The sequence below is a fragment of the Chionomys nivalis genome, chromosome 13, assembly GCF_950005125.1.
Source record: "Chionomys nivalis chromosome 13, mChiNiv1.1, whole genome shotgun sequence".
In the NCBI taxonomy this organism is placed as follows: Eukaryota; Metazoa; Chordata; class Mammalia; order Rodentia; family Cricetidae; genus Chionomys; species Chionomys nivalis.
The window spans coordinates 8,711,309-8,855,487 of NC_080098.1; the positions used below are offsets into that span (position 1 = coordinate 8,711,309).

At 41.0% G+C, this 144,179-nt stretch overlaps 1 protein-coding gene across 14 annotated transcripts; it reads left to right on the top strand.

Annotated features, from left to right (window-relative positions):
* Positions 1 to 9,641: 9,641 nt before the first annotated feature.
* Positions 9,642 to 90,217, top strand: Crem (cAMP responsive element modulator). 14 transcript variants are annotated; one of them, XM_057787322.1, is made up of 10 exons: positions 9,642 to 9,791; positions 22,603 to 22,699; positions 30,503 to 30,620; positions 57,555 to 57,701; positions 61,054 to 61,148; positions 61,292 to 61,434; positions 69,946 to 70,134; positions 80,819 to 80,854; positions 83,699 to 83,855; positions 89,486 to 90,217. In XM_057787322.1, the coding sequence occupies exons 2-10, from the start codon at positions 22,656 to 22,658 to the stop codon at positions 89,628 to 89,630; spliced, it is 1,074 nt and encodes a 357-aa protein (XP_057643305.1). In that variant the 5' UTR covers positions 9,642 to 9,791; positions 22,603 to 22,655; the 3' UTR covers positions 89,631 to 90,217. The 14 variants fall into 14 exon arrangements, with proteins under 14 accessions (XP_057643305.1, XP_057643310.1, XP_057643308.1 ...); XM_057787327.1 differs by lacking the exons at positions 57,555 to 57,701; positions 69,946 to 70,134; XM_057787325.1 differs by lacking the exons at positions 57,555 to 57,701; positions 69,946 to 70,134 and having other exon boundaries at positions 89,089 to 89,627.
* The last annotated feature ends 53,962 nt before the right edge of the window (positions 90,218 to 144,179 follow it).

Sequence of the window (144,179 nt, forward strand, 5' to 3'; positions counted from 1 at the left end):
TTTGTTCTTTCAGTACTTGGTGTTGAACTCAGTGCTTTGAGTGTGCTAGGCAGATGCTAATGTGCCCAGGTAGGCCTTGAACTTTTGATATTCTTGTTTTAGTCTCTCCAGAAGCTGGAATTACAGGTGTGGGCATCTATCTTTTATTCATTAACTTATTACACCATTACTTTACATCAAACATATGTTATAGTATTACCACCCCATGCAATGTTCTAGCTCTTACATGCCATATGCTATGTGGATGCTAGGCACAGCAGGGTTCTGTGTTCAATGAATTTATATTCCAATAAAAGGAGACAGATGACGGTGGTGGCGCACGCCTTTAATCCCAGCACTTGGGAGGCAGAGGTAGGCGGATCTCTGTGAGTTCGAGACCAGCCTGGTCTACAAGAGCTAGTTCCAGGACAGGCTCCAAAACCACAGAGAAACCCTGTCTCGAAAAACCAAAAAAAAAAAAAAAAAAAAAAAGGAGACAGATGAAAATCAGGTAACTGGAAAATACCATCTAATCTACTGATGAGTATTGTAATGAAAAGAGTTGGGGAGTGTTGCCGGGCGATGGTAGGCGCACGCCTTTAATCCCAGCACGCGGGAGGCAGAGGCAGGCGGATCTCTGTGAGTTCGAGACCAGCTTGGTCTACAGAGCTAGTTCCAGGACAGGCTCCAAAGCCACAGAGAAACCCTGACTCGAAAAAAAAAAAAAAAAAAAAAAAGAGTTGGGGAGTGTGGACCCCCACCCCTGCCTGCTGGAGTAAACAACTTGTTTTGTAGCTCCTCTGAGCATGAGACCCTCAGGAGTTCCTGATGGCAGGGGAGTGGTTTCTGGTGGGCTTGCAGCTCAGAGTTAAGGCATGGCCATTAGTCAAGAAGACTCTATATAAGCTGCCCTGGAACACAGTAAAGGGGGCATTCTTGTTTCCAGGATGACCTCTGTGTGTGTGTGTGTGTATGTGTGTGTGTATGTGTGTGTGTGTGTGTGTATTTCAGTCTCCAGCTCCTTGCCCGACTCGCAAACCATCCCGTAGTGCAGGCAGTACACTACAGGTGTATACACGTAGCACAGGCGCTACCGGATCGTAGTGCACATACTAGTACAGACGGTACAGAAAGTAACCATAGTAGCAGATGAAAGTGACTCTGCTGCAGCAGAGAGGTCATTGGTAGTGCTTCTCTGGGGACATTATGTGGAGATCATGTGGCAAGAAAGCAGGCATGGCAGGATCTTCAGAACAGTATATTCATGCGTGGGCAGAGCAGGTGACAAACACCTGGAAAAGAGATGCGTCGTGAGGCCTGTGGAGTGGGACGAAATTGAGTGTGGCTACAGCATGCTGGGCGAAAGCAAAGGGGCATTGCAGAACAGAACTGGAAAGGAAGACACAGGCCTTTAGCTTGTCTGTTTTTCAAAGACTAACCTTGCTATGCTCTCCAGGCAATTTTTAAATTCCAGAGAACATGCGTGATTGTTAATTTTTATTGCCAATGCCACAATCACGGATCACTAGAATGAAGGTTTTTGGAGCACAATGGAAGGCAGCAGTGATGATCATCCTGTAGGAGGAGAGGTGACTGACCCCATCACAGAGGGCTCAGTACTGAAAGCAGAGGACAAGGTAAGAGCTGCCTTCTGTGATCCCAGAGTCCCCAGGGAAACACTGCCAGTGACTGCCAGTCCTTGCCAGAGTGTGAGTATAATAGGCAAGATCTGACAAGAAGATAGGAGGAACCCAAGTGTCCCTGGTCACCAAGTGCCAGCAGAACACTGGCGAGTCAAGATGTTGGATGTATTGGTGTCTGGGAAGACTTGATCAGAGTCAAGGTTTCTAAGAACCGGATCATACTGTTTCACAGGTGCTACACAGCAGCATCAGCGGACTCAGTCCCAGAATCCCTCAGATCCCTTCTGGGTTGAGTGGACCTTAGGGGAGGGTTGAACAGGGGAGGGGAGAGGCAGGGAGGGGAGCAGAGAAAAATGTAGAGCTCAATAAAAATCAATTTTAGGGGGCTGGAGAGATGGCTCAGAGGTAAAGAGCACTGGCTGCTCTTCCAGAGGTCCTGAGTTCAATTCCCAGCAACCACATGGTGGCTCACAACCATCTGTACTGAGATCTGGCGCCCTGCTCTGGCGTGCGGGCATACATTGAGGCAGAATGTTGTATACATAATAAATAAATAAACATTTTTAAAAAAATCAACTTTAAAGAGCCCTTAAAAAACAAAACAAACGCCGGGCGGTGGTGGCGCACGCCTTTAATCCCAGCACTTGGGAGGCAGAGGCAGGTGAATCTCTGAGTTCGAGGCCAGCCTGGTCTACAAGAGCTAGTTCCAGGACAGGCTCCAAAGCCACAGAGAAACCCTGTCTCGAAAAACCAAAAAAAAAAAACAAACAAAAAACAAAACAAAACAAACAAACAAACAAACAAAAAAGAGATGCTTCCTGAAAAGCACCCTGGAATCCACAGCTCAGTGGCAGAGTGACCTAATTATCGGTTTCCTAATCTACACGCGGTGTTGAAGGTCTGACTTGAGGAGACACTTTTATCTCACTTTATTCTTCCTCATGATCCAGTTTTCTCCAGAGGTTTCCAGTTTTTGGACCTCGGGAAGGGCTCACAGATCAAATTTATACTCTTTTTTTCTTGTATCCTCCCAGCTGTAAAAACCAGCATGCCAACACCCCTATCTCATTCTGTTTTAAAATGTCTTTCCTGACAAATCTGAAGTCAGTGCGGAGGAAAGCATCTGTGTGTTTTATTCTTCATTGTGATTTTTTTTCCCTTTCAGGGCCAAGTTGTCTCTGGGAGGACAGCTGAACCCAGCTGCATGTCTTCCTACCCTCAGCAAAGGCAGCATGACTCACACCAGTCTCCCACAGCCGTGTCCCATACGTGCGATCTCTCTTAGATGACTTGGGCTCACACCTGCTCTTCGAGGAGGCATGCCACTCCATTGCATTTGGAGACAGGCAGCTACATTGGGATTCTCCCAAAGGAGGCTCTATACTCGGACAGGTTGGCCTAGGGTCCATGCTTTACCAACCATCTAGGAAAGGGACAAACCCTCCCTGTGATCGCCTCCTGACTGTTCTACAATCAAACAGATCAGCTTCCGTTGCATATCTTATCATCCACTGTATGGGCCATGCAAATGCATCTCTCTAGCTTATCTTTGCTTCTGTCAGTCTTGGTTTGGGTACCAATTATGTTGCATGAGTTTTCTTGGGGAGATGAGCAAACATTTCTTCACTCCAGATAGGGCACTGATGGCAGAAAAAAGAAATCATTTCACCCAGTGCTAGCTTGGTGAACCAATGAGTTTATTTGAGCTATTTATAAGACTACATGTGAGGGGTTACTTACAGGAGAATGGGCGAGTCAAAGGCAGCTGCATTATTGAAAAGCCCACCCCAGCATCTGTGATTCTCTGAAAGCTGTATCCTTGGAGCTCCCTGCACAATCTACAAGTAAATCCACTGAATTCTCCTCCAGGCCCATCCTGAAATTGCTTACCATTTATATAACCTTGAGGAGGGATTCCATGAGTCTTATAATTTGGTGAGCTTCCTGAATCTTGTAAGATTTATGTGTGTCAATCTCAAGAGCCTCCATCCTCTCTCTTCCCTCAGGAGGACATGTTTCAACCATGAGAAGATAGCCAGCCATACAACACTTTCACATGAAACAATTAGGAAAAAATATATAGGACAGTGTATTAGTTAGGGTTCTCTAGAGTAACAAAACTCAGAATAACCCCCTACACCACACACACACACACACACACACACACATGGGATTTATCATAATGGCTTATAGGTTATAGTCCAGCTAATGCAACAATGGCTGCCTATGAATGTAACATCCGAGGATCCAGTAGTTGTTCGAGGCTGGATGTTTTTTAGTTTACTCCGGTTTTTAGTATACTCTGCAATCCAGTAGGGTCTAATGCTAGGGAAGGAATGAATGTGGTCGCAAGGGCGAGAGCAAGCAGGCAAAGAGAGAGACCTTCCTTCTTCCATGTACATTATATAGGCTGCTAACAGGTGTGGTCCAGATTAGAGGTGGATCTTCCCACACAAACTATCTAGATTAAAGGTGTATCTTCCCACATCGAAGATCTGGATTAGAGGTGAGTCTTCCCACTTCAAATGATTTAATGAAGAAAAAAAATACCTCAGGGTTGTGCTCAGTCATTTGGTTTTTAGTAAGTTCCAGATGTAGTCAAGTTGACAACCAAGATGAACATCAAAGACAGAAAAGTCAAAGCTGGACTTTGTGGGGGTGGTAGAAAATTTAATGCAAAAAAGAGAGGGAACAAGAGGAAGGGATGGAGGGGAAGAAAGAGACACTTCCATGTTTTCTCTCATATGTGCAATGTGTGTGTGTGTGTGTGTGTGTGTGTGTGAAAGAGAGAAAGACACATGTGTAAGATAGGAAGAAGAATGAAAGGACGGAGACCAGTAAGATGGGCAAGGACGGATGAAGGAGGTCGTGGGAATGGTAAGTGTGAATAAATCATAAGATATGTGAGTGTAAAATGTCATATGAAGAATATTTCATATGCCAATTACAAATTAAACATGTTTACATTTATTTACTGTGTATGTATGTGTATACATATGGGTGCTCATAAGTCAAGATGCATGTGTCAGAGGACAACTGGTGGGAGTTGGCTCTCTCCTTCTACCATATGGATCACAGAGATCAAACCCAGGTCACCAGGTTTGGAGCAAGTGCCTTCACTGTGTGTGTGTGTGTGTGTGTGTGTGTGTGTGTGTGCACGCGCACGGGTGGGGTGGGGGGACAGCCTCGACAAAATTACCTTTCTTCCAGAGTGGAGGCATAGGAATTTAGAAATATAGTAAAGAATACAAAGATGCAAACAGAAATAATAAAATGCAGCCGGGTGATGGTGGCGCATGCCTTTAATCCCAGCACTCGGGAGGCAGAGGCAGGTGGATCTCTGTGAGTTCGAGACCAGCCTGGTCTACAGAGCTAGTTCCAGGACAAAGCCACAGAGAAACCCTGTCTCGAAAAAACTAACTAAATAAATAAATAAATAAAATGCAGAAACACATAGGATAGTATCGGAAGGAAATTTCCCTGAGGAGGGTCAAGACAGCCAACCAAAATGTTGACCACTCCCCCCAGTCTATTTAAACTGCTTCCCAGGAAAGTTCCCTGGTGGTCTCCCACCCCCTCCCCCTGAGAGCGCACCGAGAGCACAGGAATTCCATTAAACCTGGATATATTTTAATTTGGCTTGTTGTGATTTGACTTGATTGGGATTTTTGCGTTGGCAGAGAGCTCGCATTAGGAAAATTCCTAACAGGTTCCTTTGCCATCTTGCTGGCCCCAGCTTCTTCTCTAACAATGGTGGAGGTTTTCTGGCTCCCACTTTCACTGTCAATACACAGGGTTTGTTCAAAGTAACATTTCATGTTCATCACATGGTGTTCTTTGTTGTTGTGACAGGGTCTCTCTATGTCCTGTCACACTCTACTGTCCTGGAACTCACTATGTGATCAGGCTCCTGCCTCTGACTCCCAAATTCTAGGATTAAAGGTGTGCACACTACACCTAGCTATATGATCTTTTAATAGGGATACCTATGTTCTCCTTCTTGGAGGAAGTAGGGCTCAGTTTCATCTTCAGTGGGCCTCTTTTTTATCAGTTTAGTTATTGTGTCTTAAAATAGGTTTAGCCGCGAAGTAACAAGGAGGGCTCAAGGGGTAACATAGGGATCTGCCTGGGAAGGAGAAACACAACAGATTTTCCCAGTGGACTGGGAGTAGAGGGGGATAGGAATGGGATTGTTTCAAAAAAAAACAACAACAAAAAAACAACAAACAAAACAACAACAACAACAAAACAAAACAAAAAACCTTGGACCAACCAAATAAACAAATTAAAAAGAAATACTGATTTAACTGACATCATTCCACCATTTTTTTTTCATAGAACAAAATCAAATTTCTATTCTAATCCTACCTAGGGCTGCACCTCCCAGCAGAAGCCAGTCTGAGTTCACTGTTGTAGAATGTTACTTTTTTTTTTTAGATTTATTTATTATGTATACAACATTCTGCCTCCATGTATACCTGCACGTCAGAAGACAGCGCCAGATCTCATTACAGATGGCTGTGAGCCACCATGTGGTTGCTGGCAACTGAACTACAGGACCTCTGGAAGGGCAGCCAGTGCTCTTAACCACCAAGCCATCTCTCCAGCCCCTAGAATGTTACTTTGATTACATAAAGGTGTGTTACTTTGTTTATGCCATATTTGTTTATGTTATATTTGTTTAATTATGTAAAGATGTTTTGCATTTGTTTTACTTTTCCTGCCTAAGGCAACTAATGGTCTAATAAAAACCGGAATGACCAATAGCCAGGCAGTAGAAGGATAGGTGGGGCTGGTGGGAAGAGAGAATGAGCTGGAGGAGGAAGCTAGGTTTGAGAAAATGAGAGAGAAGCAGATACCTCAGGTCAGCAGGAGCCGCCAGCCAAGAGAAGCAGGAAAGCAGGACGTACAGAATCAAAGGTAAAAAGCCCCGAGGCAAAACATCTGTGAAGAGAAACAGGTTAATTTAAGTTATAAGAGCTTGTGGGACAAGCACAAGATAAGGCCAAGCATTCCTAACAATTAGTCCCATGTCATGATTTGGGGGCTGGTTGATGTCCCAAAAGAAAGCCTGTCAGTTAATCTTCTTTGTGTGGGAAACTCAAAATCATCAAGCAGTTGAATTTGTTGTCAAGTAAAAATACACAGAAAGAGATCTCAATGTCAACCTTCATTCTATCCTTACGATTTTAAATGAAGGCTTAGGGGTTGAGTAAACAGCTAGCTAGTGTAAGATCCAAGCTTTTATCTCCAACCATGGAATTGCTTAAAAAAATAGCTTAATGACTGCAAGCAACTTTAGTGTTTGGTTTTGGTTTTGGCTGCAGGCAGTCTCCTAAGTGTTTTTCAGGCAGTCTGTGAGTTATGACTCCCTGCCTCAGTTCCTCCTGGCTGGGGTTGTAGAAGAGAGACACCACATCTACCTTGACATAACAGAATTTCTCAAGAGCAGCCATTAGAGAAGTGCTATTTAGCTGCCTTAAAGGTAATACAATTCTAACAAGGAGACACACCTAAGTAGTGTAAAAATAAAGACTGTAAGGGTTGGAAAATGTAAAGCGAATGAGTGGACAAGTGGTTAAGGGCTATAGTGCTACAGAGAAATTATCTTACAGCTTTTTAAACTGATCTGCACTTATTTTTTGTTTTTGTTTTGATTTTTGTTCTTTGTTTTTTTTTTTTTTTTTCAAGAGAGGGTTTCTCTGTAGCTTTGGAGCCTGTCCTGGAACTAGCTCTTGTAGACCAGGCTGGGCTCGAACTCACAGAGATCTGCCTGCCTTTGCCTCCTGAGTGCTGGGATTAAAGGCGTGCGCCACCACCTGGCATAATTAGCTTTGTAACCTACAAAATTCTAATGTCTCTACAGTACCAAAATCCTAGTCAGTCCACCAGTCTCTTCAGATAAAGACTCCTTCCACGATTTTTTTCTTCACAGCCAAACACAACTTCTCTATAGAAATTTTTGTTCAATATATATAGATACAATAAATAATATGTATAAATAAAAATATAATATATTCATAAGTCACCACCTTTGGCTGGTGAGATGGTTCAGTAGGTAAAGGCACCTGCCTCCAAGCCTGATTATCCAAATTTGATTCCTGGGCCCACATGGTGGAAGGAAGAGAGCTGACTCCACATACATAAATACATGTGTCACAAGATAAATAAATGAAATATTTTTATATTTACTTATTTTTTTTTGAGCCAGAGTTTCTTTGTGAAGCCCCAGATTTCAATTGGAACTAGCCAGTTTGTAGCCTAGACTGGCCTTGAACTCATAGGAATCTTCCTGCCTCTGCGTGCTGGGTTTAACAGCACGAACCGTCGTACCCTGCAACTGATCAGGTTTTATTTTGACTTTTTTGTATGCATTACAACTAGAATAATTCGGGGTGCCCACAATTTGGTAAATAGCAGTCTTTTATTACTGTGTCTCCTCTAACGCAAGCCTTAGATATCAAACAACGATTTGGTTTTTGTTGTGGTTTTTTTTTGTTTTTTTGTTTTTTTTTGGTTTTTCGAGACAGGGTTTCTCAGTGCAGTCCTGGTTGTTCTGGAACTTGCTCTGTAGACCCAGGTTGTCCTCAGAGAGCCGCTAGCCCCTGCCTCAAGTGCTGATTCTTGAGCTTGGCAACCTAGAGAAGTGCTGTGATTCCCAGCTACATCCCTGCTCTACAGTACTTTTTCTCACACAAAATATCCCTTTTGCACTTGCACTATCTTCTAGGCATTTCCTTCACTGCGGTTGCACCACGCCAGTCTGCGCTCCTTGCGCCACCATACCGGTAGTTCGTGAACCAGGCAAGGGGCTGGAAGTTGAAACACACAGAGACTCCTAGAGAGACGGGTCATCGCTGAAACAAGTTGAAACACAGCTCCCAACCAACACTTCACAGCAACTTTTCTTTTCTTTCTTTCTTTTTTTTTAAAGATTTATTTATTATGTATTCAGTGTTCTGTCTGCATGTATCCCTGCAGGCCAGAAGAGGGCACTAAATCTCATTACAGATGGTTGTGAACACATGTGGTTGCTGGGAATTGAACTCAGGACCTTTGGAAGAGCAGGCAAAGCTCTTAACCACTGAGCCATCTCTCCAGCCCCACAGCAACTTTTCTAGAGATTTTTCTTAAAAGAGTGTTGGTTCAGTTTGTTTAGGATCTTATAGTGATTTAGTTTTAAGAAAGGCCCTGTTATCAGAGAAGCAGACCCTCCAGGAGGGCGTAGTGTAAGACGAGGGTTTAGAAAGGTACTAATAATACTTTACAGGCATTATGCAAAATCTCACGGTTCCCATCTGAATGAAACCGAAACGACATTATAACAGGCATTATTTAAAAAAATCCTGACTTTTACAAGACGTCTTTCTTCTGCCACACGTCTGCCTAAGATCTGTAGCTTTTTATTTGAGACACTGACGGGAACAAGTTCTCTCGGGAGACAGCAGGGTTAGAAATAAGGACCCCGTCCGAGTACGTCCCAGGCCTAGCGGCGTGCCCCAGAACCACGGACACCGCCAAGGGGGGCGCTCTTGAGGCCGGGGTGTCCGGGAGGACATAGTTACCAGCACGCACCTCCGGCAGGGACGGAGCCCCCCACACTTGGGAGCTGAGGCTGGGGAATAGTCATCCTAGATGGCATTGACGCCGTCGCGGAAGGAGTTGGAACGTAAAGCACTTTAAGGCGCACGCGCAGAGGAGGTTGCTTCCGGTTTCCTACCCCATCCCTTAGCCCCCTCTTAGTATTCGGCTCCACCAGACTAACGCTTCAGTAGCCCCGCCCCCAAGTGCTAACCCCGCCCACCAAGGCCCCGCCCTCCCCCCGTTCTATTTAATTGTTGGGTTGTCAGCTCTGCAATCCCGCTGACGGCCAGCAGGGGGCAGAGTTCGAGCCTGCGACTTTTTTCCTCCTCCGCCCGCTTCGGAGGCGGTGGGCGTGGGGGAGGGGAGGGCGGGGCCGGAGGCCCCGAGGCCCCAGTTAGGTCGGCTGCTCGCGCTACTTTCTGTTCGCGTCGGCGGAGAGGCCGCGACGACCGCATCAGAGCTGACGTGGGTGCGACGTGGGGCCGCCGTCGCCGGGTTGCCTGGGCGGCGGCCGTCGGGCTCTGCGTCCCCACCTCCTCCCGTCGTAATCAGTGACGAGCCCGCTACGTAAACCCTTCGCGGCGGGTAAGTGGCGCGCCAGCCTCGCATCACAGCCCGCGGCGGGCGGCGGCTGCTCGGGACCGGGCCTTCCGCCCGGCCCGGCCCGGCCCGGCCCGCACTGCCCGGCCCTGCCCTGCCCGCACCGCCGCCCGCCCGCTCGCGGCTCGCCACGGAGAGCTCAGAAAGTCCCGAGCGGGCAGCCGGCCGTCCGCGCTTCACCTTGGTGCCGGCGGGAAAGCCGGGCGGCAGCTCGGGCTCCTCAGCGGCCCCGGGGCCGCCGTCACGCCTTCGCCCCAGCGCTGCGTACGCGGTGTAGATAGAGAAATAACGAACCCCACGTCTTCAAAAAGCGAGACGCGGAGCCGCCACGATCGAGCCATCTGGTCCCCACACGCCACAGAGCCGGTGTGTCGGGGGAGGGGGAGCGGCACAGCGAGGCGCAGTTGGGGTCCCGTGGGTCTCTGCTGACTTGAATCCCCAGAGCCGCGTAGTAGGGGAGTTCTCCCCTCTGTCATCAACTGCCAGCTTTCCGCGGCAGACGCTTACGCTGCCAACCCCCCACCTGGGAAAGCTGGTGTCTGCTCGCCGTCGCCCCAAAGTCGACCTAGAGCCCCTTGATCCGCGTGGTTTAGGTGACCGCCTGCTTTTCTGCACGGTGTGAGGCGGGGCCGACCGGACTGCCTTCATCCAGCATCACATTAATTGCAATAATAGTTTATGATCGTATTTTCACCCCGGCCGCCACGTCTTTCTTTCAGTTTTTGGTAACAAGCTTGTTTCCCTTCGTAACATACCTGTTCTTTGAATCTCTGAACTTCAGACTCCTTCTCAGATTGTTTTGTCCAATAAATGTGATTATTTATCCGAAGCTTTTTTTTTTTTTGGTAGCTTTGGTGCCTGTCCTGGAACTAGCTCTTGTAGACCAGGCTGGCCTCGAACTCACAGAGATCCGCCTGCCTCTGCCTCCCGAGTGCTGGGATTAAAGGCGTGCGCCACCACCGCCCGGCTTGCTTTTTTTTTTTTTTTTTTTTTTTTTTTTTTTTTGAGAGTCTCAAGTAACCCAGATTCTTGAACTGGTGAACTGGTTATGTGATGGATGACCTTGAACCTCTGATTCCCCGCCCCCCCACGTCACCTCCTGAGTGCTGGGATTTACCATAGTGACATATTATGTATGTTTAACCAAACAAAACTTTGGAAAGAGGTTTTAATCCTTCACATGTGAACTGTAGTTGTCATTCTAAACACTGAAATGATCCGAGCTATTTTGGTGAAACTGTAAATAGATCAGTGTAACTAGTTTTCCCAAGTGACAGTGCTTCATGTGTAATTTTGGAAGTGTGAAATTGTAGTTACAGTGTATCTGTTTGTAAGATATGAATAAATTTTTAAATGTATAAACACAGAGGAACTTTTAGTCTTTTTACTTTTACATTGTGCCCAAAAGTTAATGAAATTTCCCTATACTGAAAATTTAACATGCTCCAACACCAAAGAGGATAGACTATATTCTGGTCTTTACAGAGGTAAATGACTGCATGCTCACCCAGTCTTGCTTAGAATATAGCATATTATCAAAAAATATTAAGATACATGGGAATCCTGACCAAATCTTTTCTAATATAAGCATTTCTCATTTTCTTTCTCTTAATATCATCTGAATAAATATTGGGCCATAAAATTGAGTCAGGTGCCGGGCGGTGGTGGCATATGCCTTTAATCCCAGCACTTGGGAGGCAGAGGCAGGCGGATCTCTGTGAGTTCGAGACCAGCCTGATCTACAAGAGCTAGTTCCAGGACAGGCTCCAAAGCCACAGAGAAACCCTGTCTCGAAAAACCAAAAAAAAAAAAAAAAAAAAAAAAAAAAAATTGAGTCAGGCTATTGCTGAAGGTAGGCAGTCTGCTGGGATGCTTACAATTACCCTGTCCCATTTAGATAGACTTTAAATAATTTTAAAAAATTAATTTTTTTAAGGTATGTGTGTGTGTGTGTGTGAGAGAGAGAGAGAGAGAGAGCGGACACATATGCTGCTATGTATATTTGGATGCTCTCTGAGGTCAGAAAAGTGTGTGTGTGATCCCTTGGAGCTGCCTGGTTTGGGAGTTGGGATCTGAACTCAGGTCCTCTGGAGGAACAGGAAGGGTTGTTAATAGCCAAGACAGCTCTCCAGTCTGTTTAGGTAGACTCTGTAGAAATGAAACTGAACAGTGTGAACTCTTGCCGTTGAGAGGCTGTAACTTTTACAACAGTGTTAGAACTATTGGTTGAGAGGAAGTAAACCTGAAATATCTGAAATTTCAAAGTGTATTTTTACTTTATTGAACTGATGAGTTTCATATATGAAAACAATTTTTGTTGTTTGTTTTGAGACAGGATCTCACTGTGTGTCCCAAGATGTCCTTGAACTTGTCGTTCTGCCTCAGCCTTCCCAAGTGCTGGAATTAATACGTGTGTGCCACCAGACTTGACCAAAAACAGCTTTGAGAAGACATAAGAACATTGGATGTCGTTTCAAAATTATCAATTCAGGAACTTAAACACAGAGATGTTAGGAAAAATGTCTCACCTGTAACACAATGGGCATCAATAATTCCTTCACTTTAGTGCTGTAACACTGTCTAGTGTTGGAGAGCCCCTGGGTAGCTTCAATCACCATACCACCCCACAGAGGAAATACATGAAGGTTTTTGTTTTGTTTTTTGAGACAGGGTTTCTCTGTATAGCCCTGGCTGTTCTGGAACTCACTGTAGGCCAGGCTGGCCTTGAACTCAGAAGTCTGCTTGCTTCTGCCTCATGAGTGCTGGGATTAAAGATATGCGCCATCATCACCCGGCTACATGAAGTTTTTTCCACCATGATAACTGTATAGTAATGAGTGTGATGTGTCAGACTGGAAGCTTTGTTTACTAATGCTGTAATAAGAGTAGAAAGAAAATCACTGGTCAGTCAGACTGTGTCTTTAGATGGGGGAAGCCAAATAAAAAACTAAAAGGAAAAAAAGAAAAAAAAAAAGAAAATCACTGGTAATTTTAGAGGAAGTTGTCTTTGTTTTGTGGAGACCTTCTTCTCACGTAAAACCAAGTTGCTCTTCACCTTGGGATCCCCTTGCAGCTCAGAATAGAATAGTGTCTCAATTTATTTCTCTTTGATGGTGCAGTTTTATTTTGCTTGAAAATGTTGTCTTGGTTATTTTTTTATTGTCATGACAAAATACCATGACCAAGACATGCTTAAAAAAGAAAGCATTTAATTGGGCTTAGAGCCCATGACCATCATGATGGGGAGCATGGCAGCAGGCAGATAGACATGGTGCTGCAGTGGTAGCTGAGTACCTGGATCTGCTCCATAAGCATTAGGCAGAGAGAACTAACTGGGGATGATGTGGGCTTTTGAAACCTCAAAGCTCACACCAATGATACACCTGGTCCAACAAAGCCACACCTCCTAATCCAGTGGTTTCAACCTGTGGGTCGTGACCCTTTCACAGGTATCTTGATATCAGATATTTATGATTCAGAACAGTAGCAAACTTGATTATGAGTAGTAGTGAAAATAATTTTATGGTTCACTACAACATGAGGAACTGTATTAAAGAAGGGTCACAACGTTAGGAAGGTTGAGAGCCACTGTCCTAATCCTTCCCAAATAGTTCTACCAATCACAGACCAAGCATTCAAATATTAGAGCCTTTGGAGGCCTTTCTCATCAGACCATCATGAATGTTTTCAGAGAATCCTTTTTCTTCAATGATGAGTAACAAATATCAAACCCGGGCTTTGCATTTGCTAGGCAAATACTCTACCACTAAGCTACAGGCTCATCTTAATTTGGTAGGATGAAAGCCTCCAGGTTTGGAATTAGGACAACTTTATCATGTATAAAGAAAGACACATCCAGATGCTCTGGATGCTTTTATTTTTTATGATTGTGTGTGTGTGTGTTCACATGAGTGTGCAGTATATTCTGTGTGTGCGTTGCAGAGGCCAGAGCAAGACACAGAGTGTTGTCTATTGCTTTTTGCTGTATTTCCTTGAGACTCTTGCTGACCTGTAAGCTTTCCATTTGAGCCAGGCTGGGTGGCCAGAGAGCTCTTGGGATAACTATCTCTGGGGTTAATGGCATGCACAGTCATGCCTAACTCTTTAGGTGAGTGCTGGAAATTTGAACTCAGGTCCCCAGGTCTTCATTCTTACAGAGCAAGCATTCTTGCTCTCTGAGCTATCTTTATAGCCTAGAATGCTTTATTTTTATTTGTTTATTTTGAGGCAAAAGTCTCATGTTACCCAGGCTAGACTCAAACTTCCTGTGTAGCTGAGGGTGGCCTTGAACTAATAGTCCTCTTGCTTCTACATCTCAGGTGCTGGGCAGATGTTGTATTTGTAAAATACATTTGGTTAGTCATGTTACTTAAAGACGTTTTAAAACAGATTTTTATTTTACACATGTGTTTTGCATGCATGTATGTCTGTGTAGCACATGCGTGCCTATTACTCACGAGGCCAGAAGAAGTTGTCTGATCCCCTGAAACTGAGTTACAGATGCTTGTGAGCCACTGTATGAGTGCTGGGAATAGAACCCAAGTTTTTTTTTTTAATATTTATTTATTATGTATACACTATTCTGTCTGTGTGTATGCCAGAAGAGGGCATTACAGATGGTTGTGAGCCACCATGTGGTTGCTGGGAATTGAACTCAGGACCTTTGGAAGAGCAGGCAATGCTCTTAACCTCTGAGCCATCTCTCCAGCCCTAGAACCCAAGTTTTGCAAGAGCAACGAGTGCTTTTAATCACTGAGTCATCTCTCCAGCCCCTTAGGTATTCTGTTCAGATACTCAAGCCAGAATCAAATTAGGTAAGTATAATAACTGTTTAAATTCTTCTCTCTGAATAATGGCTAATTCAAGTATCAATTTTCTCATATTCATGTCTTTATTTTTATAAATTTTAATATTTTTATTTTTATAAATTTTATGTGTATGGGTGTTTTGTTTGCACATGCCTCCCCGCCCCCCGGTGTTTGTGGTAATGTGGTATAGAGCAATGGAAAATGCCAGGTGTTCTCACCACTCTGCACAGTCTCATAGACATAGTTTTTTGGTTATGCTAATTATAGTTTTAGTTTTGAATTCTTTTTCTTTTTTTCTTTCAACAATTTCTTGCAAAAACTTAGCAGTGAAAGATTTAAAGATTTTACTGTTGGTATTTAAAAAGGAATAAAACCCTAAAACTTTGATTGTTATATACATGTCTCATGAAGTACTTTTATTTTTAAAATAATACCTCCACAGTGTGTTGTATTTATCTCTAACTATAGTATACAGCCCAAAGCAAAAAATTAAAAGTCATTATTAATTATGTGTTTGTATCTTCGTGTTGGTATATGAATGTAAATGCAGGTGCCAAAAGCGGCCAGAGCTGTCAGAGTCAGACCTCCCATAGCTGGAGGAATTACTCATGGTTGTGAGCCACTTCTTCATTTTGAACTTGTGCCCTCTGGAAGAACAGCAAGTGCTCAGAACGGTTGAGCTATCTCTGTAGCCCCCCAATAAACACACACACACTAGGTAAAAGTCACTTTCAAAACATGTAGCTTAGTTTTCAGAGGTGTAGCTTTCTTTTTAAATGATTTTATCATCTAAAATACTGTTTAACACAGTTCTAAAACTTCAGCACATGTGTCTAGCATAATGAGGTCTGATAATAATCACATTTACTAATTAAACAGATACTGCTGCCAAGCCTTTGGTGGCTAGGGAACTGCAGTCGTAGGTTTCATAGGAGTGGAGGTCATCGGCCAGTTGGCATTTGGCCTCCGCCTTCTGAGTGCTGGGTTATGTGCTTTGTTAGAAAATTCTTTATATTGGGAGGCAAGGCAGGCGGATCTCTGTGAGTTCGAGACCAGCCTGGTCTACAAGAGCTAGTTCCAGGACAGGCTCCAAAACCACAGAGAAACCCTGTCTCGAAAAAAAAAAACCAAAAAAAAAAAAAAAAGAAAGAAAGAAAATTCTTTATATATATTCATTTTTCTCTAGAACGTTACATTGTAATATTTGTTCAGTTAACCAAAGCATAGTTCATGTCTATAATGCTCCAAATCTAATACAGTTTTTTCTATGTTCTTCGTGGATGTTGATGGGTGTAGAGAGCCGTGTGGAGTCACACCTGATGGCAATGTGTAGAGAGCTGCATGGAGCCGCACCTGATAGTGCTGGCTCCCGCCCTCCGCGATCCGGAAAGCGAGTGCTCTCTGTGATAATCAACTCCTAATATCAATTAGGCCTGACTTATGCTATTATCACTCAATGATTGTCAGCTGCTTGCATATGCGTGGACCTATGGGCAGTGCCCACCTGGCAATCTGGGGTTGGCGGCCCAGGCCTACTTAAGGGCTGGGAGAGGTTTGCCCAGAGAGAGAGGGCGGGGGGGGGGGGGGGGAGGTAGAGGTAGATAGAGAAAAGGAAAGAGAACGCATTGTCTAAAAGTCCTGAATAAACTGCGGCAGGAAGAGCTCCCGTGTTGCGTCCTTCTTGCTGGCCGAGGGGGACCGCGACAGATGGGTGCTGACAGAGCATTGTAATTAATTGAAGCTTTTATGCCAGGGAGCGAAAACAAAGCAACATATTAGTGCCAGGCGCTGTTTCTGTAATCAAGTTTTCATGGGTACACAAGTTCCCACCAAATGTCTTCAGAAATCTAGATCTAGGAAAAGGAATTTTTGAACTAAGGTTTTGTACTTAATAGAAACTGTTATTTGCCCAATGCTTATGACCAGCATTCAGGATACTCAGGCAGGAGGATTACTGCCAGTTTGTGGGTATTCTGAACTACAGAGAATCTGCTTGAAATACCAAAAAACAAAACTCACACACAACTCCCCAACTAGGAGTGTACTTTAGTGGTAGAGTGCTTGCCTAACCTGCATTAGGCCCTAGGTTTAATCTCTAATACTACATATACAATCACACATAAAAACAATTAAAAATTTCAAATCATGCATGGTTCATACTGAAATAAACTGGGAACTCTGCTTCAACAAATCCTCACAAAGTCCTTCTGAACCTGGGGGCTGGAAATGATGGAACTGCATTCTTTAACCCCTCAGTGCCCTTAAAATGAGCTTTAAATGTCCCACAAATCGCTAAAGTCAGTATGCTTAGAACTTTGCATATTTGTCCTTAAGATGAAGGGAACTATGGGTAATTTCAGGCGAGGAAATAGCATTTCAAACAGTGCTGTGACCAAATGAAGCGGATTGCAAGAAGTTGAGAGGTTTGAGTGAGGTGTAGGAGGTAAGGATTTCCTCTTGCCAGAATATGACTAGGGTGGTAGCTAGAAGCACGGCAGAGTGAATAAGTTGAAGGGACGATGACATTAGGAGATAGAATTATCGGGACTGAATAGTGATTCTAATCCCACATTCCAAGAACAGCTGGATGTAGTGATATTTCATTTGTATTTTAATAAGTAAAGCTGGCCTGAGGATCAGAGAGTAAAACAGCTGCACTGATGAGCCATGCAGACCAGACAGTGATGGCGCATACCTTTAATCCCAGTAGCCATGCAGACCAGGCAGTGATGGCACATACCTTTAATCCCAGTAGCCATGCAGACCAGGCAGTGGTGGCACACAGCTTTAATCCCAGTAGCCATGCAGACCAGGCAGTGGTGGTGCATACCTTTAATCCCAGTAGCCATACAGACCAGGCAGTGGTGGCACGCACCTTTAATCCCAGTAGCCATGCAGACCAGGCAGTGGTGGCACACACCTTTAATTCCAGTAGCCATGCTAGTTTACTGTAGAAATTGAGCTGTAGTGGTGCATGCCTTTAATCCAAGAACTAGAGAGGATTATAAAATGGGAGGAGACAGCTCTCAGTCTCGTTCTGAGATTCCTGGAGGCAGGATCGCCATTTTCAGACTGAGGTAGATGTAAGAGTCAGTGGCTGGCTGCTTTGTTTTTCTGGTTTTCAGGTTGAGCCCCAATCTCTGTTTCTGGGTTTTAATTAATCGTGGTACATTCAATGATGTGGCTGCAGAGAATGGATATTTGGTAAGTGTTGAGCTCACAGAGCTCATAAGGGGTAGAACTCCAGTTCATACTCCATCAACTCACAATGCTCTTTACCCAACTCCATCAGTGTCTGAACTGGTCAGCCACATTTCCACCTCAGGAACTGGGGACAAAGGTATGGTGTGAAGGGAGAGAACTGCTAGGGTTCTGAGTCGGTAGTTCTGCCAGTCAGCGAAATCAGTACAGCAGGAGACACCTGCTGGATGGGGAGGGCGCTTTGGGTTAACTTTGAACATGTGTTTGAGACCTGTGAGCCCATCAGAGACACCTGGCAGAATCTTGGGAGCCTGATGTTCGGAAGAAGTGTAGTTTGAAGTGAAATTTGAGAATCATGAAACGAAGATGAAATGGCCTAGGAAGTGTGTGGAGCATTGTTGTTCCTGGAGGCCTGTGGAAAACTAACCTTGTTTGTTTGTTTTGTTTGTTTGCTTTTTTGAGACAGTCTCACTGTATAGCACAGGCTTGCCTGGAACGTTCTACTTAGACCAGGCTAGCATTGAGCTCACTGCCTTCCCAGTGTTAGAATTAAAGACGTGCACCACCACACCGAGCTGTAATGCCAATTTTTAAAATTTATTTATTATGTATACAATATTCTGTCTGTGTGTATGTCTGCAGGCTAGAAGAGGGCACCAGACCTCATTACAGATGGTTGTGAGCCATCATGTGGTTGCTGGGAATTGAACTCAGGACCTTTGGAAGAGCTTAACTACTGAGCCATCTCTCCAGCCCCCTAATGCCAATTTTTTTTTTTTTTTTTGGTTTTTCGAGACAGAGTTTCTCTGTGGTTTTTGGAGCCTGTCCTGGAACTAGCTCTGTAGATCAGGCTGGTCTCGAACTCATAGAGATCCACCTGCCTCTGCCTCCCGAGTGCTGGGATTAAAGGCATGCGCCACCACCGCCCGGCTCTAATGCCGATTTTTAAAGAGTGGATCAACAGATGTGGTTTATACAGGCTCATGCCTGTGAGTGACCTCAGCGGCACTTGGAAGGCTGAGGTCGGAGGATCATCATGAGTTTGAAACCAGGTTGAGCTAGAGTGAAATCCTGTTTCAAGTGTTTATTTTATTTTATTTTGTGTGTGTTTTATTTGTGTCTATGCCTCTGTATTATGTTCATGCTTAGTACCTTCGGAGTCTTCAGAGGCTTTCAGTTCCTCTGGGACTGGAATTATGGATGGTTGTGACCACCATGTGGGTTTTGGGAAGAGAATCCTGGCTTTCCGGAAGAGCAGCCAGTGCTCTTAGCCATCAGGCCATCAGTCAAGCCTCAAGATCTTGTTTCAGAACCAAAAATCAAGACAGAACAAAGGGCTAAATGATGTGGAAGAAAAAGCAGAAGGTAGTGTTACACAGAGTTCAAGAGGGTTAGAATTTAAGCAAAGTGGGGAATGCTGAAGAGGCATTAAGGAAAATGGAGCCTAAAAAGTATCCTATAGATTTGGCAACTTGGTAGCTAACCAGAGAGAGCATCTTAGAGAGAGGGTCGAATGAATTATTTCTCTGATAATTCCATGCCAGAATCTAGTTTGTTATTGAGGCTAATCTTTTGTCACACTTGCAATGCCAGGAAGCTGGTCACAGTGCTGACTGTCACTAGGAAGAGGAAGTGAGTGGCTGCGCCTGAGTTTCACTGAATACCTTTTCCTCATATTTTTTCTTTTACATTGTGATGTTTTCTTTGTTGTCATTTTGAGAGTTAGTCTCACAGTTTAGTCTTAGCTGGCCTGGAACTTGCATTTAGACCAGAGTATCCTTGAGCTCACAAAGATCTGCCTGTCTCTACCTCTCAAGTGCAGAGATTCCCCCCTCCTCCCCCTTACTTTAGGAACATTTATGTTTTTCAGTCTGGGCATGGTGGCAAATATCTTTAATCCTAGCACCCTGGAGGCAGGTTGAGTCTTTGTAAATTCAAACCCAGCTGGTCTATATAGTGAGCTCCAGGAAGTGAGGTCTACACAGTGATACTTTGTTTCAATAACAAGCAACAGCTACAGAGTATATCATTTATTCAGGACAGAAAGGATGGTTTAGTGGGTAAAAGTGCTTGCTATGCATGCCTGATGATCAGACTTTAATTTCTGAATCTTATATTGAAAGGAGAGAATTGATTCCACAAAGTTATCTTCTGACATCCACTTGTCCACCTCCTCATATAAAATAATAAAACTAAAAATTAAGAAGATTATTTGATGAATTAAAATATTTTGTAGTGAAATATAGGTATGAGTTATTTTCTATTCTGTTGTCCTGTGATCAGATATTATCATTATTCTTTGTTTATATATTTGTTCCTCCTTTAGACTGCAGGCTCTTGGAGAGCAGACTGTCTACACTCTGCTCTCCAATGTCGCCAGGATTTTGCATAAGAGCTTGACATGTAACAGATAATGATCACTGTTTAATGAACCAATGGTTCCTATCCTTTCTCTTGGTTATAGAAATTTTAAAGAGGATGTTTCCTCATGAAATGCTAGCATTATATAATTAACAATAAGGGTTAATATCAAGGAATGGTGCCCTTTGTTATTAAAAATTTTATATTAGTATTATTGTGGGGGGGCGGGGCTTGTATGCCATGTTTTTAGATCAGAGGACAACTTTGTCAAGTTGGTTCTCTCCTTCTCCCTTTTCATGGGTTCTGGGGATTGAAGTCAGACCACCAGGCTTATATAGCAAATGCCTTATCAGTTAAGCCATCTTTTTTTGTTGTTGTTGTTTTGTTTTTTTGTTTTTCGAGAAAGGGTTTCTCTGTGGTTTTGGAGCCTGTCCTGGAACTAGCTCTGTAGACCAGGCTGGTCTCGAACTCACAGAGATCCGCCTGCCTCTGCCTCCCGAGTGCTGGGATTAAAGGCGTGCGCCACCATCGCCCGGCTAATTGCGCCATTTCTTGAGCCCCTTTCTTCAACCCTCCTCCCCCTTTATTATTATTATTATTTTTTAGACAGGGTTTCTCTGTGTTACAGTCCTGGCTGTCCTGTAACTCTATCTATAGATCAGGCTGGCCTTGAACTAACAGGGATCCTGCTGCCTTTGCCTCCTAAGTGCTGGGATTAAAGGTGTGTGCAACCCTGCCCAGCCTATTTCTTTCTACAGTTATTTTGTGTGTGTGCACGTGTGTGCGTGTGTATACACATATGTTTGCATCTATGGATGCCTGAGACAAGGCATATATGAAGGCCAGTGGGAATCTGTTCTCTTGTCTTTGCATTGGTTCCAGGGATTGAACCCAGGCCCTTAGGCTTGGCAGCAAGTAGCTTTACCAGATGAGCCTTTTTACATGACTCTAAAAATATTTTACTTACTTAGGCACCAGCCTGTGTGTTTGTTTATTCGTTTGTTTTTTTGAGACAGGGTTTCCCTGTGTAGCTCTGGCTGTCCATACCAGCCATTTAAAGTGACTGAGAGGGAGTTTTTTTGGATGAGGTGGTAGTTTAGAGTGCAGGCTGGTCCTGTACTGCACACCTGTAGTCCCAGCACTTAACACGGAGGTGGGAGGGTCTCTGTAAGTTCAAGGCCAGCCAGAGCTGACTAGTGAGACTATTTTTCAAGAGAAAAAAATTTGCCGAGCGTTGGTGGCGCACGCCTTTAATCCCAGCACTCGGGAGGCAGAGGCAGGCGAATCTCTGTGAGTTCAAGTCCAGCCTGGTCTACAAGAGCTAGTTGCAGGACAGGCTCCAAAACCACAGAGAAACCCTGTCTCGAAAAACCAAAAAAAAAAAAAAAAAAAGAGAAAAAAATTTTCTGCCAAAACTCAATGTTGAATTTAAGGTAAAAGAAAGTGGCTGAAAATTTTATTGCAATGGAGTGAAATTTAAGAAAATGATAAATTTAGTCTGGAGAGATGGTTCCAGCAGTTAAGAACACATACTACTCTTCAGAGGACCCAAGTTTAAGTCCTAGCACCACATTCAGGGGATCTGACACCTCTGGCCTCTGTAGGCATCTATACTCTCTAGGGGGATGGATACCACACTTAAAAAATAAACTAAGTCTCTAAAAAAAGATAAAATGATAAAAATCATTATCTTTTTGGTTTTTATTTAAAAAAGAAAACAAACTATCTTTTTTCATTACACATACCAATCCAAGTTCCCACTCCCTCCCCTCCTTCCATTCCCTCCATTTCCCCCTCCCCACTCCCCATCCCATCCTCAGAGAGGGTAAGGCACATTGCTTTGGAGAAGGTTCAAAGCCCTCCCTACTATATATATCTAGGCTGAGCAATGTTTCCATCCAAAGAGAATAGGTTCCCAAAAAAACCAGTACAAGCAGTAGGGATAAATCCTGGTGCCACTGCCAATGTCCCCTCAGTCTGCCCTAGCCATACAATTGTCAGCCACACTCAGAGGGACACTAGTTTGGCCCTATGCTGGTTCCTTCCCTGTCTGGCAGGTGTTGGTGAGCTCCCATTAGCTCAGATAGACTGTGTCAGTGGGTGTCCCCATCATGGTCTTGACCCCTTTGCTCATATTCTCATTAAGTTTATGAAGTTGCCTTTGCCTTTGTAAATAGTGGATAACTGAGTGTTATACTGAGAGGCAGAGGCAGTCAGATCTCTGTAGTATGATGTAAGCCAGCCAGAGCTACATAGCAAGTTCCAGGCCAGAAAGGGCTAAAAAAAACCCCTGTCTCAAAAAATGATAAAAAGGAGAGAGAGAGAGAGAGAGAGAGAGAGAAATTTCTAGCTCAGCACTGAGAAATTTAATTTTTTAAAAACAAACTATTATGACCTCCTAATTCAACATTGTGATTTTACTGCAGGATAAAGAAGAAAACAGGGAAGGAGCAAAGCATTAATTACACATGTAATAATAATGAGCAAATGTGTCAGAAAAAAGTATATGAGGACAAATGTAAGGTAGGTGGATATGTTTCCCTCTTCTTTGGAAAGTCTTGCCTAGAGCCAAAAGTTCCAGTGATAAGAAAATTAGTGGTGTCTGTGTACACGCATGTCTTCATGTGTTCCTGCATCTATGTTGTGATGGCATATACTCATATCACTCAGCCGTCCAGCTAGGGCCTTCTGGTTCTACAATGTACTCTGCATAGCAGAATAGGGGATGCAGCTGAAACAGGTGCTCACATTTGGCTTTTCTGAGTTCTGGTGGCATCTTCAGCTCAAAAGTGGGCATGCCTATCTGGATGTGGATGACTTAGGGGAATCATAGAATTAGAGGAGTCGCTGGGCGGTGGTGGCGCACGCCTTTAATCCCAGCACTTGGGAGGCAGAGGCAGGCAGATCTCTGTGAGTTCGAGACCAGCCTGGTCTACAAGAGCTAGTTCCAGGACAGGCTCCAAAACCACAGAGAAACCCTGTCTCGAAAAACCAAAAAAAATAAAAAAATAAAAAAAAAAGAATTAGAGGAGTCCTCTGAGTCTGAGGCGTCTCCCTTGCTATTATACTTTGAAAAGGAGAAGAGACTCTCCAGAGCATTTTACAAATCAGAAATCTTCACGTTTTCTTTTAATTACCCTCAGAAAACATTCTGTTTCATCAGTTGACTATATCTGTAATGAGAAAATAATTTTTCTATGCCTTTTCTGGTAAAAGTACTTGAAAATAGGAGCACACTTTGGCCTGGAGATGCAGCTAGTTGATAAGAGTACTTGCCTAGCATGCACAAAGCCCCAAGTTCTAGCCTTAGCAGCAAATAAAGTGGACCTGGTGGTGCAGGCCTCAAGTCCCAGCACTCCAGCTGTATAGATAGGAGAATGAGGATTACATAGCAAAGCTTGAGACCAGTCTGGGCTACTGACACCTAATCAGTCTTTAAAAAAATGCATTAATGAGTTTTTTCTTCAACTGTATTATATTTCTTTAGAACAGATGAAAATATTCCCAGGATAATTTAGTCATTTACCAGTCTTAATTTGTTTTTATAAAGTGGAAAGACCCCAAACTACAAGATCACTAGTTAATTATGCTTTTAAAACTGTCTTATTTTTTCAGTTAGAATTTTTGGACTGTGCTTCCTTTTCTCTCCTTTGATCCTCACTTTTAAGATTGCTTACTGGTGCCCATGATAACATTTATTTAAAATATTTTCCCCTTTTTTCTGTTCTTTTTCTTGCCTACATAACCTTCAGTATTACTGCTCATGTGGCCCCATTTTCAGCAGATATCATAATTTCTGCCTGTGGTCTCAAAGCATTTCATATGTATCATACTTCATACAGTTTAAGAAGTTCCAACTAGGAGTTGGTGGTGCACGCTTTTAATCCCAGCACTTGGGAGGCAGAGGCAGGCGGATCTCTGTGAGTTCGAGACCAGCCTAGTCTACAGAGCTAGTTCTAGGACAACCAGAGCTACACAGAGAAACCTTGTCTTCAAACCCCGAAAATAAAAAGATCATGGTAGGACTGCAATCTCAGCACTTGGGAGGCTACGATTCACAAGTTCAAGGCCTGCCTGGCCTACATAGTAAGAGGCCATCTCAAAGCTAGCACACCACTCCCAACCCCAGCCCCATCCACATACAGATACTGTGATGGAAGGCAATAATGGATAAAATATTAGAAATATTAAAGGAAGAACATTTCTCACAGTAGACTATAGGTGTTCATTTGTTATAGTTACTCTTAAATTGTCATGATCAAATATTTAAGTATGAAGACGACCTTTTAGTGTGGACAGTGGACAGATGTGTGAGTAGAAGGCTGGGATTCAGGTGATGGGTATTGAAAAGCCAAGAAAGTAACTGAAACACCTAGATGAAGGATTTGTAGAATCTGGTGCTTAATCTGGAATGCTAGCTGATAAATACATTACTGTTTTAATTTAGCTTTATTTTGTCTGCATTTTATATATTTTCTTTCTTTCTTATTGGGGAAGTATTTTGAGACTGACTCTTTCAGTCCATCCAGGCTTGCCTCATACTCACCATGTAGTTGAGACTGGCCTTGAACTTTTGATACTACTGTCTGATCCTACTATGAATTAGAGGCGTTTGCTACTTTGCCTGGTGCATTTGTTACTTTTTGGTGCTGTGATAAAACTTCGTAACCAAAAACTGCTTTAGGAAGAAAGAGTTTATTTTGACTTGAGATTCCAGAGGGTTAGACTCCATAATTGGGGGTGTGGGAATGGGCAGAGCAGCAGGCAGTTAGAGAAGAAAGCTGAGAGACCACATATTTATTCACAAACAGGAAGCAGAGAGCAACTGGAAGTGGATAGAGTGTATGTATTCTCAGAGTCCTCCCCGAGGGGCATCTTCCTATAGCACAGCTCTACTTCATAGACGTTTCATAAGCTCCCCTAACAGCTCCACCAGCCAAGAGCCAAGTGTTTAAATATTTGAGTCTATGGGGGACCCATTCAAACCATCACATCTGGCTTTTATATTTTTCTTTCTTTCTGTCTTTCTTTTTGTTTGTTTGTTTGTTTAAATTGATTTTTATTGAGCTCTATATTTTTCTCTAATCCTCTCCCTACCTCTCCCCTCTTCTTCAACCCTTGCCCAAGGTCCCCATGCTCCTAATTTACTCAGGAGATCTTGTCTTTTTCTACTTCCCATGTAGATTAGATCTATGTATATCTCTCTTAGGGTCCTCATTGTTGTCCCAGTTCTCTGGGATTGTGAATTGTGGGCTGGTTTTCTTTGCTTTATGTTTAAAAACCACTTATGAGTGAGTACATGTGATGATTGTCTTTCTGGGTCTGGGTCACCTCATTCAAAATGATGTTTTCGGGGCTGGAGAGATGGCTCAGCAGTTAAGAGCACTGACTGCTCTTCCAGAGGACCCGGGTTCAACTCCCAGCACCCACATGGCAGCTCATAACTGTCTGAAAATCCGGTTCCAGGGGATCTGACACCTTCACACCAATGCACGTAAAATAAAGATAAAAAATCATAAAAAATTTAAAAAATTAAAAAAAAAACCCAAAATGATGTTTTCTAGCTCCATCCATTTGCCTGCAAATTTCAAGATGTCATTATTTTTTTTTCTGCTGTGTAGTACTCCATTGTGTAAATATACCACATTTTCCTTATCCATTCTTTGGTCAAGGGGTATTTAGGTTGTTTCCAGGTTCTGGCTATGACAAACAAAGCTGCTATGAACATAGTTGAGCATATGTCCATGTGGCACGATTGAGCATCCTTTGGATATATACCCAAAAGTGGTATTACTGGGTCTTGAGGAAGGTTGTTTCCTAATTTTCTGGGAAATCACCACACTGACATCTAAAGGGTCTGTACCAGCTTGCATTCCCACCAGCAATGCAGGAATATTCCCTTTACCCCATAACCTCTTCAACATAAGTTGTCATCAGTGTTTTTGATCTTGGCCATTCTTACAGGTGTAAGATGGAATCTCAGAGTTGTTTTAATTTGCATTCTCTGATGACTAATTTTCTCTTAATAGAATAAAACTTTCTGTAATATGATTACCTTATAGAAAGATACCATATATAAACCATTAACATAAAATGAGTTCAGAAGTAAAAATGTAACAAAAGTTATTATTTTTTTTTATTTTTATTTTTTTTTTTTGGTTTTTCGAGACAGGGTTTCTCTGTGGTTTTTTGGAGCCTGTCCTGGAACTAGCTTTTGTAGACCAGGCTGGTTTCGAACTCACAGAGATCCGCCTGCCTCTGCCTCCTGAGTGCTGGGATTAAAGGCGTGCGCCACCACCGCCCGGCTTACAAAAGTTATTTTTTGAACAGTGATTTTTCCCGTATTGCTAACTGAGGGTCTGAGGATATATGTCAGTGGTAGAGTACTGCCTGGCATGCATATACCCTGGGCTTCCCGTCTTAGAGCTTTAAATTGGATGAATGACTGAGCAAATACATAACTGGGACCTGCAGGAAGGTACTCAATTCTTACTGATTCTACTTTGCTGGGAGACTTGTTTTTAGAAGCTGCCTGCTGCCAACAGATCCAGGTACATAATTATAACATAGTATAGACAATGGGGAAGGAAATCTTCCATATCATATCACAGCATAAAGCAGGTGTATTAAGACCTGAGGATTACTGATGCTGAACTTTTCCTGTAGTATTTCACCTAATGCTGTTGTTCATTCATACTAAACAGAACACTTATCAAGAAAACAATTATGTGGTTGTTTTAAGTCATAAAAATTATGTTTGTTATTGTTTGTTGTGTGGAGATCAGAGGACCACTTGCTTGTTTTGGATTTCTTAATCTACCCAGGGATTGAACTCAAATCACCAAGTTTGGCAGCAAGCACTAAACAGCCAATTCCTATAAAATACATTATTCCCTTAACATCTTTTGTGTTCATTGAGCACAAAATTAATGTCAGAGCATTAAGACTCTATTACTGAGCCTATTTCCTTTGCCCTTTTTCCTTTTTAGTTATTTTTATTTTTATTTATTCTTCTCTCATATAACTGGACTCTCTGAACATGGCGGACAATGAGAGCTGACAAGAGGCCAAGGACAATGGCACGGGGTTTTGATCCTACTTCAGGTTCTGGCTTTGTGGGAGCCTAGCCAGTTTGGATGTTCACCTTCCTAGACCTGGATGGAGGGGGGAGGACCTTGGACTTTCCACAGGGCAGTGAACCCTGACTGCTCTTGGGACTGGAGAGGGAGGAGAAGAGGAGTGGGGGGAGGGGGAGAGGGGCGGGAGGAGGGGGAGGGAAATGGGAGGCAGGGAGGAGGCGGAAATTTTTTTTTCAATAAAAAAATAAATTAATTAAAAATTAAAAAAAAACACATACACATATATGTACACAATCATAGCTGTGGTACAGACTACATGGACAAAATGATATAAAATAAATTTCTGGATAGTAATGGCAGTACTTAACCAAAAATGACACAAATTTCATGACTTAACATAACAAAAAATATTATCAGGTATTTCTTGAATTCCTGAAATCATGTTTCCACAGATGTGTTCCTGCTGGGTGCAGACAACTTCTTGCTCCTTTGCCTTTAGACATTACCCACATTCCTTTGTTGAAGACCAAATCTCTGGAGCGTATCTTTACACTGACATTTCTTTTTTCCTCTCTTTCTTTGCTATAAGATCTGATGATTAGCAGATGTATCCTGCCATCATAATTCTTCGCCATATAATGTAACACACTTTCTGTAAGAATTAGGGCAGGAGCCGGGCGGTGGTGGCGCACGCCTTTAATCCCAGCACTCGGGAGGCAGAGGCAGGCGGATCTCTGTGAGTTTGAGACCAGCCTGGTTTACAAGAGCTAGTTCCAGGACAGGCTCCAAAACCACAGAGAAACCTTGTCTCGAAAAACCAAAAAAAAAAAAAAAAAAAAAAAAAAGAATTAGGGCAGGAATATAGTGTCTGAGATGTAATGGTTCTGCCTACTACAGTGGCCAAGGCTGAAAATACCTCTGTGCTGTTGGAAATTGTATGTTATCAGGGGAGACAGAAAGTTATTAGACATAAAAATATGATACAGTTTTTTAAGAATAGAAGGATTTAGCAAAGAATAAAGCCTAAGAAAACGTGACTTTCTTATGCCTGTTTTTAAAATAAGGCATTATTAAAAACATAGAATAATTATATTTACATTGTCAGTCTATCTCTGTCTTACCACCATCTCTATCATCTTCAGGAAACAAGGAATCTACCTGTGGTATTCACAATTGCTTCCTGTATATCAGGCATAGTCTCTGTCATATCAGAAAGCCTTTATAGCTGCTGTGTTTGAACTTTTTTGGTGTATAAGCCATTTTTCATTTCATGCTTTTTACTCAAGTATTTGATGAAGAAGAAATAAAGATTTTCTTTAGATACATATTCCATATAAACTTTCTGAGAGCCAAGTTAATAGACTACAACAATCCATGTGGATTTATAAAATGACATTAGTAAGTGGGCCTGGGTCTTGAACAAAATCCCAAGAAGCAGTAGAGGAGCTTCTCCAATAAACAAGGTGAAGGTGTTCTGAAACCTCTGGCATGGAGCACACATTTCATTTCCACCATTCAGCTGTTATAGATGACATGTGCTATACTACAAATGACTTCAACCTTCCAAAGTGTTTCATAAATTCACAATTTCCAAAAAGTGTGAGTACCATAGAATCAGCTGTTCTGACACTTGACTGTTTAGTGTTAACTGCTAGTATAAGGGAATGTAAGACATAACCAAAAAAAAAAAATAATATATCCTGACTGAATCCTTCCCTCCTCCCATTCCTCTCAGTTCCTTCCAGTTCCTCCCTGTTCCCCCAGATCCACTGCTCCTCCATTTTTATTTAGAAAAGAGCAGGCCTTCCCGGGATATGAACAGAAAGAACATGGCGTAAGAAGATGCAGCAAGACTAGGCACTAACCATTATGTCAAGGTTGGACCAGTCAGCCTAGTGTAGGATTCCCAGGACCAGGCAAAGGAGTCATGAACACCTTCCCTCCGGCTATTAGGGGTCTCACAGAGACTTCAAGCTAAACAGCCACGTGCGTCTGTAGCACAGACCAATGAAGGCTTTGTGATTACCGCTCCAGTCACTGCGAGCCCCTGTGAGCCCTGCTTAGTTAATTCTATGAGCCATGTTCTCCTGTGTCCTCGGCCCCTCTGGCTCCTACAATCCTTCCTCCCCACTTCTGTTGGGTTCCCTAAGCTCTGCCCAATGTTTGGCTGTGGTTCTCTGTATCTGCTCCTATCAGCTGACAGAGGAAACCTTTCTGATGATTATTGGGCTAGGCACCAATCTATGAGTATAGTAGAATATTAGGAATTATTTCATTGCTTTTATTATTTTTTTTTAATGCAAGTAGTGTTTGATTTTACCCTATGTTTCTGGGCCAGGCAGCTTCCAGTTTCTGGCTCTCTAGGCAGTATCAGGCACGGGCTCAAGATTTTGTGGTGAGTTGGTGTACCACTCCTACCACTGGAAACTTTGCCTAGTTACAGATGACTGGTTCAGGCTCCATAGCCTCCATTACTAGGAGTCCTCACTAGGATCACCCTCATAGGTTCCAGGAAGTTTCCAATGTGTCCTGTTCTGTTTTATTTCCCCTTCCCAGGGGAGTCCGTACATTCCCTAGAGCCTCCTTGTTACTTAGCCTTTTTGGGTCTATGGGTTGTAGCATGATTATCATTTTATTAACAACTAATGTCTACTTAGAAGTGAGTACATACTGTGTTTTTCTGCATCTGGGTTACCTTAGGATGATTTTTTTCTAGTTCCATCCATTTGCCTGCAAATTTCATTATGTCTTTTTTATTTTTAACTGCTGAGTAATAAATACTCTATTGTGTAGATATACTACATTTTCTTTATCTGTTCTTCAGTTGACAGACATCTAGGTTGTTTCCAGTTTCTGGCTATTATGAAAAAAGTCACTATGAACACAGTTGAGCAAGTGTCCTTGTGATGGGGTGGAGTCTCCTTTGGGTATATTCCCAGCAATAGTGTAGCTGGATCTTGAGGTAGATTGATTGCCAATTTTCTGAGGAACCACCATATTGAATTCCATAGTTGCTGTATAAGTTTGCACTGCTACCAGCACTGGAGGAGTGTTCCATTTCCCCTCATCTGCCAGCATAAGCTGTCACTTGTGTTTTTGATCTTAGCCATTCTGACAGGTATAAAATGGAATCTCAAAAAATAGATGGATTCCAGAAGTGAATATCAGATAGCTAGGTAAAAACAGTAGCCATGTTTCTAGATCCTTCAGTTATTGCCTTAATGTGTTTTTCTTTTTGTTTTTTTAGGCAAATGACCATGGAAACAATTGAATCACAACAGCATCGAAGTGTAACACATTCTGGGGCAGAGCACAGCTCTGCTCATGTGCAGACTGGACAAATTTCTGTTCCTACTCTAGCTCAGGTAGGCCACAGGCAGGCACTGATAAAAGTTAAAATAAGTAGAAATGAGAATTGTATGAAGATTTTTTTCACTTATTTTAAACATCCCATATTTATTTATTTGACTGATAAGAAGATATTTTTGCATTGTAACATAGTCTTGGTAGTACCCTGACCCCCGATGCTCCTAGCAATGTGGGAAGGAAAGAGAAAGACTCCTTTGTAGCATGTAAACTCCCAAGTTATTACTTGACTGGTTTGCTAATTCCAAATATATACAGTTCTAATATCATATTTATAATGTTGGTGGGAATTTTCTATTTGCTCATTATATATTTAATTTGATCTTTATTTTTCTATCAGTTAGATTTTGAATTTTTTATTAGTTCTTTGAGATTTTTGTATACTATATTTTGATCATATTCACCCCTCTTCAACTACTCAAGTTCCTTCCCAACATTGTGTCCTCTTTTTATAATTACCTTTTTTTTCTTTGTGTTGTCTTGACTGGCATGGAACCTACCATGTAGACCAGGCTGGCCTTGAACCCACAGAGTTCAACTTGTCTCTGCCTCCTGAGTGCTGAGATTAAAATCTCTTATCCTCTTTACTTTGACCAGTTGGGGGTCTCTTTGTTAATTTCCATCTATTGCAAATAGAAGCTTTTCTGATCAGGGTTGAGAGATGCATTAATTTATGACTATAACGATAAATCATTAGGAGTCAATTTAATACCATGTCCATTTAACAGCATAATGGTAGTAAGTTCTTCCCTAGATACTATGACCTGTCTAGCCATAGGCTCTTGGCCTGACAAAGGTGCTGGGTACAGGTTTCAACTTATCAGCAGACCTTAAATCCAACTAGAAAGTGGTTGGTTGATTTCGTGATGTTCATGCCACTCTTATTCCAGCGGCATGTCTTGTCAGGGCAATCATTATTGTGGCTTGTGTGGCTCATGAGTGGGTGAGATTGATGATTAGTTCCCCCAGTAGTGTGAAGAGCACCTTGCTGCATTATGAAAGCTAGCCAGTAGGGATAAAGCTTTCAGGTCACTACTAGATTCTATGACTCCGGTATGTGGCTTTTCAGCAATAGAGTCTTACTGTCACATTTCAGAGGGTGACAAATAACATTAGCAGTAATAGTTTGTAGTATGTGGGAGTCTGTTGTACTTACTAGTCAACAACTCAAAAGGAGATGATCCATTCCTAGTACTAGGGCTATCTTTACTGTTCTCTTGCTGTGAAAAGACACTGTGTCAAGGAAACTTAGAATAGAAAGTATTTAACTGGGAGTTTGCTTATAGCTTTAGAGCATTAGTCCATGATTATCATGGCAGGAAGCATGGTGGCAGGCAGATTTTGGCAGGCATGGTGTTGAAACTGCAGCTGAATATTTTATATCCTGATCTGTAGGCAGCAGAGAGCTAGCCTGGCCTAGTGGGGACTTTTGAAACCTAAAAGCCCACGCCCAGTGACACATCTCCTCCAACAAGGCCACACCTTCTAATCCTTCCTTTTTCTGCTCTAGTTTGCAGAGTGAAAATGGGATAGTGGGGCCTAAAAATGAAGCAGATTAAATCTCATGCAATAGCCAAGTTTACTCAGAGCATTAGATAATTTATATCTAGACGAGTCACCTGAGTAAAGTATATATATAATCACAAGGACAAGATGCATGTGGCAAAAACTTATTTTTTTAAAAGATTTATTTATTTATTAAGCATCCAATGTACTGCTGGCAAGGAAGGTACCAGGTCTCATTACAGATGGTTGTGAGCCACCATGTGGTTGCTGGGAATTGAACACCGGACCTCTGAAAGAGCAGCCAGTGCTCTTACCCTCTGAGCCATCTCTCCAGCCCCCCAAAACTTATTTTTAATAGAGGCATATGAACCAGTAATAGCCAGTTGTAATGGATAATCCGAACTGAACTCACTTCTATCTACTGTACCTGGAAGGGTATGAAAGCCCGTTCCAAGAATAGCCATGCTATGGAGGAGCAGAGGTCACAAGGCTGCTGCGTGGTTTACTGGGAGCTTTCTCACAAGGCCTCAGAAATCTCCCACAGCTTCATGCATGGGCTGTGTTCTGACATCTTTCCCTTTTTTATTTATATTTTTCCTTTTTTATTTTAAAAGCAGGATATCCAGTGGTTTTGATTTGTTGAGATGTTGTATAGCAATCTAATTGTCATTTGATGCATGAGTATCCTATAAGTAAGCAAATTATAATATTTGAATAGTGAAAGCATTGTGTGTAATACTGTGCCACCAAGAACAGAGATCCAGATTATGCCCAGACACACTATTATATTGATCAGAAAAATTTAGAGAATATCTTGAAATGCTATTCTGAAAAGCTATTCTGGTATCTGGTAAAACAAAAGTACATATATGCCTTCTAATAGGAATGCAAATTTTATAATGGCTGTTGCAAATAGGAAGCAATTTAAATTCCAAAAAAAAATTAAACACAGTCTCTTCCTAGATGAATGAATATGTCTATTACAGTATCAAGGTCCAGGCATAAACACAGAGTCATTAGTAAAATAACTTCTCCCATAGCGCACAGGCCCTTAACTTGGCCCCACATTGCCAGACTTGATTTCAATAATATGGTGAATATTTCCTTTTGCCCTTCAGTTTGAAGTTTGCTATCTTTCTGGTGATTTCTGCTTTCTCTCTGACTTGATGGCCCAGGGCCAGAGGAGCTGAAGAGGGATCTATAATCTTTCAGCGGCTCCATTTGGAATGGCAGATGCATACCCCTTCCCAATTTTCTGGAGAAGTAAAAATAGGGCAGGTTAATGCTTCAGCTTGCTTATTTCCTTCTGCACTAAAACCATGAGTCCAGTGCTGGAAATAGTCCTACAACATAAGCAGAACCTGAAACTATATTTAAGGGTTTGTGAACTAACCATAATAGATAAGAAAAAAAGCCAGTTCAGTTCAGTTCAGTCCAGTTCAACCTCTTGGGCTAACGAAAAGGAAATATTAATAGATTGATGAATATCTGAACCATGAATTCCTCCTATACTGTTAGATGAGCCATCAATAAAATAAGTATCTGCCTGTGGGATGGAAAAAGGTTAAACAATTTTTGTTATCATAAATTTAGTTCTTATGAAAAAAATCCCATAGTTTACCAGCTGGATATTGGTTTCCTATCATTCCATAGTAATTTATGAATGAAATTTGAAAATTTATAAAGTTCTGCAACCCTCTTAACTGATTGTTAGTTAAAAGTAATATAATAGCCGGGCGGTGGTGGCGCACGCCTTTAATCCCAGCACTCAGGAGGCAGAGGCAGGCGGATCTCTGTGAGTTCGAGACCAGCCTGGTCTACAAGAGCTAGTTCCAGGACAGGCTCCAAAAAACCACAGAGAAACCCTGTCTCGAAAAACCAAAAAAAAGCCGGGCGGTGGTGGCGCACGCCTTTAATCCCAGCACTTGGGAGGCAGAGGCAGGTGAATCTCTGTGAGTTCGAGACCAGCCTGGTCTACAAGAGCTAGTTCCAGGACAGGCTCCAAAGCCACAGAGAAACCCTGTCTCGAAAAATCAAAAAAAAAAAAAAGTAATATAATACAGCAAGGATCAAATACATATAATTGTGGACATCAGTTCCTTTGATTTACTAATTAAGTAAGAAGAGTAAGGTAAGCAGTTAGTATTTTATGGCCCATTTGGTATAAATAGATATAGTCCAAATGTTTATCCTTTTGTGCTATAATACCTGTAGGAGACAATTTAGTGGGGAAAAAAATAACTAAATATAAAGGCAGTGAAGGAGCCATACTGCACACAAATGCTTTTTAGTGTGAATTCAAATATCTGTAATACTTTTCTTGCCTCTCAAGATAATATGCAAAGACATGTCACCTCTCCTTCTAGAGTTTATAATATATATTGATTAGTGCATAATTAGGTAAACATTTTGATTTTGCTGACATTGCATCAAATATACCACATGCAGCTCCTGAGGCTGGGGACAAATTGGTAAACAAGTTCCATCTTCATGCTGTGCCCTAGCTTGCTTATGTTGTAAAACTAGCCTTTTCATAGGCTCTCCTAATTCCATATTAAAATGTGAAGAGAATTCAAGATTAGATAGATTATCACATTCGCTACACCTCCTTCTCTGAGGGTCCCCACTCTCTTATCTCAGAGCTGACTTCAGGTCCCTGATTTGTGATGCCGCTTGTTTACTGCTCTGGTTAGTGGTGTGAACCAGGGATAGCGAGCCCTAAAAATGAGGCAGATTAAAGTCTCATGTAATAGTCAACTTTATCGAGAGCATCAAACAATTATTAACTCTGAGGGTTAATAAGAGTCACCTGAGTAAAGTATGCAATCACAAGGACAAGCCACATGTGGCAAAACATGTTTTTCTGTAGAGGCATATGAACCAATAATAGCCAGTTGTAATGAATAATCTGAAGAAAACCCTACATCTAGGAGGGTCAAAAAGGACATTCCAAGAACAACCTACGTTATGGAGGAGCAGAGGTTATCAGACTCTTGTCTTGTTTACTTGGGGTTTTCTCATAGGGTCTCAGAAATATCATACAGCTTCATTCATGGACCATGTGACACCTTCCTAAACAGTTCAACAGCTAGGAACCAGACATTCAAGTAGTCCACCACAGGGACGTTTATTTGATAGTGTATGATATCTATCAGGGCATTGCCACCTCTACTAGAAAGAAAGGACCTCATTCTGTATCCCAAGATGACCTACAACTAAGAATGTAGTTACTGTAGGCTGGTCTTAAACTCAGTGTACTGCTTCTGCCTCAATCACCCAAGAGTGAGCTACTACATCTGGCTTCAGTTAGGTCTGAAACTTCGAAATGGTTTCATTCAGAGAATGCTAATAATACTTAATGTCCCTTGATCAGATCCCAAGATACTTATATAAATAGATAATAAAACAAATACATTTATGAATTTATTGGTTTATTAAATAAGAAAGTAAATGTTTAAAAGAATACCTACTGACTCTTGGCATAGTTTTAAACACAGAGACTTGTAGCTTCTGACTTTAAATATAAAGCTTTGGAGTGGTGTATCAGTTACTTTTCTGTTGCTGTGTTAAAACACCATGACCAACTTGTTTTGGGCATATGGTTCCAGAGGGATAGGTGGCCATGATGGCAGAGTGGAGGAAGTTAGCAAGTGGTGGGCGGGAGTGGTGCCTGCAGCAAGACATTGAGAGTTTACACCGTGAGCAAAGCACGGAGCAGAGAGAGTGGACAGAGAACGGCATAAGTTCTTAAACTCTTAGAACCTGCCTTCAGATATGTACTTCCTCCAACAAGACCACCTCTTAAACCTACCCCAAAAGTGCCTGCCCAAACGGGGCTAAGTGTTCAAAGACGTGAGCCTACAAGGAACATTGTTTCAAAGCACCGTGAGTAATGAGCTTTATAGGTATTTCAACAATTCCAGTACACATGAAGTGGTGGTAAATGTTGTATACAATGCAAAAAGAATGAGGCATATAGCAGAGGAAGTAGTCAGCTGACTAGGCACTCTTTATGTGATTTTCATTTGAGGCAGGTACAAGGGCTAGTAGTTTTTTAGGTGGGTGTAGAAAGAGAGGGAGGAGAATTCTGGGTGGAGGGAGGAATGTGTGCAAAAGTACAGTCAGCATATGGGAAACTATAAATAAACAGGATTTTGGGAGGTGGTCTACTGTCTAGTCTGGGAATCAGAACAGGTAAAAGTATGCCAACGGTTATAGATAGTTGAGACTTTAAAGTACCTTGTACTTTAAATACGCTTAAAATATCTTATATGCCCACTGTGCTTAGAATACTAGTAGCCCTGTGGAGATGGGGCTGAAAGTCAGTGGACCAATAGGCAGCCATTACTAAGATTCTGGTGTGGCCGTGGCCATGTGGGATACAGGAACTACTATAATTTTTCATAATTAAAAATGTATATTGTGTGTGTGTATGCATGTGTGCGCATGCACATGTATCTGCAAGTACCAATGGAGGCCATCTCCTGGAATTGGAGTTACAGGCAATTGTGAGCTGCTCAGTGTGGGTACTGGGAACCAAACTTGGGTCCTCTGCAAGAGCAGCAAACATTCTGAGTTTCTGAGCTATCTCCAGCACCCTGCCCCCAGAATCTTAAATAAAATATTTATTTATTTATTTAATTTATTTATTGTGTGTGTGTGTGTGTGTGCTGGCACACATAGGGCTAAAAAGTTGACTTAACAACCTATTTACCAAGCTTGATGGCCTGAGTTGGATTCCTAGGACCTACATAGTGAAAGGAGAAAAAACAATACCAAAAGTTGTCCTGCTAATCTCCCTTCACATGTGCAGTGACACTGGAATGTCCCCCAAGACACACACAAATAAGTGATAAGTAAATAAGCAAGCAGGAAATTAGTAAGAATGAAAAAGAATAACATAAAACTCTATATCTTAGCATCTAGAGATGTTAATCATGTTATAATAATGTTATAATCATTTTGGCATTTTTGTGCCTATCCTTCACTATTTTATCTATGACAATAGAATAGAATGAAAAGTATATTTTTTTTCCACTTTGGGTGTTTCTGTTTTATTTTGCTTTTAAGCTGTATTTCCTGGTCTCAAATTCTGCCATTTCTCGCTGAAGTCACAGTTGAAATAAATCCTTCCTTTTGCCTTTTCTTTCTTTTCTTTAAGTGCTGACTCACTAACTTCTGCTCATACCATTTCTCCAGAGACATTTGCTGAGCACAGTCAGTAAACTAGGTCCGTTCATTTTAAGTTGATAAATGTGCAGTTCTAAGGGACCATCAGGCTGGTGAACTCTAGCTGTGTAGGCCTCAGTCACAAATTGCTGAATAGGTTACCACTAAGCTACCCCCAAAGCACTTGTAATTTATGCAATATGTATGTATATTGTATATATATATATGTATATATATACATACACACAACATATCTATATCTATCTCTATCTATCTATCTATCTATCTATCTATCTATCTATCTATCTATCTATCTATCTATCTATCTATATAGTGTGTGTGTGTGTACACACGACATGTGATTTCCATGGCACTCATGTGGAGGTTAGAGGACAATTTGATTCAGACATGTCCTAAGTCTTTATCCTCCTTTCTATTCTCATTACTCCATCTTAAGGAATCTATACTTTCAGTTTTCCTATCCTTTCTCCTTATTTAATTCTTTTATACTATTAAAACCTAGTTTCTGGGCCACTGGGATGGCTCAGTAGATAAAGGTGCCTGCTGCCAAACCAAGCAATTGGACTTTGAATCCTGAAAGGAGAAAGCCAACTTCTTCAAATCATCCTCTGACTTCAATAAAATTAAATTTGAGGATGATAATTTAGACTTAAGTTCAGTTTATGAGCAGGATTAATCATTTAGGTCTTGTAGCATCTAAAGCTACTATTATTACATAGTAATATATATTATTTATGATATATATGTATGTATAAATGAAAAGTTCAAGCCCAAAAGTATTTAAATCCTGTTACATGTGTCCAAAGGGGCTGATTATTCTCGGAAGTTTCTGATAGCCAATAAAATTAAATTTGAGGATGGTAATTTAGGCTTAAGTTCAGCTTTGTATGAAGATTATTTATTTTCTTTGTGACCAAATCATCATTAAACCATGTGGAACTAAAAGTTGTGACCAAAATGCTCAGTGTCTTTTGTGTGTGATGTGGTTTGATCTCAGAAGCTGTGGCACTCCTGACCTTTCCAGAGCTTCTGCTCCTCAGGTACTGAAGATCATATTTAAAAACCTGGAAACTGTTGATCTTGGTCTTTGCCTTAGGGCTCTGTACTGATTAGTGGAGAGAAGGAGCCCACCAGGCAGTGGCTGTACCATTTTCATCTCTGTTCTAAGGTCAAATTGCAAGGTAGCTATGTATAGTGCCCTATGCCTGTAATTCCTAGTACGTGGGAGTTGGAGGTAGAAGGATTAGGACTTCTAAGATCAGACTCTGTTACATAATGACTTCAGAGTCAGCCTGAGCCACATGAGAGTCTGTCCTCAAGAAATAAAAACTAGACCAGCAAGACAGCAAGGTGGCTTAGCAGGAAGAAATACTTATGGTAGAATCTGACAATGTGAGTTCAACCTTCAAGACCCACAGGTAGAAGAGAGCAGACTCCCACAGGTTGTCCTCTGACCTCCATTTGTGTGCTGTGACATATGCATGCCCCCTTCCCTGAGGTATTTTGTTATTTATTTATTGAAGCTATTTTCTTAAGTATATCTTCTGATACATAAGATTAAGAGCCCACCCAACTCTGAAAAAAAACTCATTAGTAATTTAAAGGATCTATTTTAAATAACCCCAAAAGAAACTCTTTCCAAAAATCAGAATGCTAAAAACCAAAAATACTACATATCTAAATAGCTTTAGTTATATTTACATACTCTGGAACAAGTGGCAATCCTCTTGCCTTAGCCTTGTGGGTACTAGGATTAGAGCATGAGCCAGCCACCACACCCAGGTATTTAATTGTTTATTTTGTTTAGGGGTGTGTGTGTGTGTGTGTGTGATTTTGCCTAGATGGCGCCTATAGAAGGTGTCAGAAGTTAGCATTGGATCCCTTGGAGTGAGAGCTGCAGTCATTAGCCACCATGTGCGGGAGCTGAATCTTCTGGGTCTTTTACAAGAACAGGTGCTTGTAGCTGTTGGTCTCTCTCTCCTATTTCTTTAACCATTTTTAAGAATTGTATTTTATTTATTCATCTTGTGTGTTGGGGTAAATACAGAGGTCAGAGGAGCCTGTTCTACAATGTGGATCTCAGGAATTGCACGCCGGTTGTTAGACTTGGCAACAAGCACCTTTACACACTGAGCCATCTTACAAGCCATGGTAATTTTTTTTTTAAAAAATTTACTCTTTTATTAGTTTATGTGTGTATTTGGGGGATGGGGAGATATATGCTCACCTGTGTCCGCTCGTGTGGCATCCAGAGGACTGCATTGGTTACAGGTATATTCAGGGTCACACCTGGATTTTTCCATGGGTACCAGAGATCCATACTCAGGTTCTCATTCTTACACAGCAAGTATTCTTGCCAACTGAGTCATCTCTCCAGCCTAGTTTTAGCCATTTGTTGTAAAATTGAACTTTTCTATCTTGGAACCTGAAACTGTGCCCATAAACAGGTCTCCTTTTCTTTTCCTCTTGCTATTCTACTCTACTCTCTGATTCCATGAAATTTAACTGCCTACCTCCTAGACATAGAATTGTCTAGAATTTATCTTTTTGTGACTGGCTTATTTCATTTGTCATGATTTCCTCTAAGTTCATCCATGTAGCTTGAGATAACTTTCCTTCTTTTTAAGACTGTCTAAAAAATTCTATTGTATGTCTTTGTTATTATTATTATTTTGGTTTTTTGAGACAGCATTTCCCTGTGTAACAGCCCTGGCTGTCCTGGGACTAGGTCTGTACTTACAGAGATCTGCCTGCCTCTGCCTCCCAAGTGCTGGGATTAAAGGTGTGCACCACCACTGACAGGCCTCAGGTTTTCAATTAATAGTGTTCTGTTTTTTTTGTTTTTTGTTTTCAGCCTCTAAATATTTGAGATATTTTTTGAACACTGTTTTCCATCAAGACACATCAACAACTTTCCTGATCATTAAAGAGAATTTCATTTTAGTCCTTGAGGTTAATCTGGATAACTCTTGAGATTTGATCTCTCAGGCAGCAGAGTGGACAGAGCCTGCAGTCTGCTATATTGTGACATTCTCAGCTCTATTATGACATCACAAACCCCACCGTGAGGGAACCTAGCTACGCACTGGAGCTGGTCTACTAGGTGCTGATCGCATGCTGTGCTACAACACTGTGAGGTTTCCCTAGGATAAGTGTCATTTTTAGAACTTTTTAAAAAAAGTTCCAAAGCCAAGTGAGGCTATCAATCGCATCACGTGCCCTGTTTCTTCAGATTAACTACTGTCTGTAGTTCTCAGTGGATGTGGTGGCATCAGCATAGCCTATGCTTCAGACATCCTATAGAGGAAGATTATTCTTCAGGGGATCTGGATAAAAAGGTAAATCTTACCTGCTGTGTGTTCATTCTCTATATGCTGTCAAAGCCCGGGAAAAAGCCTCAAATTATAAAGTATAACACATACCACCTTTATGTTTTTAGCTTGTTTTGAGAAGATGCCTGTTTGATTTTTGGAATGAGATATGTACAGTCTTAGCTTCCTCTCTGACTTTTGCCTTCTCTTCTTTTAGGCTTTCTGTGCAGATGTCCCTCCCCTTTCACAGCAGATCACCATGCTCCTCTGCTGCATCTCTTTCTAATTCCTTGCTTTGATTTTTCTTGGAAGAACTGAGCACTATCCAAAACATTTGATTCCCCAATTGTTTTCTTCCTTTCTGACTTGGGAGGGCGGGACTTTGATTCTTTCTGTTCAGTCCTCACTGGCTGGGCACTGGCCTGTGAAATCCTGAGCAGGTACCCAGACATAGTTAGTGAATAGAAGAGAGAGTATATTAAAACATATTTTGCATTTATGTGAAATTTCTGGTTATAAAAATAGTTTTAGGGCAACCAGAGAGATGGTTCAACAGTTAAAAGTACTTGCTACTCTCGTCTCACCTCAAACACTTGTCTTTATTTTCTCTTTACTACTTTCCATTGCACTTAGGGATATTTCTCAAGTCATGGCATGCTTGCATATCTGTAGTGATGAGGCGAGCAGGCCTGCTTTTCCCCTGGAAATAACAACACACAAACTGTATTCATTTAAACACTGCCTGGCCCATTATATCTAGCTCTTCTTGGCTAACTCTCATATCTTGCTTTAACCCGTATCTAGTAATCTGTGTATCACCACGGGGTCATGGCTTACCGGGAAGATTCTAACCCACGTCCATCTTGGGCCGAAGCTTCATGGTGTCTGCCTGTCTCTGCTTTCTTTCTCCCAGCATTCTTTTCTGTCTTCCCCACCTACCTATGTTCTGACCTATCAGGCCAAGCAGTTTTCTTTATTAATTAACCAATGAAACAACAGATAGATAGAAGACCCTCCTACATCACATATCTGTTAACTTCTACCTAGATATTATAAAATTAAATTACATTTACATGGCACTTGTTCTTTCAGAGGTTCACTTTCCAGCACTCAAATGATGATAAAATACTACCTTCCACTTCTAAAGGAATCTAGTTCCTTCTTCTGGACCCGTAGGTGACCGCATGCATACACAGATGTAGTCCAAACATTCATACATAAAATACATTCATACATAAAATACACTAATCTAAAAATTTTGTTTGGGTTATACACAGTGGTACATATCTATAATCCCAGTTCTCAGGAGGCTGAGATAGAAGAATGGCAAGTTTGAGGCCCTCAACTACATGATAAGGTCCTGTCTCACAAACATGAAAGGAACAAACACCAAAAATACTAATAGCCTTAGAATTTTGATGTATATAAGAGAGATTTCTCCATTTCTCTCTGTATATTTTAATTCAAGTACACTTTATTGTCTTCCTATGAGTAAGATTTTTTTCTTTTGGTGTCTTTTTTTTTTTTTTTTTTTTTTTTTTTGAGATGTGGTCTTATTCAGCCCAGGCTGGCTTTAAACCTGCAATCCTTCTGCATCTGCCTCCTTAATGCTGGCATTACATGCTGCAAAGCCTAGTACACTAATTCCCCAGTATTTCCAAAGCTTTAGAATTCTTTTAAGCCATAAGTAATTACATATGTGTACGGGTTCCTCTCTTGATATTATTCAAGTTCACATTTTCTTCATGAGCTCTAATCCAAAACTCTAACTCTTAAGTCTTTTTAAAAACATTCTGTCTCTCTCTTTTTGGTTTTTCAAGACAGGGTTTCTCTGTGTAGCTTTGGAGCCTGGCACTAGCTCTATAGACCAGGCTGGCCTTGAACTCAGAGATTCGCCTGTCTCTGCCGCCTGAGTGCTAGGATTTAAAGGTGTGCGCCATCACTCGGCTTAAACATTCATTTTTAAATGGACTTAATATTAGCCTGCTTAAAACTGAATTTATCTCTTCATCTGAAGTGAAATGCTACTTTTTACTTATCCATTTTGATATTTAAGAGCAGATTGAGGTTCTTAAAACCGTAAACCCTTGTTCTTTCTATGCCTTGTGTATATATATCTTTAAAGACAGTCAAATATCCAGTTGCAGGCAATACAACCACTATAACAATAAAATACTAATAAATTGGGAGAGGGGGCGGGAAGCCATGTGAGTTTTGTTGTTGTCCTTCCGCCCAGTTAATGGTACCAGGGTGTGAGTTCCATCTTGTAGAACAGGCTTTAAGTCTAGCCAGAAAGTGTATGATTGCTCCTATGACATTCTTGCCACACAGTTGTACTAAGCGAACATACCTTGCCGGGACAATAGTTCCTACAGCACATGGGTTCACAGCTGGCTGAGGTTGTTGGTTACTTTTCTCTTCTGGCAGCACGTACCATGGAACCTAGCCAGTAAGAGATGAAGCTTCTAGGTTGGTACCAGTTTGATTTCTCCTTGTCCTATGACTCAAGTGTGTGTTATCTTCAGCAGTTGGGTCTTGCCATCAAGTTCTGGAGGAAGAGCAATGGCAATAGCCTGTAATGTTTTGGGGGGTGCTCTATGGGAGTACATTGAAAAGTGGATCCACACTTAGCACTGAACTTTTTATTTGATCGCCTATTAGCGGGGTGCTGTTCACACAGCCTTCCCTGTGCCTAGGAGTTGAAGCATATTCTCTTCCTCCTCAGATTCAGGGCCTTACATTGAGGGCTGTGGTTCATTTGGAGCTGAGCCTTGTGCAGGTGAAAGATAAGGATCTACTTTATTCTTCTGTATGTCTGACTGGCACCATTTATTGAAGATACTGTCTTTTCTTCAACATGTATTTTTGCCTCTTTGTTGAAAATCAGGGAACTATAGGAATGTGGGATTATCTTTGGTTCTTCAGTTTTGTTATATTAACTAGTATGTCTGTTTTAATGACAATACCATACTCTTTTTATTACTATAGCTCTCAATTATTACTTGAAATCAAGGGTGGTACTTCAGCAGTCTTTTATTGTTCAGGATTGCATTAGCTAGTCTTTGTCTTTTAAGTTTCCATGTGAATTTTGAGATTAACTTTTCAATTTCTATGAAGAATTTTATTGAAATTTTGATGGGAATCAAATGCTTTAAGTAGGATGGTCAGTTTTACAACATTAATTTTACCAATCCAGTAGCATGGATGGTCTCTCCTTCTAGTATCTTCTTCAATTTCTTCAGAATTGAATTTTCATTGTGCAGGTCTTTCATTTCTTTGGTTAGATATATTTCTAGATTTGTTTTGAGGCTGTTGTAAATGGGATTGTTTCCCAGGTTTCTTTCTCAATATGTTTGTCATTTGGTATGTAGGAAGGACACTGATGGATATATATTAATTTTGTATTTTGTTATTTAACACTCTATCAGCTGTTGGAGTTTTCTGGTGTATTTCTGAGGGTCTTTTATGTATAGAATTATATCATTTGAGATAAAGATAGCTTTGATTTCTTGTTTTCTATTTGTGTTCCCTGTATTTCCCTCTTTTTTCTTACTGCTCTAGTTAGACTTCACAAACTATGTCAAAGAGGATTGAAAAAAGTGTTTATCTTTGTCTTATTCCTGTTTTTAGTGATAATACTTAGAGGTTTATTTATTTATAGTTATCATTTTCATGATGTGGGCTCATTGATTCTTGATTGAGATATGTCTCCTTTATGACTAGATTCCTTAGTACTTTTGTCACTAAGTGATGTTGGATTTTATCAAAGCCCTTTTTTTGAATCTAATGAGATGATCTTTGAGTTTCTTTGTGTGGGCATTATACTTATTGAATTAAGTATGTTGAACCATCCCTGTGTCTCTGGAATGGAAGATGACTTGATTGTAGTGATGATACTTTTGTTTTGAATTTTTTTTTGAGACAGGCTTTTTCTGTGTACCCTTGGCTGTCCTGGAATTCACTCTGTAGACCAGGCTGACCTCAAACTCACAGAGATCGTCTGGATCTGCCTCCCAAGTGCTAGGATTAAAGGCATATGCTACCATTGCCTGGTTTTGGATGATACTTTTAAATGTTCTTGAATGTGGTTTGCAAGTATTTTATCGAGAAATGTTGTGTTTATATTCAATAGGAATATTGGCCTACAGTCCTATAATTTTGTTGTTGTTACCTATCTGGATTTGTTATCAGGCAGTACTGGCTTTATAAAAACAATGTGTTGAGCTGGGCAGTGGTGGCTCACTCATTTAATCCCAGCATTCTAGGGGCAGAGTCAGGGATCTCTGAGTTCAAGGCCAACCTGGTCTAGAGAGAGAGAGTCACAGGATAACCAGAGCGGTTACACAGAGAAACCCTGTCTCTGAAAAGTAAAACAAAACAAAATAAAACAGCAGCAACAACAAAACGTGTTGAAAGAATTTTTTTTTTTTTTATCTTTTATAGAAAAGTTGGAAGAATACTGGTATTAGTTCTTTGAAAGTTTGGTAAATTCTATGTTGAATCCATTTGACTCTATGCTTTTTTAGTTGGGAAAGTAAAAAAAAAGTTTATGTTTTGCTTGCATGTATGTATTCAATCCTCTGAAACTGGAGTTACAGGCAGGTGTGAGCTGCCATTTGCGTAAATATAGTGACTGCTTTTATCTGCTGAGCTCTCTCTTTAGCTCCCAGTTAGGGGAATTTCACGTTACTAATTCTGTCTCTAATTGTTTGCTATTGGTCTGTGTAAAGTATTTATTTCATCATAGTCTAACTTTGATGGGTCATTTGTATATAAAATCCTTCCATTTCTTTTAGATTTTCCAGTTTAGTAGAGTATAAAAATTTAAAGTATGTCTGTAATTCTCTGAATTGATAGTGTCTGTTAATTTTGTTTTTATCTCAAATTTTATTGATTCATTTTTTCTCTCAGTCTTTTTTGTTTGTTAATTTCACTAGAACAGTGCTTCTCAGCCTTCCTAATGTGCAATCCTTTATACAGTTGTGGTAACCCCCAACAGTAAAATTATTTTCATTGCTACTTCATTACTGTAATTTTGTGACTGTTATGAATCATAATGTAAATATCTGTGTTTTCTGATGGTCTTAGGTGATCCCTGTGAAAGGGCCCTTTGACCCCCAAAGGGGTTGAGAACTGGTGCACTAGTTGTTTGCCAGTCTTGCTATTTTTTTTCCAAGAACCAACTCTTTGACTCTGTATTTTTTCATTTCCTTAATTTCACCCTCATTTTTGTCCTCTCTTGTCCAGTTTTTGGGTATTGTTTTTTGTTTTTTTCAAGTGCATCATTAAGTAGTTAGTCTGAGGTTTCTCAAATTAAATTTGTCCCAAGACTTACTTTTTCATGTGTATGAATGTTTATGTGCATTCATGTATTGCACCACACTCATACATGATAACCATGAGGTCAGAAGAGCGCCTCTGAGCCCTATAACTGGAGTTGTAGACACGGTTATGCATCGTCATGTAGGTGCTGGGGACTGAACTCTGTAAGATCAACAAGTTTTCTTATCCACTGAACCATCTTTCCAGTCCTCTCAGGGTTTTTTTTTGTTTTGTTTTGTTTTTGTTTTTTGTGGTAGGTACTTAGTGCAATAAATCTTCCTCTTAGGCCTGTCTTCGTGGTGTCCCATAGATTTTGGTATATTATGTTTTCATTTTCAGTCAATTCTAGGAATTTAAAATTTTTCCATGTTAGTTTTTTTCTTAACCCAGTCACCATTCAGTAGTGTGTCGTTTAGTTTCCATGAGTTTGTGTACTTTCTGTAGTTTCTCTTGCTGTTGATGACCAGCTTTGCTGCATTGTAGTTAGGTAGAATACAGGATATTATTTCCTTTCCTATTATAATTGTTGGCTTCCAGCACCTACATGGTGACTCACAAACATTGATGTCCTCTTTCTTTTGACTTCCATGAGTAATAAGCACACATGTGGTGCTTATGTGTATATTGTGGATGCTTGTTTTGTGTCCTAATATGTGATCAGTTTTTGAAAATTTCATGGACTTCTGAAGAATGTGTACTCTTTAGTGTTTGGGTGGAATGTTCTGTAGGTATCTGTTGGATCTATTTGACTTATGGTATCATTTAACTCCAGTGTTTTTCTACTTAGCTTTTGTCAGGATGTCCTGTTTATTGGTGAGAGTGAAGTGTTGAAGTCATCCGATACCAGTGTAGTATCTGATATCTAGTAGTATTTCTTTTATGAAATTGAGTGCATCTATGTTTGGTACACTTATTTTAGAATTGGAGTATCTTCTTAGTGGATTGTTTGTTTGTTTATTGTTTTTTATTTTTTTCGGGGCACGTTTTCTCTGTAGCTTTGGAGTCTTTCCTGGAACTAGCTCTTGCAGACCAGGCTGGTTTTGAACTCACAAAGATTCACCTGCCCCTGTGTCCTGAGTGCTGGGATTAAAGGTGTACTCCACTACCTCCTGGCTAGTGGATTGTTTATTTAATGAATATGTGGTGACCTTTCTTATCCCTTCTGTCTAGTTTTAGTTTGAAGTTTCTTTCATAAGATATCAGAATTGCTATTCCTGTTTGCTTTTCAATTTCATTTGCTTGAAATGCCTTTTTCTATTCTTTTATTGTAAGATGGTGTCTATCATTGATGGTAAGGTTTCTTGGGAGCAGCAAAAAGATGAGTTCCATTTTCTAATCCAGTCTGATAGTCTGTGTCTATTTGTTGAGGGAATTGAGATCATTAATATTAAGAGTTACCATTGATAGATGTGTATTATGTTTTTATGTTATTTTCTTAGACTTCTTTTGAGTAACTATTTTGGAGTTACTTAATACCTGTGGCCTACTGTGTGTGTTTATCCTTTTCTTCAGATTGAAGTATTCTTCCAATAATCTCTGTAGAGTTGGCTTAATGATCATAAATTAATCCGTTTTTATGTTGGAAAGATGTTATTTCTTCTTCAGTTTTAATAGATAGTTTGGTTGGGTATAATGATTTGATCCCTTTATAATATGTTGTGAAGGGTTTCATTCCTGGCTTTGTCTATTTGGAATTCTGTAGGCCACTTATACTTGGATAAGTATTTCTTTCTCTAGATCGGGGAAATTTTATTCTGTGGTTTTGTTTTGTTTTTGAGACCAAACCTCACTATGTAGCACTAACTGGCCTGGAATTCATTGAGTAGACCAGAGTGACATCGAGTTTACAAACATCCACTTGCCTCAGTCTCCTGAGTGCTAATATTCAAGGTTGCATGCTACAATACCAAGTTCTTTTATGACTTTCTTGAAAATATTTATTTAAAGAATATCTGTCTGTCTATCTATCTATCTATCTATCTATCTATCTATCTATCTATCTATCTATCTATCTCATATACAGTGTTCTGTCTGCATGTATACCTGCTGGCCAGAAGAGGGCACCAAATCTCATTACAGGTGGTTGTGGGCCAGCGTGTGGTTTTCTGGGAATTGAACTCAGGACCTCTGGAAGAATAACCAGTGCTCCTAACTGCTGAGCCATCTCTTCAGCCCTGAAAATATATTCTATGCCTTCAGTGTGATCGTGCCCTTTTATTCCCATAATCTATAGGTTAGTTCTTTACCTGGCTTCCTGTTGTAAAAGGAGCAGCAGGCTGCTTTTCATACCACCCGGCTCCCAGCCGCTCAGCTAGCTTATGCCTGAATAATCACACGGAGATCTGTGTTAATTAAATTGCTGCCTGGCCCATTATTTCTAGCCTCTTATTGGCTAACTCTCACATCTTGTTTAAACCATTTTTATTAATCTGTATTTCACCACAATGTCGTGGCTTACTGGGAAAGATTCAGCATGTCTGACCTGGCGGCTGGCTCCATGGCAGTTCTCTCTGACCCTGCTTTCTTCCTCCCAGAATTCAGTTCAGTATTCTCTGCCCATCTAAGGGCTGCCCTATCAAAGGCCAAGGCAGTTTTCTTTATTCAACCAATAAAAGCAACACATAGAAAGAAGACCTCCTACACCATTTCCCCTTTTTCTGTTTAAACAAAAAGGAAGGCTTTAACTTTAACATAGTAATATTACATATAACAAAACAGTTATCAAGCAAGAATTACAGTTACAATATTTATATCTATTTTATCTTTTATCATAACTAAGGAAAACTATATTCTTCAACTCCATCAAAGACTCCAGTAGGATATAATATTACCTAAGTAAACAAGAAGTAAGCAACTTCCAAAACTCTAGAACTGACAGAGACATCTCACTGCCTGTACAGTCACCCAAAGTTCTTTTGTACCGTTGGGGCATCCATCTTCAGCCTACAGGCCCATAGTATCCAGAGACATTTTCATGAAGCAGGAAATTTCAAAGACAGTTCAGTCACTTTCTTCTGTATCCTGCAGAATGTCTCACAGACTCTTTCATGAATCAGGAACCCTGAAAGATCATCTCACCTTTATGCAAGTTCATCAGTCCTCTCTCTGCAGGTTCTTTGTGTCCAGTTTATGCAACAGTCCAGGCAAGAGCAGTTTCTTGCCCAAATGGCTAACCAACTCCATAAGGAGCCTCTTCGATGCCCATCTTCCTCCTGAAGTAGGTTGGTGCTGCCAGAAGCAGATATATCTCATTGTCATGAAAAGCCCTAAGTTATTAAAACATTTTAAATGCCATATTCTGTAGTCTTTGAAAGATTTAAAGAATGCCTATCTAACTGAACTATATATATCTAGAAAATCTAATTAACATGACTACAAGCTTGACTGTTATTGATGATTATCCATTAACAACCTATATTTCCTAATTATACATTACATTTTTAAATGAACTACATAATCACAATACCTTAATCAAGATCAGAAATACCTATACATATAGCAAAATTGACCTTAAATTTATGTCACTAAAACAAAATTCATACCAATGCAAATTATCCATATCTATATCATATCCCCCTTTAAATGTAAAAGAACATTTATAAACAATATTTGGGAATATAGGCACAGTTATTTCTCTCCAAACTGCTTTGTGCTATATGGGGGCGCTGTTAATCAGGTCTTTCATGGTATAACCTGTGTGCTAGGTTCATCTCAGTTGGCAGTTGAATTAAGTAATTTTCTGAAGCTGTTCACGATGACCTTTCAGGAGGGCGTGGTCTATCATACCATATTGGGATAGAAGCAATCCACAGGGTCTCATCCTCTGTGAAAACAAAAGGATTACCTCTTTTCCAAAACATCATATCCTCAGACCCAAATTCTGAAGTCATAATACCCTTATGATATCCATTCTGGTTTAGCTTGGCAACCCATATAATGAAATGTCTCTTTGTACTTAGCTTCTTCACAGTCAAAGAATTTAAAGAAAACACAATTATACAAAAAATCCAAACCCTCTGTGAATTTTCAATTTTAATGTGACTTATTTTTACTCTATCACTTTACTTTATTCTGTCTCTTTTAAAGACTTTACCTTTTTTTTTAAACATTAACTTTTTTGTGACTCTTTATACTCTTTTTTTCTCTCTTCCAAGCCTACGTTTATCTAACAGTATGACCCATTTAGAGGTCTTTTATGTCTGAGTCTGTCCTATTGTGAATCTGTAATTCTTTACTATCCAGGAGCATTCCTTAAAATGTTAAGCACTTCTTAAAAACTTAAGTTGTGCCATGTAGGTGTAATACGGCACCGCCTGTTTACTGCCCAGTCTAAACCTTAACTGTGCTGTTATTAGGATAATTACGATAGTTCCTGCTTGAGTTCAGCACAGTTCAGCATGGTGGAGCAGAGCCAGAGCCGCTCCTTCCTCAGAGACATTTGGTGCCCCTGAGCTGAGCACAGTTCCAGGCACACAGCAAGTCCACACAGACCCCCATCTAAATGCTGTCTCCTGCAAGAGATAGAGGTTGCGCTGGTGCACAGCCCAGAAAGTCGGCATTTTAAAACAGCAAGTTTTTTCCTGCTGCTGAGACAGGAAAATTTCTTTGCGGCAAGCTCACCAGCAAACAGCAAAAGGCTGTGTTAAACTCTATATTTGTGTCTAGAATTCCTTTTCAAGCCCTCTCAGGTTTTTAAGTGGATTTAGTAGACCACGTTGGAGCGCCACTCTGTTGTAAAAGGAGTGGTGGGCTGCTTTTCGTATCACCTGGCTCCCGGGCACCCAGCTAGCTTATGCCCGAAATAATCATACGGAAATCTCTATTAATTAAATTGCTGCCTGACCCATTATTTCTAGCCTCTTATTGGCTAACTCTCACATCTTGTTTAACCCATTTCTATTAATCTGTATTTCACCACAATGTCGTGGCTTACTGGGAAAGATTCAGCATGTCAGACCTGGCGGCTGGCTCCATGGCAGCTCTCTCTGACCCTGCTTTCTTCCTCCCAGAATTCAGTTGTGTATTCTCTGCCCATCTAAGGGCTGCCCTATCAAAGGCCAAGGCAGTTTTCTTTATTCAACCAATAAAAGCAACACATAGAAAGAAGACCCTCCTACAACAGATTCCCACTTTCTCATATTTATTCCAAAATTTCTCAATTGACCTTCCATTTACTATGCATTATCCTCTGAGTTCTGACTCTGTTTTCCCATGGTCCATTCCATTGGTGAGGCTTTCCACTGAGATTTATACTTGGCTTATTGAGTTTTGCATTTCCAACATCACTTCAATTTGACTTTTCTTCAGCAATTCTGTTTCTGTTGAATTCTGTTTTCACATCTTGGATTGACTTTATTACTTCATTCATCTCATTGTTTTTGTTCTCAGAGTATGTTCATGTCTTCTATGAGTTATTTGAACAAAATTATAATAATTCTGAAGTCTTCAGAAGTTCTTTCAGGCACTTTCATTAGATTCTATTATTATGGGATTTAGTTGTGGGGAAGTGATGTCGTTTTTGTTTTTGTTTCTACCCTGGGACTTGTGCTCTGGAGTAGTTAGTTGGTTGAATTCCTTCCTTCCTTCCTTCCTTCCTTCCTTCCTTCCTTCCTTCCTTCCTTCCTTCCTTCCTTCCTTTCTTCCTTCCTTCCTTCCATTGTCTTCCTCCAGTGGAAGTATTTACAGTGTTTAGGAAGTACTCAGTAGTAGGTCTGAGAGGTCTACTGTCTTCTGTAGGACTGGTAGAGGAAGAATCTAAGCAGCATAGGTGGGCCTAAGCAGGGGAAGCTGGGTTTCTTAAATGTTACAGGAGGCTGTGCAGGCAAAATTCCTAGACACTGTAGGTCTATGGCAGAAGGCAATGGCCAGCATGTGGTTTCAGGATGGTATAGATGGGCCTAAGCATAGGAAGTGAATGCAGGGGAATATGAGGGCCAGGAACCTGGTGCACAAGGTCATGTGAGCTTTTAATGAGTAATAATGATGAAGTTTAAGTCCATTAACTCTATCAATATAGTTACAGGCTTAATGCTTATCACTTAACAGCTTCCTCAGAGCTAGTGAGCATATAGAATGGCAGTTTTGCAGATTTAAGTGCTTTCTTCTTTAAAGGATACATCTAAAGTCAAAGGTACATTATTTTTATTTTAGAAGTTTAATGATGGTCTCTTAAGCTTTTGGCTGCCCAGAGTTTGGGCATAAAAGAATTATCATTGAAGAATTCACTTAACTCACCTCTAGAATTTTAGTACAGCCTGTGTTGGAGGGAATTTACAAAATGTTTCTTCATTAGTTTTGCCTTGCTTTGTTTTTCTGAGACAGGGTCTCACTCATGTAGATCAGACTAGCCTCAAACTCACAGAGGTGTTTCTTTGTCTTCTGAAGGCTGGGACAAAAGGCATGCATCACCGTGTCTGGCCCAGGTATTGTTTAAAAGGCATATTTTTATATTATTGATATGAATATATGTGCACCATGGTGTGTATGTGGAAGCTAGAGAAACAGCTTGTGGGAGTCAGTTATCTTCTTCCACAATGTTGTTCCGGGGTCAAACACAGGTCAAGTCTTGGCAGCAAGAGGTTTTACTCACAGAGTCCTCTTGGCCTGCATCAGGTATTTCTAAACCATTTCTGATAGAACTATTGTTTAATATGGAGTCCTCAGACTGATACTTGAAAGATAGAGTGACTGAAAGCATAATCTCCCCCTCTCTCTATAGATAAATATATACATGCACATATACATACACACACATATCTTTATGTCAGCTTGCCACAAGCTGAAAGCATCTGAGTGGAGTGAGCCTCAATTAAGAAAATGAAGACCAAGCCGGGCGGTGGTGGCGCACGCCTTTAATCCCAGCACTCGGGAGGCAGAGGCAGGCGGATCTCTGTGAGTTCGAGACCAGCCTGGTCTACAAGAGCTAGTTCCAGGACAGGCTCCAAAACCACAGAGAAACCCTGTCTCGAAAAACCAAAAAAAAAAAAAAAAAAAAGAAAATGAAGACCAGCCTGTGGAGTTTTTAAATTAGTGATTGATGGGGGAGAGCCCACCCAATTGTGGGTGGTACTATCCTTGGTTGTCCTGGGGTGTATAAAAAAGTAGACTGAGCAAGCCATAAGGAGTAATCCAGTAAGCAGAATTCCTGCATGGCCTCTGCATCAGTTCCTTCTTCCCGGTCCCTGCTTGAATTCCTGCTCTGATCTACAGCTTCCCTTAGTGATGTATTGCTACCTGGAAGTATAAGCTGAAATGAGCCCTTTCCTCAGCAAGTTGCTTTGCTCATGGTGTTTCTTCACAGCAATAGTAACCTAACTAGGATATATGTGTGTGTGTGTGTGTGTGTGTGTGTGTGTATAAAATATATAATATATATATATATATTTGAACTTATGATCCATTCTTGCTTTAGTTCTTCAAATGATCTTATCTGTTGAAGCTGGAGTGTTTCTTCACAGGAAGTGAATACACAGATTGCAATCCTTCATGTATAGCACAACTTTTGAGGATATTTCTAGTATTCTTGAGTTTCTTTGCTGTAGTTTCATTATCATCAAATGTCTTACTTTTTTTAAAATGAAAAAATAAAAAAGCAAATCATTGAGATGCACTGGTAGGACTTGTCAGAGAACTCTAATTCTACAGAGTAAAGTTCTTCAATATGAGCAACTGTCATAGTTTTAAATTTTTTTCACCACCAGCCTCTAGTCTCAGTTACTGAGGAGGTCAATTGGTAAAGCCCAGAGTTTGAGACCCGTATCTCAGAAAAGAAAAAGAAAAAGAAGAAAAGCAAGTGTGGGCTAAGGACACCTGCAGAGGGTGCAGCAGCATCTTATGGCAGCATGCTAGCCAAGTCTTCTCTTTGGGTTAAAGTGGTTTTGTTTTGCCTTTCTGTACAAGTTAAAAGCATGATTTATATTTTGCTAGTCAGTGATCTACAAACCGTCAGTGTTACTGGGTATGAGCCCTGGCTGTGAAGCTTTACCAGAGCTGAAATCTCAGCCTGCCTCAGCCTCGATTTGACTTAAGCAACAGCAGACTGTAACGCAACATTATTATAGAGTAGCTATCATGAAGTGTTCTGTGCACTGCAGAACCTTGGCATAATAAAAGGTATTGTCTTTTATGTATAGTAATAAGATATTATTTTCCTTTTACTCTCTGTTAGCATTTGTACTGGTGTGACAAAAACAATGGGTGGAGGATAAACTGTTGGTCTACTTGAGCCGTGTTACTAGCATGAAGAAGCATGATTAGCCTTTTTTCTTCTTTGCCCTTCCTCTGAAGTGAGAGTTTCTGAATGGACTAGTAAGAACTGCGGTACCGCATGGCCCTGAGGTCCTCTGTCATGAGGTGGGATGTGCTTTGAGAAAAGGTGCTGTGCTCCACGTTAGCCTCGCCCACTGAGCCAGTGCCTTCCTAGAAGTACTTCATGGTGTTGCATAATCTTGAGTGGGTTAAAGGTCCATCCAAAGACTACATACAGATCAATGGATGTTAATGTCATTGGTTCAGAGTCAGGAACAACCACTTGTGAGTTTCAGAGTTGTGACAAAGAAGAAATTCTTTCTCGCCTGTGAAAAGCTATAGTAATCCTCCTGCCCTTTAAAATCCACTGTGTGAGGTCCAATTTTCTTCACATATCACCTAATGCAACACACTGCAGCTTCATTGTGTAGGTATAATAAGTCTAGATCTGGGACTGGAGAGATGTCTCAGCCATTAAAGGCTAGGCTCACAAACCAAAAATAAGAGTCTAGATCTGTTTGATTAAAACAAGTCATTAAAGCCAGGTGTGTGGAGCATGCTTATAATCTCAGCGCTTGTGAGACAGAAATGGGGTGGGCATCATGAATTTGAGGCCATTCTTGAATGAATATATATAGTATATATAATTCCAGACTAACCTGTGCTACATATCAAGAACCTGTCTCAAAGAAACAAAGTCCAAAGTTGATGATAGGCTCGTCAGGTGAAAGTGCATGTTGCTGCATGGATCCACATGGTAGAAGGAAAGAATCTATATTTATGCAAAATAATTATAATAATAAGAAAAACAAAATCAAACAAGAACGAAAACCTTAATCATTAAAAAGAAGCTGTTAGTCTGCCATGGTGGTGCGTGTCTGTAATCTCAGCAGAAGCAGCTGGATCTCTGTTAGTTTGAGGATAGCTTGTTCTTTGTAGTAAGTTCCAGGCCAGTCAGGAATACATTATGAAGCTTTGTCTCAAAAACAACATCAAACCCCAACCAACTGAAAACACATGTATACAAACAAAATCCTCAAAGTAAAAGTACTATCAGTATTTTTAGGAAATAGTTTTGTTTTGAAAGAAATGTAACTTCTTCATAAAATGATAGCATGTAGTAGATTTACTATTGCTGAGCTATTGGTTGATAACTTTTCCCTTTTACTTTCTAGTGTGATACAAATCAGTAGATAAAACCCTCTGGAGCTGTCGTGTATGGGCTTACAAGAGTCAGATATGTACATCTTTTTTCAACTTTGTGTATATGGTTTCCAGTTGCAGCCTGAAATAAGTCATGATGCATAATACATAGTTTATATCACAGATATAAGCAAAAACTCTGTCAGGATTCCCATTTCCTAGGACCTGGTTATTAAATATTTTCTAGCACTCTACTAGGTTGAAATCCAGTAGGTTTAGATAATGTAAATACTGTAGGGTTGATGAGATGGCTCAGATGATGAAAGCAAACTGCCAATTTAATGGCCTGAGTCTGACCCCAGGGAACTACACGGTAAAGGAGAAAACCTGTTCTCTCACCTTCATATGCACACTGGAATACACAAAGTGGCACACACAGTGCATATACACATACTATGGCATGCACATATACACAAAATCACTCTAAATGTAATAAAATACTTGAAAAAAAAAACAAGAAAATGAGGTCGTTAGCAAGTTTTAAATATAAAGATGTCCCGAGACAAAATAGTTTGAGATTTAGCTGTGAGGAGAAGGGAACCTTTTGGCAGTAACACAGAGATAAATGGCTTTTTATAATTTTACAGTGTTGCCTTTTGTGCTGAGATTTTTAGAATAAATACTTTTTCTTTTTACCTTGAACTGTTCAACCTATGGTTTCATATAAGATGTTCTTTCTTCCAAAACCCAAGGCAGAGGATATTGGGATAGGCAGGCTGAAATTGCCTAGTAGGTTGTCTGTATCAGGTGTCACTTTGTGACCGAGGCTTAGATCGAGGCCTGACTTCACTTGTTGTTCAGGGCTGCACTGATCTTTCTTCTGTACCGTGACATTCGTGGCTGATGAGTGGAGCTAACTCTTTACTATCATCAGTCCACATAGTTCAGTGCTTGGCATATGGTTTCTCTTTTATGATTAAATTGTAACCTTTGGATTACTAGAGAACCGATTTGCTTTCTTAGAAAATGATGATGTAAGTAAACCATAATTATTTGTTATAAATCTAGTTGTTTTTTTTCCGAAGAGAGGTCTTTCTGTGTTCCCCAACCTGGCCACAAAATCATGATCCCCCTGCTTCAGCCTCCTGAGTGCCACCATTGCCACCTTGCAAACACAGCTTAAAATAGTTTTTAAAGTAATATATACTAGTAAAGTAGCTTGGGACTCATTGGTGTTTCTTAAAAATTGAGATCTCACATAGAGGCTTCTTTGAAAAATAACACCTTGAGGTTCTTCTATTACTCAAGATTCTCCCACAGTGTATTTTATTTTCAAGATCTTTAAGTGGTTTGAATAAGCCATAATGTGTAGTGAACCTAAGTAAAATGAAGTAAAGTTTCTAAAATTATTGTAGCAGGTTGAAATGGCAGGTTGATCACTAGGGATCTTAGTAGATTTCAAGTCCAGTTCAAAGCAAGTTTGTTTCGAATGCTCAGTAGGTAGGAGACACCTAAATTAACTCTTAGTTCAAAACCGATGGATGGCTCTTGTTCTCTCTTGATCCATTTTGGGAAGAGGGCAAGTGTTAGGAGGCTACACCAACCCTGAGACAGGAGACATTTCTGGAGCAGAGATACTTAAGGCTTGAAAGGTCCTGTAATTTCTTTGCTTTCTGGTGTACTCTGTGTGTGCGTGCATGTGTGTACGTGTGTATTTTGTGGTTATAGACTGTAAAAATTGCTTTTTCTTAAACTAATATTGAGACAGAATATCAGCTGGCATCTAAAATATTGAAAAAATTACCATATACAAAACATTTCATTTATGCAAAAGTAATTCACGTTTAAATTTCCTCCAGTTTCTCTTAAGAGTTAAAGAGGAAGAGTTTGTATTTTGGCCTGAAAAGGGCATCCCTGCTGGTAGCTTGAGTTGCATCGAGGTAGTTTAACTGCTTTAGAACTTTGTGCTCGGAACATTCTTAGCTGCCAAAGCATGGGCACCAAAAGTGAGGCGCATGGGTTCTTTAGTATCTGTCACATCAGAGAATGACAGTTCCAGGACGGTGACTACCTCCTAATGGTAAGTACCCCACGTGTTTGTCATTTCTAAGATTCAAGAGAAGTAGGCTGGTTGTGATAGCAAGTGGTACTCTTAAAAATAAACAGAAGCCATGCAAGCCCAGCTTTAATCCTCAATGATGGTCATTTTTTCAGGTTTCTGTAGCTGGATCAGGCACTGGAAGAGGCTCCCCAGCTGTGACTCTAGTACAGTTACCTTCAGGCCAAACTGTGCAGGTCCAGGGAGTAATTCAGACACCACATCCACCGGTTATTCAGTCACCACCAGTACAAACTCTGCAGGTTAGCTTCCTTGCTTGGCAACCTGTCTTTGACTTTCTGGAGCTTTAAAATTTCTTCTTTTATTTAATTCATTTATCATCATTTTTCTTTATTTTATTCTTTTGGAGATAAGGTCCCACATTGTAACTAAGGCTAGCTTTGAGCTCTTCTCCTCCTCCTCAGCCTTTCAAATCATGGGACTACAGGCACGTGCCACCACACTTGTCTCTTTTGTGTAACTTTACATTCAAGACATCTTCTTGGATATTTGGAAGATTTTCTTTTTATGTGTGGTACATTGTTGCTCTTAATTTACATGATGAATAATTGCTAGTTAAGCAATTTTATCTTTTAACTTCTTGTTTCCAGACTTATATTTATTTAGCAAAACTCTCTAATGGTATTTCTAGGGTTCTTGGAAGACATTGTACTAAACACAGTACTATGAGAACTATAGTTCTGGCTGGCTTCGAACTCACTGTGTAAGCCAGCAGACCTCCTGCCTCAGTCTCCTGAGTGCATCATTGCCCTTGGTCCAGAAATTTATTTTACATTAGGTGAATGCAACCCTTAGAAGTCAGGATGCTACTATTTATATATGTTGTGCTGGGACTTAAACTCCAGATCTTCATTCATGCTAAGCCCATGCTCTAGCATCTATTGTACTCAGTCTCAAAGCAGGGCTCCTCATCACTAGGGATTGCGATCAGATACATATTATACTACTTATTATTACCAGAATGATCCCAGGTCCTAAATTATTGAAAGTAATAGATGTAAATTATAATGTATGCACTTTATAGCATACTTATATACTGAACTGATTTCTGTTTCTTAGGTCACGTTGTTATTATTTCTTAAGTGTAGGAGTTATTTGAACGTAACTGGTGACAGACAAGCCTCAAGTCTGTGAGGAAAACAGACATGCATATATACTTAATTTTGCCTTTGCCTGCATGCCTCAGTGTAGTTTATCACAGAATGCCGTGACGACCACAGTACAATGATACGATAAATACGCATACTTCCTAAACTTGCTGTCTTTTCAGAATAGCCTGTCTATTCTTTGTTCTCAGGGTGTAAAATAATTCTATCATTGTCTTTAATTTTGTGACCTTTGATTCCAAGAATTTGTAATTTCTGATCCACATTATAAAGTAAGAACATTTTCCCTTGTTACTCCTTACATTATGGTTTATTGGAAGTGCAAGTTTTACCTGGCTGGTATTGGAAGGCAGCATTGCCTTGTATTCTGAGACTTCATTATTGCTGTTGTTTTTAGTGAATGATATTACTTGTCTTTGTAGAGATAAATGCTCGTAGATCTTACTTTTGAATTTCTGTGTTTTAAGTGACAATCATTCTGCCAGAACTTTAATTTTTTATTATTGTATATTAGTTACATGAATAGTGGTTTCATTCATTATATTTCATAATGTATTTTGTTCATATTCATGTCAACTTTTCTATTTCTTTCTCTTTTTTTCTGTTTTTTTGAGACAGGGTTTCTCTGTGTAGCCCTCTCTATCCTAGAACTTGGTCTGTAGATCAGGCTGGCCTCAAACTCACAGACATCTACCTGCTTCTGACTCCTGAATGTTGAGATTAAAGGCGTGTGTCACGAGTCATCTAATCTTTTCTAAGCTGGATAAAATAATGGCCACTACTGCACATGAGGGAAGTGCAACAGTTTTGGACAGCTATGTGAAATGTATTGCCAGTGTAAGATACATGATACATCACCATATAGGGCAACGTTTTTCCTCAATAAGTTATGCTCTTTGTGTGTGTTTTTGTGTATATATTGTATCCATGACCAGAAATGTCTTATTTGTGGATGAATATATATATATAAGTGTATACACAATACACACCTGTATATATGCATTGAAGACTATATATTCCTTCTATTAAAATCAGAAATGAATTTTTAATATATTTTTACTTGGCAAGCAATTTTTATCAATTTGCTCTGAACAACATTTTGTTCTGAAGTATATATATATATGTATATATATATATATATTGGCATGACTAGATGGCTAATTAAAATATATATTACTTTATGTCATTTTTTTTCATACTGGAAATACTTTAAATCTGCTAATTCTACACAAACTTGGAATTTTCAAGAGAAAAATATGCCGATACTCTTCTTCCTCCTTCTTGGCATTTTAGAGAAGATTTTTGAAGCTCAAACTGGCTTCAAACTCATTGTCTCTAAGGATGACCTTGAATTTCATATGCTCCTGTTTCTACCTTCAAATACTGGGTTTATGGTCATACACCACCACACCAGGTTTTATGTGGTGTTGGGGTTCAAACACATGGCTTCATGCATAATGGAAGCACTCTACACTAAGCCACATTCCCCCCAGACCCGCACTGTTCTTAACTGTATTCACCATGTTGTAGAGCAGGAACTACATGGTCTTGCTTTTGTTGTTGATATTTTTAGTTTTTCTGCACAACACATTCTCATGTGATCCTAACACAAAGTTTCATAAACTCATCTCTCCTAAACCGTAGACTTAAGAGACTAAATAAATTGACAGAAGACATGTTTAGAGATTCATTATTTTAGTTTTCTCATTTTCTTTAATTGTTATATCATTGTATTGTTGCCTGGCTTAAAAATGAAACCATGCTGAAAACTCTGATGCTTTTATTTTATCTGTCTCTCTGTCTCCCTATCTATCTGTCTCGCACCAGCCATCAGCCTATGTTTTATGTGGGTGTGTCTTTGGGTGCATTCCATAGTGTCTCCTTGGAGGCCACAGGACAACCAGTGGACATTTGTTCTCCCTGTGGGTCTTGAGGCTGAACTCAGGTTTTCAGGCTTAGAAGCAAGTGCTTTTATTCACTGAGCCCATCTTACTGGCCCTTTAAATAGAAGTTTATTTTGACTTCAGAATCTTTAACATAATCTTCATAATATAAATTCTTCTCTTCATAAGCCCAGTTTACTGACTTGTTTACTACATAAGTATTCATTCTTCTTTGGGCCTACCTAATCGCTGACTTTTATATTCATCTTACACCAGTGGTAATATGAAGAAAACACTAAACTGGGTAGTTTTTCCACCTCTGTTATGGTCTCACTCAGTGTTATCTGGACTTACAAAAACAATTCAGGTTTGGAGTTTTGGGTCTGAAGTGTTTGATGTTTTCCCTTTCCTGTGAACCCTCACTTGGTATGCCAGATATTCTTTCCATTGAATTTATGTAGTATTTACAATCTGTACCATTCTTTGTTTTCCTTTTCACACAAACACTAAGCTGAATTCTACCAGCAGACTCTTAATCACCATTTTTTTAATGAGGATGAAGATCATATATTTTATGATGGGTTTCAGAAAATCTTGTATTATAGGTAGCAACAATTGCAGAGACAGATGATTCTGCAGATTCAGAAGTAATCGATTCTCATAAACGTAGAGAAATTCTTTCACGAAGACCCTCATATAGGTGAGTTAACTAACTTTCCTCCTGCAATGTTTTTATCCCAATAGGTACAATAATTATAGAGAAAAACAACTATTATTTATAGCTTTCCTGTTTCCTGTTTCTTTTTATATCCTAATTGCTTATATTGTTAAATTATATTTTAGAAAAATACTGAATGAACTTTCCTCTGATGTGCCTGGTATTCCCAAGATTGAAGAAGAAAAATCAGAGGAAGAAGGAACACCACCTAACATTGCTACCATGGCAGTACCAACTAGCATATATCAGACTAGCACGGGGCAATACAGTATGTATGCTATCATCCATAGACACAGTGCTAGCTTTAAGTCTTCCCTAGTCACAGTGAAGCAGCGTGGGCTTGGGCATCTGAATGCTTTATTATATATCAGCTGTACAGTGTTAACAACTGTGTGCCATAGAATAAAAAGTGCATGTGAAAGGGAAAAACAGTAAGATGTTTGTACTGGCAGCTGAAAAGTAAAAGTCTTTGTTGCTAGATATGAAACATAAATGGTTAAAAGTTAAAGGGATGGTTTTCTATTTACATGTTTATATTCATCTCAAGTAAAAGTTTTAAAGTTCCTGTTTTTGTTGTCTTCATGTTATAAATGTCTGTATTTCATTGTTGTTGGCTTTTGTTGCCAATAGCTTACTACAGTTTATGGGAAAGAGGTAAATATGTTTTCTAAACTGTGTTTCAGATGTAATTTTGTTCTCATTACTCTGTTCATTTGTGCTGCAGTTTTTCTAAAAGTACAAAAAAGATTTAACTTTCAAACTATAGCAGTTGGATAGATCATTTTATTTGGACTTTACTTACTGGAAGCTCTAATAAACAGATATATTGGCATTTAGTCTTGTGCATTTTAATGGATTATTACTTCTGTGCTTTTTGTTCTAACTAAAGCACTAATTATTTTCCCATTTTCCCATGTCAAAGGACAATTGATAAACAAATTTGATAATGAAGTGTGGGACCTAGAAAACAAACTAAAGGAAAAGAAAGGAAGGCAGGGGAACTGCTGCTTGGGTACTTGGGGATTTGTGATGTTAAATACTGCGTCAAAATGCAAAGACTTTACATTTTCAGTTTTTCTTTTTAAAAAATACTAATACCCCCAAAGCTTCAAGGCTTGGCTATTAAAACATGTTATTATCTTCCTTTGTGTATGGAAAGCTCTTACGAAGCTGTTAGGGTTTGTTGTTGTTTGTTTCTTAGAATTTCTCCTGTGTTGATAGTTGTTTGCTATATTAAATTAAATCCCTTTGGTAGTTTTCGGTAGATTCCATCATGACACCTGTCCGAGATGGGTGTAAGTTATCCACACCCTGTACAGGATGCTAAATGCACATGTTCAAAATGGTTGTTAAGACAATTCCTATGACCTTTTGTTTCCATCTTTGTTTCTTTGGTCCACTGGGACGGTGTAGTGAATGTTTCAGGACCGAAAACCAGAGCTTGTCAGCTTTTGTGCCTCTGTACAATTCCAGGTTCCAGGAGGGCAGAGCTCCTTAGCCCTTGGTCCCTGGACAGCTGGACAGGCCTGGGAGGCTAGAACCTCCTGAGTCCCAGCCTTGAGCAACTTTGCCCATTTTCCCAGTGGGCTGTTCACATTATTGTTTTCTGTTTGTGCTATGACAGGGAAAGGTTGGTAATCACTGCTGAAAGAATGTTAAGACTTCTTAAAGTTTTAGGGATGAGCTAAGAGGCTGTAATCTTGGCATTTCTCTGGCAAAGCCTGATGCTACATAGAACTTATCATGGCAGCAGTGATCTAGCTACAGGGAGTAGGGAAGTTGATGCTGTGGGTTAATTTCCTTAGATCATCACTACAAAATGTGACACAGTGAAATCAAAACTAACATAACGTTGAAGCTCGAGAGAGTGTGCTGAAGGATGCTGGCGGCTGCATTAGTTCTCTCGAAGTTCCGGTCGAGAGGCACCTCAGATTTTAGTCTTTGAGGTGGGAGTAAGTTCAGTGGTCAAACCATGGGGCTTGTGTGAAGACAAAAGAAAAGAATAGGTCAAACTGGGGAGAAAAAGGCGAACAAACACTGGGATGAGACAAAGAAGTGTAGATTAGCTGGAGAGTCTCCATGCTCCTTAAACCCTCCTGGAAGGAGCTTCTGAGCCATGACTCCTAGCTCCTGGCACCAGCTTCCACACTGGGCATGTAAGCTCACTGTTTGTAAGACGCAGGGCTGGGGGATGAATCAGGAGGTCCAGGGAAAACTAAACGGCTACTTGGTTTGTTTGTTTGTCCCACAAGAATAATTTCTATACGTCAATTAGAGAATATTTATACCTTTATATACATATAAAATCCATTGTAATTAATCATATTTCTTAGTAAGTAAAGCTGTGAGTTTTGATGTTTTTATGTTATATATAAATATTTAAGAATATAAATAGTTGTTAGCATTCTTTGGCTTTTGGAATAGTTTGACTAGAATTTCTGAATATTTTTCTATGCATTGTTTTGATTCACCCTCATAGTCTTAATTGTGATATGAGTACTCAAACTGAGGAAATAAAAATATATTTACTTAATTTCTCCCATGTATAAATAGTTACGTTAAAATTATTCTGTGTATCTGTGTATATGTGTGCACATGTGTATGCAGGTACACTTGCCTACACATGCAAGTATAAAAACTAGAGACTGACATGGAATGTCTTTTTGTACAACTTCTTCACCTTGTGTTTTGAGTCACGGTCTCATCTGGGGCTCACCATTTTGTCAAAACTTTCTGGCCAGTGAGCCCCTGGAACTCACTCATCACAGTGACTGTTGAAGTGACGTATGTGCAGCACCGTGCCCAGCTTTCCCACGAGTGCTGGGAACTCAGCGCCTCTGTCTACACAGCAAGTGCTTTTCCCACTGAGCCATCTCCCTAGCCCAAAACCGTATTTTTAATAGTTGAAAGATGTTTGTTAGAAATTGATCTTATTGTTTTAGTTCCTAGGGATCCCTCTCAGACCTTGTACATCTTAGACAAGTGCTCTATCACTGAGCTGCATTCTTAGCTTCTGTTTACTGTTTATCCCCAAAATAATTATTTTCACCAGGAACAGGAAAATAGGCAGACTTTAGAAATAGAACTTAAAAAAATTTAAACTTTAAACAGGGAAAGATTTATTGTTTCAGCACCAAATAAATAGCTACCCCTGCAGACACTCTGCCAGGAATACAGATCCTGGTCTAATGGAGGAAGGCAGGGGTGTGGTGTGTGTGAGACCTGGGCTCTGCTCTCCAGAACAAGGTCAATTGGTTTGGAAAAGCTGTTCTACCTCAGGGGAAAATCCTGAGATAAGATGGCATTGGAGAAAGTGTTAGCAAAAAATGTTACTTGCTGCATAAAACATTTAAAATATACAGTGAATTCATAAAAACAAAAGTGAAAAGAAAATTAAATGTCTTAAATTTAATTGGAATTTAAAAAATATTTATTTTATATGTATGGGTGGTTTTGCATTAATGTATGTCTGTTCACCATGTGTACCCCTGGTGAGCGAGAAGGCCAGAAGAGAGCCTCAGATCCTCTGGGACTGGAGTTTCAGACAGTTATGAGTTGCCATGTGGATGCTAAGAGTCAAACCTGGGTCTTCTGTAAGAGGACCCAAGTGCTCTTAACCACTGAGCCATCTCTCCAGCCCCAAATGATTGTTTTTAATGCATTTTCTTCTCTGAGGAAAAATTAAACCCATACTCTGGTACACCGAACCTCTTCCTTTTGCAGTGAAAGTCTGTCACCAAGACTTCACACTATTCTTTCTAGATGTCCCATTCTTTTCTCTTCTACTATATTTTACTAAGAACCTATGACTCATCTTTTCTGGATATGCAAGGTAAGTGGGTCAAACCAAAATCCACCTAAAAGAGAAGTATTTATATTTTGAACTGCTTAAAGAATCCAAAATTAAAATGTTTATTAGCTTATATTAATTATATTTAATATTGAGTAATTATATATAGTGATGAGTTTTATTATGACATTTTGTACATGTACATATATATCATAAGATTTGGAACCTTAGGATGCTCATATGAATTAACCCTTTTCTTATAAAGGCAATTGGTTTGCACATTCTAAAGAAACTCTACTTGTATATTCTTAGCTGTGACATTGCTTACATCCTCCCAAGTTACTTTCAAAATGATTTATGTAGTTAATGTCATGTATGTGTGTGTTTTTGATCTTTGTGTTGCTCTTCTCATGGTAACTGATTTATATTTTCTTGTTACCCTGGCTTTTGAGAGACACAATCTATTGTCTCTCTCTCTTTATTTCCTCTCCTTCTGTACCCATACCCAGTTCCAGCACTGAGCATCAAACCAAGGCCTTGTGCTTCATGCATTCTTCTCTGCCACTGGCCCACTCCTGCTATCCATGCCGGATATGGGGCACGCCTTTAATCCCAGCACTCGGAGGCAGAAATAGGTGGATCTCTGTGAGTTTGAGGCCAGCCTGGTCTACATAGTGAGTTACAGGATGGCTAGGGCTCTGTAGTGAGACCCTGTCTCAAAAGGCCACTTCTTTCTTTTTTCTTTTCCTTTTCCTTTTCTTTTCCTTTCCTTTCCTTTCCCTCCCTCCCTCCCTCCCTCCCTCCCTCCCTCCCTCCCTCCCTCCCTCCCTCCCTCCCTCTGTTCCTTTTTTGGTAGTGGAGCTAGGCATGGTGGCACAGCATAAGCATGCCTTGAATCCCAGCACTTAAGAGGCAGAAATGTTTGTGGATCTCTGAGTTTGAGGCCAGCCTGACCTATATAGTTTCAGGACAGTCAGAGCTACACAGAAAAATACTGTATCAAAGAAAACAAAAACAAAAATCCAAACAAAACAAAGAAAAAAATTAAAGTTGTGAGATTTCAGTTTTGATTCTTCCAATTGCAGTTTGAAATTAGAGTAGTTTTGAATTACATCTACTTAAATATTTACATGCTTATGCATTTGAATTACTTCTATGCACAAGTTTAGAATAAAAAGATACATGAATCAAGTGAAGAGAACTCAGATTTTATTTTAAGTTGAGTGAATTCTGATGATTTGCTCAGAAACTTTTCCAATTGTTTACATTTTTTCCTTTTGAGACAGAGTCTCACTAGCTATGTAGCTCTAGTTGGAACTCAGTATGTAAACCAGGCTGGCCTAATAGAGGTCTGCCTGATCCTCTGCTTCCCAAGTGCACTACCATGCTTGGCCAGGTTTCTACTCTTTAAATTCATCTTTTCTGTCTTTATCAATTATATAGGACTGAAAATTTGCTTTTTGGGCTTTGGGATATGCAACTCCGTTGGTAGAGTGCTTGCCAATTGTGCATGAAGCTCTGGTTATATCTCCAGTATGGCCTGGAACTACAAGCAACTGTATATTCCACTGATCTGAGCACTTGGGAAGTGGAGGCAGGAGGCTCAGAAATCCAAGGTCATCATCAGCTGCTTATTAAGTTCAAGGCCAGGCTGAGACGTGAGACCTTCTTCATCTCATAAATAATGTTATTCCTCCTTTAATAATAATAATCACTGTCATAGAAAGTTAAGAGTGCTAATAAGCAATGGAAGTAACAGATTTCTGTCATAGTTTTGTGTCCCAGAAATGTTTGGGGTTTATTTATTTGGACAAGCAGATAAGTTTTATCATCCTATCTGGTATTGCCCATGGTGTGTGGTAAATTGTGGGAAACCAGACTGGGGTTAATATTTACTTAAAACTAAATCTCTGACTACACGAGAATGCATATTAAAGATATTTGTATAACCATCTAAAATTAACTTGTAGATACATACTTAGTAAATAAATAAGTTGTATTTCATCTTCGTTTTGTTCTGGTGATACAAGTCTTCAGCAAAAGCTGGCCTCAAACTCTGGATTCTTCTGCCTCATCCTCCGGAGTGCTGACAGCATAGGCAATCCAAACTGTTTTTAAATTAAGGTCATTGTGTTCAACATTCAGCCAGTAGATACTGGATGGCCTTGTGTTATGGGTTATAAAAAGTTTAGCAAAAAAAATGTTTATGTTGTTAGCAATTAAAACAGTAGTCGCTTATCCTATCCCTTTACTACTGTGAACTGAGAGCATAGTATCAAGTTCAGTCAGCTAACAATGAAAATGTATAGTTCAGGTGATTATAATGTCAATTTTAATTAAATTTAACAAAACTTTAAAATGTTATTCTATATAATGTTATTAAGGATATAATAAGAAAATAAGTATGGTCTAAATTTAGAAGATACTTTTTCATTTGCTTGAATCTCAGTCCACATTCATGAACCTACTGGACTATGTTTTTTTTTTTTAACAGATATGTATATGTAAGAGAAAGAAGCTTTATGCCTTTGTTGTATGAGTTACTTCAGGAAAACATTAAAAGGCTAGATCTGTGTTGGAGAGATGATGCCTCTGGGAATACTTACAGCTTTTTTTTTGTTGTTTTTTTTTTGTTTTTTTGTTTTTTTGTTTTTTTGAGACAGGGGTTTCTCTATGGTTTTGGAACCTGTCCTGGAACTATCTCTTGTAGACCAGGCTGGTCTCGAACTCACAGAGATCTGCCTGCCTCTGCCTCCCGAGTGCTGGGATTAAAGGCGTGCGCCACCACCGCCCGGCTACTTACAGCTTTTTCAAAGAACTGGACTCAGCTTCTAGCCCCCATCTCGGTCAGCTTACACCTGCCTGTAGCTCTACCTTCAGCCGATCTGACACCCTCATCTGGCACCTGAGGGAACACACACACACACACACACAAATAATAAAATAAAAATGTAAAAGGCTGGGTTCTCAGAGTAAAATGACTGGGAGATACAAAGGTATTTTATTTTCATGATTGCTAGTGACCATTCAATTGTTGTGAATACTCCAGATGTGCCCAGCCCCGTAGTGACTCAAGGTGGCTAGCAGGGGAAAAGGATGAGAGAAGTAGTTCTTCACAGCTGACAAGGTAGTGTGTGCCTATAATCCCAGCATGTAGGCGATAGAGGCCAGAGGATCAAGAGTTCAGGGTCATCTTCTCGTTCTAGGCGCATACTGCATGAGACCCCACCTCAAAACTCAAGACAACAAATATTTGCTGAAAGCTTTCTGTAATAGCTTTGCTATTTCAGCACAGGGTCTCATTGTAGTTTAGACTAGCCTGGAGTTCATGGCAATCTTGCTGTGTCTCCCAGAATGCTAGGATTACAGGCATATGCCAGCATGCCGAGTTGATAAGTTTTGTTGGTTGTTTGTTTTAAAGGCTAAAATAAAATATATTTTTAAATTTATTCAGACATATTTTATTTTTCATGCTTTTTAATCTTGATTGATACTTATTGAAAGTAAGTTATTCATTCTTCTATCTTTAAATATTTTAGCACCTTAGAAGTTTCTGCTTAAATCTGTTACTACAGATGGCCCATTTCCAGGATCTCTGAAACATTAAACTTTATTCTCCAACAGTAAATCCCCTTTTGGATGGAAAGAGCCTCTATCATTTCATAATGCCAAAGTCAGCAGCCCTGTTGGTATAAAATATGAATGACTAATGAAAGAGATTTATCGCTGGAAATGTTTCTGCCGTGGCAGTTTGTGTGCTGTGGGTGTGGGTGTAGTGTTTTCAGTTTTATTTATAAAATTATGTATTTCAATTTTAATTATATTTTGGTTTTACCAGAAAATAAAACGACAAACAGACCCTTAATATTATAATCTGTTCATATTATGAAAACAAAATTTACAAGAAAAATTACTTTAAAAAATACTAAAAAGGAAGAAAGTAAGGGGAAAAAAACAAAAGTAATTCGGTACTTACTTCAGGATTCTAATAACTGCTCCAAAACCATGATATTGTATTGTTGAAATATTAAGAAAAAGAGAAAATTCAATTTCTGTGATTGGAGTCTGAGACCTTCATTAAGTGAAACTTTGACTGAGAGTTATTCCCTCCGACCCTCCCACCCTCCGTTTCTGTGAGAGCTTGAGATTGGATCCTGCGCCCGGTTCCTGATCTGAGCACGTACTCCGCACTGAGCCTCAGACATCTCAACTCTTAAAACTGCCTTTCATCTAACAATAGATCAGAAATGTAGTTAGGTGATGTAAAGTACAGACTTAATATAATTGCAGTGCCCGATGGAAATGTTACTGACCACTTCCAAATTCTCAGAATGTTGTTTATAACTAAAATATGAAAGAATTTGTAATACTTGGAAGCTGGATTTTGCGTTTGCATGAACTGTTCTTCTGGAGGCTGGCATTAGATTCCCAGCACCTGCATGGCATCTCACAATTATGTAACTCCAGTTCCAGGGGCTCTAATGCCCCCTTCTGACCTCACAAACACCAGCGGTGCATGTGGTGCAAAACATCCATGTAGGCAGTGCATCCACACACATTAAAACATACATACAAAACATCCATGTAGGCAGTGTATCCACACACATTAAGGCATACATACAAAACATCCATGAAGGCAGTGCATCCACACACATTAAGGCATACATACAAAACATCCATGTAGGCAGTGCATCCACACACATTAAAACATAATTGAGTGGGATAGATACCTAGAAGAAAACTTTGTGGACTCTAGGAATAATAAAAAGACCTAAATAGAAAATACAGTCAACAGCAAAACCAAAATAAAATATTTTGTGTTCATGATCTTTTATAAAGTTCTCCCCATGATGAAGAAGCTAATATTCCTTACTAGTCCCACTTAGGAAAGTAACAATGGAAGTAGTGGTAGTATGTAGAATATATTCTCCCAATATGGGATTCCAATAACTCAGAATTCTCTAATATTTCTTCTTTCTTTCTATTAAGTTGCTATAGCCCAAGGTGGAACAATCCAGATTTCTAACCCAGGAACTGATGGTGTTCAGGGACTCCAGGCATTAACAATGACAAATTCAGGAGCTCCTCCGCCAGGTGCTACAATTGTACAGTATGCAGCACAATCAGCCGATGGCACACAGCAGTTCTTTGTCCCAGGCAGCCAGGTTGTTGTTCAAGGTATATTTTATTAATATAATACATATAGAATACCGGTGGGTTGCTGTCTCTCGCCTTGTAGTGTCTGTGTGCAGTGTTGTGAAATAAGTGGGTAATTTTTAGGAGGGATGGGAGACACACAAGTTCAAAGAAATATTTATACTAAAGAGAATTAAAGTATGGTTTTCACTGACTCTGAAGAGAGGGTAATTTCAGAGCAGCATGATAAATGAGGCGAGATGGAAGCAATGCGTTTTTAAACTAAGTAAATATCTTTCATGTAGTGCCACATGCTGTACCTAGTGTGTTGTTATTTTTTAATTTTGCTGTGCCTGTGTGTGTATGTGTGCGCAGTATTCATGCCATTGCTTATGTGTGGAGGGCAGAGGACAGCTTTGTGGAGTCAGTGACTTCTTCTCACAGCTTATGTGGGTTCTGGAGATCAGGCTCAGAATACCAGGTTCGTGCAGAAAAATCCTTTACTGACTGAGCCATCTCACTGACCTCCAATATGTTTCTATTAATTTTTGTGTGGATATTTGAGTTTATAGCCAGTGATATCTTAAACTTGTTCTTTTTTCCTCCCTTATTTTTCCAAGATTAATTTTTATGTAACTCATTTAAAAACAAGTGCAGATGTTCATATCTTTTAGACTCTTCTTAGTATTTAAGGTCCTCATTCTAGGTCTTTGAACAAAGCCTGTAGGGAAGTCAAATAGGATGCAGCCATAGCCTTTAGCATTGCCTGTGAGTTGAGTTAAAACTGCGTTATACATTATTTTAATTTCATTCAACTGTGCTTATAACTATAAAGCATGTATTTAATACAACTTAAAAATTGTGTTTTTATTCTTGTCTTTTGGTGGGTCGGTTTGTTTAGAATGCAGCACACTATAAGGAAAGTGATATCTGTTCTTTTGAGTGTCTTGGAAATACGGTCCAGCTGACCTAGAACTTGAAGATGTTCCCCTGCTTCAGCTTCCTGAGTGCTGAGATTACAGGCATGTGGCACTATGGCTGATTGATGAGCTCCTTTACTCTTATGTATTTGGAGAATGAATGCGGGGTATAATAAAAGTGTATGGAGTCTGAAAGGCTGGAGAGATGGCTCCATGGTTAGGAGTGCTTGCTGCACAGTCGTGAGGACTGCAGTTTAGATCCAGCACTCACAGAATAAGTCAGCTGTGACGCATATGCCTGTAGCCATAGCTCCAGAGATGGTGGAGACAGGGTTTCTGTGGTGTTCTGACTTCCAGTCTACCTGGGAAAACAGGAACCCCAGGCTCACAGAGATCTGCAGTCAGAGGAGTTCAGCTGGCTGTCTTCTTGGCCACACGCACATATTCTCAACGAAGTCACAGAAACACATGCAAACCAACAAATGAGCCTATCCTTAAAAGAGGAAAGACTGAAGCTGGGTGGGACTGTGCATGGTGGTAATCCCAGTACCTGGGAGGGGGAGGCGAAGGCAAGAGTCTTACTCTTGAGTTTTTTGTTTGTTTTGTTTTTTTGTTTTTCGAGACAGGGTTTCTCTGTGTAACAGCCCTGGCTGTTCTGGAACTAGCTCTGTACCTCGAATTCACAGAAATCCGCCTGCCTCTACCTCCTGGGATTAAAGGTATGCTATGTCACCCGGGCTACTCTGAGTTTTAAGCTCACTTAGACTACACATGAGTTCCCAATCAGCCAGGGTTCTATCATGACACCCTGCACCCTCTCCAAACCAAACCACAAAACAAAGATCATCCCCCTAGAAGAATAAAAGTGGTATTTTATGGGTAAAAACAGTATTTACGTACTAATGTTTTTCTTACCATTCATTAAAATTTTCCTATGCTCCTGAACCTTGTTTGTCTAAACGAATAAAGAATAGTCCTTCATTCTCATGTCACCTTTTTTACATGGAAAAATATGCAAAATTGACACTATAAAATGTTTTGAGACTTTTTCATACTTTACATAATATACATGTTAGTTTTATGCTTTGGGGGTTAAAAATCATTTTCTTCCACAAGTTTCAAACCTATTTTATTTTTTACCTTTCGTGTGGGGGCATACATGTATACACGTCTGTGTCTGGGTAGGTTTCTGCCTCCTGACCACTGGGATTGCAGGCATGTACCCGGCCTGGCTTCTGTGTGAGCAGTGGGGACCACAGCCTGTGTGGGAAGCACTTTGCTGACTAAGCAACTTTCCAGCCTCTCCTCTGGCTTCCTCTGTTTCTATTCGAGCTAGAAATCCAGGAGGTGCTCCTCACTCTTCCTGCCCCTCTCTACCCAGGAGGTGCTCCTCACTCTTCCTGCCCCTCTCTACCCAGGAGGTGCTCCTCACTCTTCCTGCCCCTCTCTACCCAGGAGGTGCTCCTCACTCTTCCTGCCCCTCTCTACCCAGGAGGTGCTCCTCACTCTTCCTGCCCCTCTCTACTCAAAGCTCCTTTACAGAGTCTTCCTGTAGCTAAGTCGAAAGGTTTTCATCTCTTCCACCTGCTACTGTCGCCATCCTCTTCAGGCTGCTGTCCCTGTGGTCTGGATTACCACAACAGAGCCTTCTTGGGGCCGATAGCTTTAGGACTACTTTTCAATATGCCTGGGGCAGAGGCTCTTTTCCTGGCTCATTATAGGGGAATTCAGATCCTTGTCATCACCTTCTAATGATACTGGGAGCCATTAATACTTTTTTTAAAAAGTGAGATGTCATCTCCATGTCTGCTTTTATAGCATACTCTTCTGCTTCTGTAGGTTAAAATGCTCTGCCCCCAAATTCCCCCTAAACATTCCCTTAATCTGTTCCAATTGAGATAAAATACCATGGACTGGAATGCTTTCATAACTCACATTTCTATTTTTATGGTTCTGGGGACTGGGAAGCCTAAGAATAAGTGTCTCTGGAGTACCTGCTTCCTGATTCACACACAGATGTCATCTGTCTCCTTACATGGTGGAAAAGACCAGGGGCTCTCCGCTGCACCGCAGAAACGCTGGTCCCGACATAGGCGATGACCTCGTGCTCCTTACCCATTCACAGCAGAGCTGTGGAGGGAGTCTCCTCTGCCAGCAACCAATACTGCTTTATAGAGCCATCTATCTTGCAGTTTCTGGAGCTTTCGGGAGACTTTTCTTTACTTGTGAGTCTTCTGGGCCTCATCTTCCTCCTAGAGGAAGGGAAGGGATGTTTTGAGAGTAGAACTATTCCCAGTACTCTTGCATCATGGGTAGAATCTTAACATAGGAATGAGGGATTGCACTCTCATTGCCTTGTAGGATGGTGCCAGACTACACTCAGAATATCAGTGAACACTTGTTACGTGCTAGACAAAGTCAGACTCCATAGTGTAGCCTACTACTTCCTCTTACATAGGCCTTGCTCCTTCACAGGCCTTCCCTTCATCCCCTCTGTTGACATGTAATCCTGTTTCTTTCATTTCCTCTGACAGGCCTTTTTCCTCTCTACAGCCTTCATATCTTCTTGTCCTGACAGGACCTGTCCCTTAGCTTCTGTATGTTACTCAGGGTTCAGGAAGACTTCCCTGACTTTGCTAGTCTGGCCTAGGCAACCCCACAGTTCCTGTTGCACCTCTTAGGCAATGGATGACCTGCACTGTGTCCTGCCTCAATGGTAAGTTCTGTTTATGTTACAGCCTTTCGTATCTATGAGCAAGATCTCTGTCATGTGATAAATGTGTACATTTTCCAAATAGCAGTGCTGGGTGGCTCATGCCTGTAATCCCAGCATTTGGGATTATCTATCTGAAGACCACAAAGGGAGGCCCTGGTCAAAAAAGGAGAAAAAAAAAGAAAATAAAGGTCTCTGTCTCTAAAAATGTTGTTATATAGTCTGTTCAATAGTTTAGTGTAGGGGCTATATTAAAACTTTATTAATAGCAATAATCAACTTAGAAATGACCCATCTCCCCTCCTTAAAAATGACTATTTTTGTGTGTGTGTGGGGGCACCACATACATGTCAGAGGACAGCTTGCAGGAATTGGTTCTCCCCTTCCACCAGGTAGGTCCTGGTGATTAAACTCTGGTTGTCAGCCTTGGTAGCACAAGCCTTTACCAAGTGAGTTATATCATGGGCTAGTCTCCCAATTTTTCCAGTAATATTTATTGACTGTCAATGTGAAAGTTTAAGGAAATATTGAGATAAAAATAAATGTGAACTCTGAAATTGAATTAAGAATTATTAATATTATTTTAAACCCCAGAGCCTTAGGTGTACCTGGATGGTGAAGCCCTGTTGAGACTGGCGTTTGTGCTGATTCTCCAGGCCATCTTCTTTAATCATCAGTCACAATTCCAATCTCATTGCAAGAGCTCTAGAAAATCATTAGAAATATGGATGATCCGAGCCCCAGGTCCGCTCATATACACATAAACATAAAGTCCTTGACTTTGGTGCAGTGAGCTTAATTGAACAAAGTAAAAATACAGCATTCAAAAGAAATTATTACATCAGATGTGGTGGTACACACCTTTAATCCAGCACATAGGAGCAGAGGCTGGTGGATCTCTGAGTTCCAGGCTAGCCAGGGATACACAGTGATACCCTGTCTCAAAGGAAAGAAATTATTGACCATTTATGACATACATACACATCATTAATAGAAAGTCCGGGTGAACTTTAATCATACAGAAATGATTTTCCCCCAAAGGTTTATTTTACTTTATATTTTTAAAAGTTTTTAAAGATTCATTTATTTTTATTTGCATTGGTGTTTTGCCTGTAGTATGTCTGTATGAGGGTGTCAGATCCCCTGGAGCTGGAGAACAGACAATTGTGAGATGCCATGTGGATGTTGGGAATTGAACCTGGGTTCTCTGCAAGTACTACCAGTACTCTTAACTGCTGAGCCATCTTCTTTAGCCTCAGGAGGATGGATTTTTATAACCCACTGGATAACACAAAGAAGGTCTTGTGAAACAACATGTCATATTTTTATTTTGTTTGCTTGCTTTGCTTTCAGTAAAGATGAAAAAGTATTTCAGAATGTAGGCATGGTATACCTTAGAATATGTGCCAGCTTTGTGTCTGACCTTGGTATTGTTAAAGTTTCAATAATGGTCCAGCTTTTTATCTATTGAAGTCTCACAAGTGATCCAAACAAAATTTAAAAATTATGAGTGATAATTTTAGTTATGAATTTTAAAAATCACAAAACTTCAAGGTATTAAACTGAATCACAAAATTTTTTATGCGTCAGAAAGAGCAAGTATCAGCAAGCTCACATGAATCTGGCAGTTAAGGAAGATGATGCACCCCACTTGTTGTGCTGGCATAGCGAACTTCTCAGCTATCAGCCTTTACACACTCGAGGGGAAATGAGCACAGCCCAGGTCCCTCTGGGAATAGCTGAATTTCATGGTGTGGTGACCAGCAGAAGTGGAACTGAGTGAAGGAGACTTCCAGCTTGGGAACGTTAGAAGTGTCTGTGAAGCACAGGTTTTTTTATATTGACTCACAGGTTTGTTGTTGTTGTTTTGTTGTTGTTTTTGTTTTGTTTTGTTTAGTCCCAGAAATGATTTCTTCTTTGAGTTCTGAGAAACAGATGGGGCTCATTTCTTCCTGTGTCAGCAGCTCCATGAGCTACAACCCATTTTATTTTTGCCAGAGCCCATCTGAAAAGATTTTTATGTAAAAAACGAGAAACAAGAGCTTTCGGATGGTTTATTACAGGAAGAATTTTTACAGGGCTTTGGTTTCAGTGAGCTGCTGTGTGACAAAGCAAATTGATGGCAGTGATAGGCTGGTGATGTCATTGTGATGTCAGTACTCCTACTTATCTTACACATGCCTGCTAGTTTGGAACACTTTATTTTGAACTGTGCTACGGCTAACAAGACCACTCTGTATGCAAAAACCCAACATGGCTGTAACTGGAGATGAAACTGGTAAGAACTTAAAGGAGGGTTTCCATTAATTCTGCAGGTTTTCCCCCTTCTTATAATATAGCGTTTAGGAGTTTTTAGGAACTTGGAGGTGTTTTAGAAAGTGTGGTTTCTTAGTTGCTTATGCATGTGAGGTTTCTTTCAGTGTACGTCTGCACGTTCAGCCTGATTCGTTAAGCCATCAGAGTGTGATTCTTTATACTGCGATTGTTTCTTTGCTCAGGGCTTTTACTGCTTGGTTGATGAAAGCGGCTAAGTCCCTCTCGCCCTGCTTTTCTCTTCCCCTTCGCACATTACCCTAGCCGTTCTGCCTCACTGAAATAAACTAATGTTTTATCTGCAACCTGTTGCAAATTCAATCTTACCACTTTAAAATATCCGATGTCCATGTTGTAAACATTTGAGATACTAGGTACTAGCTAGCTCTACATCGGCTAGGAGAAAGCAGCGTGCTCTGAATGGACATTTTCCAGCCTGCTATTTTTTTCCTCCTGCCTTTAAAAAAAATGGTCCGCTCTTCAGCTAATTGAGTTCAAAGGGCTGACGTCATTACATTTCCTGGAATCGTGTTTCAGCGGGGAAGTGGAAAAGTTAAACTCCATGTGAGCTGCACATTGACGTCAGCTCCGAGTCATGTTGTGATTTAGTCAGTTCCTTTCTGCTTTGTCAAGCGCTGCGGACTGATCGCAAGTTTGTTAACTAGTTCACCACCGCCTCTGGCTGCGGGAACGTCCTCAGACCGAAGAGCTTTTCTCCTAAGTCTGACTTTAGCATTTTTCTTGTGGTAAGTATCTGCTTGAAGATGGGGAACACATTAGGACATTTGTAATGCTTGCATGAGCGCAGCTCAAGGGTTGGCTGACAAGTTAAGTTGTAAAGTCGTGCCTTCTGAGAGGCTGTCCCTGCACCTGCCTGGTGACAAGTGGGCTATATTTAGGCCGAGATTTTGGTGCTTGCTAGATCTATAGGAACTTGGGATTCAGAGTGCCCTCTAGTGTCTAGTGGGGGACGTGCTTGTCTTTTACTGTTTTCTCAGCCTCTTCTATTTACGCTTTGTAATCTGTTCACTTGGTTTTGCTTTCCTTACTTAGAGATAAGTGATTTTGAAAGACTTGAGTTACCAGTGACCTTTGTATGGTTGCAACATTGTTTATTCAGTTGGATTTATTTGTAACCTAGTTTTGAATTTGCAGTTTGAGAATGAAAAGGATTATGTGGCCTCCTCACAATTTAGCTTGTTTAGAGTCAATGGGTCTCGGCCCTCATCCTGAATTGAAAGACTTTTGCCTTGACCAAGAACAACTTGCACTGAATTGTTTATAAGATGCTCTTTAAAGAGCTGTTGTTTTGTTAGACAGTACTTCTTGTGAAATCTATAGACGTGCTGTAGATTGCAGAAGCTTTGGAGTGATTGATGAGATACCAGACATTATACAGCATCAATCTTAAAACCAAAGACATTTTTTTGTGCATTGGTTTATTTTAGAAAAATTATTGATTGATTTCTTTCTTTTGACTAAACTTTAAATTTCTATTCACCACTTGACTTGTCAGAGCAGGAGGGAATATAGTAATGCAAAAACTTACTGAAATACTGGGTATATTTAAAGTGAATAATTAAGCAATGCCATTGCTTGTGATTACATATTTATATACATTTTTGTTAATAGGATGAACATATCTTTGAAGCATTTTATTCTTTTAGTTTGTTTTACCAGTACTAAAGCCACAGCTTCAAATTAAAAAATTTCAAGATACTGAAACTTACAAATGTTGAGCAATATAGATCATTTTCACAGACCTGACTTTAGTTTGGAAATGATTATTTTCATGAATTTGTCACTTCTCACAGGAATAGTGACATTTTAAAAAGTGCCATATTGAAAGAAATAAATGAAATTTCCATCCTTTATTATTAATGAGTGAGAACTGCACATGACTTAGGAACATTTTTAGCAGCGTAACAGAGGCTACACTAGGCCTCTGGATTCTTGACTATGGGCTAGTCTGGGTTGTCAAGGCAAGGACATTTTTAGATCAGTGTCTTGAAAATCTTTGCCCACAATCAGCGTTTTGTATCATGACATGTGGCATGTTTTCTTCCTCTGGATTTATATAAAACAGGTTTCCTACCCAACAGTAAACAAAGGCACAGATTTCTTCTAATTTATCTATTTATTTTTGCTTTAAATGTTATCTTGTTCCATGGATTTGATTTTATGACCCCTGGTTTATAGTGTATGCCTGAGATTCAGACCTACATCAGGCTTCTTATGTTAATGACTGTCCCAGAGAATACATTTGCAGCATCTCTAATAGGATCATGGAATCCAACATACAAATCATATTGTTGCTGGGTGGTGCTGGCACCTGGCTTTAATCCCAGCACTTGAAATCTGCAGAGGCGGGTGGATCTCTGCGAGTTCAAGGCTAGCCTGATCTACAGAGAGAGTTCCAGTACAGTCGGAGTTGTTACACAGAGAAACCCTGTGTCAGAAAAACAAAAACAAACAAAAAACAAAAAGAATGATATTGTTGATTTTGTTGTCTGTAATTTAAATTTGTTTTGTCTTTTTTTGTTTTATTCATAATTGATTATGTTAGAAGCTTAATTTCCTGTCTTAGACCCTGGATTCCAATGTTATATTCAAGAGCGGTTTCAGAATTGTTAAACAAACTTTTCGACTATTCAGATTTGGGAAATACTGTGTTAATATTTGATGTAGGAAAACAGGGAATACATACCACTTTTGCAGTTTCTGTTAAGAAAATTTGACATAAGGGGATAGTTTTGATTAGAGTTTAACTTTACAAGTTGGTATTAAAGCAGTTTATACTTGTATTGGAAGTAGATAGAAGAATAACCTGCCTGTGTTCACTAAGGCTTTAAAGCTCATACAACAGTTATTGCGCTGTCTCCACTTGGTAATACATTTTAATACAATGTTTAGGATAGTTATTTTACTTTCTCCCTGTCTTATTTACCCATCTGAATATATTGCCTAATAAAGTAACTATGTCAACACTTCTGCATTTCTGTAAATATATATATAAACTATGTAAGATATTTATTATAAGTAAGTGTAAATACAAGTTAAAGAAGGAGCTATCAAAGTACTCAAATTATAAAGTAGACACAGGAAATAGAGGTTGAAACACTGGAGGCTTACATGGAGGAAGCCATACTAAACACTGGAAAAGGAGAGGCATTTTACATTTATGCTCACGCACCACACAGGGTGTGTCCTACTGCATAGGTGGTAGTGATGTGAGGAAATGTGGATCGAGTCGGCAGGTGCTCTTCTGAGTTACAAAGCTGGCCAGCAGTGAAGCAGCTCTGGTCTTCACAATCCTTCGGATTCACCGGACACTGATATATAATGTAGCTAATGTAGCATGGGTCATAATAGCATGCTAGACACAGCTAAAAGAAGCTAGCACCACTTTAAGTAATGGGTTCCCCCAGGCTATTATTCTGATAAGGCAATAGGGTATTTATTTGTCTTTCTGTAGGACCTTGAATTTCAGCTTTTATAATTACCTGTCTTTTTCATAAATTTCCTGACTTTCACTGAATAAACAACCTAAGAAGTCTCTTTATGTGTAACTTGGGTTGAATATGATAATTATTTGACATTGTGTATAAATCCATCAAATTATCATTGTACAACTTGAATATATATAATTTTAAATTGTTGACTATACCTCAAATAAATAAAAGTTGAAAATATTTATTTAAAATTGATTTATTACTAGTTTGTGTGTGTGCGCGCGGGTGTGTGTGAACACATGTGCAACTCATGCCATGGCCTGCATGTGGGTGTCAGAGAACAGACTTGAAGAGTTGGTTCTCTTCTTATGTCTTGGGTTCCAGGAGATCAAACTCAGGTTGTCAGGTGTATGTGACAAGTACTTTTATACCCTGAACTGTTTTCCTGGCCTTAAACTGAAAACATTTAGTGACTTAATTCTGTGTGGTCTATGTTTTAGGACTTGAAACATGGTTGAAAATGCTCACTGCTTGCTTAGTCACTTTTTTGTAGGATTTTGTTTTTCCACAGAAAAAGGAGCAGCGGGAAAGGAAGTTTTCTGGCAGAGTAGGACACAAGGCATGGAGAGGCCTGGTGTGGGAACGAGGGGCACGGATGTGCTTCTTAAGAAGGAGAAAACTGGGGGAAGGGGCAAGGAAGGTGCCAGTCGCTTTCTGGAGCTTTAAAAAAGCCACTTTTCCTCAGTTACAAGTATGATTGCTAAGTTACCCCCATTGTTTCCTGAGCTTTCCACAGTGAAATGACATAAAAGTAGGGACTTTGATATGTTTGGTGGTTCATGTTCACGATCCCAGTACTCTGGAAGTTGGAGCAGAAAACACAAAAGCAAGCCAACAAAGCCCCTTGTATTCAGTCAATGTGCACCTCGATAAATAAGAAATTGAATAAAATGACAGTCCTTTGGGGTTGATGAATAGCTTATCTTTGGAAGCTATCAGAATAGGTGATATTTGGGGATATTTGTTATGTCTCTGTTTCTGTCTCTGACTTGTTTTTCCTAAGGACTAGGAGTCATGCGCTTTGGTTCACAGACTTGTTAGAAGGGGAACGCCTAAAGGGAAGGGTTATTGGTGGTGTTCTAAGCTTCTTAGCTAAACATAGTGTAAGTATAACTTAGAGCGCTGTCTTTCAGACATGAAGGGAGGGATTGGAAGGGAACCAGTGCATCAAGTGTCTGCTGTGTACCAGGCACTGAGCTAGACATTTTGAGATATATTGCGGGGTTTCTTGTGAGTATGAAATGAGATAATGTATCCCCGTTTTACAGATGAGGAGACTGACCTTGCCCCAAGTCACATGGCTGGTAAGTGACAGAGCTGGGCTATACCCCAGACCCCAAATCCCGTGCTTTTTCTTCTGTGCCGTGTTAGAGCTTGGCAAGCGAGGTATGAAGTTCGTGATCAGAACTGACAGCTCCAGGAAATGTTTTTCATGCCAGGAGTTAGATGATTGGAAACATCAGAACCTCCTGCCTCTGAGCTGCTATGTTAGGTACATGTAACAGGCCTCAAGAAAGAACAATGCCTTTTGTCAAGACATGCCAGATTGAATGAGCATGTGGCATCTCATGGGATTTACTGTGTCTTGTATTAAAGACACAGCTGCAATAAGATGTCCACACCCATAGCAAGAAGCTCATTAAATACTCCAGATGACAGCATGTCTGTGCAATATCCCAGGGAGTTTAAACTTGACTTGGTAGGGTATACATAAATCCGTTAAGCACCCTGCATACCAAGTCCTATGCTAGGCTCCAGAGCGTAAAGTGCAAAGATACCATTCTTGACCTGTCTGGAAGTTCTTGCCTCCCTGAGAATAAACTTGGAGTATACTATTACAGCAAAGCATATTTTCTTATTATCTTCATTATGATTTTTGACCCTTATACATGACCTATGGCTTCTCAAAAAATAAAAGTGAAACTCTAAAGTCAGGTGTGGTGGCACCTGCTTATAACCCCCAACACTTAGACTGAGGCAAGAAAATTGAAAGTTTAATGCTAATCTGAGTTATATAGAAGGAGTTTACCTAAAAAGCCCTTGCAAAAATAGTTTGGACACTGTTAGTACTTAGATGGGAATAGGAGTTGGACTTTATAAATAGTGCATGAATAAAATTATGTCACCAGAGAATGTAGGATGGTTTTTTGAAATTACCACTGAATTTATAGTGTTAGGCACCGATGCTAAGATAAACACATTCTTGTAACTTGTTTCAAAGAATTCTGACATTTAGATTCCCTCAAAATAAGTCTCTTTCCCCCATCATTTTGGTGTACATCACTAAGATTACATTTGCATATATAGAATTTATCCATTATTTAGTGAAAATATATCATTGGGTCATTGGGTTGAAACAGGAATCTATTTTAACTCCTAATTTACACTAATTTCTACTTGTTGATTGAACTATTGAGTTGTGATCCTGGACTTGTGTCAGAAGTAATAGAATGAATACCGGAGCACAGTCAAGTCAAGCACCCCTTCTCTCTCAGCACCAAAGCACCCGATACATCAGCCCTTGCAGAGGCAAAGCAGCTAAGCTGTTGCCCAACAGGTTTGAAGAAAGCCTCATTTGGGATTACCCTTGTCCCTATGTTCCCAAGTCTGGCTCTCCAAGGGCTGCTATGGCTTCTACAGACAGACAAAAGGGTTTTGTTTGTTTTTTAAATACTGTTTCTCATATTCATTGCATCTGTGAACTGTCTCTGCCTGTCTTCCCTTAAAAAATGAAAAGAATGCCCTTAACAGCTTTTGTAATCCTGTTTCACATATTACAGAAAATAGCCAATGTATACATTGAAAGTACAGTGAAACTATTCCCTCCTCCCTTTCCTGCCGTTCTCTCCCTGTCTTTATTTAGGGTCTGGCAGTAATAGGAAGCCCTCACCCTCTGCACATCTCTAGTATTGTTTTTACACTGTTTATGAGCAGTTTCAAAGGCCGGCTGGAAGCAGGTGTGCATTCAGGCTGCCAGCAAGACACAAGTGCAGGAGTGTGTAAGCTGTGCCTTCGTCACTGGTTATTGTGCTGACTTTAGGAGGCCAGGCAGTTTGTAGCGGGGCATTGTTTCAGCACTTATTGACTTGTAACCTCCTTCCTCATATGTGGGTAAAGAAAAGGGGGAGGGCTGTGGCCTCCTGTTTCAGCCCTTATCTCCTCTCACAAGATGATCAGCAGAGTAAGATGTTAATTAAGCTGTTAGTTTATCTGTTGTTTTCTTCTTAAATGTTTAAAGCTTGCACATCCGATGAGATTTCTATGTGTATACTGTTTGCAACTGTAATGAAAATAAATTTAGGACTTCCCTCAAAAAGCCAGTTTACTGTTTTTCTTCCATTTTTCCTGTTAACTTTAACCGAATCTATGGCCAGTTAGATCCCTTTCCTCGACTTAGTCTTTTATCCTCCCCCTTTTTTATTTTTTGTAATTGAAAGGCTTTGAATATCTGTTTCAGGTGTAGGCACAGGGAAGTCCTATTGGAACATCCAGAGGATGGCTCTGTCTTCCTTAGAGTATTTGTGATGACATACGGATCTGCCTTTTCCTGGCATGCCAGGATCTTTGTGAGCTGGTTGTGAAATAGCTATCATGAACAGTTTTCAGTGTCCATATATATTCACACACAAAATAGGTTCCATTAAAGGCAGCGGCAGTCCTCAAATGCTCACTGTTTGTAGTAATCTTCAGGTTGTTTCCCAACTTGCCACTGAGTGAGGTCACATTGGCGTCTTTGATCTTGTCATAGTGGAGGTGTTTCTGCTGTGGAACTCACTAGACTCTGCAGAGCAAGGCTCTCCACTCCTGCCCCCACAGAGTAATTCCTCGGAGTTAGCAGCACACCGCTGATGCAGCTAACTGGACTGTAGTTGGAAAGCCTATCTGCTTTAACCTGAGAGAAGAAGTGCTAAAATGGGCTAGGACATTTTTTAAAATGTGAAGAAGAAGCTAAAGTGTTTGTAGCTTTGTTCCAATTTGATAATTTCTTGATATTTAAGACCCCCTATAATACTAAGAACAATCATTTTTGCTTCTACCAAAGAATCTCTACTAACATCCATAAACTATACTATTTCTAGGTTAATTTCATATGCAGTATTAGCTAGTGAAGTGGCGATATAAGCTTATAATACCTTGTTTCATTGCAGCTACCACAGGTGACATGCCAACTTACCAGATCCGGGCTCCTACTACTGCTTTGCCACAAGGAGTGGTGATGGCTGCCTCACCAGGAAGTCTGCACAGTCCCCAGCAACTAGCAGAAGAAGCAACTCGCAAGCGGGAGCTGAGGCTGATGAAAAACAGGTAAAGTACTGGGTAAGAGCCAGTACGTTAGTAGCCACTGCGGGAAGCACCATCTGCTGCCGTTTCTCAGGTTCAGTGTTCTGTGGCTTCTGTGTGTGCTTGCTCTGCCTGTGAGGCTGGCTTGTCTTCTGCTGAGTTCGTGGTCATTGCATAAGCAGGAGATACTTTCCTTTATATTGTGAGGGTTGTTAAAAGATGTTATTTTTTAATACACTATTATTAGATTCTTGGTTATAAGTAAAGCTTGATTTATATATTTTGCTAAAAAGTATTGTGACAAATAAATTTGTAAATTTTATTTTAATTTAAATTTTAGCACCCCTTCCCCAAATCAGTATTGTGGATAGAATCTAGGACCTAGGGCATGCTAGGCAAACATCTAGATACATCTCTGACCCTGAATTTTTAGCTTCTTTATTAGGAAAATAAATTTAAGTGTTAAAGCATTTTATATTTTATCCTTTTAGCCATTTTGTATTGTTTTTACTCCATTATGAAGTAGTACATGCTCTTTTGACAAATTCTAGTCAAGTATAAATACAAAATAGCAGAAATCACTTATGCCCCTGCCATATAGGTAGTTAGTGTGATAGTAGGTGTGCTTGCAATCTTCTCCCTCTGTCCTCCTGCCTCAGCTTCCGAAGTCAGCCTCTTGAGTACCACTGCTTCTCTCACTTACTATTGCTCCATGGATCTGTGTCATTGTTCATACATTAGCATATCATATTATAAAACAAACTTAAATAATATTTTATTTATGTGACTTGCATATTCATTTTTTAGTTCTTTTTATGGAGAATGATACAACTTAGTTTGATTTTCAAAATGAACAGAATTGTCTAAGAGTTTCCTGGTATATTTTATTGCCTGTTCTTCAGTGTTAAATTATATTCTTATTGTAAGAAAGCAGTAAGATAGATTCAACTGCTTTGCTTGTCTGCGGCATAGGCAGACTGTGTTCATTGACTATCCAATGTTACCAACTAGTTAATCTACAGATTTGGCAGCTGAATCCCTGAAACTCAAGGTCTTATAAACAGGGGCCCAACTTAGGTGATTGTGTTCACTGCAGTCCTTTAAAAGACAGTTAGGGTGCTAGAAAGATGAGTCAGCAGTTGAGAGAATCTAGTGTTCTTGTACATGACCTGAGTTTTGCTTCCAGCAACCATATTGGATGGCTCACAGTACCTTGTAATTCCAGCCCCTTTTCTGGCGTCTGTAGGCACCCATGCATGCATGCACATAGATACTTACACACACACACACACACACACACACATGCACGCGCACATGCACACACACACACACAACCTTAAAGTAAGGACTGGAGAGATGGCTCAACAGTTCAGAGCACTTGCTGTTCTTGCTGAGGACCTTAGTTTGATTCCCAGCTTCACATGGTGGGTTACAACTGCCTCTGGCCCCATTTCTCAGGCAGCTGCTGTCCTCTTCTGGCTTCTGTGGGCACCAGGCATGCATGTGGTGCCCAGACACAAATATTGGCAAAACACCATACAGATAAAAATAGAGCTGGGTGTGGTGACACACACCTCTCATGCCAGTACTTGGGAGGGAGAGGCAAATGGATCTCTGTGAGTTTGAGGCCAGTCTGGTCTACACAATAGAGTTCTAGGCTAACCAGGGTGACAGAAACAAACAACTACCATCAGTACAACAAAAGAGTTTATAAAAAACAAACATAAATCTTTTAAAAGATTCACTATGATATACTGTGTGACTCCATAAGACCGAACTTACTGCTTGCCTAGATCATTGGATGGAGTTTGTACACTGGAAGTAGGATCATAAAAATAGAAACATTTATCAATAGTCTGTCTCAGAAATCCAGACAGAGTGGCTGGGGAGATGGTGCAGAGCGCAAGAGCACTTACTGTCCTTCAGAGGACCCAAGTTTGGCTCCTAGCACACACATCAAGCTGCTTAAAACGGCTTGTAACTGCAGCTCCAGGGCACCTAGCGCCTGCTCACAGGCACCCATACACTTATGACACTCTCTGGCTCTGGCTCGCTCTCAAATGTATAGAAAAGGCTAAATGGGTGGAGCCCACAAGACTGCCTTGTGACTGCTTTGTTCATCCGTAAGCTATGTGATAGCACACACCTGTAATTAAATATATATAATCAATAATTAATAGAATATATTTTGGCTACAAATAGCTAAGGGAAATAGAGGCTAAAATATCCAGTCAAGTCTTTGATCTTTATGGCAGGGGTAGAGGTATGTGCTGCCAGAACAAAAGTTCACGGCGTCCCGGGGACCCAGGCTTCCCCTTGATGCTGCTGCATCTTCAGAGTGTACGGTTGGCTATCATGACCACAGGATGACTACTTCTGCTCTGGGCGGTGTCAGAAGGAAGATGGGAGGATGGCTATGGTAAACAAGCGCAGCTGGCTCAGTCATCTCTTGAGAAGATTCTTTTCTAGAAGACATTTATGGCAGCTTTTGCCTACGTTTCTTTGGCTATGAGGGCTTCCGAGGAGCACTGTTTAGCACTAGAGTTACACTGGAGAAAAGCAGTAGCCGGGGCTCTTGGTGACTCAGCTTCGGCTTAGCGTTTCCAGCGCTTGCTCCTCCGGTTTCCTCAGTTTCACAGCTCTAGTGAGGTCTCCCTCTGCAGGCAATGTGCTGGAGTTGGAAATGGCTAAGTGGCAAGCTGGCCAAGGTCATAGAGCCAGAGGAGCCAGAAGCAGGGCATGCTGTCTAACAGTTCTTTCCTCCAGAGCCTTCCTCTGCCCTCACACCAGGGTCACCCCAAATAACCTTGGTGCAAAGCTTCAGACTGGACCTCATGGAGAGGATGCAGATTTTGTAGTTAGCATGAATGAGCTCATATATTGGCTGATGTTGATACTTAATTATATCCCTACCATAGTGGCCAGCAGTAACTTTTATTCCTTTGTAGCCTGGTTATTTTGTCTTTGGCTTTGAGGCTGTCTCACTGTGTAGTCCAGGCTGACCTCAGACTTGTGCTCCTCCTGCCTCCTGTCACCTCCTGAGTGCTGGCAGTACAGGTGTACAGCCCACTGGGTTCTTCTTCCTTTTCCTGTAGTTCCCCTTGTCCTTTCCTCCCCATGCTGAGGATGGACTCAAAAATTCAGGCCTGCAAACTGAGCTAGCTATTAATAGTAGAAGCAGGTGTTTTCCACAGCTGAGAATACTTAGGAATGTACCAACCTCTTGTGTGATCACTTTGTACCGGGGACACTTTGACTCTGGTTACCTCGCACACAGTGTAAAATGTGAAGTGTGGATATTTACAGTAAGTAGCTCAGAAAGCAAGAGTTTAAAAGCTAACCACCCCACAACATTGCTATATGTATTTAAACTTTCACTTAATGTTTGTATAGAAAGACTTAGAATTTAGCATATTTATTTAATGATGAAACATAGAAACTTATAAATAAATTTCTCTTCTTGGTGGAAGAGAATTGAGTTGCATTCTCCAGCTGCAGATTTGGGTGCTGGGACGCGCTGTCGCTCTCGCTGTGTCCCCTGGATTGCTGCAGATTTGGGTGCTTGGTCGCGCTGTAGCTCTCGCTGTGTCCCCTGGATTGCTGCAGCCACTGCTTGTCAGTCTCCTTTTACTTTTACATGCTTTAGTTTTTCATTACCTAGTTGTCCAGCCTTGGTGAACTCACTCTTGGTTAGGAAATGGAGCTTGTTCTTTCCCTGCAGTCCACTGGGATTTCAACATTCCTTTTCTACTGACTTGCATTGCATAGAGGAAATAGAAATCCAGTCCATGAGAGTCAGTTCTTCTAAAAATGCAACAGTTGACTGGGTCTATTGCATGTGTCACCGTTGGGGGTTAGTATTGCCAACCAGCATTGAGGCAATGGTATTTAGACATGCAACATTACCTTTGTGAAATTCAGTTGAGTGACAATGACTGACAGTTTCTGAGATCTGAGCACTCCCAAATAAAGCTTTACCAGAGGGCCCCTTCTGTAGAGAAGTGAAGTCGATGCCATCCTATCCCACTCTGAAAAAAAGAAAGAAAATGGGACAATATTAGCTTTTGTTTCCTGTAATCATGCATGAAAGTGATTAACTTGTCTTCACTAGTTTTAGTCATTTGGTTGCTTGTTGATCTGTCTTTTCCCTTGGATTGCTGTAAAATGTGTTTAATGTGCGTTAAATGCAGGTGGTCAGAGAAGAGCACAGGAGTACTCTTTCCTTAGCTAGCAGCTTCCATTGTTATTTATTTATTTACGATAGGCTATAATATGTGCTAGACTAGCCTTGTGCTTATACAGTAGCTGAGGCTGCCCTTGACCTTCCTTTTATTTTTTAAATTACTTTTTAAATGTGTGTCAGTGTTTGACCTGAATACATATCTGTGCACCACTAGTGTGCCTGGTGGTCATTGTAACCAGAAGAAGGTGTTGGATGCCCTGGAACTGGAGTTACAGACAGTTGTGAGCCATCATGTGGGGGCTTGGGATTGAATCTTCCAGGTCCTCTGGATGAACACCCAGTGCTCTCATCCCCTCTAGCCTCTGGCTTTGTGTTTCTGATTCTCCTGTCTCCATCTCCAAGGGCCAGCTATGCAGACATGCACCACCATGCCAACTTCTTTTTCATAACTTCAATTGTGGTATTCTGACACTTGTGAATTTAAATTATCTGCACGTTACTCCATTTTGTAATTTTCATAAGCACTGCCGTAGGCATGTATGTGTTTTATTTATTGTTCTAATTTATCTATGTTGTGTTTTTTATGCAGAAAAATGTCCCTGGAAGTCAGGACTGGTCATACGTTGTTGAGATTTAGTCTTGAAGCATACAGCTGTTCAATATTGGCACTTGAGATTTCATAGGATTCTGATAATCATTTTCATCAAATGAAATTTTCTCATTGTGATGAGTATGTGTATCTTTGGACATCCAATAATTAGCTGAGAGGATTGTGAGGATCTGTAAATGTCTTAACAGAGCTTCAGCTGGGTGTGCGGTCCTCTGGTGGTTGTTTATTGAACACAGAGGGTCATTCTTATTATGATACTATTTGGGTAAAACTGCCAGTGCTCTTCAGTTGTTCTGTCGTTCTACACGAGGCATGTGTTTTGTTCAGTTGTTGTGTGGCTTTGTATACCTGTCCTCAGATCAATTGGCTGTTGAATGGGGATAAGGGGGGCAGATGTTCATGGAGCCACTCTGGATTGTGCTGGGAGGTTGTTCTTGTAGTCATTTGCCTTGTGTTGGTTCCAGGGAAGCTGCCCGGGAGTGTCGCAGGAAGAAGAAAGAATATGTCAAATGTCTTGAAAATCGTGTGGCTGTGCTTGAAAACCAAAACAAGACTCTCATTGAGGAACTCAAGGCCCTCAAAGATCTTTATTGCCATAAAGCAGAGTAACTGTGTTTGACTTGGACCTTGTTTACTGTGAAGTCTAATCGAGGCAGGCGATGCAGCATCCTCCTAATGGCCGTGTGGACTTGTAGATGGGTCACTTAACCCTTGCTTAAGAATCCAGTTTGGTTTAGGGTGTGAATTGGGAATACTATTCCGTGGGTTGCATTGCAGCTCTACTTACATTACCAAGCTTGCTTTATTGTCAATCGCATGCAATATATGTTTTGTTTGCCCTTCTGCTTCTACTTTTTCCAGGGAAGCTGCTAAAGAATGTCGACGTCGAAAGAAAGAATATGTAAAGTGTCTGGAGAGTCGAGTTGCAGTGCTGGAAGTTCAGAACAAGAAGCTCATAGAGGAACTTGAAACCTTGAAAGACATTTGCTCTCCCAAAACAGATTAGTAGAAATATTTAACTATGAACTGATTACAGCATGCACAGTTGCTTTTGAATGCAATACAATATATAGCCGGCAAGAATTATGGCTTTTTCCTTTGTATCATTCATCTGACTTTCTAATATCTAACATTCCTAAAATACTTTATTGTATTTAATTAGCTCTTACCTCTAAGGTCAATTTTCTTAGAAGAGACAAACTGTAAAAAAAAATGTATGTAACAAATTCTTAAAATGAATTATTTGTGAGACTTGTTTCAGTGCAACATATTCGCAGTTCCCAGTCTCTCTGTCATGAATAGTGTTCTATGCAATAAAAATTTTGCAGGTTTTAAGAATCATTTTAGGAAAGGATGATCAAAGGCAGTGCATCCAGCAGTACAATAAAATCAAACCGCAGAAATACCTCAGGAAAGAATGAAAGGAAGTGTATCTTGATGACCTGGCTATGTGAGATTAGCCTAAAAATGAATTTGTGCATTTATAGATTTTTATAATCGTCACTTTGTAAAGAAAATATTGTATTGCTGTCCTTGAATGCCATAGTTGAAGACAGTTTTCAATAGAACCATGTTGGTTGCTCTTTGTAGTATTTGGTGTTTCTTTAAATATCTGGACATTTACTTTCTACTGTGTATGTAGTGCAAGTAATCCTACAGAAGTTTTGTCTGCTTCACTCTTATTGCTACATTGGGTCACAAGTCTTGCAAATACTGAGTCATTTCATCAGAAGGACAACTGCAGGGTTCTAGGGGCAGAGTTGAGTGTAGCTCACTTTTCTAGGATGTGCGAGGCTCCATGTTCAGTCAACAGCACTGTAACAAAACTGAGTGACAGTGTTTGAAAGGGAAGGCCTGGAGCTCTGCACTGGGCGGGAGGCTGAGATCAGAGGTCGGCCTTTGTGCTACACCAGGCTTCCTGCAGATGGTCTGGAAAGTCCCTTCCATTGTCAATTATTACTAGCAGCTTCAGGTACGTTAAAACCTAAAAAAATAACGCAAGATCTCATTTTTTCTTACACAACAACTTGAAGTCTACTTAGATCAACTTTGTTTTGCTTTTGGAATGCATTTATCACCTAGGTCCAGGCTGGCCTTGAACTCACAATCCTCTGGCCTTAGTGGATTTACTTACAGATGTGGGCCAGAATGTTCCTATATGATGTTAACCATATGATGCTGTCATCTTTCGTTCACACGCAGTTACCGACTGTGCACTACTGCTGGAGTCCACTGTAATTTCTGTTGTCAGCTTCTGATTTGTTAAGACTCTGCCCCACCTCCCTCGGTTTATCATGGATCTGGTAATGAATATAGGGAAGTACGAAAATGGGGAGTGGTAGCGGGCACTCGCTGCTCCCGTCATGCTTTCCTCCAAGTCCAGATGGAGGTGTCTGGTCTGGCTTTGCTGTCATGATAGAACCCCCACAGAACAAACTAGGGGTAGTTAGTTTAGCTTACAGTTCCAGGCTGTGAGTCCGACAGACAGGAAAGCCAAGGCAACAGGCATTTGCAGCAGCTAGTCACATCCACAGACCAGAGCAGAGAGAGAGAATGTGTGCCTGTTACCAGTGTCCAGCTCTTTCCCTCTCTTCTGCACAGTTCCAGACTCAGCCCCAGCCAATGGTGCTCTCAGAAGTGTATTCATTAATATAGTAAGGCAGTCTCCCACAGACACGCCTGCAGGCCAACCCCATCATCGGACTCTCTCCCCAGGTGACTCTCGGTTGTGTCAGGTTGACAAACTAACCAACGCAGGAATAGAGAGATGGCTCAGCAGTTAAGAGCAGTTGCTGCCCCTTGCGAGAAGCTGTGCTTGGTTCCCGCACCAACACGGTGCTCAAAACTGTTTATAAGACCATCTCCACGGGATCTGATGCTATCTTCTGACCCCTGCGGGCAGGCATCAGGCATACATGTAGTGCATATGCGTGCATGCAGGCAAACCTACACATAAATACACATAAAAATAAATCTTAAAAAAAAATTCCTAACCACCATGGTAGGAAATGCCAGTTTTATTTTCAGTTTCCTTTCCTGTGCTCTTCAGCTCTGAATTCCTTTTATCACCATTTGTCACTTCCTCTACGGGGAGTGAAGGAGACAATACAGGAAGAAGATGGGAAAGGAAAACCCCAGGTTTCAGGTGCGTCCAGGGACTGTGGTGCAGTTGTCTGCTGAGAGTGGTAAACATGGGAAGAGCTGCAGGAAGTGGGAGATCCCAGGGGAGTGCAGGACCACTGCAGGCTGGGTTCTGGGTCCAGGCAGTACAGCGAACACTCCTGCAAGATTTAGCTTCACTTATAAAATAGGAGATGAATTTTTGTGCATGAATGTGTGTATGTAATCTATAAAATCACATTATTTCAGAGGATAGAAACTGGTCATCCACTCAAGGCCAGTGGCTTAAACAGTAAGGCGACATTGTTACCTCACAAACAAGCCCACATGCAGGAGATCCCACACCTTGCTTAATCTAGTCAGTTAACAGTGGAACTTGGGCTACAATCTCCTCTTCCAGTCTGCACCCCACCTCCTCGCCTCCTTGCTGGTTCCTGATGTTAATGTTGATGGCACACTGCCAGGCAGCAAGACTGGAAAAGGGAGACACTCCCAGCAGCCCTATTTTTGTTTGTTTTTGGAGACACGATTGTGTCTGGAAGAGCAGTAAATAGGCAACTAGTAAAGACTTCTGTGGATAGAGGGGTGCTTAAGAGCATTCATAAAACTGGGGACAGCTTGTGAGGGGACTGGAATCTGGGCCAAACTCTCAGAGACGCATAGGAACTTGTATTCTTGTTCACCTAATTGGTTCCCTAAACCAAGTCTTTGTTTTAACATAGAATCATCAGATATCCCAGTTGTGAGCAGCGATTTGGAAGCTTCCTTCCCACGAGCAGTGCAGTTTCTGCACTTCAGTGTCCCGTGGAGCCCAGAGCTGCCACTGTGTCTGTGTCTGTGTCTAAAGGTTTTAGAATGTGGAGAATCTGGGTTGTACAGATTTCTCGTCCTGAATCGTGAGAGTGCACACACCATCTGGTTGTGTCGCTGCATTTGGTATTTAGACCAGGAGGACACAGAAGACGCACTATGCTGCTGTTTAAATGCACATGACTTGTATGCTTGCACCAGACTGAGAACTCCAGCATCATTGTACTTGATATCGACGGATGGCTGCTGTTTTATTGCCTGATGCCTTCCTCAGCAGCCACATGTTTTAAATTTTTCATGTACTCTTTATGTTCAGTGCTCACAGTCCTTTATGTGTGTAAATGACTCTTGAAGGCAGCACATTTTTTTCTCATACACACCAGAAACTAGTAGTTTTTGACATGTGAGACAAGCATAGGTGTTACTAGTTGGCTATCCATGATATATCAAGTTTCATTCAGCCTTGTAGCTTCTAGTTTTTCAAAACTCAAATGAAATGCGCTTTAAAATATTTTTTTTGAGATCACTCACATCCTAGTTTTATTTCTATTGCTGTGATATTATATTGACAGAAGGCAGCTTTGGGCAGAAAGGGCTGCTTTACCTCCCAGTTCCAGGCTGGAATGCAGCATAGCAGGGAAGTCAAGGCAACGGGGACTTGGAAGAGTCACTCCACATCCACAGTCAGGAGCAGATGCCTGCCTAGCTCCTGTTCATTTCACACCTCACAGTCTAGGGCTTCACATCAAGGCATAGGGAGGCCACTGTATCTTCATATTAAGGCGATTGAGATAGCCCTTCCCCCCCAGAACTGTCCACAGGACAGTGTTATCTGGACAGTTCCTCACTGAGACCATCTTCCCAGGAGATTCTACATTGTATCAAGTTGACAATTAAAAGTAATGGTCACATCTTGACCCTTTGTGAACCTGACATGCAAACACAGTACTTTAAGCAATCACATTTATCTCATAAAACAAAGGCCAACTCAAAAAGTCGCCAAGGTCTTTGAAAGTCCAAAATGTCTTATAAATGAAAAACAAGCTATACACTTTACACAGGTAATGTGTAGAATTGGCTATAGAGAATGAACAGTCGTACCAGAAGCCAGCAAGAAGAGCACCAGGTCTTGTAGCTGCATGTCTAGCATGTGGAGCTCACAGTGCAATCTTCTGGGTTCCAAAGGACTTCGATAGCTCTATCCATCCGGCTCTGCCACTTGTAGTACACACAGCTTCTCCCACCAACTTAAGCCATCTCCACAGCTGTATCTCTCTCTGGTGAACATCCCACAGTCTTGGCATCTTCAGTGTCCTAGTATCTCCATTGTAGCTGAGGCTTTACTGCGCCTTCATACAGGAGCTTCGCAGGGTCTGTTTGCAGTGACTCTTGCCACTGGGTGCCTCGCCCCAGATGCTCCCCAGGATGCCCTCAGTCTTGCATCTTTCATACTTTGAAAACCAGTGCCACATGGATGGAACATGGCATTACCAAGTTCTGCTGTCACCTTGGATATGGCTGAACCTCCTGGGACCGTAACTGTATAGCTTCTGTGTGCTGACCCCAAGGTAAGCATGTTATTGATGTGCGAGCAAGGTCTCCATGGTGGTGCTGATCTCTGTTAAGGACAGCTGCTTCTGCAGCACTGACTCAAATTTGCTCTCATCTCAAAATTTCCTCTGCCAAACAAGCTGGTCCATTGTCTTTAAATTTAGCTTCACTAGGTTTTAAGAACATGGAATGTAGCCAGATTCTCGTCTAAAACATCACAGGAATGGTCCCAGTCCCAGCCCTTGTTTTCCTCTAAGCTTCATGTGACAGGCTTCTCCTGCCTGCACCTCTCTCAGCAGCACTGTCTTCCAAGCTGCCGTAAGAATAGCCCATGAGTCTCTTCTTCCAGAACCAATCACTTTTCTAGTTCAACATAACAAATGCTTCTACCTTTCTCTGACAATTCCAAAGCTTAAAAGTCACGTGGTCAGGTTTGTCACAGCAGCAAGCCCACGTTCTCACTGTTGTTTTCTGTCCTGGCTTCATTTCTGTTGCTGTGATAAAATAGCCTGACAGAAAGAGTTTGTCTTAGCTCACAATTCCAAGTTATGGTCTCTCATAGCAGGGAAGTCAAGATGGCTGGGACTTCAGATGGACACACCACATCCAGTCAAGAGCAGAGCAAAAGGAGCTCATGCAGGTTTGATGCTCATTTCTTTTCTTTACTCTGGTTCAGGGACCACACCAGGATATCATGCTGCCTACCTTCACACTGGGTCTTCCTCTAACAGTAAGGCAGTCAAGACAACCCCATTTCCCCCCAGATATGTCTACAGGTCAATTGGACCTAGATAATCCCTCTGTGGTACTCTCTTGATAATTAATATTAACATATAATTCTAAAGAAACATGAGATTATGAATGGTGTGTGTGCATGTTTGTGTTTGCTATACAAGGGATATGTTTTTAAATTAGATTTTGAGAATTTCATACTATGTTTAAGTTATATTTATACCCCCAATTCCTCTTCCCATTTTTACCCACCCAACTTTGTACCCTTAGGGAAAAACCTATCGACTACAGTTTGTGTTACCATATACTCTTTGTAAAAGAATTTTTTTTAAGAAATCAAGTTTTTAAAAAAATATTTATTTATTATGTATACAATATTCTGTCTGTGTGTATGCCTGCAGGCGAGAAGAGGGCACCAGACCCCATTACAGATGGTTGTGAGCCACCATGTGGTTGCTGGGAATTGAACTCAGGACCCTTGGAAGAGCAGGCAATGCTCTTAATCTCTGAGCCATCTCTCCAGCCCCCTGTAAAAGAATTTTTAACTTTATTTTCATTTATCTATTTTTTTGGTATGAGGGTGTTTTGCCTGCATGTGAGTATGTCTGTGTCCACCTGTGTGCATGCAATGGCTTAGGAGGCCAGAAGAGGGCATCGGAGTTCCTAGAACTGGAGATAGTTGCAAGCTGCCAAGCAGGTGCTTGGAATCCAGATCTGGTCCTCTGAAAGAGCAGCCAAGGCTCTTAAGCACTGAGCAGTCTCCAGCTTCCCTATGTACTCTTGTTTGACTTTCCTTTGGAACATGGTTGACCTCCGAGGAGTCACACCAGTAAGGAAAACTGACTCTACTGATGAGCAGCAGCTAGGGGTGAGTCTGTGTGTCCACCTCCCCACTCAGTTCTGGGAATTTTGCCTGAGTTGAACTTGTACAGGACATGTGCATGTAGTTACAACCCCTGTGAGTTCATATGTGCAACTTGCATTCTGTGTCTAGAAAACAAAATGCCTTTATCTATCACCACCTCTGGCTTTTAAAACCTTTCTGCCCCACTTCCCCTGAGCCTTGGGAAAAGAAGAGGTGATATATGTGTCCCATTTAGGACTAAGTACTCTGAAGTGTCTCATTCTCTGCACTTTGACCAGTAGTGGGTGTCTGTGTAAATCTCCATCTATTGCAAAACGAAACGTCTCTGATGAGGGTTGAGAGATGCACTAATTTCTGAGTGCAATGATAGGCACTAGGGTTTGGTGAACACTGGGATCATTTGGCAGAGCAACAGTAGGTTCTCTTCCACGCCCCAGGTTCCTGGCCAGGTGCTAAGTTCTTAATCTAACCACAGATCTAACCACAAATGGTTGGTTACTGCCGTGGCATTCCTGTGACCATTGCACCAGTGGGCTTGCCTTTGCTAGACAATAATGACAATAATAAGTCCAGAGCCAGTAATGAGTTGCTTCTTTCAGAGTTGTAGGCCAGTGCGGGCTCACAGATCCCTAAACTTATTGTCTATTGCAGGTTCTCTTGGTTACCCTCCAGAACTTGATGGTAAGAGCCTGTGGCTGCAGATATCACTCAATATTAGTCATGGATCGTGGAGAAGTCAAATTGATACTGACCCAGAAGCTTCATTTCTACTGGCTAGGTTGCCCCATGCTGGAGGCTGCTGTGCAAGTGACCAGGGGAGAAGAGTCATCACTACTCTATGGAGCGGTGACTCCTGAGAGCCACATATATTCTAGTCTGCACACTTTGTGACTGTTTCTATATAAACTGTCTTCTCATGCGTGTATTTCATAAGATTTTTTTTTTTGAGACAGGATCTTTGCGATTAGCCTCTGGCTGACCTGATATTTGCTAGGTAGCTCAAGTTGACCTTGAATTCATATGGTTTCTCCACTTCAGCTTCCTGAGTGCTGGGATTATAGGCATTATGTCACCTCACCCAGTATTCTAGGAGCATAAATATTTTTAATGCACAGATTGTGTGTGTATGTTCTATGGAAATCAGAATTCTACACCTGCTAGCCAAACATTCTGCTACATGACTACACTCTCTGCCCCACAAACCATTTTCAGTACAGTACTTGTTATTGAGAGATTCTTTTGCCTAGGACTACCATGTGACAGTTTAATTATGAGATTTAAGAGTCTTCAGGGCCAAGACCGTCACACACATAATTCTATCTGGGACAGAAAATGATGAGTGAAGGAGAAAATGAACTTGCCTTGTTATATTTGATTGCACTTGCTCAAATAAGATGAGCTCATGTTATTTCTAATTTTTAAAGGATAAAAAGAATTTTCTTTTCCAGAAATTTTTCTTTCTTAAAGGATGTTTAGAGCCAGTAAGATAGCTTTGCAGCTAAAGGCTTGCCTCGAGCCTAATGACCCGAGTTTGAAATCCCAGATCTCACACACTGGAAAGAATGAACTGACTTCTCTGGCTATCCTCTGACTTCCATATGCATACTGTGTCTTGCTCATACACATACACAGACAAAGAGAGGCTGAGAGCCCAGTGTAGAGCATTTACCTGGCTGTGTCTGAGCTCTGGAGTCACCCTCTTCTTCCTGAGTGATGAGATCAGGTGTAGAAGGTTCTTTGTCTTTGTTCATCTGCTTAATTTGGTGCCTGTGCACGCTAGGCTAGCAAGTGCACTCACTACTTCTGAACTGAGTCCCAACTTACTGATATACTCTGAGGGGTCAGTGCCCATAGGCAAGGAGGCTTCTCGTAAAAACGTCGCAGGACAATATGAATGTGTCCCCGTGATTACTCTATTTTGCATTCCGTAAATCCAGATATTTTGTCCCAGAGGTCTGGCTATTTGTAACCTATTCTGTGCTGTTTGTGAGTCATGCTAATGTTAGAGGACACTGAATTATGCCACTTGGGGTAAGTCCTTCCCTAGGTTTCTGCTGTCATAGATATTATGCACCTGCATGCCACTAATTGTTCTCTTAAGACTGTACCTAGTAGCCAGGCAGTGGTGGCATTTGCCTTTAATCCCAGTACTTGGGAGGCAGAGGCAGGCAGATCTCTGTGAGTTCAAGGCTACCTTGGTCTACAAGAGCTAGTTCTAGGATAGGTTCCAAAGCTACAGGGAAATGTTGAAGGAGCTGCAGGCTGTGTTCCGCTGCCCAGCTCCCAGCCACTGGCTAGCTTTACCTGAAATAACAACACACAAATTGTTTAAAATTCATTTAAAAACTGCCTGGCCCATTAGTTCCAGCCTCTTATTGGCTTGCTCTTACATATTGATCTAACCCATTTCTAATATTCTGTGTAGCATTACGAGCTGGCTTACCAGGGAAGATCTTAACCTGCATCTGTCTGGAGTGGGAGAATCATGGCGACTGCCTGACTCTGCTTCTTTCTCCCAGCATTCTGTTCTGTTTACTCTGCCTATCTAAATTCTACCCTATCAGAGGGCCAAGTAGTTTCTTTATTAATTAACCAATGAAATTAACAGATAGATACAAGACCCACCTCCATCAGGGAAACCCTGTCTTGAACCACCTGCCCCCCCCCACCAAAAAAAAAGAGAGAGACTGCACCTAGTGTCACAGCCACTGATTGCTGGTAGTTACTGCTACCAGTCCCTGTTTTCATTAAAACACTAGTCTACAAACCCTAAAAAAGGGATGGATGGGGTGCCTTGAGGCAGGTGGATGTTGTACAAGGCTGTCTTCCTTATTCTTCGGGTTGGTTTGCTGTATCTGCCTAGCTTTGGCCTTGGAATTGGCCCACAAGACTCCTGCCAGTGTCTCTGGAGTCCAAGAGGCTGATGAGCTGAAGTGTCAGCGTCCAGCCTAGAGGGTGTCCATGCTGGAGCCAACGAAGCAGTATACTCAGTAAGGAGCATCAGCTGTGTGGCAGGCAGTGGCACGGAAGGTTGCCAGAGCCTCAAATGCGCCAGTGAAAAGCTCACAACTCCAGTTGTCATGGGTAGTAGGAGGATGGCTACAGTTTCTGATTATTGTTGGGTTCCTGAAGATCTTCACATACATGCACACTCAGGAACACCCCCCCAACACACACATACACACACACACACACACACACACACAGAGAGAGAGAGAGAGAGAGAGAGAGAGAGAGAGCGCTAAGCAAGGTCATCCACGAGCAGGACACCTACCACAGTTCTTCGGTGTCATGACCGCCCCTGATGGTTACAGTATCAGTTATGATACTCGGCATAAAAGGAGGGTGTCCACCAAGAGGAGGTGCTGTTGGCTGTGAATGTGACAAGAGCATCTATGTAATACAGGTGAGGGGGGGGGGCTGGTCTGGATGGAGGAGGGAGGCTGAGCTAGCATCAAGAGACACTTGAAGCTGACTGGGAGTTCGAACGCTTTTGTTGGGGTCACCACTATCCACTCCAATGGGAGGGAAAGGTCCCAAGGAGGGAGCTGTGTATGCAGGCAGGACTCAATTACCTTTACCCCTTCTTTTTCTCTCTTGCCACCATCTCTGCCCACATCACTGGGAAATCACAGGCCTAGCCCCTCTGCTCTGTGTTACTTGGTTCTAAAATGGCTGGTTGGGATAGAACCCCCAAGAAATGAAACTTCCAGTGGATACCAGGAAACAAGCAATGAGCAATATTTCTTTTTCATCACAGACTCTCCAAGTTTGTGCCATGGTCCCATGAGGACAGAAAGGGTCAAGCAGTTTTCTCTGTCGTGTTTAGTGAGCAATTCTCACAGTAATGGCTGAGTCTATGTGAAACATCATGAGGGAGGGGATACTGGACAAGTTTCAGTGAGTGAATAGGCTTTCCTGCAAGGCATACAGGTGTACAGCAACTTGGCAGCTGAATGAGCCATCAGATATAGGTACCTTATAAGTTGCTTCCAAGCTATATATTTTTAAGCAAACAAATGGCTTTAAAGATAGTACTTTCTTAGTGTCGTTAGAGATGTTGCTTTAGCTATGTTTTTTTTCTGATTGCTTTAGATGGCCATAACATACTGAAAAGTTAGTCATAAAGGCCAACATGTTTATTCATCCTTCACTCGTAACTGAGGATGGTTCTTCAGGCTTTAAACATTTTTTATTTGTGTATTTATTTGTGTGGATGTCACAGGACAGCTTTTTGAATCCAGGGAATGAAGATCAGGCTGTCAGGCCTGATGTTGCACTGAATGGTGCCCCTACCTGTAGTAAGAGGCCGCTTGTGTGTTCCCAGCCATCCTCTGCTTGTCTGTTTCCCGGCTGGCCAGACTCCCGAAATAACCACACAGAAACTGTATTAATTAAATCACTGCTTGGCCAATCACTTAAACGTATTGCTGGCTAGCTCTTACATTTACAATTAACCCATCTCCATTATTTTATATTTTACCACTAGGCTTGTGGCCTACAAGCAAGGTTTCAGCATATCTGTCTCTGGTGGTGGCTCCATGGCTTCTCTCTGACTCTGCTTCCTTTCTTCCAGCATTCAGTTTAGTTTTCCCTGCCTAACTAAGTTCCACTTTGCTATAGGCCAAGCCAGTTTCTTTATTCATTAACCAATAAAAGCAACACATAGACAGAAATACCTCCCTCACCATTTCCCCTTTTCTGTTTAAACAAAAAGGAAGGCTTTAGCATGATAAATTACATATAACAAACAGGTATCAAGCAAGAATTATAGTTACAATATTTATATCTACTTTATCTTTTATCATAACTAATGAAAACTATAACTATCAATTCTTCAACTCCATCAAAGACCCCAGAAGGATATAATATTACCTAAGTAAACAGGAAGTGCATTGTAAGCAACTTCTAAAACTCTAAAATTGACAGAGACATCTCGCTGCCTGGACAGTCACTCAAAGTTCTTCTGTACCATTGGGGCATCCATCTTCAGCCTACAGGCCCATAGAATCCGGCAGACTTTTCCATGAAGCAGGAAATTTGAAGATCTGTTTTGCCTTGAATTCTTTACTATCCAGGAGCGCTTCTTAAAATGCTAAGTGCTTCTTAAAAACCTAAGCTGTGGCATTGCTAGGTCAAATACAGCCCTGCCTGCTTGCTCTGCCCAGTCCAACATGGTGGAGTCCATTCACTGCCTCCTCCATGGTGGGAGCCATCCTCACCACCTCAGCTCTGATAACCAGTTGAACCATGCTGCCACCAAGTAACTTGCAGCATGCTGTCCACAAACCCATTTAAATGCTCGGCCTCCTTAAAGAGCCAGAGTTCGCTCTGGTAGTATGGCCCAGAAAGACACCTTTTCAAAACTGCACGTGGTTTTTTGTTTTTTGGTTTTTTGCTACCACTGCTGAATCGGATGATCTCTCTTAAAGGAGCTGCAGCATGCTGCCAGCTGAAAAAAAAGTGAGGTCAAACTTTGTGGTTTTTTGTGTCTAGAGTTCCTTTCCAAGCTTTCTCAGGTTTTATGTGGATATAGTCAACCATGTTGGAGCACCAATTTGTAGTATAAGGCCACTTGTGTGTTCCTGGTCACCCTCCACTTGTTTGTTTCCTGGCTGCCCAGATTCCTGAAATAACCATACAGAAACTGTATTAATTAAATCACTGCTTGGCCAATTAAGCATAATGCTAGCTAGCTCTTACATGTAGAATTAACCCATCTCCATTATTTTTCCTATATCCATTATTTTATATTTATTTAACCAAGAAGCTCGTGGCCTACTGGCAAGGTTTCAGCATATCTGTCTCTGGTGGTGGCTCCATGGCTTCTCTCTGACTCTGTCTCCTTTCTTCCAGCATTCAGTTTAGTTTTCCCTGCCTACCTAAGTTCTACCTTGCTATAGGCCAAGCCAGTTTCTTTATTCATTAACCAATAAAAGCAACACATAGACAGAAGGACCTCCCACACCACCTACCTGCTTAATCCTGGGGTTTTAGTTTTTATGTATTATTATAGTTGGTGTCTGAGGTGTGTGTGTCTGAGGAGCCCATCCTGTCACTAGAAGTTAGTGATAATTCTTAGAAACATTACTCAGACAGATGAACTATGTATACTGTTGTTGCTTAGAAGTTGCTAAGTTCTGCATGTTATAACAAAGCAAGAAAAAGACTAATATGCTAGCAGATGAAGCTCTGGTGGCCTTTGATGATTCAACAAGTGACAGTAATGATCATTAGGCAACATGCCTTTGTACATCTCAAATGTGGTAAGTTTTGGTATAACATGTGAAAGCAACAGGAAAAGCCTAGTGCTTCCAGGGCTTAGACTATTAATCGGTGCTAATATTAATTTGCTATAAACACACTCCAAGTATCTTCCTGACTTAGCCCCCACTCCCAGCAGCTGTTCATAGGCACAGGCCACTGTGTCTAGTTATCTTATTTTCTAGTATATCTTGTATAAAGAGGACTACAGAAACAAAGTCAGCAAACCTTGGCTGCTGGTGCTGTAAGAACCGCAAGAGTGACAAAGGCTTCTTTGACTGCAGGCTCTGGTCCAGGCCAGGGACCCCGGAGTGTACTCTTAGTTCCTTTGTTAACTTCCTCTGCCACTCAGGCCTAGACGTCTGACCCATCTGAGCCTTTGTTCCTCTACTTTGGCCTTGGTATTTACTGACACTGTAAAGAAAACAGACTGTCAAATTTCAGAGAAGTGTTACTATGAATAAATAACACCTCACCAGACTGCTTCCTAACTTCTGTGTTGCTCCAGATTCTCAGTAACTGAGTCATTAATCCAAGGAATAACTTACAAAATGCTTCTGAACATCGTCACCATCATCCATCATTATTTTTTCGATCCTGAGGAGTGTCATTAAATTTAACCAGGATTCCAGAGAAGAACGGCACCAGGCTGAAACGACTTGGTGGACAAGTCACTACTTTGGCTTTGGTTGAGGTCTGGATCCATAAAGGTTTCTTTGTGCAGCTGTTCTTCACTCACGGGTCACTCGTGCATAGCCTCAAACCCTAGTCCTTTTCAGCTTGGGGGAACATGCCCTGCCCATAAAGGTGCTGGCTCACGGTTTATGTGGAGGGTTATCATTTTAAACATTCTCAGAAGAGCTAAAATACTGAAGGGAGGGGTTCACTTTTAGATGATATTTTGATATCTCCATGTCCACTAGTTGTTTGAAAATTTTACTGGGGCAGGCGAGATGGTTCCGTGGGTATAGGCTCTTGCTGTCGTGCCTGGCAGCCTAGGTTCCATCTTCGGGACTCACATGGTGGAAGGAGAGAATTGACATTAGAAAGTTGGATTAGGACCTCTCTACATGTGTGCCCTGGCCTATGCCCTCACGCTCTGACAAATAATGTTTTTTAAAAATAGTTTTATTGATTCCCATTTTCCTACCAAAAAAGAAATGCAATTGGACTGTTAAGTTGTACTTGTAAAATATGCATTAAGTTTTTACATTTGTACACGTGTGTTTGTATGTGTGTGGATGGATGCACATATCCCACCCAGTTGTGTGGATGTCAGAGAAAAACTGTCAGAGTTGATTCTCTCTTGCACTACATGGGGCCCAGGAATTAGAACTTAAGTTATCAGACTGGGCACCAGAAACCTTTATGCAAGGAATCACCTTGCTAGCCCCCAAATACTCACTCAAAAATACCCCTGGCAAGGTTGGGATTTGACAAGGCTTATATTTATATAAATAATACAAAGTTTAGATTTTTTAGCTGTAAAATATATCATAAATCAAAACATTAAGGAAGATGGAAAAATGGCTCAGTGGTTAAGAACACTTTCTACTTTTTCAGAGGACCAAGTTCAGCTCCCAGCGCTTCATCGGGTGGGTCATAACCCCTATAACACCACCTCCAGGAGATCCAGTGGCCTCTGCTGCCCTCTGCAGGCACCTATGCATGTGCTCTCCACTTACTCTCACACACATAAATAGTTAATTTAGGTCAAAGTCTCAGCTAAGTGACAATGGGTTTGGATATGACTGAAGTGGCGGAAATGTCCAGATCTGGGTCTTGGTCATTGCACAACTTAGTAAGTTTGCTAAACTTTAAGTGGGTGAATGTTCTAGTGAGTGAATAAATGCTTTGGTTTTCAACATAAGATTAAATGCACCCACCAAATGAATGATATAGTGTTCCATATGTCCCCAGGACAACAGCAAAGACAGCCCCAGAGAGATTGTCCCTATGCCTGTTGACATGAGCTGTAGTTGTCTTTTTATTGCTCAAATTCCTTTATTCTCAGTACCAAGTGCTTGAACTCATTAAACACCAGAACTAGATGATGGAAATAAAGAATACGGAACTTTCAGATACGGCAGAAGTAAGTCTATAATGACTAACCTATGAAGTAATTTTTTAAACAGTTTTTATATATTTTATATAGTATTAAAACTGAACCATGTGCATCATTGTGCATGCTAGAGGTCCACTGGCCTCTACCTTCCCAGTGCTACGATTAAAGGCATGCACCACTGTGCCCGACTGTATTTTATATCTAAGCAGAGGTGTGCACAAGCAGTCTAAGCTAAGGCTGTCACCAGGACAGTCTGTCACCGATGAGCTTTGGGTTTTACCAGTAGATGACAGCGTCACTACACTCCAGCTGCATCGTAAGCGGGTTTGTGTCAGCTATAAGACATGGCTGCACTGGCTGATGAGATGGCTCTGCTGGAAAAGGCACTTGCTGCAGAGCACAATGACCTGAGGGAGCAGGACCCAGACGGCGGGAGGAGAGAACCATCTCCTACAAGTGGTGCTCTGCTTGCCATGTGTGCACTGTGGTGTGTCTACACACACAGACAGACACGGAGACAGACACGTGTCTACATGCACAGACAGACACGTGTCTACACAGACAGACAGACATGGAGACAGACACGTGTCTACACACACAGACACGGAGACAGACACATGTCTACATGTACAGACAGACACGGAGACAGACACATGTCTACACACACACAGACACGGAGACAGACATGTGTCTACACACACAGACAGACACAGAGAAAGACACGTGTCTACACGCACAGACAGACACGGAGACAGACACATGTCTACACACACACACAGACACGGAGACAGACATGTGTCTACACACACAGACAGACACAGAGAAAGACACGTGTCTACACGCACAGACAGACACGGAGACAGACACGTGTCTACACACACAGACAGACACGGAGACAGATACACAAGAGACAGAGACCCAAACACACACATACACAAAGATATACACACAGATACACATAGACACACATACAGATACACACATACAGGCACGCACACACACACTAAGGAAACTAAAAATAGAAAAGTATGCATGGAACACAATTTTCTGTGGACACTTTGTATTTCCTTGTTTTTTGGTGTGTGTAGCACAGATGTTCCTATATCCAGAAATCTCTCTAGGTGTCTAAGATAGTGTAGAAAAATAAAGGAACCCCTCAAGCTTGTCAGTGCTTCCAGATTACCAGCTCTGACTCTTGTAGGCATTTCCTAATATGCCTGAAACTGCTTAGAGATCTCAGCAAATAGTGTGTTTTAATGCCTCCGTGTTAATGACTTTTCTATCTCTGTGACCTGATAAGAAACAGGAGGGAAGGGTGTGCTTTACCTCACAGTTTAAGAAGGGCACAAGGTCCCTAATGTCTGGGAAGGGGTAGGAACCGAAAGTGAAACAGACAGGAAGTGGAGCCAGGCTGCAAAACCTCAAAGCCTATCCCAGGGACCCACTTTCTTCAGTGGGACTCTGTCCTTTGAAAGTCCCACACGCTTCTATAACAATGCCCCATGCCGGGCGGTGGTGGCTCACGCCTTTAATCCCAGCACTTGGGAGGCAGAGGTAGGCGGATCTCTGTGAGTTCGAGACCAGCCTGGTCTACAAGAGCTAGTTCCAGGACAGGCTCCAAAACCACAGAGAAACCCTGTCTCGAAAAACCAAAAAAAAAAAAAAAAAAAAAAACAATGCCCCAAACCCAAGGCCTCCAGGGGAATCCCTATTTCGTACAAAACCACAGCAGTTTGGTTTTCAGAGCACTGGAGGCAGGCTCATTTTGTTGTCCCAGTTTCTGTATCTAAATTTAAAAAGGCGCCTTGTCTGTATCATCGCAGCGATTCTTAACCTGTGGGCTGTGACCCCCAAAGACCATTGGAAAACACGGGTACTTAGACTAGGAGTCACAAGAACAGCAGAATTACAGTTAGAAAGTAGCAACGAAAATAATTTATGGTTGGGGTCACCACAACATGAGGAACTCTTATCAGTCATAAGGTAGGCTGAGAATCACTGCTCTAGAGGTTTGTAAAGTACTGTGGGCTTCAGTCTCTCCACGGGATACCCACACAACTAAATAATCCGTAGTACAGTCAGGGTATTAAACAGTGTCACAGTATTGAAGTACATAAGAAAGATAGTTACTGACCAGGATGGCTTCCCCAGACATGCATGCAAAAAAATGAAAACTGTGCGGTAGTACAGAAGTATCATCTCACAGGGTTACAAGAAGATAGACACATTTATGGGTATACATTCGAGGAAAGTGGCCTGGCCTTTACTACTGCTTGGTGCTCTGAGACCATAAGCTATTGTGGGACCCTCACCCCTTATTCTCAAAGGGGCGAGAAGAAATTTCCTAGCAGAATGTTTTCCCAGGAAGATAGTGGCCTTCCCCTCTCCCACCCAGGAGATTCCGAGCACAAGGTCACTTAGCTCAGCCCAGCCAGCCACCGGGTACAGGCTGATAAAGATGGCCTAACTCAGGAACAGTGGCCTTGCTCTAAGAACAAGGAAAAAGCTGACTTAACAGAATGGGAGGGGGCAAAAGTCCTTGTACCCATGCCAAAACATCTTCAAAGATTCTCTTTGTAGTTTTGCCTTTAAAAGCTTACCCCACAGAGGAGATACAACTCCTCTCTACCTTGTTGTAATGGGGATGGAGATGAGTTCCAAACATGTTTGTATTATGCTGATTAAACCTTGCTTATTACAGTCTGGGCCTCTCTGGTGGTCTCTCTCTGGGAGTTCGAGGCCAGCCTGGTCTACAAGAGCTAGTTCCGGGACAGGCACCAAAGCTACAGAGAGACCCTGTCTTGAAAAACAAAACAAAACAAAACAAAAAAGCCACCTCAAACACATCGCATGTTCTCAGCACTCACGTGGCTGAGGCAAGAGGATTATGAGCTCAGTGCCAGCCTGGGCTGCACAGTGGGGTCTCAATAAAATCATAATGAAAAAAATCTCAAGATCAACAGCTGATGTGCTAAGACTTGAATGTAAGAAGCAAAACCATCAGAAGAACATAAGAAAGAAGATAATGAAGAAGGAAGAGTTTCCTATGTCATCCAGGCTGGCCTTGGACTGGGATGCTCCTGCCTCAGCTTCCAGAGTGTTAGGATTAAATACCACCATACTCACACTGGCAGGGATATAAACTGATAATACTACTTTACAGAGCAATTTATTTGTATCTACTAGTGTTTAAGAGGCAGATACATTCATCCATCAATTATGCTGAGATAATTGATCTCAGAGAATTCTTACACAGGTGTCAATCAGGCTGGTATGGGATGCTGTCTTTTTCAACAGGGTTAGTTGTAGAGAAACACTGCTTTTTCATATACACATACATTTTGTATATCTTCACATTATCTGCTTGTTTTTAAAAGATTTATTTAAAACTATGTAGCTGTGGCCAGGCCATGGTGGACGCCTTTAATCCCAGAACTTGGGAGGTAGAAGCAGAGAGATCTCTGTGAGTTTGAGGCCAGCTTGGTGTACAGACCAAGTTCCAGGACAGCCAGGGCTACACAGAGGGATCCTGTCTCGAGAAACAAAAACAAAACAAAACAAAACAAAAGCATGTGTCTCTGTGTGGGTATTTTCACATGCCCATGGAGACCATATGGGTAAGGTGGTATATGCCTTTAGTCTCAGCACGCAGGAGACAGAGACAGATGAATCTCTGTTAGTTCTTTTACAGTGAGTTATGAGCTAGCCAGGGCTACACAGTGAGACCATGTCTCAAAACTAAGACAAAAACAATATAAACAACAACGAAAGAGAAGTTCAACCCCCCTGGCTCTGGAGCTCCAGGTGACTGTAACCTATCTAACATGGGAGTTGGGAACCAAACTCAGGCCCTCTGCAAGGACAACAAGCACTCTTAACTGCTGAGCCATCTCTCCAGCTGATTTTTTTAAAAAAAGTTATTTTTTAAATTTCATTTTACATTTCTACCAAAGTTCTCCCTCTCACCCCTCCTGCAGTCCCACCCCCAAGCCTTCCCCCGAAACAACCCCCGCATCTACTCCTCTCAACAGGTAAGGGTTCCCATGGGGAGAAGATACAATTTGGTATATTATGTTGGGGCAGAACCAAGCCCTATTCTGTTGGTAGAGCTGCTTGTTTGTTCCTGGCTGTCCAGACCTGAAATAATCACTCAGAAACTATATTATTTACAACACTGCTTGGCCAATGACTCTAGCATATTCCTAGCAAGCTCTTACATCTTAAATTAACACATTTCTACTATTTTATAATATTTTACTATGAGTTTCATGGCCTACCAGCCAGCTTCCATTGTGTCTGTCTCCTGCAGGAGGCTACATGGCCTCCTGACTCTGTTTTCTTTCTCCCAGCATTCAGTTTAGTTTCCCTGCCTAGCTTTACTCTGTTAAGCCATTGACTGAAAGCAGCTTCTTTATTAACCGAAGGCAACAAAAATATAATCAAAGCATACAGAGTGGAATCTTGTTGTAATATGGCGGCAGGGCTGCTTCCCACCACCACCCGGTTAGCTTTACCCGAAATAATTACACGGAAACTGTATTCTTTTAATCACTGCCTGGCCCATTAGTTCCAGCCTCTTATTGGCTAGCTCTTACATATTGATCTAACCCCTCTGTGTTAAGTCTGAACATGGCATCGCCTCAAAGGGAATGAGCTCTAACAAGCTAGCTCATGCACCGGGGATAGATCCTGGTCCTACTGCCAGAGGTCCCTCAGATAGTCCAAGCTTCACCACTGTCTCCCACATATGGAGGACCCAGTTTGTTTCCATGGGGACTCCACAGCTGTCTGTCCAGAGTTCATGAGTTTCCACCAACGTGGTTCAGCTGTCTCTGAAGATGTCCCCATCATGATCTTGACCTCCTTTGTTCATGTATTCCCTCCTCCCTCTCTTCAAATGGATTCCTGCAGATTGGCCTGGTGTTTGATTGTGGATCTCTGAATCTGGTTCCATCATTTACTGGAAGAAGGCTCCAGCTTCTCTGGAGTTGTGGATTGTAGTAGTCTGATTATTCTTTGTTTAATATCTAATATCCACTTATAAGTGAGTACATATCATTTTTATTTTTCTAGTCTGGGTTACCTCACTTAGGATGGTTTTTTCTCCAGTTCCATCCATTTGTCTGCAGATTTCATAATGTCATTGTTTTTTACAGCTGAGAACTCCACTGTGTAAATGTACCACATTTTCTTTATCCATTCTTCAGTTGAGGGGCATCTAGGTTGCTTCCAGATTCTGGCTATTATGACTAATGCTGCTATGAATATTGTTGAGCAAGTGTCCTTGTGGTATGATTGCGTATCCTTTGGGTAGATGCCCAAGAGTGATATCACCGGGTCTTGAGGTAGATAGATTCCCCATTTTCTGAGAAACCACCATACTAATTTTCAGAGTGTCTGTGCAAGTTTGCATTACCCCCAGTAGTGGAGAAGTGTTCCCCTGACTCCACATCCTTTCCAATATAAGCTGTCCTCAGTATTTTTGATCTTGGCCATTCTGACAAGCGTAAGATGGTATCTTAGAGTCGTTTATTTCCCTGATGATTAAGGATGTTAATTCCTTAAGTGTCTTTCAGCCATTTGAGTTTCTCCTGTCGAGAATTCTCTGTTTAGTTTTCCACTCCCCTTTTTAATTAGATTATTTGGTATTTTGTTGTACAGTTTCTTGAGTTCTTTATATATTTTGGAGATCAGCCCTCTGTCTGATGTGGGGTTGGTGAAGATCTGTTCCCATTCTGTAGGTTGTTATTTTTCTTATTTACTGTGTTGTTTGCCTTAAAGAAACTTTTCAGTTTCAGGAGGTCCCATTTATTGATTGTTGCTCTCAGTGTCTGTGCTGCTGAGGTTATATTTAGGAAGTGGTCTCCTGTGACAATGCGTTCAAGGTTATTTTCCACTTCCTCTTCTATCAGGTTCAGTTAACTGACTTTATGCTGAGGTCCTTGATCCACTAGGACTTGAGTTTTGTACATGGCAATAGATATGGATCTATCTGCAATCTTCTACATGTTGACATCCAGTTATGCCAGCACCATTTGTTAGGATGTTTTCATTTTTCCATTGTACCATTTTGGCTTCTTTTTCTTTTCTTTTTTTCTTTTTTTTTTCTTTTTATTTTTAGACATGGTTTTGGAGCCTGTCCTGGAACTCGCTCTGGTAGACCAGGCTGGCCTTGAACTCACAGAGATCCACCTACCTTTGCCTCCCGAGTGCTGGGATTAAAGGCATGCGCCACCACCGCCTGGCTTTTGGCTTCTTTTTCAAAACTCAAGTGTTCATATGTGCATGTATTAATGTCAGGGTCTTCAATTCGATTCCATTGATCCATGTGTCTGTTTTTATGCCAATACCAAACTCTTTTTATTACTATAGCATTATAGTAGCTCTTGAGACCAGGGATGGTGATGCTTCTCAAAGTTCCTTTATTGTACAGGATTGTTTCAGCTATTCGGGTTTTTTTTTTTTCCCCATAGGAAGTTGAGTAATGTTCTTTCAAGGTCTGTGAAGAATTGTGTTGGTATTTTGATGGGGGATTGCGTTGAATCTGTAGATTGCTTTTGGTAAGATTGCCATTTGATTCTACCTATCCAAGAGAATGGGAGATCTTTCCATTTTCTGATGTCTTCAATTTCTTTCTTTAGAGACATAAAGTTCTTGTCATACAGATCTTTTACTTGTTTGATTAGAGTTACCCCCAAGATATTTTATATTTGTGGCTATTCTAAAGGGCGATGTTCCTCTGATTTCTTTCTTGTCCTGTTTATCATTTATGTACAGGAGGGCTACTGATTTTTTTTTTTTTAGTTAATCTTGTATCTTACTACATTACTGAAAGTGTTTACCAGCTGTATGAGTTCCCCGGGTAAAGTTTTTGGGGTCACTTATGTATACTATCATATCATCTGTGAAAGTGATAGTTTGACTTCTTTCTTTCTGATTTGTATCCCCTTGAGCTTCTTTTGTTGTCTTACTGCTCTAGCTAGACCTTTGAGCACAATATTGAAGAGATATGGAGAGAGTGGACAACCTTGTCTTGTTCCTGATTTTAGTGAAATCACGTTGAGTTTCTCTCCATTTATTTTGATGTTGGCTGTTGGCTTGCTGTAAATTGCTTTTATTATGTTTATATATGTTCCTCATATCCCTGATCTCTCCAAGACCTTTATCATGAAAGGGGTGTTGGATTTTGTTGGAGTTTTCCATATCTAATGAGATGATCATGTGGTTTTTTTTCTTTCAGTTTGTTTATATGGTGGATTACATTGACAGATTTCGATATGCTGAACCAACCGTGAATCTCTGGAATGAAGCCTACTAGGTCATGGTGGATGATTATTTTGATGTGTTCTTGCATTTGGTTTGCCAGTATTTTTCTGAGTATTTTATCATTAGTGTTCATGAGGGAGACTGATCTGTAGTTATCTATATTTGTCACATCTTTGTGTGGTTTGGGTATCAGGGTAACTGTAGCCTCTTAAAAAGAGTTTGACAATGTTCCTTCTGTTTCTATTGTGTGGAAAAGTTTGAGGAGTATAGGTATTAGCTCTTGTTTGAAGTTCTGGTAGTGCTGAAACCATCTGATGCTGGGCTTTTTTTTCTTTTTCTTTCTTTTTTTTTTGGAATGGGAGACTTTTAATGACTGCTTCTATTTCTTTAGGAGTTATAGGTCTATTTAAATTGTTTATCTGGTTTTGATTTAATTTTGGATTGTGATAGCTATCCAGAAAATTGTCCATTTCTTTAAAATTTTTCAATTTAGTGGAGTACAGGTTTTTGAAGTATGATCTAATATTTCCTGGATTTCCTCAATGTCTGTTGTTATGTCTCCCTTTTCATTTCTGATTTTTGTTAATTTGGATGTTCTCTCTGCCTTTTGGTTAGTTTAGATAAAGGGTTGTCTATCTTGTTAATTTTCTTGAAGAACCAACTCTTTGTTTCATTGATTCTTTTATTGTTCTCTTTGTTTATATTTTGTTGATTTTAGCCCTCAATTTAATTATTTCCTGGTGTCTACTCCTTCTGGATGAGTTTGCTTCTTTTTTTTCTAGAGCTTTCAGGTGTTCTGTTAATTCACTAGTATGGGATTTCTCCAATTTCTTTATGTAAGCATTTAGTACTATGAACTTTCCTCTTAGTCCTGTTTTCACAGTATCCTATGGATTTGGGTAGGCTGTACATTCATTTTCAATGAATTCTAGGAAGTCTTTAATTTCTTCCTTATTTCTTCCTTGACCCAGGGATGTCAGTTGGGTTATTCAGCTTTTCAGTTTCCATGAGTATACATACTATACTTTACATATAGTATACATATATACTGTACATTTAGGCTTTCTGGAATTTGTGTTGTTGAATTCTCAACTTTAAGCAATGGTGATCAGATAAGAAACAGAGGGTTATTTCAATTTTTTTTTGTATCTGTTGAGGTTTGCTTTGCTACCGAGTATGTGGTCAATTTTAGAGAAGGTTCCATGAGGTGCTGAGAAGAAAGTATATTCTTTTATGTTTGGATGGAATGTTCTATAGATGTCAGTTAAGTCCATTTGAGCCATAATATCTGTTTGTTCCTTTATTTCTCTGGCTGTCTGGGAGACCTTCTAGTGTGAGAGTGGAGTGTTAAAGTCTCCCACTATTAGTGTGTAGGGTTTGATATGTGATTGAAGCTTTAGTAGTGTTTCTTTTACATGTGGATGTATTTGGAGTGTAGATGTTCAGAACTGACATTTCATCTTGATGGATTCTTTCTGCTGTGAATATGAAATGGCCTTCTCCATCTCTTTTGATTACTTTTAGTTTGAAATCTATTTTGTTAGGTATCAGGATAGCTATACTGGCTTATTTCTTAGGTCCATTTGATTAGGATGATTAGAATTAGAATCTTACTGTGAGGATAAGTTCTGCCTTTTTAGTCTGTGTCTTTTTGTAGGCGAATTGAGTCCATGTATTTTAAGGGGTATTAATGACGAGCGATTTCTAGTCATTTTTTTGTTTTGTTGTTGTTGGTATTGTGTGTGTATTTCACTTCTTTGGGGTTTGCTAGTGTGGGATTATCTATTGTCTGTATTTTTTAGGATGTAGTTAATTTCCTTTGGTAGAAGTTTTCCTTCTAGTACTTTCTGTAAGGCTGGATTTGTGGATAGGTGTCGCAGCCCCCCTCGTCCAGCAAGGATGACGCGACCACCGGAGCTCTTCTCACTGCAGTTTATTCCAGGACTTTATTCACAGCAATCTTTTCCCTTCTCTTTCTCTCTCTCTTCTCTCTCTCTTTCTCTTTGAGCAAACTTCTCCCAGCCCTTAAGCAGGCCTGGGCCGCCAACCTCAGATTGCCAGGTGGGCACTGCCCATAGGTCCACGCATATGCAAGCAGCTGACAGTCACTGCATGATAATAGCATAAGTCAGGCTTTAGCCATAGGAGTTGATTATCACAGAGAGCACTCGCCCTCGGGATCGCGGAGGGCGGGAGCCAGCACCATCAGGTGCGACTCCATGCAGCTCTCTACATTGCCATCAGGTGTGGTTTCACGCAGCTCGCTACAGATAGGTATTGTTTAAATATGGTGTTGTCTTGGAATATCTTGTTATTGCCATTTATGGTGATTGAAAGCTTTGCTGAATATAGTAGTCTGGGCTGGCATCCATGGTGTCTCTCAGTGTCTGCACAATACCTGTCTATGACCTTCTTTCTTTCATTGTTTCCATTCAGAAGTTGGGTGTAATTCTGCTTTATTTGTTACTTGGCCTTTTTCCTTTGCAGCTCTTAATATTCTTTCTTTGTTCTGTATGTTTAGTGTTTTTGATTATTATGTGGTGAGGCACCTTTTTTGTTTTGTTTTGGTCTGTTTCGTGTTCTGTAAGCTTCTTGTACTTTCATAGGCATTTCCTTCTTTAGATTGGAAAATTTTTCTTCTATGATTTTGTTGAATATATTTTCTGTGCCTTTGAACTGGACCTCTTCTTATATCCTTATTCTTAGATTCGGTCTTTTCATGGTGTCCCATGTTTCCGGATATTTTGTGTTAAGAATTTGTTGGATTTAGCATTTTGTTTGACTGATGGATCTATTTCTTCTATTGTATTTTCAACACCTAAGTTTCTGTCTTCCATCTCTTGTGTTCTGTTGTATATGCTTGAATCTGTAGTTTCTGATTATTTACCCAGATTTTCCATTTCCAGAATTCCCTTGGTTTGTGATTTCTTTATTGCCTCTATTTTAGTTTTTAAGTCTTGAATCATTTTCTTCATCTGTCCAATTGCTTTTCTTGGTTTTCTTTAAGGGATTTGTGGATTTCTTCCAATTTTTTTGTCTTTTTGTTTTTGTTTGGTTTTTCGAGACAGGGTTTCTCTGTAGCTTTGGAGCCTGTCCTGGAACTAGCTCTTGTAGACCAGGCTGGCCTCAAACTCACAGAGATCTGCCTGCCTCTGCCTCCTAAGTGCTGAGATTAAAGATGTGCACCACCAACACCTTCCTCCATTCTTTTAAGGGAATTTTTTATTTTCTGTTTAAGGGCTTTAATCACCTTCATAAAGTTATTTTTAAGGTCATTTTCCTCTGCTTCATCTTCATTGAGATAGTCAGGTCTTGCTGTTGTAGAGACACTAGTTTCTGGTGGTGCTGCATTGCTCTTTATGTTGTCAAGTGTATTTTTCCACCATTGTCTACCCATCTTTTCCTCCTATCTGGATAGGTGGAGCCTGTGCTTCAGGTGATCCCTCTCCCTTCAGTTGGGGCTGTTGTGGCTCCTTTGATTGCTCCTCCAGGAGCAGGCAGGGCAGAACCTCAGGTGATGGCTCTTTCAGGTGCAGGTTGGCCAGAGGCTCAAGTGGTTGCTCCTCCAGGTGCAGGCAGAGCCATGGGTCTGGTTGATCACTCCTCTATGGTCACTGATGAGGTGGGGTATCTTGTACAGAGGATGGTACTGGATTCTAGTTGTGACACAGGTGATCTTTTCCAGAGGGATTTCTTAAAACAGTTTCTGGAAGCCATAGCTGGCCGGGCCCAGGACCTCTCCAGCTGCTTTTTACTCACTATTTTGTTTTTGGTCTCATTAACTTTGAACAGACATGATCTCATATGGATTCTCCCATCATTTTATACCTGAGTTCAGTCTAGAAGAGACACACATTTCAAAGAGGGCCAGGCATGGTGGTGCTCTCCCATAACCCAGGAGATGGAGGCAGGAGGATGGCAAGGCCAAAGTCTTCCAGGGATACAGAATGAGATTTTGCTTGAAAAAAAAGAAGAAAAAGAAAAAAGGTTTAAAAGAGAAATAGTCAGTTTCCCAGAAAGGAAAAGATACTGGTCCGTCATATTTAGAGTGAAACCTTGCTCTTTTTCATCTGTGAAATGGGCACTCCAAAAGCCTGTGGCCTACAGTGGTCCAATTAGCAAGTAATCCCCAAACTACTATTTGTTCAGAAGAGGACAGAGCCCATGCAGTCTCCCTGAGAAATGTGGGCTAAGAGCTGAGAAAGGTGTTTATCACCTTGGGAAGGAGCCACAGGGCATTGGGGCAGTGCAATTTTCTTTCAGGCATGAGATGCTGAGTTCCAGTCCAGCACCAGGTGGAGGGTGGGGGATGGGTTATGGAGTGGAGGGTGGTTGGGGTGGGGTGGAGTTACAGTGGTGGAAGCCTCAGAAGCAGAAAAGAAAAAGTTACTAAAGGAAGAAGTTGATGACGCCAGGCCTGGGGACAACTTGGAAGACCGAGGCAGGAGATTCACAGATTCAAACCTACACAGGCTGATGAACTAACCAAGGCAGCTTGTAAGCCACAGAAGAGGAGGAGGAGGGGAGAGAGAGATAGAACGCATGAAGTCGGACTTTGAGAACACAGAGAAGGTTCAGAGCTGCCTGGCACCAGGTCCTGCTGGAAATGAATTCAGATGGACTGTGCAGGCTGGTTTTGTCAGGGGCCACATATAGTATGTCTAAACTCACACTAATGGGAAGGAGGAAAGTCTACCCTGCATGAGCCAGGAATCCTAGTGCACAAGTCAAGGCTACAGAGGCTGGAAGTCTAGGGAAGTAGGCTTAAATGGCTCTGTAGGCAAGCTGGCCACCCAGCCAGGATGTGGGCAGAGAGATCTACCCTTCCTCTGCAGTGAGCAAGAGGTGATGGCCTCACTGTGCTGTGGCAGTCGGTACTTGTACAGAACGATGATCCCCTCTGAGAAGCATCACCGACAAATGGTAAAAGTTAACTTCAAAGCAATTTTGAATTTACCCTTTGTCTGGGATACTGTGAATTTTTGTTACAGATTAACAAATCATCTATCTTTTATAAGAAGTCTATCACTATATCACTTGAAATGTAGAATGTAAATTACTACACAAATTATCATATTACTATTAAATATCATTATACTAATAATAAGCATTAGAAAACTCTCCAAAAAGTCCAAGGTAAATGTTGCCATTTTTTTTTTCATATGCTTACCTCTCGGATGGGACCCACAGAGGGGCATTCTGGATTTAAATAATTATGACATTTGCTACTTTATAGAGAATGAGCAGAGATGTAAATTTAAATAAAAATTCAGTGTGCTCCAGGTATCCTGCACCAGGCACAGCTGACAACCCATAGCAGTCGTGCGGGGCTTGGTACACGGATGAGAGCACAGCTGCAGAGGACAATAGCACGGCGTTCCTGCCGAGTGCCATCTCATCTCTAGTTCCCACTCTCTCCACCACAAGCGCACCACCCTGATCCTCCACCTTTCCCACCTCACCATTGCGTATTTGTTCCTGGAAGTAGTACTGCAAATTACAGTATGCCCCACAGTATGTATGTGTGTATATATATATGCCCAAATATCTGCTCTTGGTGCTGGCTGCCCTGGACAACAGCAAGATATTCAGCATTTATGGTGCGTCAGAAACCAGAAACCTTAAGCCAAACCAATGACTAATTTGCGATGAGTATTTTCATGTAAAAGCTGTTTGGACAAAAAAGAATACCCAACAGTTTGCGATGCCACTTCCACGAACAAACGTGCGATGGAGAAGTGGGAGAGACGGAGGAGCAGCGCAGCAATCGTGCACTGGAGAGAGTGGGACTGGAGACGGGGTCCAGTGGCAGGTGTGGGGCAAGGCTGTGGTGGACAGGCAGGCATATCGCTGATGGGTTTGACTGGCAGGGCAGTGTGAGGCAGCCTCTACCCCTGAGCACGCTGCCCAGCTGTGTGATCTCCCTGGCTCGGAGCAACAGCTGGACGTCCTAGATGGAGCACGGTTCACTGTCTGGATTGGACCCGAGGCATGTGGAGGTCCAGGCTCTGTGCTGCCACCTAAAGCCATGTTGATGTCTGTGGTCTGTATTGCTGCCAGAGACTATGCTGAGGTCTGTGGTCCGTGCTGACGCCAGAGGCCATGTAGAAGTCCATCTGCGGTAGCTATTGTGGAAGACAATGCAGCTTCTTTTGCAGAGGTATCGATGACTGCCTACTCAGTTAAGAATGAGAGACAGAAAGCTTCTTTGACAACCTCTCCCCACCCCAAATGCCCGAAAGTAACAGTCTAGACAGGAAGCCATTGACGAGAACTCCTAAAGACTATGACAGGGATGTTGAAGTGTAGCCTTCTGCAGTTGATGGCTTCTGGTAGGAGTAGGGGTGGGGAAGGACTCAGTTTTATTTAAGGGACTGGCCACTGAAAGTTTGACCATACCCCAGTGAGCATACGGGCAACACAAATTAGATTTGGGTTGTTTATTTATTTTTCTGTTCTTCTTTCTCTTGAGGGAGATCCCAAGAATGAGGGGTGGACCTGGGAGAACTGGGAAGTCAGTGTGGTGGGGGACATTGTATGAAATGCCCAAATAATAAAAATACTATGTTGGGAAAAAACTCAAGTGTGTTCTTAATGTGCCGTTCCAACGGGTTCACGGCTTCCTCTTTGTAGTTACTATAATATTTGTGTGAGAGGGGAGCCCTTAACAGGGCATCTGGCTAAAGACTGGCTTTGTTAAAGTAACAGGTTGGCTTTATGGGCATGGGTACAATGTGGTGACATCATTAACTTTTCAAATGAACCTCCGAAGAAGATCAAGCAGTTGCTAAGGGAGAACCTGGATTGCCATGGATGATGGATCATCGCTCGAGTTAATCGTGTATCTGCTGTATGGAGTCATCTTATGTGAAGACATAGTGGGGATATTCTGTAAGAGGAAAACCAAGAGAAGGGAAGATCAAAAACAGGTGGCAGACAGGCTTGACCTGCAAGGCCCCAGAGCACCAGCCCCTGCTCCAGAGCCGAGAATGTATTTTACACTGTAAAGTGATTAGAAAGAACCAAGTATGGTGGACCACGGTTGTAGGCCCAGGACTTGAGAGGAAAACAAGTTCAAAGCCAGCCTGGGTTACATGGTGAGAGGTGCGGTCTCTTTAATATTTTTTTTATTCTTTTTTAATTAAAATTTCCACCTGTCCCCGTTTCTCATTTCCCTCCCCCTCCTCCCAAATATTGCCCCCTCCCCCACTCCCCTCCCCCTATCCCCACTCCTCTTCTCCCCCCCACTCCATTCCCCCTCCCTCTCGATACTGAAGAGCAGTCCAAATTCCCTGCCCTGCGGGAAGACCAAGGTCCTCCCACTTCTATCTACGTCCAGGAAGGTGAGCGTCTAAACAGGCTAAGCTCCCACAAAGCCAGTTCATGTATTAGGATCGAAATCTAGTGCCATTGTCCTTGGCTTCTCATCAGCCTTCATTGTCCGCCATGTTCAGAGAGTCCAGTTTCAACCCATGCTTATTCAGTTCCAGTCCAGCTGTAGGGATAAGTCCCACCCCTTAGGGGGCGTGTTTGCCTCGGCTAATGTTTACCTATAAATCTGGCGAGCGTGCTTACAGCGCTTGCTTCTGCTTTCCTGGTCTCCGCGGGAACAGTGGTTCTGTAAGTCTATTTCCTCATTAAAGCTGTATATATTTTTACAATCTGTCTGCATTTGTTTACGCCGTTACAGCTGGCCTTGGTGGGCTCTCAATAGATCAGTTCCACTGTCACAGTGGGTGGGTGCACCCCTCATGGTCCTGACTTCCTTGCTCATGTTCTCCCTCCTTCTGCTCCTCATTTGGACCTTAAGAGCTCAGTCCATTGCTCCAAATTGGGTCTCTGTGTCTATCTCGATCCATCGCCAGATGAAGGTTCTAAGGTGATATGCAAGATATTCATCAGTATAGGATAGGGTCATTTCAGGTTCCCTCTCCTCAGTTGCCCAAGGTACCAGCTGGGGACATCTCCCTGGACACCTGCGAGCCCCTCTAGAGTCAAGTCTCTTGCCAACCCTAAGATGGCTCCCTTAGTTAGGATATATATTTTGCTGCTCCCGTATCCACCCTTCCTATATCCCAACCATCCCATTCCCCCAAGCTCCTCCCATCCTCCCCTTCTCACGTTTCTCACCTCATTTCCCCTTAGCCCCATGCCACCTCACCTGCAAGTTCCCAATTTTTGCCCGGCAATCTTGTCTACTTCCCCTATCCAGGCAGATGACTATATGTTTTTTTTTGGGTTCACTTTCTTATTTAGTTTCTCTAGTATCACAAATTATATGCTCAATGTCTTTTATTTATGGCTAGAAACCAATTATGAGTGAGTACATCCCATGTTCCTCTTTTTGGGTCTGGGATACCTCACTCAGGATAGTGTTTTCTATTTCCATCCATTTGCATGCAAAATTCGAGAAGTCATTGTTTTTTACCGCAGAGTAGTACGCTAATATGTATATATTCCACACTTCCTTCATCCATTCTTCCATTGAAGGGCATCTAGGTTGTTTCCAGGTTTTGGCTATTACAAACAATGCTGCTATGAACATAGTTGAACAGATACTTTTGTCATATGATAGGGCATCTCTTGGGTATATTCCCAAGAGTGGTATTACTGGATCTTGGGGTAGGTTGATCTATTTTCATTCTTCTACAGATTGACAACCAGTTCTGCCAGCACCATTTGTTGAAGATGATTTCTTTCTTCCATTGAATACTTTTAGCTCCTTTATCAAAAATCAGGTGTTCATACGTTTGTGGGTTAAAATCAGGGTCTTCTACTCGGTTCCATTGATCGACTTCTCTGTTTTTATGCCAATACCAAGCTGTTTTCAATACTGAAGCTCTGTAATAGAGTTTGAAGTCAGGGATGGTAATGCCTCCAGACGATCCTTTATTATATAAGATTGTTTTGACTATCTTGGGTTTTTTGTTTTTCCATATAAAGTTGATTAATGTCCTCTCAAGATCTGTGAAGAATTTTGATGGGATTTTAATGGGGATTGCATTGAATCTATAAATTACCCTTGGTAGAATTGTCATTTTTACTATGTTGATCCTCCCAATCCAAGAGCAAGGGAGATCCTTCCATTTTCTGGTATACTCCTCAATTTCTTTCTTCAATGCCTTAAAGTTCTTGTCAAATAGATCTTTCACTTCCTTGGTTAGAGTTACCCCAAGATATTTTATGCTATTTGTGGCTATTGTGAAGGGTGATGCTTCTCTTATTTCCCTCTCTGCTTCCTTATCCTTTGTGTATAGGAGGGCAACTGATTTTTTGGAATTGATCTTGTATCCTGCCATGCTACTAAAGGTGTTTATCAGCTGTAGGAGTTCTTTGCTGGAGTTTTTGGGGTCGCTTATGTACACTATCATATCAGCTGCAAATAATGCAAGTTTAACTTCTTCCTTTCCAATTTGAATCCCTTTGATCCCCTTATATTGTCTTATTGCTATCGCTAGAATTTCAAGCACTATATTGAAGAGGTATGGAGAGAGTGGACATCCTTGTCGTGTTCCTGATTTTAGTGGAATAGCTTTGAGTTTCTCTCCATTTAATTTGATGTTAGCTGTCAGCTTGCTATAAATAGCTTTTATTATAGTTAGGTACGACCCTTGTATCCCTAATCTCTCTAAGACCTTTATCATAAAGGGATGTTGAATTTTGTCAAATGCTTTTTCAGCATCTAATGAAATGATCATATGGTTTTTATCTTTCAGTTTATTTATATGATAAACATTGATAGATTTTCATATGTTGAACCAGCCCTGCATCTCTGGGATGAAGCCTACTTGATCATAATGGATAATTTTTCTAATGTGTTCTTGGATTCGGTTTGCCAGTATTTTATTGAGGATTTTTGTGTCGATGTTCATGAGTGAGATTGGCCTGTAGTTCTCTTTCTTGGTTGGGTTTTTGTGTGGTGTTGGTATCAGAGTAACTGCAGCTTCATAAAAGGAATTTGGCAATGACTTCTCTGTTTCTATATTGTGAAATACATTAAGGAGTATAGGTGTTAGGTCTTCTTGGAAGTTCTGGTAGAATTCTGCATTGAAGCTGTCTGGACCTGGGCTTTTTTTGGTAGGGAGGTTTTTTATAACAACTTCTAATTCTTTGCGACTAATAGATCTATTTAGATTGTTCACCTGGTCCTGGTTTAACTTTGGCATATGGTACTTATCTAAAAAAGTGTCCATTTCTTTTACATTTTCCAATTTTGTGGCATACAGGCTTTTGTAGTAAGATCTAATGATTCTCTGAATTTCCTCTGTGTCTGTGGTTATGTCCCCCTTTTCATTTCTAATCTTATTAATTTGCAAATTCTCTCTCTGCCGTTTGATTAGTTTGGATAGGGGTTTATCAATCTTGTTGATTTTCTCCAGGAACCAGCTTTTTGTTCCATTGATTCTTTGGATTGTTTTCTGTGTTTCTAATTTGTTGATTTCAGCCCTCAATTTGATTATTTCCAGTCTTCTACTCCTCCTAGGTGAGTCTAGTTCTTTTTTTTTTCTAGAGCTTTCAGGTGGGCTGTTAAGTCTCCAATGTGTGCTTTCTCTGTTTTCTTTAATTGGGCACTTAGTGCTATGAACTTTCCTCTCAGCACTGCTTTCATAATGTCCCATAGGTTTGAGTATGTTGTTTTTTTATTTTCATTGAATTCAAGGAAGACTTTAATTTCTTTCTTTATTTCTTCCTTAATCCAGGTATGGTTCAGTAGTTGACTGTTCAGTTTCCATGAGTTTGTAGGCTTTCTGGGGGTAACATTGTTGTTGAATTCTAGCTTTAATCCATGGTGATCTGATAAGATACAGGTGGTTACTAATATTTTTTTTTGTAACTGTGGATGTTTGCTTTGTTACCGAGTATGTGGTCAATTTTCGAGAAGATTCCATGAGCTGCAGAGAAGAAGGTATATTCTTTCCTATTTGGGTGGAATATTCTATAGATGTCTGTTAAGTCCATTTGATTCATTACCTCCATTAATTCTCTTATTTCTCTGTTAGGTTTCTGTCTGATTGACCTGTCCATTGGTGAGAGAGGAGTGTTAAAGTCTCTTACTATTAATGTGTGCGGTTCGATGTCTGCCTTGAGTTCTAGTAATATATCTTTTATAAAAGTGGGTGCTTTTATATTAGGGGCATAGATATTCAGGATTGAGACTTCAACCTGATGAATTGTTCCTGTTATGAGTAGAAAATGTCCCTCTCCATATCTTCTGATTGATTTAAATTTGAAGTCAACTTTGTTAGAAATTAGTATGGCCACACCTGCTTGTTTCTTAGGTCCATTTACTTGATAAGCCTTATCCCAACCCTTTACTCTGAGTAGATTTCTGTCTTTGTGGTTGAGGTGTGTTTCTTGTAAACAACAGAATGTTGGATCCTGTTTTCGTATCCAATCTCTTAGTCCTGCTTTTTTATGGGTGAGTTGAGTCCATTGACATTTAGTGATATTAATGACAAGTGGTTGTTAACTCCCATCACTTTTTTAGTAGTAGAGTTTGTGTGTTTACCTTCTTTGAGTTGCGCTGGTGAAGGGTCTCTAGATGTCTGAGTTATTGTGGTCATTGTTGGACTCCTTGGTTAGTGATTTTCCTTCTATTACTTTCTGTAAGGCTGGATTTGTGGCTACGTATTGTTTAAATTTGTTTTTATCCTGGAAAATTTTGTTTTCTGAATTTATAGTGAATGAAAGCTTGGCTGGGTATAGTAGTCTGGGCTTGCATCCATGGTCTCTTAGTTTCTGCAGTACATCTATCCAGGATCTTCTGGCTTTCATGGTTTCCATAGAGAAGTCAGGTGTAAGTCTGATAGTTTTACCTTTATAAGTAACTTGGCCTTTTTCCTTTGCAGCTCTTAATAATCTTTCTTTATTCTGCATGCTTTGTGTTTTGATTATTATATGGCGAGGGGATTTTTTTTTGATCCAGCCTATTTGGTATACTGTATGCTTCTTGAACCATCATAGGTATATCTTTCTTTAGGTTGGAAAAGTTTTCTTCTATAATTTTATTAAATATATTTTCTGGACCGTTGAGCTGCGCTTCTCCTTCTTCTACTCCTATTATTCTTAGGTTTGGTCTTTTTATTGTGTTCCATATTTCCTGAATGTTTTGTGATGAGAGTTTGTTGGCCTTGCTGTTTTCTTTGATCAGTGTGTTTATTTTCTCTATGGTATCTTCAGAACCTGAGATTCTTTCTTCTATCTCTTGTATTCTGTTGGTTATGCTTGTTTCTGTAGTCTCTATTCGTTTACCTAGATTTTCCATGTCCAGCCGGCCTTCTGTTTGTGTTTTCTTCTTTGCCTCCATTTCAGTTTTCAAGTCTTGAACTGTTTCCATTATCTGTTTGATTGTTTTTCCTTGGTTTCCTAGGGTATCATTCACTGATTTACTCAATTCTTCAAACTTTCTGTTATACTTCTCATTCATTTCTATAAGGGCATTTTTTACATGCTGTTTAAGGGCATCAATCACTTTCATAAAGTCAATTTTTTCTACTTCTTCATGATTAAGGTGTTCATGTCCTCCTGTTGTGAGGTCGCTGTGTTCTGGTGGTTTCATATTGTTTTTCAGATTGTTGGGTAAATTCTTGCATTGGCGCCTGCCCATCTCTTCCTCCAAATGCTCTCCTATGGATCTTCTTTTACAGGATCAGGTCTCCTTGCCTACTGATGTACCTTCCCAGTGATGGCACTCCCCAGTGATGGTTCTCCTGGTGCTCCAGTGATGTCTCTCCTGGTACCAATATCAGATCTCCGTGCCAAATGATGGCTCTCCTGGTGCCGAGATCAGATCTCAGTGCTGGTTGGGTAGTTCGTGAACAAAGTGCCTACCTTGCTTGGTACAGGCAGGCCAGTGAAACAAAGGAACTCCCGCCCGCCTGCTTGCCCTGAGGATTCGCCCCCAGTGCCCAGACAGGCTGAGCAGGGTGGTGTTATGTGCCCAAAGAGGGAAGGGGGCAGATGGGAGGAGGGTTCTGGATGCAAGCTGGGTGGGATAGGAAGAGAGAGGCAGTATGCGGGGAGTAGAGTCACTGCAGAGAGCCCAGGAAGGATTGGGGGGGGATGAGGAACTTCCGAGTTACCTGTCCTGGACTGCTGCCGCTGGTCACAAACTCACCCCAATGATGGCTCTCCTGGTGCCGAGATCAGATCTCCGTGCTGGTTGGGTAGTTCGTAAACAAAGCACCTACCTTGCTTGGTGCAGGCAGGCTAGTGAAACAAAGTAACTCCCGCCCGCCTGCTTGCCCTGAGGATTCGCCCCCAGCACCCAGACAGGCTGAGTGGGGTGGTGTTATGTGCCCAAAGAGGGAAGGGGGCAGAAGGAAGCTTAATATTCTTTCTTTATTCTGCATGTTTTGTGTTTTGATTATTATATGACGAGGAGATTTTTTTTTTGATCCAGTCTATTCAGTGTTCTGTATGCTTCTTGGACCTTCAAAGGAATATCTTTCTTAAGGTTGGGAAAGTTTTCTTCTATAATTTTATTAAATATATTTTCTGGACCATTGAGCTGTACTTCTCCTTCTTCTATCCCTATTATTCTTAGGTTTGGTCTTTTTATTGTGTCCCAGATTTCCTGAATGTTTTGTGATGAGAGTTTGTTGGCCTTGCTGTTTTCTTTGATCAGTGTGTTTATTTTCTCTATGGTATCTTCAGTATCTGAGATTCTTTCTTCTATCTCTTGTAATCTGTTGGTAGTACTTGTCTCTGTAGTTCCTGTTCGTTTATCCAAATTTTCCATCTCCATCCTTCCCTCGGTTTGTGTTTTCTTCATTACTTCCATTTCTTTCTTCAAGTCTTGAACCGTTTCCCTTACCTGTTTGATTGTTTTTTCTTGTTTCTCTTGGTTTTCTTGGGTATCTTTGAGAGATTTATTCATTTCCTCTACCTTTTTGTTTGTAATCTCTAATTGATTATGGCAGTTTTCACTTCCTGTTTAAGGTCCTCTATTATTTTCATATAATTCACTTTTGAGTCGAATTCTTCTAATTCTTCTGGAATAGGGTATACAATTCTTCTTATTTCGGGATTCCTGGATTCTGGTGATGTCATGTTGCCTTTCAGGTTGTTGGAGGAATTCTTGCATTGGCGCCTGCCCATCTCTTCCTTCAAATGGAGCCAGGAGAGGCCTGGTGTCTTGGTCCAGTCTTTGCTGTGACTAACTCCCTGGGTGTATTTCCTCAGTGTAGGGGCAGGAACCGTTCCCTTCCAGATGGACTCCTCAACACCAAAACATGGACGCCTTGTAGTCCAATGACCTGTGGACAAAAAGGGCGAATGTGGGGGGTAGAGCGGGGTCGAGTAGAACACAAGCGACCCTGCAGCACAAGCTGGAGGTGCCTGCGCTCCCTTTCAGGGGTTCTTGAGGCCTGCCTGGTAGGCAGGCACTCACCACTCTGAGTGGGTAGCCTTAGTGTAGGAGCAGGAAGCTGTTCCTCAGCAAAGGACCTTGCAGACAAGGCAGGCTTAGGGGGGGCATGTGTAGAAAAAAAGCCCTGCAGCAGGAGCTGGAGGGGGGGGGGTTGTGCTCCCTTCCGGGACAGTCCGCCCCTGGATAGCATACACTAACCCGTCCAGATGGAACTTCTCAGCATCTACACCGGTCTCTTTAATATTAAAGGCAGGGAGGAGAAACAAAGAAAGAGAAGGAAGAAAAGAATGAGGTGAGAGGGTAGGATGCAAGAAGGAAAGGAAGAAAGAGATTGAAGTATACAACGACCTGAGAACTCGGCAGATATGTACTGTTCATGTTAGGACATAACTGCTCATGTGCTTGTAACAAAACTGTGTGGCCCCCAGACTCACAGAGCGTGTCTATCAGCCTCCATCCTGGAGCAGATGGTCTCAGTTTTGGAACTGTTTGGAAAGTTTAGAAATATTGCTTTAATTGGTCTGAGAGTCTGGACATATGATGTTCCCATCCTCCATCCCATAATCCTCAGTCAGCAGCCAACACTGGTGTGATGCTAGGCAGCGTCTCTTAGCCCAACCTGGCCTAAAACTTGGTGTGGCTGTTGAGGATGACCTCTTCAATATCTAGTTTTATGTCGTGTTGGGAGTTGGACCCAGAGTTTCACACATGCTGGGCAAACACTCTGCCACCTGTGACGCAAATTCAGCCCCAATTAATACAATTCTTTTGGGGTAACAGGGCTTGGGACCTGTCTCTAACTGTGAGACCCAAAGTTTTGCGGCTGTGTGTTCTGGGGGAAGGGATGCTGAAGTCCTAACTCCTTACTTGACAAGCGGGTTGAAGCCGGGGAGAGGAGAGTTGGTGAGGGAGGGACTGCTACCTCACGAAAATGGATGAGCGCTTGTTAGATCATTTTGCTGGGTTATGTGGAGACAGATCCCTCGGCATCCGCGGAGCCCAAACCCGAGTACCATCGAGGGATTCCTTTTGTTAACTGTCAGGAATCTTCTGCTTACACAGCCCAAGGAAGACTATGGTGATAGTAACAATGGCTTTGGTCTTTAGGATCTTCATTTCTTAAACAAAATGTAAACGCCATAAATATATAAAAATGGGTATCAGATTTGTGTATCAAAGACATTTTTATGCCCCTGATTTTTTTATCTGAATTTAAAAATTTCCCGGAAGCCCTACGTTTTTATTTGGTTAATTTAGCTTTATTTACAAAAGCCAGTAATTAAAATAAAAATTAAATGTAATGTTTGCTAAAATAGCTTTTACCAAAACCAACTCTAATCGTTTTCCTGTAAGGTTTAGAGTCTATGCTTTTCTATGTAAAATGACTGTTTTGTGTTTTTATCTTATTTATTTTAATTTTTAAAACAATCTTATTTTACATACCTATCCCAGATCCCTCTCTGCCCCTCCCCATCCAATCCCCAGAGAGGGTTCAGCCTCCCATGGGAAGTCAACAAAGTCTGTCACTTAAGGCAGGACCAAGCCCCCACCCCCTACCCCCGTGGGCTGAGCAAGGTACCCCTTCATATGGAATGGACTCCAAAGATCCAGTTCATGCATTAAGGATAAATACTGGCTCCACTGCTAGTGGCCACACACTGCCCATGCCACACAACTGTCACCCACATCCAGAGGGCCCAATTCAGGCTTATGCTGGTTCCCAAGCTGTCAGTCTGAGGTCAGTGAGCTCCCATTAGCTTGAGTCAGCTGTTTCTGTGGGTATCCCTGCACGGTCTTGGCCCCTTTGCTCATATTGTCACTCCTTTCTCTCTATGACTGGACTCCAGGAGTTTGGCTCAGTGCTTAGCTGTGGATCTCTGCATCTGCTTCCATCAGATACTGGATGAAGGTTCTATGATGACAATTAATGTAGCCATCAATCTGATTACAGGGGAAGGCAGTTCAGGCACCCTCTCCACTACTGCTTAGATTCTTAGCTGGGGTCATCCTTGTGGTTTCCTGGGAGTTTCCCTAGTGCCTGTTTTCTCACTAATCCCACAATGGCTCCATCTTTCGAGATATCTCTTTCCTTACCCTCCCTCTCTGTTCTTTGCCCAATTTGATCTTTCTGATCCCTTTCTCCCCTCTCCCCTCTTCACTCTTCACTCTCCTACCACCCTTCCCTGGCACTGCCAATTCACTAAAGAGATCTTGTCTACTTCCCCTTGTGGGGGTCGGGGATCCATGCATGTCTCTCTTAGGGTTCTCCTTGTTTTCTGTCTTCTCTGGGGTTGCGGACCCTAGGCTCGTTATTCTTTGCTTTATGTCTAATATCCACTTATGAGTGAGTACATACTGTGTCTTTCTGTGAGTCTTAACTCAGGATTTTTTTTTAGTTCCACCCATTTGCCTGCAAATTTCAAGATGTCATTGTTTTTTACTGATGAGTAGTACTCCATTGTGTAAATGTACCACATTATCTTTATCCATTCTTTGGTTGAGGGACATCTAGGTTGTTTCCAGGTTCTGGCTATTACGAATAATGCTGCTGTGAACACAGTTGAGCAAATGTCTTTGGGGTATAGGTTTGCATCCTTTGGGTATATTCCCAAGAATGATATTGCTGAGTCTTGAGGTAGATTGATTCCTAATTTTTTGTACTGATTTCCAAAATGGCTTGTTTTGTAATGGAATTCTAAAATTTGAGAACTGGCCGCTAGAGGGAGCCAGACTATCATTAAGGAAGTTAAACTGCCGTTCTGTTTAGGTTGTTGGCCCTGCATGAAGACTGTAACAAAATTGATATAAATTTAATTCAAAATTGAAAAACCACTTTTTCCGCCTCACAGGGATTTTGCTTCCTGGAAAAAATACATAATAAGCTTGTCCAATATCTGGAAAGGTGACAAACACATCCGTTCAGCTAAAGAACTGTTTATGCTGAATCTTCCATTTGCCTGTGGAAGGAATTGGAGGCTGGGGTCAGCAGGAAGGTAACATCTAAATAATGAACTTGAAGACCGATTGCATAGCGCACTGGACTTAAAGTTATAAACAAGAACGAGATCTGAGCAGCGATTTACTGAATCTGTGACGAAAACAGTATGGGGATTCTCCAACGTGAGTCTCCTTGACTCCCCGGGTGTCATCCCCTCCTGGCCACCCACGAGCCATGGATAGATCTTTCTACAGGGGAAACTACAGCCTCCTGGGATGTCCCCTCCAGCCCTGGGAGTCCCTCTCGGGCCGGCTTGGGGTAAATGTCTATGTCACTTTAAATTTTTTCAAAATGAAATTATCTCAATTTTCCTAATATTTCGACCCTTTAGTGCAGTTTCCCACCTTGTGGTGACCCCCAACTAAAAATTACTTTCATTGCTACTTCATGACTGTAACTTTGCTACTGTTTTGAATCAGAATGTAACTATCTAATATACAGGATACTAAGTGATGATAAGCGACTCCTGTGACAGGGTCATGTGACCATCAGTGGATAACGACCCACAGGTTGAGAATAGGTGATTTATCAGTTTTTGGAGACAGACCCAGGCTGGCTTGGAACTCCTTATGTAGACCAGGATGCTCTTGCAATTGCTGTGATCTGCCTGGTTCTGCCATTTAAGTATTAGGGTTACAGATGTGTGCCTCCATACCTGGGAGATTTATTTAAAATTTTGCTATTTAAGTAAGATGTGGTGACACATTTCCTGCAATCCCAGCACTTGGGATGTGGAGACAGGAGGATTAGGAAGGAGTTCAAGGTTATCTTCAGCACCACAGGAGCTTGAGGCCAGCTGTGTCAGTAACAAATTGGTCAGCCAAGGAGTAAGGTGCTGGAGAATAGAGCACTGTGGTTTCCCCGGGGCTGCGTCTTTCCTATGGGATGAAGACATTCTGTATTCCGATGAGAATGCCCTATCTGTCAGAAAAAGTCTTCTTGTACTTCGCGGCATGAGGAACATGTGGACATTCCTGAAACACACTCAGAGAGGGTAAGAATGTGATATATTAGGAAATTTGTGGATGACATATCTTCCTTATGGCAAGTCCTGTCTCTGCCAAGCACACATTCTTTTTGCTCAGTACAATCCTATAGGACCAATCCCCATCACCTCTTTTTTTTTTTTTTTTTTTTTTTTTTTTTTTTTCTTTTGGAGGCATTAGACTCTGAGTATTTAAGTGAGTCTGGCAAGGTTTACTCTTTTAGTGCTGATTGTCTTGAAAGGCTGTGCTCATGCAAGTTTAGTAGACCTGATGATGTATGGTACAGAGTCGCCAACATGTTTTGGGAGTATTGATAACCAAAAATAAAATAAAATAAAATGCTGCATCTACCAGTTCAGACGTGAGAATAAGCAGGGATTTGAATATGGTCCCTGGGCATGCCAGCTCAAATTTGGTGGTAGTTGGTTCAAGTGGAGACAAAGTCTTTGGCTAAGAGAGTTCACACGGATATTGAAGGGACATGCACTGGGTTACATCAATCAAAATAATGTTTTCTAGCTCCATTCATTTGCCTGCAAAATTCAAGATGCTGTTACTTTTTTCTGCTGTGTAGTACTCCAATATGTAAATGTACCACATTTACCTTAGCCATTCTTCTGTCAAGGGGCATTTAGGTTGTTTCCAGGTTCTGGCTATGACAAACAATGCTCCTATGAATATAGTTGAGCACATGTCCTTGTGGCACGATTGAGCATCCTTTCGATATATACCCAAAAGGGTCTTGAGGAAGGTTGTTTCCTAATTTTCTGGGAAATCACCACACTGACATCCAAAGGGGCTGTTTCTGCTTGCACTCCCAAGAGCAATTCAACAATGTTCCTTTTACCCCATAACTTCTCCAGCATAAGTTGTCATCAGTGTTTTTGATCTTGGCTATTCTTACAGGTATAAGATGGAATCTCAGAGTTGTTTTGATTTGCATTTCTCTGATGACTAAAGATGTTGAACATTTTCTTAAGTGTCTTTAAGCCATTTTATATTCCTCTGTTGAGAGTTCTCTGCTTAGGTCCGTACTCCATTTTTTATTGGATTATTTGTTCTTTTGATGACCAATATCTTAAGTTCTTTGTATATTTTGAAGATCAGACCTCTATCTGATGTAGGGTTGGTGAAGATCTTTTCCCATTCTGTAGGCTGTCGTTTTGTCCTTTGCTTTACGGAAACTTTTTAGTTTCAGGAGATCCCATTTATTAATTGTTTCTCTCAGTGTCTGTGCTACTGGCATTATACTTAGGAAGTGGTATCCTGTGTCAATGTGTTCAAGTGTACTTCCCGCTTCCTCTTCTATAAGGTTCAATGTGAATGTCTTTATGTTGAGGTCTTTGATCCATTTAGACTTGAGTTTTGTGCATGGTGATAGATATGGATCTATTTTCATTCTTCTACATGTTGATATCCAGTTATGCCAGCACCATTTGTTAAAAATGCTTTCTTTTTTTCCATTTGATATTTTTTGCTTCTTTGTAAAAAATCAGGTGTCCCAAGGTGTGTGGATTAATATCTGGTTCTTTGATTAGGTTTCCTTGGTCCTTCTGTCTGTTTTTATGCCAATACCAAGCTGTTTTCAGTACTGTAGCTCTGCAGTAGAGTTTGAAGTCAGGGATTGTGATGCCTCCAGAAGTTCTTTTATTGTATAGGATTGTTTTGGCTATCCTGAGTTTTTTGCTTTTCCATATGAAATTGAGTACTGTTCTTTTGAGATCTGTGAAGAATTTTCTGGGATTTTGATAGGCATTGCATTGAATCTGTAGCATGTCTTTTGTAAGATTGTCATTTTTACAATGTCAATTCAACCTACTCAAGAGCATGGAAGATTTATCTTCTCACTTTCTGGTGTCTTCTTCAATTTCTTTCTTCAAAGAGTTAAAGTTCTTGTTATATAAGTCTTTCATTTGTTTGGTTAGAGTTACTTCAAGATATTTTATGCTATTTGTGGCTATTGTGAAGAGTGATGTTTCTCTGATTTCTTCCCAGCCCTTTTATCATCTGTGTACAGAAGGGCTCTGATTTTTTTTTGAATTAACCTTGTATTCTGCTACATTACCAAATGTGTTTATGAGTTGTAAGAAGATCCTTGGTAGAATTTTTGAGGTTGTTTATCTAAACTATCATATCATTAGCAACTAGTGAGAGTTTGACTTCTTCTTTTCTGATTTGTATCCCCTTGATCTCCTTTTGTTGTATTATTGCTCTAGCTAGGACATCAAGAAATATATTAAATAGATATTGGGAGAGTGGGCAACCTTGTCTTGTTCCTGATTTCAGTGGGATCACTGGGAGTTTCTCTCCATTTAGTTTGATATTAGCTGTTGGCTTGCTGTATATTGCCTTTATTATGTTTAGTTATGTTCTTGCATCCCTGCTCTCTCCAAAGCCTTTATTATGAAGAGATATTGAATTTTGTTGAAAGCCTTTTAGGCATCTAATGAGATGATCATGTTGTTTTTATTTTTCAGTTTGTTTATATGGTGGATTATGTTGACATATTTTTGTATGTTGAACCATGCCTGCATCTCTGGGATGAAGTTGATTTGATCATGGTGGGTGATGGATCTGATATGTTCTTGGATTTGATTTGCCAGTATTTTATTTAGTATTTTTGCATCAATGTTCATGAGTGAGATTGATCTGTAATTCTCTTCCTTAGTAATGTCTTTCTTTTGTTTGGGTATCAGGGTAATTGTAGCCTAATAAAAAGAGTTTGGCAATATTCCTTCTGTTTCTATTGTGTGGAATAATTTGAGGAGTATTGGTATTAGTTACTCTTTGAAAATTTTGTAGAATTCTGAGCTGAAACCATCTGGTCCTGGGCTTTTTTTTCGGTTGGGGGATTTTGATGACTGTTTCTATTTGTTTAGCAGTTGTAGGTCTGTTTAATTTTCTTATCTTGATTTAATTTTAGTAAGTAATATTTATCCAGAAAGTTGTCCATATCCTTTAAGCTTTCCAATTTTGTGGAGTACAGGTTTTTGAAATATGACCTGATAATTTTCTGTTTTTCCTCCATGTCTGTTGTTATGTCCCTTTTTCATTTCTGATTTTGAAAATTTAGATATTCTCTCTCTGCCTTTTGGTTCGTTTGGATAAAGGTTTGTCTATTTTGTTGATTTTCTCGAAGAACCAACTCTTTGTCTTGTTGATTCTTAGTATTGTTTTCTTTGTTTCTGTTGTGCTTTCCTGTCTCTTTAAGAGACAAGCCATGCCCACTCCCATTACCTCTGACTTTCCCGCTGCCATCTCGCTCTCTTCCTTTCCTGTTCCCTTGGTGTGTGCATGTGTGTCTCTCTGTCTCTGTCTCTGTCTCTCCCCCCTCTCTCTCTCCTCTCAGTAATAAAGGCTCAGTTATGATTTTACACTATCTGTCTGTCACATGTCCCTACCCACGCACTCGCTCACCATTGGGAACTCTGCCGCCACTCGGGTGCTGGACTCCGGAGCTGGGGCCCAGCACCCGCCCACCTGCCCTGCTACTGCCCACCCACCCTGCTGGGGATCCGCCAGAGCTCGCTGCTGCTCCATGAGCATTTTAAAAATAACAGTTTCTATTTTGTTGATTTCAGCTCTCAATTTGATTATTTCCTGCCGTCTAGTTCTTTTGAGTGAGTTTGCTTCTTTTTGTTCTAAAGTTTTCAAATATTCTGTCAATACACTAGTGTAGGATTTTTCCACATTATTTATGTAGGAATTTAGTGCTATGAACTTTCCTCTTAACAATTGCCTTCATTATGTCCCATAAATTTGGGTATGTTGTGTGGTTATTTTCATTGTATTTTTGGAAGTCTTTAATTTTTCTCTTTATTTCTTCCTTGACCCATTGATGATTCAGGTAAGCATTGTTTAATTTCCATGTGTTGTGGGCTTTCTGGAATTAGTATTGCTGTTGACTTCTAGTTATAAACTATGGTGATCTGATAAGATACGTGGGGTTATTTCAATTTTTTTTGTATTTGTTGAGGTTTGTTTTGTTTCCAAGTATGTGGTCAATTTTTGAGAAGGTTCCATGCTAAGAAGGTGTATTCTTTTTTGTTTGGATGGAATATTCTATAGATGTCTGTTAAGTCCATTTGAGTCATAACATCTGTTAATTCCCTTATTTCCCTGTTCATTTTTTGTCTGAATTACCATTTCAGTGGTGAGAGTGGAGTGTTGAAGTCTCCCACTATTAGTGCGTGAGGTTTAATGTATGATTTAAGCTTTAGTAGTGTTTCTTTTACATATGAGGCTGCTCTTGTATTTGGGGCATAGATGTTCAGTATTGAGATTTCCTCTTGATGGATTTTTCCTGTGACTAATATGAAATGTCCTTCTTTGTTTCTTTATATTGATTTTAGTTTGAAGTCTATTTTGTTAGATATTAGGATAGCTACACTAGCTTGTTTCTTAGGTTCATTTGATTGGAATATTTTTTCCCAACCCTTTATTCTGAGGCAATGTCTGTCTTTGAGGTTAAGGTGTGTTTCTTGTATGCAGAAGAAGGATGGATTCTGTTTTTGTATCTAATCTGTTTGCCTGTGCCTTCTTTTAGGTGAGTTGAGTCCATTTATATTAATAGATATTAATGACCAGTGATTGTTATCCCGTTATTTTAGTTTTTTTGTTGGTGATTTTAAGTCATGCATTTTTCCCTACTTTCGAATTTGCTGCTATGAGACCATCAATTGTCTATGTTTTTGTTGATGTAGCCAACTTCCTTACGTTGGAGTTTTCCTTCTAGTCTTTTGTATAGGGCTGGGTTCGTGGCTTGGTATTGGTTAAATCTGGTTTGTCATGGAATATCTTGTTTTGTCCTTCTATGGTGATTTAAGGTTTTGCTGTGTATAATAGTCTGGGCTGGCATCCATTGTAACATGAATGGGCCTGGCTTGTTGGGATTTCTGTCCTGCCAGGTACCCCGCAACTGTTTAGCCCCAAAGAAAATCACACATAGGTCTCCATAAATGATATGCTAATTGGTCCATTAGCTCTAGCTTCTCACTGGCTAACTCTCACATCTTGATTAACCCATTTTTCTTTTATTTTTATTTTTATTCTTTTTTAATTAATATTTCCACCTGCTCCCCGTTTCCCATTTCCCTCCCCTCCTCCCAAATATTGCCCCCTCCCCCCACTCCCCTCCCCCTATCCCCACTCCTCTTCTCCACCCCCCACACCATTCCCCCTCCCTCTCGATACTGAAGAGCAGTCCAAATTCTCTGCCCTGCGGGAAGACGAAGGTCTTCTATCTACGTCCAGGAAGGTGAGCGTCTAAACAGGCTAAGCTCCCACAAAGCCAGTTCATGTATTAGGATCGAAACCTAGTGCCATTGTCCTTGGCTTCTCATCAGCCTTCATTGTCTGCCATGCTCAGAGAGTCCAGTTTCAACCCTTGCTTATTCAGTCCCAGACGAGCTGGCCTTGGTGGGCTCCCAATAAATCAGTTCCACTGTCACAGTGGGTGGGTGCATCCCTCGTGGTCCTGATTTCCTTGCTCATGTTCTCCCTCCTTCTGCTCCTCATTTGGCCCTTAAGAGCTCAGACCGTTGCTCCAAATTGAGTCTCTGTCTCTACCTCGATCCATCGCCAGATGAAGGTTCTAAGGTGATATGTAAGATATTCATCAGTATAGGATAGGGTCATTTCAGGTTCCCTCTCCTCAGTTGCCCAAGGTACCAGCTGGGGACATCTCCCTGGACACCTGCGAACCCCTCTAGAGTCAAGTCTCTTGCCAACCCTAAGATGGCTCCCTTAGTTAGGATATATACTTCGCTGCTCCCGTATCCACCCTTCCTATATCGCGACCATCCCAATCCCCCGAGCTCCTCCCATCCTTCCCTTCTCATGTTTCTCATCCCATTTCTCCTTTGCCCCATGCCACCTCACCCGCAAGTTCCCAGTTTTTGCCCTGCAATCTTGTCTACTTCCCCTCTCCAGGTGGATGACTATACGCTTTTCTTTGGGTTCACTTTCTTATTTAGCTTCTCTAGGATCACAAATTATATACTCAATGTCCTTTATTTATGGCTAGAAACCGATTATGAGTGAGTACATCCCATGTTCCTCTTTTTGGGTCTGGGATACCTCACTCAGGATAGTGTTTTCTATTTCCATCCATTTGCACGCAAAATTCGAGAAGTCATTGGTTTTTACCGCTGAGTAGTACTCTAATATGTATATATTCCACACTTTCTTCATCCATTCTTCCATTGAAGGGCATCTAGGTTGTTTCCAGGTTTTGGCTATTACAAATAATGCTGCTATGAACATAGTTGAACAGATACTTTTGTCATTTGATGGGGCATCTCTTGGGTATATTCCCAATAGTGGTATTACTGGATCTTGGGGTAGGTTGATCCCAAATTTCCTGAGAAATTGCCACACTGATTTCCCAAGTGGTTTCACAAGTTTGCATTCCCACCAGTTATGAATGAGTGTGCCCCTTTCTCCACAACCTCTCCAGCAAAGGCTATCATTGGTGTTTTTTATTTTAGCCATTCTGACAGGTGTAAGATGATATCTCAAAGTTGTTTTAATTTGCATTTCCCTTATCACTAAGGAGGTTGAGCATGACCTTAAGTGTCTTTTGGCCATTTGAATTTCTTCTGTTGAGAATTCTCTGTTCAGATCAGTGCCCCATTTTTTTATTGGGTTAATTAGCATTTTAAAGTCTAGTTTCTTGAGTTCTTTATATATTTTGGAGATCAGACCTTTGTCTGTTGCAGGGTTGGTGAAGATCTTCTCCCAGTCAGTGGGTTGCCTTTTTGTCTTAGTGACAGTGTCCTTTGCTTTACAGAAGCTTCTCAGTTTCAGGAGGTCCCATTTATTCAATGTTGTCCTTAATGTCTGTGCTGCTGGGGATAAACGTAGGAAGTGATCTCCTGTACCCATATGTTGTAGAGTACTTCCCACTTTTTCTTCTATCAGGTTCAGTGTGTTCAGACTAATATTGAGGTCTTTAATCCATTTGGACTTGAGTTTTGTGCATGGTGATAGATATGGATCTATTTTCATTCTTCTACAGGTTGACAACCAGTTCTGCCAGCACCATTTGTTGAAGATGCTCTCTTTTTTCCATTGAATACTTTTAGCTCCTTTATCAAAAATTAGGTGTTCATATGTTTGTGTTAACCCATTTTTCTTATCTATGTTAGCCATGTGGCTCAGTACCTTTTTCAGTGGGGCAGATCACATCCTGCTGCTTTGGTGGTCTGGGCAGGAGTGGGAGGAATCAACTTCCTCCTTCCCCGAATTCTCCTGTTCTCATGCATCATTTTTACTTTTTGTCTGGTTTTCTCACCTATACTTCCTGCCTGGCCAATTAGCATTTACTTAAAACATGATTGACAGAATACAGACAATTCTCCCGTACCACTTCCCCCTCTAAAAAAAAGAAAAAGAAAAAGAAAAAGAAAATATCCATAGTCTATTTTTTGGGAATGTGGGTGTAGTATTCCAGGCTACTTCCAGCTGGTTGGGGTGCTGATAATCTTATGGAGACCTAAAGAAAATTTAGAGTTATGATCAAGTCCTTACTGAAGTATCCTGTGAGTCTTGATCATCTCAGGCAGCAGTCTTGGATCTGTTCTGGATGAAGAACTCAGACATCTGGTCCATCTAGTCCTGTCAGAGATTTCTCAGGTGGTCTTCCTTGATCAAAGCTGATTTTTCCTAACTCTGAATAAATCCAGAGCCTCTCGCTTTCTGTGGAAACAAAAGCAAAATCTCTTCTCCAAAGTAACATACATTTTGACTTCAATTTTGAAGCCAAGGTATTTTCAAAATACCTATCTTGGATTAATTCTGCAGCATTTATAAGCAAATATCTTTTAGCAGCTGTTGCTCCTTCCTCAGCATTTAAACAATTCAAAGAGAGCATAATAACATACAGTATCAAGATTCTCTGTGTATTTTTCATCTCTACGTGGCTTTATTTTAACCTCTATTTTTTTAATTTTTACTTTTACTTTTTGAGACAGGTTCTCTATATATCTTTGTCCTAGAATAACTCTGTAGACCAGGCTGTCCTTGAACTCACATAGATCCATCTGTCTCTGCCTCCCAGGCAAATCCTACTGACATGTGCCACCACAACTGGCTACTCTCTTTCTCTCTCTCTCTTTTTTTTTTTACTCTGAGAACTTTAACCTTTAGCCTGTATATATTTTTAACACACTGTAAACCATTTAGAGGTTTTCTTCCTCTTTGAATCTCTCTTTACTGTATATCTCTCTTTTTCTGACCACATGGGTCTTTAATTTGCTAAGGAATATGGAGAAGTTTTTTGACACAACTCTATGGCATTTCAAGGTCCTTGCCAGCAAGCAAGCTGCAGCAGTGTATCCATAAACAACACTGAAAAGCTCCTATGGCGTTTCAAGGTCCTTGCAAGGAAGCAAGCTGCAACATTGTGTCCATAGCTCCATAGTCTGGACCCCTACTTGAAAGAGTCAGAGTTTTCCCTGGCAGAACAGCCCAGAAAGCTGGCATTTTAAAACAGCACAGCTTTTTTCCTGCTATGGGTGAAAACCAAAATGCTTTACTCTAGTCTTTCCCAAGCTTTCCCAGGCTTTTCTGTGGATGCAGTTATCCATGTGGGCGCCAATTGTAACATGAGGGGCTGTTTGTTTGTTGGGGTTTCTGTCCTGCCTGGTATCCCACAGCTGGCAAGCCCCAAAATAAATCACACAGAGACCTGTATATGTTATAAAGCTGATTGGCCTATTAGGTCAGGCTACTTATTAGCTCTTGTAGCTTATATTAACCCATTATTCTGATCTATGTTAGCCATGTGGCTCAGTACCTTTTTCAGCGGGACAGATCACATCCTGCTGCTTCGGTGGTCTGGGCAGCAGTGGGCAGGAGTGGGAGGAATCAACTTCCCCCTTCCCAGAATTCTCCTGTTCTCTTTACATCATTTCTACTTTCTGTCTGTTTTTTTCCACCTGTATTTCCTGCCTGGCCAATCAGCATTTATTTATAACATGATTGACAGAATACAGACAATACTCCTGCAATCCATGGTCTCTTAATGTCTGCATAATGCTTGACCTCGACCTTCTGGCTTTCATTGTCTCCAATGAGAAGTCAGGGGTAATTCTGATAGGTCTGCCTTTATATGTTACTTGGCCTTTTTCCTTTGCACCTCATAATATTCTTTTTTTATTCTGCATGTGTAGTGTTTTGATTATTATGTGGTGAGGGGACTTTTTTTTTGATCCAGTCTGTTTAGTGTTCTGTATGCTTCTTGTATCTTTATAGGCATATCTTTCTTTAGGTTGGGGAAGTATTCTTCTATCATTTTGTTTAATGACTCCTTTCTCGGCTCTTCTTTAGTCAAATTTCAAATGAACATAATTATCTAAAGAAAAAAGGAGTTCTAGGACCCATGAGGGGTAAAGGAGTAAAAAAATTAAAATGCTGAAAATGTTACATCAGATTCGTAACTGAAGGAGGCGCATCTGACATCAAGGAAGAGGGAAGGCAGAACTGGGCCAGGGGGCAACATGTGGGGCAGGCAACATGGGACAGGACGGCTTTGCACCTCATCGGGCACGAACGATCACGATGGCTTCGCATGGCTTCTGATGTACACATTTCTACTGAGAAGGCTGCACAAAGAAGTCATTCTTCCCATTGCTTCTGGAGTCACTAAAATCCTTGCCTAGTGGAGCTAAATCCCTACCCCCTTGGCAGATAGCAGTGGGAGTTCGGTGGCATTTGTCCCAGAAGGAAAGTCAGGCAAAGGTAAAGTGACTGACAGGTTTTAGGAAAGTGCTCCTGGAGACTCAACCTGTGCAGTCTCAAAGGTCCCCAAGCCAATGCTGCTTGGCCATTCAAAACCTCTGCTGTTTGAAGGCAGTGATGGATTGAGACAGTAAGTGGAGTTTACTGATCACGCCTTGTGCATCCGCAGTAGGCATGCTTAGACAGCTCTGTCTCAGTTGTTTGATCTATGCTGTCCCAATTGTAGGAGTGCACGTGTTTGTGTTTACAAGCGTTGCTTAGTGACATTATCATGCTCCCTTTACCTACCCAGCTTTTCAAATCTTACATTTATCTAAATATTATGACTAGAATTCTCAAAATCATTTAAAAAATATGTATGTAATTCAGTATGGGCACCATGGGTTGTGATGCCCACCTACTTTATAAAATCTTAAAGCTACTGTCAATTAAAGCTTAATACATCATTCTAATGTAGAGTTGCCAAAGTATACAAAGAGTGTCATAAGCCAGGTACAGTGTGCTCTCCTGCAGTCCAGGTACCAGTTGCCTAAAGTAGGAGGGTTGCATGTTTAAAGCTCCCGAGAGACATGTGAATTCATGACCAGCCCAAGCTCTGTAGCAAGACCATGTCTCAAAACAAAACAAAACAAAACAAAACAAAACATCTATCTCAACACTGAGCACTTTTGTGGTAAATGCTTTGTATAAATTCTTGTTCCACTTTGCCCTGTGAGGTAAGGATGTTTTGATCCCCACTTTATTATTGAGGTATTTCAGTGTGGAGTCTAAATAATAGCAACAGAGTTGAAAGTAGGATTCGAATCCAAGTTGAATTAACTCATAATTGAGAAAAGTTGCTTTGGTCAAGTGTATTAGGTAGTTTTATGTCAATGTGACACAAGCTAAAGTCACATGAATGGAGGCAACCTTAATTGAGTAAATGCTTCATTAAGATCAGGCTACAGGCATGGGTATAGGGCATTTTCTTAATTAGTGATTTATGGAGGAGGGCCCAGCCTATTGTGGGTGGTACCATTCCTGGGCTCTTGGTCTTGGGTTCTTTAAGAAAGCAGGCTGAGCAAGAGATGAGGAGCAAGCCTGTAAGCAGCACCTCCATGACTTCAACATCAACTCCTGCCTCTAGGTTCCCGCCTCTAGGTTCCTGCCCTGCTTGAGTTCCTGCCCTCACTGTTTTTGACGATGAACTTTCATATGAAACTATGGGTGAAATAAACCGTTTCCTCTACAAATTGTTTTGGTCATGGTGTTTCATCACAGCATTGGCAACCCGAAGATAAGTTGGTACCAGCATAGTAAAGTATTGCTGTGATAGACCTGACCATATTTTGGGGAGAATTGTGGAAGAACTTCAGAACATTGTTCAAGAAAAGCCATTAAGTGCTCGGTGTTTGGTGAGCCATTCTGTAGGAGACTGGAAGACAAGAATGTTGAGGGCAATGCAGAAGACAGGCCCAGCTTTTGGGGTTTCAGAGGGAAGTTTAAGACTCTATCACGGGCTTTTGTTATTTTCCTCCCCACATTGCTTTGTTCATGGTACTTCATCACAGCAACGGAAACCTGGCTAAGATGTCAGGCATGAAGTTCAGTGATGGTATCCTTGACTCCCATGCAGGAAAGCATATGCTGCGTTCCTAACAGTGCAAGAAGAAAAAAATCTCTGAATTGGTAGCCGTAACTTAATGAAATGTGTGGTAAGAACTGATAAATATTGTCCATATGTCAGAAGAAAATTACTTACATGCTAATAATGTTTACAGCTACATGAATAAGTGTGATTTTTTTTACTTAGTCTTGTATAAATTTTTAAAAAAGGTCCTCACTTTCACAGAACTCTTTTGTATTATGCTTGTGCCATCCTGAGGTAGTAACCCTCCTAATAGTATGGAAGTGTGACATTGGTTCCGTGACAGCGACAAGAGCATGGCCCTAATTAAGGTAGATAGTAGCCAATAGTGTCAGTATGACATTAATGCGCTGTGAATGCTGAGATGAAACACATTTTTTATCTTAACTAAATGAAAATAATTAGTGAGATCCTTGGGATGCTTGTCTTGAATTTCTCATTTTTCCAATCTATTTCTTGGTGTAATATGCACAGGATTCACAATATGAGCATGAAGAAGACATGGTCTTCTTATTAGAATGTGATGCCAATCCAAATGCTGTGGGCGACTGCTGAGCATGAAGAACACATGGCCATTTTATTAGAGCACAGCACCAATCCAAATGCTGTGGACAACTGCATTATGGTGTTTGGAGTAAGAACACCTCAATAACAGCCAAACTGCTGGTGTTCCATGCCAACATTGGTACAAAGAACAAGGAAGAGACCACATAGCTTTGATTTCCAGATTATTTGGACTTGATTTGCTTTACAAGGACGTATTTGCATATACATAATTTGATGCACCAAATCTAATAAGGCCTGCACATGGATATTTAAAAATATATCATTGAGATTCTGAAACAACTATGCCATAAGAATCTCTGAAAAGATAAGTTTAATATATGAATTCTTAGATCTCAGAAAATTAATACATATCTAGATGTAATACATATCCAGATGGGAACGCCTTCCTTTCCAATGACATTGCACTCTCTCCTTTGATTACATGGTTACTTCTCCAATGAATGTTATAAAGAGAATTACTGGCAACATCAGCCTGGCAGCTATAAATATATAATCACAGAATTCATAAGAATGGTGATGGGACCCCTCTTGTTTGTTTGTTCCTTAGTTTATGAGACAGGATCTCATACAGTCCACTTTGGCTTCAAACTTTTTATGTAGATGAGGATGACACTGAACTTCCTGCCTTCATCTCTGAAATGCTGGGCTTATGGACATTCGCCATCATCCTCTTTGTGTGTTTCTGTAACCCCAGAACTGTCCCTACCTCTCAAATGCTGAGGCTAACCACATGCTTTACTACACCCAGTCAGGTTGGTGGTTTTCACTGTGTTACAATGACCCACATGGGTGATTATAGGATTTTGTACTGAAAAACAACTATATTTTATTTCTCATTTATATTTTGCCTAAAATTAAAAATAACTTTAGATAGTAACTAAAAAGGAAGTGGCTTTAAAAATAAATTTTAGAAAGATATGTATATCAAATGAGTATGAAAGATCTTACAGATGAGATATTGTTCTTGTGATTGGAAAAAATCTCACAGACCTCTTACTAAGAAGCCACCAAAGTTCGTTTGGAGTCCATGCTGTCTGATTTACAACTTTGTCCTTACTGAATCATTTGAAGCAGAGTGTTTACTGTGGGTTCCTGTTACTATAAACAGAAAGAGTCTACAAAGTTCTACCACAGACTGCTGAAAATGTAGATGTTTTTGGAATGCTGTCAATGCTGAGACACTGAGTGTTCCCACAAAAGTGTGTGTAAGATTATGCATATGTCATGATATTTCTTCCATACTGGACCTGTCATGCTCAGGTTTATATTTTGCTAACAGATGATATTTATGTGAGGCATGGTAATTCTGGGAAAGTAAATATTCTTTAGAATGGGGAAGATTAAGCCCTGCCATAGAGATGCAGTTTAACTCATCACTCACAGGAAATATTGTAAACTTGTACTACTGTGATTTAATGTTTGGGCCAATAGAGGTAAAAGGCACAATTCCCATCCTCAAGAAGTGTTGGTTTAGCTGGGTGTGGAGGCCCAAAAATGTGGACCATTTCCACCTTGTCTGACAGACAGAGAGTTTGGAGGTTGCTCAAAATGATAAATAAGTGTAGTTGCACATCCCAACTCAGGATGTGATTGCTTGGTTCTTTTAATATTAAGATAGTTCATAATAGTAAAGTAGGTTCACGTTATCTTGACAGGTAGTGGATATGCAAATGCACTTCTGCTCTTTCTTTTGTAATTATGAGGTCACCTGGGGAAGGGTGGCCTTCAGGATATGTGATCTAGAGCAGCTTCGCCATCTAGACAACAGAATGCTAATAATTTGCTGTCTCAGAGTGTTAAAGTGATTAACTGTGTGAGTTATCCTTTGTATCATGTTAATAAAGTCTTTTGTAACCTTCTCACTTGCATTTACACTGGGTATAAAAGCCAGTGATTTCAGTCACTGAATGCCCTCTTGATACTTTCTGTGGTCTCTGTCCTGTTATTTTTTTATACGTCTTCATAGTCTTTACTTATGTTTCTAAATTCCCACACCCCTACCCTGGTAAGAAGTATTTTTGTTGAGGTTGGTTCATGACATCTGGGAGCAATGACGTGCTCCAAAATACCACGGTAAATGCCAGCCAGGGTGAAGGCAAAGCTCAGGGAACCAGTTCATGCTTGAGTGGTGTTGGGAGCATGGGGCTCGTGCGCAGCTCCAGGAAGGTAGAGACTTTTCAAAGGAAGAGCAGCATGTACAAAAGCCCTGTGGAGTGAGTAGGTTGAGGCTGCAGTTCACTGACCCTACAATAGACGCTGAGCTCCACTGTGTCTTCCATGTGAGAAATATGAAGTTCTGAGAATTGTAAGTTGTGGTTTTTTTCCCCAATAGGATGACTTTACACCACTTTATTGGCTCGAATAGAAAACAATGAGAATCTGATGGAAATTTTGATAAGCCAGAGAGCGAAGATATAGGAAGTTGGTGAACTGGGCAGGTATATTTGTTAATTCTTTTATTTTAATGTCTTCATGGTATTCTACAGTGGGTACAATTACTCAAACCCAAGCCATTAAATTGGTATAAAAATAAATAACATACTTATTAGGATGCTAACACATACTTTCAATTAGCTAGAGAAGCAATTGCCC

Bases quoted from the DNA above. Each gene is read 5' to 3' on its own strand.
- Crem (XM_057787322.1), top strand. From the start codon at position 22,656: ATGAGCAAATGTGTCAGAAAAAAGTATATGAGGACAAATGTAAG. The intron at 61,435-69,945 runs GTATGTATGCTA...CTTTCTATTAAG, and splicing joins GACTAGCACGGGGCAATACA to TTGCTATAGCCCAAGGTGGA. The intron at 70,135-80,818 runs GTATATTTTATT...CCCGTTTTACAG, and splicing joins CAGCCAGGTTGTTGTTCAAG to ATGAGGAGACTGACCTTGCC.